Source organism: Hyaena hyaena, unplaced genomic scaffold (genome assembly GCF_003009895.1).
Source record: "Hyaena hyaena isolate Hyena2069 unplaced genomic scaffold, ASM300989v1 scaffold_444, whole genome shotgun sequence".
NCBI classification, from domain to species: domain Eukaryota; kingdom Metazoa; phylum Chordata; class Mammalia; order Carnivora; family Hyaenidae; genus Hyaena; species Hyaena hyaena.
In genome coordinates, this window is record NW_024081078.1 from 5,779 (window position 1) to 149,957 (window position 144,179).

The window sequence follows — 144,179 nt, forward strand, 5'->3', positions numbered from 1 at the left end:
TAAAAGTATACTAATTTTATATGTAATACCACTTTGCAATATATAGGCTTTTAGTACACTTTTAGAAGAACAAATGTTTGTATTATTCATAAAGCATTTGTTTTATTATTCATAAAAAGTTCTTAACTAAGTATTAGGGGTAAATAAATCTGACATTTAAAATTAAAAGAAAATGTGGTCTAGGGGCGCCTGGGTGGCTTAGTCGGTTAAGCGTCCGACTTTCGCTCAGGTCATGATCTCGCGGTTCATGGGTTCGAGCCCCGCGTCGGGCTCTGTGCTGACTGCCAGCTCAGAGCCTGGAGCCTGTTTCAGTCTGTGACTCCCTCTCTCTCTGACCCTCCCCTCCTCATGCTGTGTCTCTCTCTCTCTCCTAGAAATAAATAAAAACATTTAAAAAAAAATAAATCTTTAAAATTAAAAGAAAATGTGGTCTAATACTTTCATTAACTTCTTAAGAATCTAAAAATAAAGAAGAGTCATCCTACTTTTATAAACCTATTGTTAGCATATAAGTGGATCATGTTGTACAAAGTTCCCTAAATTTCACTAAAAATTTTAGAAGTAAATCAGAACAATTTAAGATTTTTCCATTATGTGAACATAACTGCTTAAAAATAAAAACAGACAGCTAAAAATTATATTCTCTACTTTCATATTTGTAACGTTTGACTAAAGTTTTGGATCTCAAATTCATTTCATTTATAATGATAACAAAACTCTAAAAGAAAACTCCCAAGCTCGTAAGACCAGAGATTCTCAAAGTAGTGAACACTGGATGTTATCAGAGAAACCAACATGCAAAAGCGGCAACAGTAAATCTAGGAAGGGATCCATTCCCCACCCTGGGGCAAAAATCAATTAGAAAGTTACTATTACTGACAGGAGACTGATGTGCACTTCTGATAGCTGAAATAAGAGAAAAAAGTGTGAGTCTATGATCTAGACACAATATATAAAAACACCTCCAATAATACATTAGTCGGTTTTAGTAAATCTGCCATTTTCATACTTTGGCATGTAACAATCACCTTTTTAAAGACTGAAGATTACTGAGCTCTGCCTCAGGTTGATTTACAGACCCAGGTATTATATTCTATTCTGCTCATTTGTCTAGCCTTGTATCAATACAGTAGGGTTTTGATTATTAGAACATATCTTCTAAGGCAAATCTGCTTCCTTAAAATGTGCAGGCCAGATTTGGTTTCTTGTTCTTTCATAAAAATTGTTGGAACCAGCTTGTGAAGTTCAATGCAGCTGTTGGAACTGCATTCAATTCATATCTTTCTATTCATAAACATGACACTATCCTTTATTTATTTCAGGTTTTTGTTTTTAAATGTTGCTTTGTTCTTACACATCTATTATTGATTTAGTTCTAATTTCTTGTACTTTTCATTGCTAACATGGAAAGTAATTTTTTAAAAAAAAATTTGAGAGGGGGGAGAGAGAGAGAGAGAGGAAAGAAGGGAGGGAGGGAGAGGGAGAGAGCGAATGAGAATGAGTGGGGGAGGGGCAGAGAGGGTGAGAGAAAGAATCCCAAGTAGGCTCTGCACTGTCAGCAAAGAACCTGACATTAGGCTTGATCTCACGAACCGTGAGATCATGGCCTGAGCTGAAACTAAGAGTCAGACACTTAACCAACTGAGCCATCCAGGCGTCCAGGAAAGTAATTTTTAAAACATGCAGTTTGTTTCTGAAACACAGGAATACAATAAGGGTTTAATATAAATATTAGACAGCATTTCACATTAATATATTAGGAAAAATATTTGACAATACCAAGTGTTAGGAAGTGGACAATGAAAACCTATTGTTAGAAAAAGTATAAACTGGTAAAATTACTTTGAGTAATCAGACATATGAAGGTGTGCATGAGCCATGACCCAGGATTCTATTCCTAGGTATACATACCTTAAAAATCTCTTATACACATGTACAAAGAGTCATTTGTAAGACTGTTACCTGAAATAGTTTGTAATAGCAAAAAGCTTCAAAATAAATGCTCACCAACAGGAGAATGGATAAATTAATTATAGCCTATTTATACAATGAATGACACACTACACAGGATCCTAAATGAATGAACCAGAGCTATGTGTGTGAAAATAGATATTTTGAATAAATATTATAGGTAAGAATCAATACCCTAAATCACAATCAATGTTTGCTATATTTAGAGTGACTACAGGGAAATAAAAACATCACTCTTTCTTTCAAGTTAGAGGGGTAAACTTAGGCCCATATAAGAAATTGTTCCTTCAAGTTCCAGAAACCATGTGATTACCAGAGAAATGAGTGGAGACAAATGCATAGAGAATAAGTGAATGCATGAATAATGTTTGCAATTAATGTTGCATCTAGGTAAGAAAAGATGATAGATTGGACTAGAGTGGAGTCAATGAGAGAAATGGATAAAGAAACATTTAGAAAATAAAAAAATTAATTCCAGTATAGTTAACATACAGCGTTACATTAGTTTCAGGTACATCACATAGTGATTCAATAGTTCCATACATCACCCAGTGCTCATCAGGACAAGTACACTCCTGAATCCCCATCACCTATTTCACCCATCCCCCCATCCTCCTCACCTCTTGTAACCAGAAGTTTGTTCTCTATAGTGGAGTCTGGATGCTTCTTGCTTCATTTATTTATTTTTTTTTCCTGAGCTCATGTTTCCTAAATTCCACATGAGTGAAATCCTATTTATCTTTCTCTGACTGACTTACTGCTTTAGTATTATACTAACTCCATACATGTTTTTGCAAATAGAAAGATTTCATTCTTTCATATGGCTGACGAATATTGTATTGTGTATATATACCACATCTTCTTTACCCATTCATCTACTGATGGACACTTGGGCAGCCATGATTTGGCTACTGTAAACAAAAATATGGGTGCATGTATCCCTTTGAATTAGTGTTTCTGTATTTTTTTGAATAGATACTTAATAGTGTGATTACTGGATTGTAGGGCAGTTCTATTTTTTAACTTTTTGAGGAAACTCCAAACTGCTTTCAATAGTGGATGCACCAGTATGCATTCCCACCAACAGGGCACAAGTGTTCTTTTTCTCCACATTGTCACTAACATCTGTTATTTCTTGTGTTATTGATCTTAGCAATTCTGACAGGTGTGAGGCGAGGTGATATCTCATTGTAGTTTTGATTTGCATTTCTCTCATGATGAGTGATGATGAGCAACTTTTCATGAGTTTGTTGACCATCTAGATATTTCTAGAAGCCTGTTCATGTCTTCTGCCCATCTTTAACTGGATTCACTTTTTTGAGTGTTGAGTCTTCTAAGTTCCTCATATATTTTGGATATAGCCCTTTTTTGGATATATCAGTCTTAAATATCGTCTCCCATTTTGCAGGTTGCCATTTAGTTTTGTTGATTGTTTCCTTTGCTGTGCAGAAGCTTTTTATTTTGATGTAGTCCCAATGGTTTATTTTTGTTACTTTCCTTGCCTTAAAAGACATTATCTAGGAGTGCCTGGGTGACTCAGTCAGTTAAGTGTCCGACTTCGGCTCAGGTCATGATCTCATGGTTCATGGGTTCAAGCCCCATGTCGGGCTCTGTGCTGACAGCTAGCTCAGAGCCTGAAGACTGCTTCCGATTCTGTCTTCCTGTCTCTATGACCCTCCCCTGCTCACGCCGTCTCTCTCTCAGAAATAAATAAAACATTAAAAAAAAAAAAAAGAGAGAGACATATCTAGAAAGAAGTTGCAACAGCAGATACCAGAGAAATTACTGCCCATGGTCTTTACCAGGATTTGTATGGTTTCAGGTTTCATATTTAGGTCTTTACTCCATTTTGAATTTGCCTTTGTGTATGGTGTAAAAAAGTGGTCCAGTTTTCCCAACACCATTTGTTAAAGAGACTTTTTCCCTTTAAATATTCTTTCCTCCTTTGTTGAAGATTAACTGACCATATACTTGTGGGTTTATTTCTGGGTTTTCTATTCTGTTCCATTGATCTGTGGTGGCTATTTCTGTGCCAGTACCATACTGTTTTGATTATTACAGCTTTGTAATCTGAAGCCTGGAATTGTGATACTTACAGTTTTGCTTTTCTTTTTCAAGACTGTTTTGGCTATTCGGGGTCCTCTGTGATTCCATACAAATTTTAGGACTCTTTGTTCTAGTTCTCTGAAAAATGCTGTTGGTATTTTGATAGGGATTGCATTAAATGTGCACATTGCTTCTGACATTTTAACAATAGACATTTCAACAATATTTGTCAATGGTATTTGTTCTTCCAATCCATAAACATGAAATGTCTTTCCATTTTTAAAAGCCTTCTTGAATTTCTTTCATCAATGTTTTATAGTTTTCAGAGTATAGGTCTTCCACTTCTTTGGTTAAGTTTATTCCTAGGAATTTTATTTTATTTGGTGGTATTGAAAATGGGATTATTTTCTTAATTTCTCTTTCTACTGTTTCATTAGTATGTAAAAATGCAACAGATTTCTGTATATTGATTTTACACCCTAAGACTTTACTGAATTCATTTATTAGTTCTAGTATTTTTTTGGTGGGAGTCTTTCAGAGTTTTCTCTATATAGTGTCATGTCGTCTGCAAATAGTGAAAGTTTTACTTCTTCTTTACTAATTTGGATACTTTTTATTTCTTTTTGTTGTCTGATTGGTGTGGCTAGGACTTCCAGCACTATGTTTAACAAAAATGATGAGAGTTGACATCCTTGTCTTGTTCCTGATATTAGGGGGAAAAGCTCTCAGTTTTTCCCCACTGAGTAAGAGTTTGCTGTGGGTTTTTCATATAAGGCCTTTATTATGTTGAGGTATATTCCTCCTAAATCTACTTTGATAGCATTTTTATCATGAAACAATGTTCTACTTTGTCAAATACATTTTCTGCATCTATTGAAAAGACCATACAGTTTTTATCCTTTATCTTATTGAGTGATGTATCACATTGATTTATGAATGCTGAACCACCCTTGTAACCCACAAATAAATCCCACTTGATCGTGGTGAATAACTTTCTTTAATTGACTATTGAATTCAGTTTGCTAGTATTTTTTTCAGGGCTTTTGTCTCTACGTTCATCAAGAAAATTAGCCTATAGTTCTCTTTTTTAGTGGTGTCTTTATCTGGTTTTGCTATCAGGTTAATGCTGTCCTCATAGAATGAATCTGGAGGTTTTCCTGCTTCTTCTATATTTTGGACTAGTTGGGAGAATAGGTATTAACTCTTCTTTAAATGTTTGGTGGAGGTGCCTGGGTGGCTCAGTGGGTTAAGCATCTGACTCTTGATTTTGGCTCAGGTCCCCGAGATTGATCCCTGAGTTGGGCTCTGCACTGACAGCATGAAGCCTGCCTGGGATGCTCTCTCTGCCTCTCTATCAAAAATAAATAAATAAACACTTTTTAAAAATGGTACAATTTCTTGTGAACCTGTCTGGTCTTGGGCTTTTTTTTTTGTTGGGAGGTTATGTTTGTTGGTTTGTCTGTTTTTTATTATGGATTAATTTCTTTGCTGGTAATCAGTCTGTTTACATTTTCTATTTCTTCCTGCTTCAGTTTTGATAGGATATAGGTTTCTAGAAATTTATCCATTTCTTCTAGATTGTCCACTTTGTTGGCATACAATTTTTCATAATATTCTCTTAGAATTGTATTTCTGTGGTGTTAGTTGTTATATCTTCTCTCATTTGTGATTTTTTTTGAGTCCTTTCTTTTTTTTTTTCTTCATGAGTCTTGCTAGAGGTCTATCGATTTTGTTGACTCTTTTCAAAGAAACAGCTCCTGGTGTCACTGACCTGTTCTATTGTTTTGTTTAGTTTCTATATAATTTATTTCCTCTCTAGTCTTTATTTCTTTCCTTATGCTGGCTTTGCGTATTGTGTGTTGTTCTTTTTCTAATTCCTTTAGGTATAAGGTTAAGTTGAGATTTTTCTTGCTTCTTCAGGTGAACTTACATTGCTATAAATTTCCCTCTTAGAACTGCTTTTGCTGGGGTGCTTTGGTGGCTCGGTTGATTAAGCATCCAACTCTGAATACTGGCTCAGGGCATGATCCCAGGGTTGTGGGATCAAGCCTCGTGTTGGACTCCACATTGAGTGTGGAGCCTGCTTGGGATTCTCTCTCTCCCTTTGCCCCTCTCTCCTACATATACTCTCTCTCTCTAAAATAAAGTAAATAAAATAAAATAAAATAAACCACTTTGGTGCATCCCAGAGATTTTGTTGTGTTTTCATTTTCATTTGTTTCCATGTAACTTTTTATTTCTTCTTTGATTTCTTGCTTTAGCCATTCACTGGTTAGTAGCATGTTACTTAACCTCTATGCATCTGTGGTCTTTCCAGCACTGTGGTCAAAAAGGATGCATGGTATGAAGGTCACTGCCATTTAAGAGGGGCCTGAGGAATCTAATAGCTAGAAGAGACATTATTGGTCTTTTGGTTCTTTCTCACTCATTCTCTGAAATCTGTATGCAGCATCTGAAATTGCTGACCACCTTCTTCTTTAGAAACTATTGCTACTTATGTATCTATGATATTGAGTTTTCTAATTCTAATTGAAGTTCCCTGGGTTACCAAATGAAAGACATAGGTTTGTAGTTAAACTACAACAGTGAATAAAAATTGACTCATGTACCCAAGAGGCTAAGGGTCTAACAGGGTAGATGCATAGGTAAATTAACAACTATAATGCTCTAAGAGGGATATGTTCAGATGAGGGCCATCAAAAATCGGCTGGAGGAGAAAGCAGCCAGGCCCCAAGTAGTGAAAAAGAGTGTTTTAAGGAGTAGCAGGTACCAAAGACAAGGGGGAATGAAAGAGCAAGATATATTTAAGAAACATACTCATTAGTTCTGTTAACAACTATTTATTGTCTATATACTAGGCATAGAACTTGGAGCTAAATATTCAATGGTCAGCAAAAACAGGCATGGACTCCTTCCTTTACAATGAAAGCAGAAAACAGATATTAACCAAATAATCATACTATTTCAGGTATAATAAAAACCTGAAGAAGTGCTCAGAAGAAAAGGAAGATGATTCCATGATGATATGAAGACTTATCCCCTGAGGGTGGGAGATGGTTTGTGAAGACTTCTGTGGGGATAATCCTTGAGCTGGCATCTAAAAGATGACTGAACAGGAGCTACCTAAGTAAAAAGGGAAGAAATGGATGAAATAGATGCATGTAAGTATATAACACAGATGAGCCCCCTCTCCCCCAAAGAAAAAAAGGAAGGCAAGGGATAGATAATGCAAAGCCTTGAAATCTACATTAAAGATTTCAATGTTTCAAGTATGATAAGCCACTGAAGAATTTTAAGCTGTGTTTGTATCATAGATTTACATTTATCACTACTCTGACTTGAAAATATAGAAGCAACTGAAAAAGGTCAAGAATAGATGTGGGTAGACCTGCTGGTAGTCTACCCACTCAGTTAACAAATATTTACTGAGTGCCTAATATGTGACAAGCACTGTTGGTATACTGGATATATGGGAATAAATAAATCAAAGTCCCTGACTTCATGAAATTTATATTCTCTTAAAGGGGAACAGACACTAGACAAATACTCAGAGTTTACAAAGTCATTAAGTGCTAAGTGCTATGAAGGAATAAAGTAGTACTAGAAAATGGTGAATTAGGAAGAGTGTTATTTTAACACATGGTATTGGAAATCTAGGCAAGAAATGATGAAAGCTTGGACTAAGGTGGCAGCAGTAAAAGAAATAGGTGGGTTGAAAAACTAGGAGGTACAAAAATAATCTGGTTTGGGGAATGGACTAAGATGTGTGAGAAGATGGGGGAATAGTGTCATAGATGCTCCTAAGTTAGTGGCTATATGCATGCTATACTTTAAGGAAAGTATAGTAGAAGAGTCTAATTCCATTTTTAAGGATTCCAACACTTAATGACTAAGGTAAAGACAATGAACATTCAGGGGCACCTGGGTGGCTCAGTCAGTTAAGCATCCAACTTTTGATTTTGGCTCTGGTCCTGATCTCAAAGTCATGGGATCGAGCCCCACACTGGGCTCCACACTTAGCATGGGCTTGCTCTCTCTCTCTGCCCTTCTCCCCCACTAGTACTCTCTCTCAAAATAAATAAACATTAAAAAAATAGAAAATGAACATTCATAGGACATAGGGAAGACAGATCAATTTAAATCCACTACCCAGGGAGGTAGATAGAAAATATGGTATGAAAATTACAGAAGTTAAAGGAGGAACAATCAGTATCAAATGCTGCTAAAAGGTGAAGTAGAGCAAAGATTACTAATACTCCATGGATTATGATGGCTATTTTGATGTTATGGGGTGAGGGAGAGGCAACAAAAGCAGAAGTAGCAGGGAAAGTGAACGTTAGCTTGCCTTGAAGATTGAGTGAGAAGTGAGGAAATTGAGATACCAAAACTGGACAATTCTTTAGGTTAAAGGGAAAGGACAGGAAATAGGGTAGCGTCTAGAGGGAGATGTAGGAGTCCAAGTAAGGTTTAGTGTTTCTTTCTCTTTGGTTTTCAGATTAAAGAGACATAAGCTAAAAAGGTATCAGCTAGAGGGTAGAGCTACAGATATACAGAAGATGGAATGGTCTGTTCTAAGGCAAGGAGGCTCCATTATTTGGAAAGATGTAAGAGTAATTCAGAAAGTATAATCTATAGAACATGACAACCCAGATTTGGAGAGTGATTGAAAGGGAGGAGTTTAATATGATTCTCAGGTTCATAGCTTTAAGTGACTATATACTGTTTACCACTCCACGAGGTAGGGCACAAGGCAAAAAGAAATGATTGGGGCTTTAAAAATTTTTTTTAAAATTGACGAAAGGGCTATGAGAAGCGAAAAAAGATGGGCTCAGCTTTACAAACTGAATTTGAAGTTATGTTTCATATCCAAGTGGAAATACTCAGTGGGTAATTAGATATTTCAGAGCTAACACTGAGATGACTGGGCTCATTAGTATGCAGGTAGTGTTTTCATGCCATCACCAAGGAAAAGTACATTAAAGAAGGAAAATAGATTAAAGGAGAAGAGAAAGGTTCAGAGCAAAGCTCTGGGGAGTCTTTAAGGTAAAATAAAGAATATTCAGGAAATTCATATTCATTTAAGTCTACTACTGTTTTCCTCCCTAACTTCTAAAATTTCAAGAGAAATGTCCTATACTTGCATATTTTTCTGGCAAACATTCAGAAAACCAAACTGAATCTCTCAAAAATGACACTTGATTACTATTTTAGCAACATGTATTTATAATAAAACATTCTCATTAGTATTCTCTATGGTCTTTTTTAAAAATTAAATCAACATAAAACTGGTAGGATATGTGTTCAACTCTGTGAATGAGTGATGTTTTTGCCAAAGTGAGACAGTTATCTAAAAGAAAAAGGATAAGAGAAAACACTGTTTTCTAGATCCTACAAGTTCATAAATATCCTACTCCCTGGCTATTCAGCAAACATGAGACACTGAGAGTAAACAGAGATAAAGTGTATCCTTGACCTTGAGGAGCTTTCAACCCATATCATGGAATATACCAGAAGTCAGACAACTATGGTCCATGGGCCACATCTGGCCCAGTGCCTGTTTCTGAAAAATAAAGTTTTATTGGAATATAGTCACATGCAATTTATTTACATATTGTCTATGTTTTTGTGCTAAAACAGAAATGCTGAGTAGTTGCAACAAAGTTGCATCTTATGGCTTGCAAAACCTAAAATATTCTTCTCTGGCTCTTTCCAGAAAAAGTTCACCAACCCCTGTTATAAAGCAGATTGAAGCCTATAGAAAATATTATTTCTTCAGGGAGATAAAATTGTCTCAGGGGGCTGGACCAGGTTTCATAAAGAAAGCAATGCTTAAGAATAAGTAAAAGCTCACCAAGAACAGGAAAAGACAAAAGGCTAGGATGGGAGAACACTGTATTTTAAGAAAACAGGAATGCATATAGTCCATCTAGTATCTAGGATATTGGGGATGTGGCAAGTGAAAGAATGTCAGAGAATACTTCCACTGATTTTCCCTGCCTATGCTACCAAGCTCATGTGTGCAGGAAGTAAAGTTTACAATTTTAATGCTATACTCTGAGAAAAATATAATTGGAAAACATAACTAGGCTGGTATAATAGATTAAAGTTATCTTGTCAGGAGTTTAAATTTGATACTTCTCTCAATGAAGGGTTATCATTTATCAAAAAAAAGTTAAGATATTAAGGTTTATGAATTGTTTTTTGAAATTAGATTTGTTTTTCTTTTAATGTTATTCCCACTGATTTGTATTCTGATATTATCTTCTGAGTAAGAGAACAAAGACTGAGATTACCCTCTACCCAAATGCAGAAACTACATATAATCCTGAGCAGACATTATATTGCACATCTGAGCTGTTGCCATGCATCTTATCACTGTCACAGAAGGGAAAAAAGGCTGAGCAATTTATTCCCTGCAGAAAATAGGACACAGAGGGAATGGCTAAGTAAGGGCCTGGTATGATCCAGTATGGGTTTTAGAAAGCCTAACTCCAATGACAGAAAGGGAAGATGGGCTGAAGTATGACAGATACGTACAACAAGGAGAACAGCCAATAAGCCAGTGACTGGCGATATGAAAGACAAAGTTTAAGGCACAAGTATCAATCAACAAAGGAAATGAGTTCAGTATGTATTAAGGAGAGACTGACCTAGCTGATGTGACAGAAGTAGAAGACTATGAAGTTTAGTCTGTGGCTTGGAAAACCATGAATGCAGCTGTTAAGGGAATTAATTCAAAAAGTAGAGAAAGAAGAAATCTTGGAGGAAAGAAAATACACTATTTTAGATATTTCCTGGAGTATCAGATTTTTAGAGAGGTTGATTTGAGGAGACTTCACATATCCAATTTATCTGTTCAGTTAGCAACAGAAAATACAGTGTTGAACCTTTGGAAAGAGGTCTGTTCCGAAGATATGAGACTTGAAAGTGGTGATTGAAATCATAGGAATGGATAAAATTTCAGGGGTGGGTATTATGTGTGAAGGGAACTAAATAAAGCAGAAAAAACACAAAGAAAAATTCCATATTTAATAGGCAGAGTATGAACAGCCAGGATAGAAGCAGGAAAATAATAAAAGTGATGTTGTGGAGGTCAAGTGCAGTTTCAAGAAAAGAACAGCTTATCACACAGTCAAGTTGTTGAAATGTATGCATATATAAGGTATAAAATAAAAAGCCATGAGCTATTAGTGGTTAAGAGTAAAGGCTCTGAATTCATAGGGACCTGGGCTCAATCCCAGTTTAGCTATCTTGAGTAAATTAAACTTGCCACACTTTAGTTCTCAATCTGTAATGTATGTAATAGTACTTATCTTTCTCACAAGATTGTGGTAAGGAATAATGAGATAATTTAAAGCACTTAGAACAGATCCTGCACATATAGGAAGTAATCAGATATTGGTAGCTATTATCAAAATCTTTTTTATCAGGGAAGAAAGCAGCAAGTCATTGTAAACTATTGCCTGAATTCAGGCAACTTTGCTGCTGAAGCCAAAAGGCCAGCAAATATTAAATATAAAGGATACAAAACATGATCATACCTTTATATAAAACTACAGCACATTTTGGAGCACCTGGGCGGCTCAGTGGCTTAAACATCTGACTAGATTTCAGCTCAGGTCATAATCTCATGGTTCGACTCATGAGTTTGAGCCCTGCATCAGATTCTATGGTGAGACTGCAGAGCCTGCTTGGGATTCCCTCTCTCTGCCTCTTCGACCACCACCCCAACCCCCCCAACCCCTCCAACCCCTGCTTGTGCATGCACTCTCTAGCTCTCTCTCTCAAAATAAATAAATAAACTTTAAAAAAATGTTTAAAAAAACTATTTTACATTTTAACCACTGTGTGGAAATACGTGACAACATAAAAATGGTAATTCTAATATAACACAACAAAACACAATTGGATCTTCAGTTTGAGAAGAAACTAACACTGAAAGTATATATAGAAAAGATTTCTAGTACTGCCCAACAACTGACCAGCAGGTGGAGCCCTCTAGAATGTGTTGGTAGGCAAAACTTCCTAGAGTGAAAAAGGATGACTCATTAGGATATCTAAATTTTATTCCTTAAAGACATTTTACTCCCTCTGCTTTAATCACCAAATAATTTTATTAGTAGCAAGATTTATGACATTTCTTAACACTGATATTAATATTTTGACTAGTTGACAGATACCTTAGAATGTAAAATACCAGAATTCCCTAATATTGTATAAACAAAGTCATTGGTATTCTGGTTTTGAAACTGGATAATGAATACTGAGTGATCTGACTCTGAGATACCCTGAGGGAATCTATCAGGCCTAGGCCCTAGATCATAAAGCATCCTTGTGATGTCCAGCTTAAAACAGTCTAAGAAAGCCCAGGATTCTTCTACCTATGGCAACTACAGTGACAAATATAAATTAAATCAAGATTTTGTGATCGCTTCCTAAGTTTTTTGCCTTTAGATAAACGATTAGTTAATGATCTAAACCTACACCTAAAAGAAAATCAGAATTACCAGGGGTTTAAAAAAAAAAAAAAGCAACTAAAACAAGAGGCAAAGTGCAACTTTATTCTGTAAATAACAATTAGCTGTATCCACTTGTCTCTGCATGCTTACTAGAAGCTCCTAAAACAATGCAGAAATTAATGTAAAACAATAAGTTATCTGAATATTCAAGTAAGGGAATGGTCTTGTCCAAACCTATGCTTATGGATTGATACAAAAAGTATGGGGGCACCTGGGTGGCTCAGTCGGTTAAGCGTCCGACTTCGGCTCAGGTCATGATCTCACGGTTCATGGGTTCAAGCCCCACGTTGGGCTCTGTGCTGACAGCTAGCTGAGAGCCTGGAGCCTGTTTCTGATTCTGTGTTTCCCTTTCTCTGACCCTCCCCTGCTCACACTGTCTCTCTCTCTCTCTCAGAAATAAATAAAACATTAAAAAAAATTTTTAAAAAGGTATGGATATCACCATTATATGGTTTTAGATGACAGTGTCCACACCCACAGAAGTTTATTCCTTCAACAGGACTTGCTTGTTCAAGGGGTTTTGCCCATAACAGAAGAAAACAGATCAAACTGTTATGTTTTTATGGCATATTGACAGACAATTAACACACTGATTGACTGATTTCCCCCAGCCCCTTCCCTATGCTGCCAAGCTTAGGTGCTCAGGGAGTAAAATCTACAATTTTAATGCTACACTCTAAGGAGAACATAATTAATTTGTAAAATCATAATGAAAGATCAAAACAAAAATCCCACACACCACAGTGTAGTCCAAAATCAAATACAAATGATTTCTGCTTACTCAATTAGAGCAAAGACCCTATTTCTACAATTAGAGTTTAATACACTACAACACAAATACAAATAAATATTAACAAAACCAGAGATTCTGTGGCATCCAGTCCTTAGGCAAACCTATTTAAGCGTCTATGACTATATTGGTGCACCCCCACACAAAAATTAGAAGTAAATTACAGGATTATGTCTGACATGAGAAAAACTAATAGCCCTTAAGTCAGGAAAACCAAAATACTAAACTAGGCAAAAATCTTTAAATCCTTACCTTTCCATTCAGACTACTTAGTGTACAACCTTGGCTACTTTGTATCAGTGAGGTGATGCAATGAACACAAAGATATGAGCCTGATGAACCAACGAGTGAATCATATATAAATCAAATCTCCATCACCAACAGATCCAAATTATAAATCATGGGGCTTACGTTTGTGTATTCAGAACTCTATTACCTAATAATGTTGGTTCAATGAGACAGAGCGTGAAGACTTAGCAATCTGTTCCATAAAGTGCAAAAAGTCTTATTCCTTACATAATGTGGCTTGGTTCATATTTTTTATTCTAAGTCTGAATTTCTGGGAAACATTTAACAACAACAACAAAGCCAACTTCAAAGGAATTTGTTCTAATTTTTTTCAACACTGTAAGAAATAAAAACACAAAAATGGAATAATGAAATTCCAGCATTCTATGGATGGTGTGAGTAGAAAAACTTATGCATATGTCAATTTTGCATATGCCAGTTTTAATCAAGAGAAGTGAGATTTCCTTAGTATTACAGAGTTTATCGGCAGCAATCAGGGTATAGCATTCCTCTGGAAATAACCGAAACAATACGAAAAAGCCTCCCACTGCTTCTCTTATCAGTACAAAGAATCCGAATCCCTACTGGAAACCCAGCAATTTGGCAAGTCTTTGTACGTGTCAGAGTTACTCAATGTCTGGAACCTTACTGTACTACATACAGCGTCCAAATGACTTCTACTAAAAATCCCTCTGAGGTATCAACTTTCTAGAGCACGATTCTCAGCGGCTATGTCACAGCCAAAGGGAGGATCGGATACAGAGCTATTACCTTTGGCATCAGCCCAAACTCAACGTAGGGTGTGTCCGGGTTGTTGTGAAGCCTGCTCTCCTGCCCATTCGTAGAGAGTACCCCAGGCTTCCCAGAGACGATGCCTACCATGACTCCTTCCCCGCGTGACATCGCACCCGCAGGGAGTCTTGCTGGAGGCGGCCAGAGCGACACCCGCCCCCTTAGCTAGCTCTTTCCCCGGGAGCCACCTCTCGACCAGGGCCTCCACTACGACGGCCCGCTCGACGCCAGTTTAAGTCCTGAGGGCAGAGGGGCTCCCGGCCTACTTCAAGACACAAGGGGAGGGAGGAAACGGAGACTGTGAAAGGGGTTCCTGCAAGGGACAGAACAGGAGGAGCCAGCAGGAGCTCGGCCCTTCCCCCAGCGGGCTTACCCTCCACCGCCTCCTACACGTTGCAGCCGCCCCGCTTCCTTGCGGAGGAGCCCGAAGCACTGCGTCCAGCAGCAGTTCCCCATCGCATGCCGCCCAGGCGCCGCCGCTCCTCCTCCTCCCGCTCAAAGCCCACACTCAGGCCCGGCAGCCGCATCCGCGCGGCACCAGCCGAATGAGGCTTCGGGGACCAAGGGCGGGCGGGCCGGCGCGCGACAGCGTGAGAGGCTGGGACAGGCGCTCGGAACAAAGGCGGCGGTTACTCCAGCAGCCACCGAGTCGCCGCCGCTCGAGGGAGGAGTGCCGGGCTGCGGGTTCTGGACTCCCTCGCAGTCCGCATGGCCCCTCGCTCGCTTCGGGCCCCCAGCCTAAGCACAAGTGACCGCCTCCAGCCGCGGGTGGAAGCCAGTCCCCGCGAGTCGCGCGCCCAGACCCCGCCCTCCCGAGCGCCCAGGCCGGCGCCTCGCCGCCGACGCTGCCACACCCCCGCCCTCTCCCGGGCCCCAATAGGGCGCCCTCTCCCTGCGGCCCCGCCTCCTCCGGCCACCGGCTCTTACGTCACTTCCACAAGCTCCCGCGTCTGCAGCCTCTGCCTCGGAGTTCGTGCAATTCCTGGGTGTGAATGTGTGTTTCGTTGGACCTTGACCTAACCAGAAGTCTCCTTTTCCCCTTCATTTCCCGCGTCTGGGTCCTGAGCGTCTCTGCGTGTCGCAACGGTCAAGGCTCAGCCTTTGAACTTTGTACCAAAGCCTTGTGAGCGGCTTACCTAGAGCCCGAGGCCAGAAGTCACCGGGTATGAGAAGGGGCACTTCTCTGTGTGGTGTGTGCTTAGGTTTTGTTAATACTGCACCATAAGTGGCAGGTGGAGGCAGGGGACTGAGTGAAGTTGTTTTGAATGCACCGGGATTTTTTTTTTTTCTTTTCTAGTCTCTAGTTGACGTTTCTATCTCCGTACTGTCAATGCTGTAGAGAAACTTTTTAATGGTGCCCTACTGGCCTCTTTTTGTTTTGTTTTGTTTAAAATCAGAATTTCACATCATTTCTGGTAGTGGTCCAGAGGAAATCAGTTCGAGGGCGACGGTTTTTCAGGGACACCAGCCTTGCCAATCCAAGCGAGGTGCTGGGTTCTGTAGTAGATGGGAAGGGATAGCTACTTTGACGCGACTTGATCTGCATTCTCAAGTGCTCCTGTACAACGCGGTTTTTGTATTGGGCCTTAAAATCGCATAGAAGGCGTGGATTAGTAAACACCTAGTCCATTTAAAAAATGCTTTTTTAGTGGGGGGGAGGGGGGGATGGGCATGGAGGAGGGCACTTTGGAGATGAGCACTGAGTGTTATGTAGAAACTAATTTGACAATAAACTATTTTAAAAAATGCTTTTTTAAAAGTATGCCTATTTTTAGCCTGTTGTAATTTAATCCAGAAAAATTGTTATTAATGAAAAAATGGTTTTTGAGCTATTCGTTTTCTTGTTTCCTGAAATCTAGACTGACCTCGGTTTCAGTCTTAGAACTTAAGTAATTTTGACCTTATTTGGGTCCTGGTCGTTTTTTGTAACCAAGTGCATAAAGGATATGTTTGGCCCATTAGTCTGCAATCAGTGAATGTTGGTGAAATGACTGAATAACTTATTGAATAACAACCATACTTCCCATGCCTCTTTCAGCCCCCAGAATCAAGCAAACTTAGTAGTGAAATAATCTTTAAAATTCAACTATAAATGCTTAAAGAAAGCTATGGACTACTGCTCCGCAACAAAAAGGAACATACTATTGATACACACATATTAAGTGAATCTACAGAAGATTATACTGAATTGAAATACCAGTCTCAAAAGCTTACATAGTGTATAATTCTAGAAATGACAAAATTAAAGAAACAGAACAGATTTCATGGTTGCCAGGGATCAGGGAGGAGGGAATGGATCCTTGTGGTGATGAAAAACCTGAATCTTGGTTGTGTCAACGTCAATATCTTCTTTGTGATACTGCATTATGGTTTTGCAAGATACTGCCATTGAGGAAAACTGGGTAAAGAGTACTTGTGGTGATTTCTTCATATTATTTTTTACAACTGCATGCGACACCACAATTAATGCAACAATAGACACTTGATGGATTTTTCGCCATAAGTGTTCTTTTAAACCTCTGTTAAAAGTAGATCTGGACTCAGTTAAGGATATGTATAATTCTCAGAGTCAGTGAGTATGATTAAAACATTAAAAAATTGGCTTCACTAATTTAAAAAAAATATAAATTAAGACACAAAGGGGAGTCACTGTTCACTTGTCAGGTCGACAAAAATTTACAAATAAAAATGTTCAGTTTTTGAAAGAGTACAGTGAAGTAGTACTGTCCTGAACTGGAGACAGTGAAATTCATTCTGAAAAATCAGTTGGAAATCTTTTGTCAAGAGCCAGAAACAAAGTAAATGCTCAACAATTGAAGGATGGTTAAATTTCCTGGTGTGGTCTTATAATATTATATAACCATCTGAAATACTTTTAGAAAAGCTTTAATAGCATGGCAAAATGCTGCTGATATATGAAAAAAATTCAGGAAAGAAAATTATACATATAGTGTGTTCCAAATCATATTTAAAACAAAGCATATACATTCTTCAGTACATACATACATTCTTTCTTACATATATTGCTAGGGGAACATAAAAATTGTTAAATAACAATATTAGCAATAATTATATCAAGATTGTGGATTTGGGGAGATTTTTTTCTCTGTATTTTTTCAGTTTTTTAAGTGATAATTTGATACTTCCGTAATCAGAGAAAAAAAATTTTTTAATCTGGTCTATCAGCAGGAAGGATTAATTGATAGTCAATTTAGTTAAGTTTGATAACAAATGGAGACATTTAGAAAGTGATGAGAATTTGAATGTAGATGGATTCTAATAAAATGAGTTGAGCACAACGAGGCTTGTTGTGTTGTTTTGCCATGGCACAATATTGCATCTCCAAATCTACATTTGGGAATGGTTATGGAATAAATAAAGACAATAGTCAAGTATATTTGGGTAAGATTTATATGTTTAATTATCACAGCTAGAGAATTCATTTATATGGCAGTTTGCCCAGCAGACTGTTCAATGTACCAGTAAGAGACACACAAATTATCTACAGTGATGGCCACTTAATATCAGCTTGTTGCCGGGGCGCCTGGGGGGCTTAGTTGGTTGAGGGTCCGACTTTCGCTTAGGTCATGATCTCGCGGTTTGTGGGTTCGAGCCCCGCGTCGGGATCTGTGCTGACTGCCAGCTCAGAGCCTGGAGCCTGCTTCAGATTCTGTATCCCCCTCTCTCTCTGACTCTCCCCTGCTCACGCTGTCTCTCTCTCTCTCCTAGAAATAAATAAAAATATTTTTAAAAAAATATCAGCTTGTTGCCATCTACCCACCTTCCGGGTAGCAGGACTTTTCTCCTTCCTCATCCCTTGACAATAAACTATTTGTAAAATAAATAAATAAATAAATAAATAAATAAATAAATAAATAAAAGTGAAAAAAAGAAAAGAAAACATGAATTTTATAGACCAAACATAAAAAAGCAATCAGATGCTATAAGCATGTTAAAATTTTTTTAAATGTTTATTCATTTTTGAGAGAGAGAGTGCAAGCAGGGGAGGGGCTATGAGGGAGGGAGACAGAATCCGAAGTAGACTCCAGACTTTGAGCTGTCAGCACAGATCCTGATGTGGGGCTCAAACCCACAAACTGTCAAACCTGAGCCGAAGTTGATGCGTAACCGATGGACCCACCCAGGTGCCCCTAACATGTTTAAAATAGTTAATGTCATAAAAAAGAAAACAAGGAAACATGAAAGAATAGTTAATTAAAACAACTAACTAAAATGAAAAATAAAGGCATTGAAATTAAACATGAAGAGATTTCTGCTTCCAGGTAAAATATAGGACATGAGAGGCACGTGGTAACAAAAACCTCAACAAAATTGAACTCATTTTTTTATGAGGTCAGCAAGGAACAATAAATAGAAGACAGCCTAGATGAACTAATTTTCAGAGAAATGAGATGTTCATACATGAACAGAAAGCTTCAGTAGCTTCCTACTTGGGAGTAAGCACCTGGACTAAATATGAGCAGATGAAGAACTGGTCCACCAAAGATGGAGGTGAATAGAAACCAACCAAGGTTAGGCAGCAGAGTGGGTTTGTTTGAGATAGCGGACTTTGGAAGAAAACTGTAGTAGATTGAGTTTTCCAAAAATGGCCTCAACAATAACTCATCCTACATTCTCTTTCCTATAATGTGACATTGACATTCTCCCATCAAGTGGTAGTGTCCAAGATCCCTCTTGAATCTGGTCAAGTTTGCAACAGTGGTAGAAATAATATGTGGATTTTGAGGCTAAGTTATAAAAGTGATACAGTTCTGTCTGGTCGTCTTAGGACACATGATTTTGTAACCGTGAGTGCAGTGTAAGAAGTCTATGTATAACATGGTGTATGGAGATGGCCTGGGTCATCCCAAGTGATACCAATGGTTGATATCAACCAGTAGGCCTGTGATTAGAGCCACCTCAAGATAATTTTTGAGGTTACTTCTAGCCAGATCCACATAATAAAATATTTTTATTTCAAATATTGTGGAACACGTGAGTGGATCAGTTGGTTAAGCATCCAACTCCTGATTCTGGCTCAGGTCACGATTTCACGGTTGTGGAATCAAACCCTGTGTTGGGTTCTATGCTGAACATGGTGCCTGATTCGTCTCTCTCCCTCTCTCTCTCTACCCCTTCCCGCCAAACAAACAAATATTCAAATATCGTTTTGTTTCAACGTTTGTTTCAAATGTTTAAACTGTTAAATTGTTAAATTTGGAGTAATGTGTGAGGAAGCAAGAGAAAACCAGAATAAGCTCCAGATTTGAAAATAAATTACCTTTGCAGCCCTCTCTCCACGTGCCACTTACACCCAAATATTGCCAAGAAAGCAGCAGTGGAGGAAAGGCTGGAAAACTGTGATAAACTGGGTATTTCTCTGCATCTTCGCAGTGCTTGGATTCTGCATCCTCCTAAAATTGAATCTGAAGAGAAACCAAAATTTTCTGAAAGTAACCTAACTTCCAGCTCAAATACCTTAAAAAAAAAAAAAATCAAGGGCTGATTACAGGTGAGTTAAAAAACTATATATACAGTATATATATGGCTTGACTGTGTTCAACATGACTCTTGGAAGAATCTGAATAATCACTCTCACCCTAGCTGAGGAAAAGGCTCATACTCTGGGAATAATCAAAATGAAACAAAAGTTATACTTTAGTCTTCAATGTTGTTTTACACACAATCTGTATAAATTAATTTTTTTAAACAGATATGAAAATAAGCAGAAAAATGGGAGCCATCATAAAGGAAAATACAGTTAATAGTAAAAGGCCTGGAGAAGATGACCCATTTATTAGACCTTGTCGAGAACATGAGTACAACTACTATAAATATGTGAAAATATACACAAGAATATATGGACATAATAGGTATAGATATATGGTATTTCAGGAAATCAATAGAAACGCCAAGAAGAAGCAAATACAGGGGCACCTGGGTGACTCAGTCGGTTACGCATCCGACTTTGGCTCAGGTCATGATCTCATGGTTAGTGAGTTTGAGCCCCACATCCGGCTCTGAGCTGTCAGCACAGAGCCTAGAGCCTGTTTCATATTCTGTGTGTCTCTCTCTGCCCTTCCTCCACTCATGCTCTGTCTCTCTCAAACATTTAAAAAATATATTTTTTAAAAAGTAGGGATGAAATAGGGCACCTGGGTGACTCAGTCAATTGAGCATCTGATTCTTGATTTCAGCTCAGGTCATGATACCAGAGCCAAAGGATCAAGCTCCATGTGAGGCTCTGCTCTGATTGTGGAGCCTGCTTGATATTCTCTCTCTCAGTCTCTCTCTCTCTCTCTCTCGTTCTCTCTTGCTCTCTCACTCTCTCTCTCTCACCCATTAGCACTTTCTCTATAAAATAAAATAAGGATGAGAAAAGATATAACCATGCAAATAATAATCATAGAGCTGGTGTGATTATATTAGTATCAGACAAATTATACTGCAATATAAGGAGCATTACCAGGGATAAGGAGGTGTTGGGAGGAAAAATTTTTCATCTACCCTGCTAAGTTCTGTGACTGGTCTGACAATTAAAATGACATAAGACAGGTTAACAAGAGGCAAACAAATTTAATAACATGTATGGGAGCCCCCAAAAGATATTAAACTTAAAAGGCAGCCAGGAAATTGAGGTTTCTGTAACATCTTGAGGTAAGGAAAGGTGTAGAGGCCTGGCACTACATAGGGGAGGAAGAACATTTATAGGAAGGTGAGAGTAGGAGATGTTTGGGAACTAAAGCTTGCCCTGTTATGCACATAAATTTCTTAGGCAAAAAATGATCTCTGATAATAGATCTCTTTATGGTACAGGCCCCCTTTCCAGTATAAATTTCCTTTATAATTGCAGAATTTCCCCACAAGTCAGAGCATTTATACTTCTTTTTTTATAGGTAAGGGGAGGTAAAGAGCTTTTCCTGAGGCCACTGGACCTTGGTTGTCCTTAGTTCACCATAATCTCCGTGCCACAGTGGCATAATTTGGGGAGACTTTCTGAGCCTCTTCAGAGGGATGTTTCATTATGATAAGAAGGTAAGTTGAGAAGGCATAACAGTCCTAACTTCTATCTATCTCTAATAGTTGACCCTGAGAATCAAGCTGCCCTAGAGAGACCGTGCCGAGGTGAGCTAAAATGCTCTGGCTGACAGCCCAGCAGCCAGGACAAACTTCCAGCTATGTGAGTGATGTCATTTAGGCCCTCTGGTTGTCCAGCATCTTAACTGATATCATATAAAGCAAAGGAACCATCCTATTGCCTCATAGTATATTGAGAAATAATGAATTGTTATAAGACACTAGGCTTTGGGTGTCTTTTCTTATAACAGAAACACTATCTACATCTGAAAAATCAAGAACTAGCAATAAAACCATATTATTTAGTGATAAGAAGTCATAACTGAAGGAGTCAGTACAAAAATTTAAAGTGGTTGCCTCTTTGATACTTTGAACTATTTGCATATATTAACTTGATACAAATGAATATTTTTTTAAAAGACAAGAAAGAGAACTTATGAACTGGTAAAAAAATTTCTGAGAAAGTGACCCAGGATTTAGTATAAAGATGAAAATATGAAACAGAGGTTAACAGACTGGGATATGGAATGAGCAAGTATAATAGCTGTTCCAAAAGGAAAAGCAAGAGAGAATAATGTTTCGAAATATTCAAAGAAATAATATCTGAAGTAGTAGCAATACTTGATATGAGTCTTCAGATCTGGAAAATGCAATTCCTCAGTGGAATAAATATTTATATCTAGACACATCATATCAAAACTGAAAAACATCCAAGTCATGAAGACCTTAAGAAGAACGAAGAGTGGGAATATATTACATTTATGGGAATGATGACCCTCAGCAGATTACTCAATAAAACCAGACGACCATGGAATAATATATTCCAAGTATTGAGAAAAAGTAAACCAATACCCAGCTAAAATATTGTTCAGCAGTGACAGCAAAGTGAAGGTATCTGCTATATCTACTGTCTAGAAAGTTACACAACTCTGGCATTTACTATTGTTAAGATACCGGAATGTTTTCACACTGGTTGGTATATAGCTTTGTCCCTTAGGACTTTGACTCTGAGAAGCCATGGAGAAACAGAAATCAGTTAATAGCTAGTAATGAAGGCCTCCTTTGACCCTGGCCAGGTGCTACAAGTTTTTCCAGCACAGCAAACACTCTGAAACAGACATGAGGCCATGCAGAATGGGTAGACCTAAATGGGTGGATTGGAGCCAGAGGGTGCCCCTTTTGTTACCATATTGATTTTCAGTTTTATTTAATGGTATGGCTTTGTTAAAACCTATTTTAGACCCTCCTTCACAGGCAACATTTGTTTTTATGATAAAATTTTTCTTTCTCAATGAATTATGTTAGATTACCAGATGAGAAAGCTGAAGTTAAAAGAATTAGGTGTCATCCAAGTTCACAAAGCCAACATGTAACAAGATTATGACTTGGGCCCAAAGAGGATTTCCTTTTTTTTTCTCTTCAAATTTTTATTTAAATTCTAGTTAGTTAACATACAGTGTAATATTAGTTGCATGTGCAGAATTTAGTGATTCATCACTTACATACAACACCCAGTGCTCATCACAAGTGCCCCCCTTAATACCTATCCCCTATTTACCTATCCCCCCTACCTCCCCTTCCGTAACCCTCAGTTTGTTCTCTATAATTAAGAGTCTGTTTCCTGGTTTGCCTCTTTTATTCCCACCATGTTCATTTGCTTTGTTTCTTAAATTCCATATATGAGTGAAATCATACGGCATTTGTCTTTCTCTGTTTTACTTATTTTGCTTAGCATAATATTCTTAAGCTTCATCCACATTGTTGCAAATGTTAAGATTTTACTCTTTTATGGCTGAGTAATATTCCATTATATATACATATATAATGGTATTATTATTATATATATAATACCTTATCTTCTTTACCCATTCATCAGTCAATGGATATTTGGGCTCTTTCTATTATCAAGGTGCATGTATCCATTCAAATCAGTAGTTTTTTTTTCCTATCAGTAAATACCTAGTAGTGCAGTTGCTGGATCATAAGGTAGTTTTAGTTTTAACTTTCTAAGGAACCCCCATACTGTTTTCCAGAGTGGCTGCACTAGGTTGCATTCCTATCTACAGTGTAAGAGAGTTCCCCTTTCTCCGCATTCTCGCCAACACCTGTTTTTTCCTGTGTTGTCAATTTTAGTCATTCCGACTGGTGTGAGGTGATTTCTCATTGTAGTTTTGATTTGTATTTCCCTGATGATAAGTGATGTTGAGCATCTTTTCATGTGCCTGTTAGCTATCAGAATGTTTTCTTTGGAAAAATGTCTATTCATGTCTTCTCATCTTTTAACTGGGTTATGTGTTTTTGTTCAGTTTTATAAGTTCTTTATATGTTTTGGATACTAGCCTTTATCAGATATGTCATTTGCAAATATCTTCTCCCATTGCATTGGTTGCCTTTTAGTTCTGTTGATTGTTTCCTTCACTGTGCTGAAGCTTTTTATTTTGATAGTCCCAACATTCCATGCTCATGGATTGGAAGAACAAATGTTGTTAAAATGTCTATATTACCCAAAGCAATCTACACATGTAATGCAGTCCTTATCAAAATACCACAAGCATTTTTCACAGAGTTAGAACAAGCAATCCTAATTTGTGTAGAACCACAAAAGACCCCAAACAGGCAAAACAATCTTGAAAAAGTAAAGCAAAGCTGGAGGCATCACAATTCTGGACTTCAAGTTATATTATGAACCAATAGTGATCAAGACTGTGTTATAGCACAAAAACAGACACAAAGATCAGTGGAACAGAATAGAAAACCCAGATATGAGCCCACAACTCTGTGGCCAATTAACCTTTGACAAAACAGGAAAGAATATCCAGTAGGAAAAAGTCTCTTCACCAAATGGTTTTGGGAAAACTGGACAGCAACATGCAAAAGAATGAAATTAGACTACTTTCTTACACTATACACAGAGATAAATTCAAAGTGGATGAAAAAATCTAAATATGAAACAGGAAACCATCAAAGTCCTCGAGGAGAACACAGGAAATAACCTCTTTGACATCAGCCATAGCACTTCTTATTAGATATGTCTTCTGTGGCAAGGGAAATAGAAGCAAAAATAAACTATTGGAACTTCACCAAATAGGATTTCAAAGACATTTTTTTTTTCTTATATAGAGCTCTAGGACAAGTTGGACATAGGAACTAAGAAACGAGTCTGAAATGGTGCTTTTTGTGACCTTAGGAGGTTGTTCGTTTTGTTTGGCTTTTCAATGGTTCTTAGGCTTTGGATTTGTTATTTTTAGTTCAGAGTACTTAGTGAGTTCTAAAATTGTGTTGGGGCTTTAGGGCAAGGCTGGATTTCTAGATACACATACAGTGTCTGTCACATACCCTGCACTTGCTATGAACAAGTGTTTATTCCACAATGGACTCTTTCCAGTCTGTGAGCTCTTGATGGTTAGATCTTCGCTGCTAGGGCTGGCTCCAGGATGATGGCTCAGTGATTATAGGGAGCATCAGCCCATGTTTGCTGGTTCATATAATGTATTTTCCTTAGCTGAATAAATTCTCACTGTTGTGGATAGTTAGCTATATACAATATAGAATATTTTGCTCACTATTTGTAATGACATAATAGACATGAAAAGTGCTATTCTAAAACAAGTCATGACATGAAAATATACATTCAATCGTGAATCTACAATGCGATTTTTTTTTTAATGTTTTTATTTATTTCTAGGAGAGAGACAGCATGAGTAGGGGAGGGTCAGAGAGAGAGGGAGTCACAGACTCTGAAACAGGCTCCAGGCTCTGAGCTGGCAGTCAGCACAGAGCCCGACGCGGGGCTCGAACCCACGAACCGTGAGATCATGACCTAAGCGAAAGTCGGACGCTTAACCAACTAAGCCACCCAGGCGCCCCAACAATTTTAATATTCTAAAAGGAGTAATAGATAAGGAGATAAATTGAGTTAATCTTCAATGATGTTGTATTTGAAATTTACACGGTGTAAAATAGGAAAGTCAGGTCTTGTTCAGATTTTCATCAGTAGAGAGGAAAATATTTTCAAATGCAGATATTAAACTATCACTGACTGTCTAGGGAGGGCTGAATTTTTTCATGATTCTTCTTTTGGAGCTTGAGAACCATGTTGAGTACTTGATAGCTATCGGAACAAAAGATAGTGTTTATTCCAAAGTCAAATTGTTTGGTTTACTTCTGCTTTCTTGTCAGATTAAAAGACTTTTAGAACTATTTAGACTAGAAATTAACAGCCAATCACCTCATTTAATAGCAAGGAAACCACAACCTAAGAAGTTAGGAAGTAGAGTTAGAACTAAATTCAGAAGCCCAAATTGAGTGTTAACCCTGACTCCCCTAAATATTTCAGTTGTTAATTTCTACTGAACTTATTTTGAAATGTTAGATTGTCTAATTCTTTCCAAGTCCACTGTTAGTTTCTCAATCCAAGCTTTTAATACCCCTAGATATCTATAGTGTTTTGTTTCATTTTGTTTTATTGATTGATTGATTGATTGATTGATTGATTTTTTAGAGAGAGAAAAAGAGAGAGAGAGCATGTGAGCAGGCAGGGGGAGAGAGGGACAGAGGAAGAGAGAGAAATCCCAAACAGTGTCCATGCTCAGCACAGAGCCTGACCCAGTGCTCCATCCTACAACCCTGGGATCATGGCCTGAGCCAAAATCAAGAGTTGGTCATTAAAATGACTGAGCCACCTAGGTGCCTCAATATCTACACTGTTTTTATTTTATTTATATTTTTTTTAATTTTTAATGTTTTTATTTATTTCTGAGAGAGAGAGAGAGATAGACAGAGTAAGCAGGGCAGGGCCAGAGAGAGTGGGAGACACAGAATCCGAAGCAGGCTTCAGGATCTGAGCTGGCAGTCAGCATGGAGCCCGATGCGGGGCTCGAACCCACGAGCTGTGAGATCATGACCTGACCCGAAGTAGGACACTAAACTGACTGAATCACCCAGGCGCCCCTACACTGTTTTTAACTGGACTTTGTGTTTCTAGTTTCTTTTTACTTCAATTCATCTTGTTTTTGTTTTTGAATTTATTCTCTGCTAAATACCCCAAGTAGTTTTTAACAATTTTTTAAATGATCATGAAATATTTTCTCTTCATAATATAATATTATCTTAGGAAACACTGGGAGGAAGATTTATGTTTAGGGAGTTTATTGGGACATGTTCTTGGAGTCAATACCTGTAAGGAGAGGGAAGGAAGTAAGTTTGGGGAGAGGGTGTCATACATTGCTTCCATATCTTGGCTATTGTAAATAATGGTGCAATAAACATAGAGGTGCATATATCTTTTCAAATTAATGTTTTTGTTTTCTATTGCTAAATAATCAGTAGTGGAATTACTGAATCATCTGGTAGTTTTGTTTTTAATTTTTTGAAGAAGGCCCATGCTTTTTTCCACAATGCTTGCACAAGTTTACATTCCCACCAACAGTACACAAAAGTTTACTTTTCTCCACATTCTTGTCAGAACTTCTTATTTCTTGTCTTATTGATTCTAGCCATTCTGACAGGTATAAGGTGATATCTCATTGTGGTTTTAATTTGCATTTTCCTGATGATGAGTGATGTTAAGCATCTTTTCATGTGTCTGTCGACCATCTGGATGTCTTCTTTGGAAAAATGTCTAGTCAGGTCCTCTAGCATTTAAAAAATCAAGTTGTTTGTTTTTGTGTGTATGTTGAGTTGAGTAAGTTCTTTACATATTTTGGATATTAATCTCTTATAAGATAGATCATTTGCAAATATTTTCTATTCAGTAGACTGCCTTTTTTTAATTGATGTTTTCTTTTACTGTATGAAAGCTTTTTATTTTTTTTAAGACTTTATTTTTAACTAATCTCTACACCCAGTATGGGGCTTGAACTCACAACCCCAAGATCAATAATCTCATGCTTTACTGGCTGAACCAGCCAGGTGTTCCAATCCCAATAGTTTATATTTGCTTTTGTTTCCCTTGCCTTAGGAGACATATCTAGAAAAATGTTGCTATGGCTGATATCAGATAAATCACTGACTGTGTTCTTTTCTAGGGTTTTTAATGGATTCAGGTCTCACATTTAGTTCTTTAACCCATTTTGAGTTCATTTTTTGTCTATGGTATTATAAAGTGGTCCACTTTCATTTACATGTAGCTACCCAGTTTTCCCAGCATCATTTATTGAAGAAACTGTCTTTTCCTTCTTATATATTCTTGTTTCCTTTGTCATAGATTACTTAAAAGTATAATTTTGGGTTTATTTCTGGGTTTTCTATTCTGTTATATTGATTTATGTGTCTATTTTTATGCCAGTATTATACTGTTTTGATTACTACAGCTTTGAATGGATAGGAAAGATAATGGTATATACAATGGAATATTAAGTGGTCATAAAAAGGATGAGATCATGCCATTTGTGGTAAACTGGATGGACCTAGAGGGTAGATGCTAAGTGAAATAAGTCAGACTGAAACAGACAAATACCATAGGATTTCACTTATATGTGGAACCAAAAAATAATGAATAAACAAACAAAAAGCAGAATCACACCTGTAAACATAGGGAATAAACTTAATTGTTACCAGTGGCAGGGGAATGATGGACAAAATGGGTGAAGGAGAGTGAGAGATAGAGGTTTCCAGTTATGAAATGAAAAAGCCACAGGAATAAAAGGTACAGCATGAGGGCTGTAGTCAATGATATTATTTATAATAGCATTGTATGGTGACATATGGTAACTACTCTTATGGTACACATAGCATAATGTTTAAACTTTATGGAATCACTATGCTGTACACCTGCAACTGATGTAATGTGTGTTAACTGCACTGAAATTAAAAAGAAATTAAGCTAAAAAAAAACTTAGAATTTTACCAAAGGGAAAAAAAAAGATTGGGGGAAGGAAGAGTTGAGTAACTCTGGAGACCAAGCCTTATACTCCTATACCTACCAGTCATGGGATGCAGACTTAGTCCGGGGAAGGTGTAAGGCCTTGTGTGAAGTGACTCTGGTTAAGGGCAATTCCTGGAAGGAAGTCAACAGGGAACTGTCAACTGCCAATTTTCCCAGATGCCAGGGGAATGAATGACTGAGGTCTCAACAGAGATCTGGGCGGCACACCACCTATCTATCCACTGCAAATGTGTATATATAACAAAAATGAGACATACAGAATAAAGCAACACACAGTATTTTGGAAAGAATAATGCAGCCACCAAAAAGTTTATGTCCTCATCCCTGGAATATGTGAATATCTTACTTTCCATGGCAAAAGGGACTTTGCTGGTAGGATTAAGTTAAAGATGGGGATCTTCTGGATGATAAGTGTGAGCCTGATGTAATCACAAGGGAAGGTCAGAATCAGAAGAGATGTGCTGATTGAAGCAGGAGTTGGAGCAATGTAGCAGAAATCAAAGGATGCAGCAGACTCTAGATGATGGAAAAGCCAAAAAACAAACTCCACCCTAGATCCTAGAAAGATCTCAGCTTTGGAAACATTTTTATTTTTGCCCCATAAGACCCATTTCTTGAAATTTGTAAGATAGTAAGTTTGTGTTGTTTTAAACCACTAAATTTGTGGTAATCTGTTACAGCAACAATAAGAACTAATATACTCAGATATCAGAACCCCAGGTTAAGCAAAAGAACATCAACACTGCCTCTGAGAATACCTGTATGCCTTTGTCCAGTCACATCCCTCTCCTTTTCTATCAAGGGTAACAACTATTCTGAATATTAACTTTATTATTTCCTCACTTTTCATCATAGTTTTACTATACATAATATACAATTAATATTAATGTATCAATACATTAATAACAAGCATTTATTATTAAAAATATTAATATATAACAAATATTGTATATTAATATATACTTCTAATGCTATATTACTAAGGGTTTATGGTTTTATAATATTCTGTAATTGCCTTATCACTTAACATCATGTCTTTGAGATTCACTAATTGGAATGTGTAAAGTTCTGGTTCATTTATTTACTGTTGTTAATATTCTAGTTTCATGAGTGTGTGGTAGTTTAATTATCGGCCTGTTGGACATTAATCTACCTTCTAGCACTTGATTTAATATAGCACGGTTTCTGCATATTGTCTTCCAAACTGGTAAGGAAAAAGTCTGAGGAAAAGCAGATCAGGGTGATCAGTGTAGTGTCAAGATCTTTCCCTTTCTATTGGCCCTGGTTTCTTTCCTGGCAAATGAATATCTTTCTCATTTTCATGACCTAACTTGGATGATAAGTTCCTCGATAATAGGAGTTGTGATGCTAAACATATGTTTTATATTGTACAATACTTTGTACAATGTTTTGCTGGCACTGAGTAATTATTAAATCATAATAGCAATAAATGTTGTGCACTACCTGCCTGTTGGGGTCAGGACCTTTTGGTCGCAAACAACAAAAACTCAAATTACACAGGCTTAAGTAGAAAATGAATTGTTCTGGCTCACTGTGGAAATTTCTCTCACATCTGTGGGAGGAGCTACAGCTTAAGACACGTCCAGATACAAGGGTTGAAATACTGGTCTTAGGACTTTGCGTCTCTCTATTGCGCAGATTACCCATCTCTGCCTGACATCATTTTCAGGAAGAGAATATCAGAATGGAAAGATGCCTCTTGTTAGCTTCAGAACTGCTTCATTTTACAAGTCATTTTTTTCAGAAAAAGAGAACAGAGCACTTTACCCTAGTGATCAGGTATGAAATCCCTGATGATTGAGATATTTTGATTGGTTTTGCTTGAGTCACGTTAGTCTGACCTGCTTCATAAGAACTGAAAATACTAATCTAGAATGGATAAGCGTCCTCCAAAGGAAAGGATGCTGAGTAGAAAGGAGATGTCCTCTAACGCATCTATCAGGAACCGTTCTAGGCTTAATGCATTTAACACTTTGCTTAATGTGAAGACGCTGAGATCTGAATCTAAACAAAAATAATCTTTATAAGTATGGATTCCCATAGTCAAGGCTGCAAATAAAGTTTATATTTATAGCTTATCAATATTATATTTATATTTCCTCTTTGATAGCTAGAATGTTATTAAAGTAAATGGAAAAGTCTTTGAGGCACGTGCCATTTTTTGAATTTGAACCACAAAAGTTTTAAACTTCAAATACCAGTATTCACAGTATCCATACTGTGAAAAGTACATGTGACAAGATTTATTTCACTTTCACTTCAGTGCTTCTCTAATTTGGAATATAGATGTAACTTTTATTAGTCTGACTCTGATCTTGTGTGTGTGTGTGTGTGTGTGTGTGTGTGTGTATGTGTGTACGTGTGTGTGTGTGTTGGGCCATATGAAGAGACAACATGATTGACTGGAAAGAGCAGAGGGGCTGTGAATAACAAGGCCTGCATTCGCACAAAACTTTATTAATAATACCTTATAATACTTATGGTGTTGCCATTATTCCCCATTTTGCAATTTATTCTTTTACTTACTATAGTTAATTATCCGGTAGGATATAAACACCTGAGGCTCAAAACAAGGACTGTGTTTTAGTCCAATATCCCAAGCCAAAACCAACATCAGGCATATAAAACTCACTTTACTAAGATATGCCTAATTATTATTGTTAACATAATAGTATTTACCAAAATAACAATATTACTCATAATATTAATAAATACCACCTTTTGAGTGACTAATGGGTGCTATGTTCTACAATGTACTTTTCAAGTTATTTTATTGTTCATTAAGGAATTTATTAACTTTACTGTTTACATTAGGTTTCCTCATTTATGAAAAAGAACATGGCTAGATAATATCTAATATCTCTTCTAAATTAAATGTTTATAGGACTTTATTTTCCTGTTTACTTTCACTCTACGATTGGAGATGAGTCCTTATGGAAAAGATTTAGACAAAATACATGATAAAATTTCAACTGGTACACATTGAAAAATATTTATACACTAGGGACTGTATTCTCTGTTTTTTTCTAGCACTTTCTTTGTGGAAGAAAGCTGTCTGCTGTTCTGCAGTGGTAGACTATTTTTAAAATTCCAGTTAGGGTGAGGAGGACACTGTAGCAATGTTCTCCAGGCTTCTCTGTTACCTGCCATTTTTGGAGTTTTATCCCTTGAGAACTTCAGAGCAGATCCATGCCCTGTCAATATCAGTCTGCTTCTTTTTTTTATTTTTATTTTTATTTTTATTTATTTCTAGGAGAGAGAGAGAGAGACAGCATGAGCAGGGGAGGGTCAGAGAGAGAGGGAGATACAGACTCTGAAATAGGCTCCAGGCTCTGAGCTGGCAGTCAGCACAGATCCCGACGCAGGGCTCGAACCCACGAACCGCGAGATCATGACCTAAGCGAAAGTGGGACGCTTAACCGACTAAGCCACCCAGGCGCCCCAATATCAGTCTGCTTCTAATTGTAACGGAATTTGGAAAAAAATTTCTGAGTTAGGCAGTAAGACATTCTATTTCTAATTTGTCTTGCTTTCATCATTCCTTTTTCCTATTTAGTATGCAAGTTGACTTTTAAACAAATGTTTATTTACTTTGAGAAGAGAGAAAATGCACACACGAGCAGGGGAGAGGCAGAGAGAAAGGGAGAGAGAATCCCAAGCAGGCTCCATGCTGACAGCAGGGAGGTGGGGCTTGATCCAATAGAACTGTTAAGATCATGACTTGAGCTGAAATTAAGAATTGAATGGTTAACCAACTGAACCACCCAGGTGCCCCATTATGCAAGCTGACTTTCATCAAAGCTTCAATATAATAGACTTTGATGTTATTGTAATAGGTGCTACAGTTGCGAACTTTCTTAATAATAACACAGTTGTTTCAAATAAAATTTTACAACATCACTGGATTCTTTACCTGAAGGTGTTTGTGATACCTTATACCTTATATGTCAAATATTTGACATCTCATAATGAACCATCTTCATTATGAAAGGTTTTGATGGTAAATATGTATATATTCATATCCTTCTTCTCTTTCCCCTACAACACATAATATTCCTCAACAACTCACTGCTTTCTTAGACTTTACTTTCTGGTCCTACTGAAGGAATAGGTCTAACTTCTTTTATTGCAATTATAATAATTATGTTGTGAATTTTTTTATCCTTTCTTTACATGCTCACTTTAAGTTATAATGAGTAAGTAGCAGGACTATAGATATCGTATTTGTCAAATTTCTTCTTGAACAGATTTTATTTCCAGTTGTAAATTCTCACTAGTTTTTTCATACATATAAGTACTTTAAAGTTATAATTGGGCAGAGAGAGTGAAGGAAGGCCCTTTTGGTCAAAGGACTAGCATGTGAGATATAGGGAAGCTCAGAGAACAGAATGTAATATGGTAGGATTTTTCATTTCTTTCAATAGTTGTAGTGCTTCTTGCTTTGTATCCTTCTGGAATGACCTTGGTTTTTATCCATTTTTCAAGTCTGGTCTTATTATCTAATGTCCATTCTGTAATGTCCTTTTACTTTTACTTTGGTTGTTTTTCTTAAGCTAGTATAGATGCTGCCCCAGTGCCCTATATCACATCTCCTCGATCCATCTGTGATTTCAGCTATAGTTGACATGAACCTTTCTGTGCAAGGTTATACGCTTCTCACTCTGACAGGATCCCTCAAGCGGGAGCCACTTGTCTTACAACTTTCAGCCCAAAGACCTTCTCTGATGCTGTCGAATCCATTTACTCTCACATAGCACAGCTCAGAAGTCCATGGATAATGCTCCTGGGGGTAATCCTCAGCCAACGAGGGAAATAGCAGATGGATAAGTCTGCTTCCTCTTGGCCTTTAGGTAGATAATGTGGGGGAGGTGTTCTATACGCTTCTTAGGATGTCTTGGTGGTGAGCATTATTCCATGATAGAGACCTGATAACATGCCTTTAAACTGGCTTTTCACCTTTCCTAGCACACTCTACTCACTCCATCAATCCTGCTTTTCGGTATCAATTCCCAGATAAATGATATCCAAATCAACTCCCAAATAAATGGTACCCAAGCCCTTATCTCAAGTTCTGCTATCAGGGAACGCCAAACTGACACACATAGCTAAAACTGGTTTCAGTTGCTTATGCTGATACACACCATGCCTGTTACTCTTCCAGTGTCCCCTTCCTCCAATTAATGGTGCCGCCATCAATTTAGTGCACAGAAACTTAGGAGTCATTCGTGAATCCTTTCTTCTTCTTCATCCCCATATTGGTTCCATATTCAATTACTTTACCAAGTCCTGTTGATTTTATCTCTTGAATATTTTTGAATGCACCCATTTATCCCCATCTTCACTGCCACTACTTTCCTTCAATTATGAACATATCTCCTGTGTACCACTGTAATTATTCACATCCACTCTATCCCTCAATCCAATCTCTTTTCCATATAAAAACCAGAATAATATTTCAAAATTTCTTCAACATCTTCAAAACTTCTATTATCCCCTACTTAAAATACTTATATGGCATTCCATCACTCTACAACCTGGCTTAGAAGGTTCTGCTTATTGAGCCACAGGGAGGGGCTGTGTCACCTTCTGGTTAAAAACCCAGGTCTTAGCTTCAAGGCCGAGGAATTCAATTTTTCAGTTATCTAGGACTTGGTTTCTGAGTGTATTTCTTCCCAAGAAGAAAACAACATGATATACTAAATAGCAAGGGTGTCTAAGTGAGCCTGTGGAAAGTTGTCATCAAACTAGAATAGCTTCTTACTATAAAGACATAGTAAGTCTGACCCAGATGCTTGAACTGATCAAACAGCATACCTTCTGCTGTGGATAAAGTGGATAAATATTGAGAAATGATTGCTCTTTGTCTCTCTTATTGTTGACTCAGTAATGATCACTACTCTCCAGTTGCTTAGGATGACACCATTGTAGACAACAATAAAACATACCAAAAGCTTATCTTTATATTTATTCTCCTTGATTTCAAAATTAAGAAAGAGTTATGGTCTTTCTGATGGAATTTGGGGGAACACTGTAACACTGTAAAAGTTAACTCAGAGAATGGTTTTTATTAATTTTTTCTTCCAAATTTAGTGGAATTCATCCTTTTTAGGAATTACATTTTCATATGTTTAACTTATGGTGGGTACTTAGTATATTTTGTGATGGTTTTTCAGCTGCCTTTTATTTTCCTCTTAGCATGTCACTAACATAGGTAAGGAATATTAAATCATTAAAAATATAATTTTATAGGGTTTGAGGTATATAGAATCTTTTTCAGTATTTAGAATGACTTGAAATATGTTGTAGTATCTTCTGACTAATTTTCTGGTGTGCTATAAAATGGCAGCTGGAATGGCATAAATAGTATGCTTCCTATGTCAGACATATTAAGTTTGAGGTGCAAGTGAGGACGATATGAAAAAAAAAAAAAAAAGGAAATCTATCGGAATTATGGCCTTCAACTTGTGGACAAAGGTCAGGCCTAGAGACACTAGAATTGAGAATCAGAACAGAGCAGCAGATGAGGTCAACAAGAAACAGAAAGAGAGGCTATGTGGTGTGAATGTAATATATATAAAAGTTTCTACCATGGTGCCTGACATATACTGTTTACCTTACAAATGGTTAACCCAATGAATGGGCATTTGAAGAAAATTAGACTTATGCAGAGAAAAAGAACCCATTTAAAGAAATAGGGGAGTCTTTTTATTAATGACTGGATATTTCATAAAATTTTTTCATAATTGGAGTGCTTTCTTCCAAGACTGAAATCTATACAAGTATTTGCAATAGCTTGTAAAAAGAAAGAAAGAACCCGACAATAAAGTATAAAAGAAAATAATAATACAACAATAGTAGGTGACTTAAACACCTTACTTACATCAATGGACAGATCATCTAAACAGAGCATCAATAAGGAAACAATGGCTTTGAATAACACACTGGAACAGATGGATTTAACAGATATACTCAGAACATTCCATTATGAAACAGCAGAATATACATTCTATTCAAGTGCACACAGAACATTCTCCCGAATAGATCACTTATTAGCCCACAAAACAAACCTCGACAAACTTAAGAAGGTTGAACTATATCATGCATGTTTTCTGACCGCAACATTATGAAACTAGAAAGAAACTACAAGAAAAAATCTGGAATGACCACAAATACATGGAGGCTAAGTAACATGCTACTAAACAATGAATGGATTAACCAGGAAATCAAAGAAGAAATTTAAAAAGTTTCTGGAAACAAATGAAAATGAAAACACTATGGTCCAAAACCTGTGGGATAAAGCAAACGTGGTTCTAAGAGGGAAGTTTATAGCAATACAAGCGTATCTCAAGAAGGAAGAAAAATCTCTAAACTACTGAACCTTGCAACCAAAGGAGCTAGAAAAAGAACAAACAAAACCTAAAATTAGCAGAAGGCAGAAAATAATAAAAATTAGAGTAGAAATAAATGATATAGAAACTAAAACAAGCAAACAAACAAAAACAATAGAACAGATCAAAAAAACCAGGAGCTCATTCTTTGAGAAAATTTCAATAAAATTGATAAAACTCTAGCCAGACTTAACAAGAAAAAAAGACAAACTGGATTCAAATAAATAAAATTATAAGAGAGGAGAAATAACAAATAAAACCAGAGAAAAACCAACAGCTATAAGAGAATATTATGAAAAGCTATATGTCAGCAAATTGGACAACCTAGAAGAAATAGGTAAGTTCTTAGAAACATAAAAACTGCCTAAACTGATATGGAAGGAAGTAGAAAATTTGAACAGACTCGTAATCAGCAAAGAAATTGAGTCAGTAATCAAAAAACTCTCAAAGAACAAAAGTTCAGGACTAGATGGCTTCACAGGCGAATTCTACCAAACAATGAAAGAAGAGTTAATACATAATCTTCTAAAACTATTTAAAAAAATAGAAAAGGAAGGAAAGCTTTCAAATTCATTCTATGAGACCAGCATTACTCTGATACCAAGACCAGATAAAGATACCAGTAAAAAAGAGAACTACAGGCCAATTTCATTGATAAGCAGAGATGTGAGAGTTGTCAATAAAATACTAGCAAACCAAATTCAACAATACATTAAAAAAATCATTCACCATGATCAAGTGGGATTTAATCCCAGGTTACAAGTGTGGTTCAATTTTTGCAAATCAATCAATGTGATACATCACATTAGTAAGAGAAAGGATACAAACCATATGGTCATTTCAATAGACAGAGAAAAAAATGTTTGACAAAGTACAACATCCATTCATGATAAAAACCCTCAACAAAATAGGATTAGAGGAAACATACCTCAACATAATAAAGGCCATCTATGAAAATCCCATAGCTAACATCATCTTTAATGGGGAAAAACTGAGAGCTCTTCCCTTAAGGTCAAGAACAAGACAGGGATGTCTACTCTCACCACTTTTATTCAACATAGTATGAGAAGTCCTAGCCACAGCAAGCAGACAATGAAAAGAAATAAAAAGACTCGAACTCAGTTAGAAAGAAGTAAATGCCACTATTTGCAGATGGCATGATACTATACATAGACTCTACAAGAACTCATAAATCAGTAATATCTTAAGATACAAAATCAATGTACAGAAATGTGTTGCATTTCTATATACTAATAATGAAGTAGCAGAAAGAAAAATTAAGAAAACAATTCCATTTACAAGAGCACCCCAAATAATAACATACTTAAGAATAAACCTAACCAAATAGGTGGAAGTCGTGTACTCTGAAAACTATAGAACATTGATGAAAGAAATTCAAGAAGACCCAAAGAAATGGAAAGATATTCCATACTTATGGATTGGAAGAACAAATATTGTAAAGTATCAATATTACCCAAAGCAATCTACACATTTGATTCCATCCCTATCAAAATACCAACAGCATTTTTCACAAAGCTGGAACAAATAATTCTAAAATTTGTATGAAACCACAAAAGACCCCAAACTGTCAAAGCAATCTTGAAAAAAAAAAAAAGCAAAGCTGGAGGCCTCACAGCTCCAGACTTCAAGTTATATTACAAAGCTGCAGTAATCAAAACAGTATGGTACTGGCACCAAAATAGAGACAAAGATCAATGGAACAGAATAGAAAATCCAGAAATACAATCACAATGATATGGTTAATTAACAAAGCAGGAAAGAATATACGGTGGGAAAAAGAGTCTCTCCAGCAAATGGTGTTGGGAAAACTGGATGGAACATGCAAAAAGATGAAATTGGACCATTTTCTTACTGCATACACAATAAATTCAAAATGAATGAAAGATCTAAATGTGTGACAGGAAACCATAAAAATCCTAGAAAAGAACACGGGCAGTAACTTCCTTGACATTGGCCATAACAACTTCTTTCTAGATATGTCTCCTGAGGCAAGGGAAACAAAAGCAAAAATAAACTACTGGGCTACATCAAAATACATAAAAGGGTCGAAAAGGAAAAAAGAAGAAAACCTATGGACAAAGAACGGTTTAAAGCATATACCTGGATTTCCCAGCTACAGTTAAATAGCCGTGTGTATGCAGTGCTGGTTGAAGAGCATAGAGAAAAAGAGAGAAGGCAGGGCGAGACGAGGCAGAATTGGAAATAGAATGAACAGGCAGAGGGATAAGAAGCTTTTTTCAAAGAGGTAAAGGGTAGAATATGGTTGGATAGGTGAGAGAAGGGTGCTGGAATTATCCAGAGAAACTATATAGTCTAATTACACCTGAGAGAAATAGCTGAAAATGTCAGTAGGTGTAGAATTTACATTTACAGAATGGACTCGTTGTGATTGTTTAAGCAAGCTGGCGACCAGAGTTAATCAGGTCAGTGTTTTGGGGAAAAAAGCAAGAAAAGAGAAAGAAGAAGAAAAAAAGAAAGAGAATAGAAAGGGGGAAAAAAAAGAAAGAAAAAAAAGGAAAAAAACAAAAAAAGGAAAAAAGGAAGAGAAAAAAAAAAGGGAGGAGGGCACCTCTCAGGCAGGGATGGGCGTGGCGGGATCCAATGCCTCAGACGGGAGCTCTGCCTCGGCGGTTGTGGGGAGGAGAGTGACGGTGCTCCAGTCCCTTCTTGAAGCAAGCGCTGCACCTCGCTTTTTTGGGCGTGTAAACTCCCCGTACCGGGGGCGCAGCCGAAGTCGGTTGCACTCTTCATCCCAGGCCAGTCCCAATCTCCAAATCCCCGTCCGCGCGCCCCGCTGAAAATGCCTTAGACACAGCTTCCCAGGCAACCCCCTAGGGCAATTCCAGGCTCCCTGCCGAGCTCTAGGGGAGGAGTCAGAATCGCTGCTTCCTTCTCTGGGTCAGGCTGGCGCGCATGCGCGGGGGCTTGCCTGCCAGGTGCGCGTAGCACTACTGGGCTACATCAAAATAAAAAGCTTCTGCATAGTGAAGGAAATAATCAATAAAACTTAAAGGCAACCTGTGGAATGAGAGAAGACATTTGAAAATGACATATCTGATAAAGTCTAGTGTCCAAAGTATTTAAAGAATTTATAAAAGTCAACATCCCCAAAACAAATAATTCAATTTAAAAAACGGGCAGAAAACATGAACATACATTTCTCCAAAGAAGACATCCGGATGGCCAATAGACACAAGAAAAGATGTTCATTGTAACTCATCATGAAGGAAATGCAAGTCAAAACTACAATGAGCTATCACACACACCTGTCAGAATAGATAAAATTAACAACACAATAAACAGCAGGTGTTGGTGGGGATGTAGAGAAAAATGGACACTTATGCACTGTTGGTGGGAATGAAAACTGGTGCAGCCATTGTGGAAAACAGTATGGAGGCTTCGCAACAAGTTGAAAATAGAACTACCTTACCATCTAGGAATTGCATTACTGGGAATTTACCCCCCAAAATACAAGCATACTAATTGAAAGGGATACTTGTTTACAGCAGCATTATTTACAATAGCTAAGATAGGGAAGCAGCCCAAGTGTCCATCAATAGATTAATGGATAAAGAGATGTGATATTTATATACAATGGAATATTGTTCAGCCGTAAAAAAGAATGGAATCTTGCCATTTTCAACAACATGAATTGAGCTAGAAAGTATAATGCTAAGTGAAATAAGTCAGTCAGAAAAAGACAATACCATATGCTTTCCCTTATATGTGGAATTTGAGAAATAAAACAAAGAAGCAAGGGGGAAAAATGAGGGAGAGAGAGGCAAAGCAAGAAATAGGCTCTTAATTATAGAGAACAATCTGATGGTTACCACAGAGGAGGTGGGTGGAGGGATGGGTTAAATAGGTGATAGGGATTAAGGAGTGCATTTGTTATGATGAGCACAGGGTAATGTATGGAACTGTGGAATTATATTGTACACCTGAAACTAATATAAAACTATGTGAACTAAGTTTTATCTTAAGATAAAAACTTAAAAATAGAATAAAAACTTAAAAATCACAGCTGAGGAGGAAATTATTAGGGCAAATTTCTCACCCTGTTTCTAAGCTTCTACTCTTGGAGGCGAAATCCTTTAGTTTATAAGTTATCAGGTTATCAAAGTCTATTCTGTTTTAGAATAAATTTTAATTATAAAGCAATTTCTAAAACCTAATCTTTAAAGTGTTTTGAGGGGCACCTGGGTGACTTGGTTAAGCATCTGACTCTTGATTTCGGCTCAGGTCATGATCTCACAGTTCTTGAGACAGAGCCAAGCATAGTGCTCTGCACTGATGGCACAGAGCCTCCTTGAGATTCTCTCTCCCTCTCTCTGTGTCCCTCCCATGCACTTTCTCTCTCCCTCTCTCTTTCTAAATAAATAAACAAAAAAAAGTTTCAATCTTGTTAATTGTTGAAAAACTTTTTGTTGTGGACAATTGCAAACATATACAAGAATAGACACAAAAAAAGAATATGAATCTCCATTTGCCGTCATTCAGATTTAACAATTTTCAACATTTTTCCAGTCTCATCCATCTATCTCCCTGCACATCACCCACCACAAAAACAATGTTGCTTCCATCCTAACAATGAGAAAAAGCCAGGTAATCTATGGAATCATAAATCTTATTGAGTCCATCAGAGAATGGGGGTTGCAAGGCAAACAGTCTAAAGGGTGACAAGTCCTTCCGAAGAGAAATGAGACATATAATTGTTTTACCTTTGGCAGAGCACAAAAGAAAGAGGTTGCTGCTATTAAGCAAGGAAAAGAAAAAACTAATTTTTAACAAATCGTAAAGACTGGGCTAGTGTGACAAGTTAGGATCTTTGGGAGTGCTAGAGTCCTCATTCTTTCATCAGTGCTTTTCCATTGCTTCTACCTCATGTTTACAGGAAAGATGGAGTGCAAGTAGAGAGCTCTCAGAGCATGCCCCTTGGAGGCACACAGAAATGAAAATCTGTCTACTTTCTAGACTTTTCTCATGCAAAACAGAAGCTGTAAACCTCTGGGGGAAGGCTAGGACCCAGTGTGTGTATGTGTTTGTGTGTGCGGGGGTGGGGGTGGGGGGGCGGTGCGGTGGGTGGGTGTTAGATGCAAAAACCATCTGCTGCTCTAAAAGAAGAGGAAACTTCTTACCCTAGACCTAGGCAAAGATACGGTTCTACTGAGGGAGGGGTAGAAGCAAAAGCCTCTTGTTCTTACAGAGGTAAGAACAAGAAACCTGCCTGCCCATACCATGAGTCTTGCTTTGAGTAAATAGGAAAGGGGGCTGGAGGAGGGAGAGAAAACTCGCCAGCCCAAGACTATCAAGAGTTTGATTCCTGGGCCAGGGAAGGCCAGAAATAAAAAGCCTATACCCAAGGTCCTAGGCACATATGGCCTGCCTAAGGCTGAAGAGAAGGGGGAAATGACAGCCTTCTCCATTGTGCTTTGAGCTGCCCATCAAGTAATGTGCAATGAGAGTCTAGTGCTGGGAAAAAGGGAAACAAATGGCAACTTGGTAGATTTAAATTCAATTATATAAATAATTATATTAACTATAAATGCTTCAACCACCCCAGTTAAATGGCAGACTTTGTTAGACTGAATATAAAAACAAAATCCAACTATATTTTGCCTAAAATAATGTACTTTAAATTTGAAGACATAGACCAGCTAAAAGAAAGAATGCTGCACAAAAATAAACCATGCATTAGCTAATTAAAAGTAACCTTGAGTGGCTGTATTCATATCACAGAAAGTAGACTTTAAAGCAAGAAATTTTACCTGAGATAGAGAGATCAAAGTACAAAAAGGTATAACAATCCTAAATATCTACATGCCTTATAACACAATTTGAGGAAACTGAAATAGAAACTGATAGAACTGAAAGAAGTAGATGAATCCACAAATATTATTGGAATTTCAGTATTTCTACTTCAGTAATTGATAGAAAAAGTAGACCAAAAATCACTAAGGATCTAGAAAGCCTAAATAATCAATTTGATCTAACTGGTATTTCTAGAGTGTTCCATTCAATAACTGGAAAATATGCGTTCTTATTTCTTTTTTGATGTTTTATTTATTTTTGAAAGGGGGAGTGTGCAAGCAGAGGGAAGGAGGGAGGGACAGAGAAAGAAGTGGACAGAGAATCCCAAGTGGAATCTGCGCTGACAGCAGTGAGCCCAATGTGGGGCTCAACCTTACCAACTGTGAGATCATGACCTAAGCTGAAGTCACAGGCTCAACTGATTGAGCCACCCAGGCTCCCCTTAAGTGCCTATAGAATATTCACCAAAGTAGACTGTATATAGAAATCTCTATAAATTTAAAATGATTGCACTCCTAAAAAATATGTTCTTTGATCACAAAAGAATTAAACTAGAAACTACATATTGCTGGAGGAGAAAAGTGCCCCAGATCCTTTCAGGACTCTTGGTATTTTGGGTAGGACACAAATCAAGTGCGGGAAGAGATAGGAAAATCTCCTGGGTTCCTGCAGGATTAATTTATTAAAAAGAAATAACAGAAAAATACTCAACATGCAAAAGACTCGTAAGTAAAATGAAGGAAAACCGCAGAACATGCCAAAGGCCGAGGGAGACCACCCTTCAGAAGATGTACCATAGGAGGCAGAAGGAAATCCTCAACCTTCTAGAGAAGGTGTGAGCCCAGAGACAGAAGGAAGTCTTAGAGGAGAGCTGACCTATCCTGGCCAGGGGTTTAAAGAGGAAATTCCTGTGAGGGATCAGGTCCCTGAAGAAATGGTAAGAGTAGATGAGTTGGAAAGGCTTAGGAGAAACATAAGAGTAAGAAACAAGATGGTAATGATGCAGTGGAAGCAGACATTCATGCAGGCATCCTTATCCTGTGTGCCTGAGGCCTTGAATTCTTTTTTTTTTTTTTTTTGATCTGATATTAAAATTTGGCCCCTGCTTTCTTTCTGTTAGTGTTTTCTGGTGTATCTCTGACCTTTGCCTTACTTTTAATGATCTGGTGGAATTTTATTTTAGGTAGTTTCCTTGTTACCAGCATCTCACTGGATTTTGTATTTTTGACCCATTCTGCAGGTCCGTTTTTTAATTGGAGAGTTTCACATATATGCATGAAAATATATTCATTCTATGTTGTAAGGTAAAACATAATTGGTTACAAAGCAGTATATTTAGCATCAGTTTGCATTTGTAGAATTAAATATGTGTGTGTGCATATACATACATATATACATGCATATATCAAAAAGTTAATTGCTTATTTCTGTGTGGCATGAGCTTTTTTCTTTTTGCTTATATGTATTTTTTCATGAGCACATGTCATGCACACAAAAAGAGTTAAAGTTTTATTTAAAAATTAATTAAACTAGAAATCAGTAGGAGAAAAGTGCCTAGAAAGATCCCGCAATATTGGGAAATGGAACAACACAATTGTAAATGGATTCCCTGTATTAAAAGAAAATTATAAAGAAAATCAGAGAGCATTTTGAATTGAATACAGGCAAAAGCACAATATTTTTCTAAAACTTGTGGGACATCTAAAGCAGTTGTTAAGAGAAAAGTGTGTAGCATTAAATGTCTATATCGAAAAGAAGAAAATTCACAAATAACAACCTCAGTTTTTACCTTAAGAAACAGAATATAAGAGCAAAGTAAGCTTAAGGAAATAAATAATGAAAGGAACAGAAATTGGCAAAATAGAAAACAGGTATAAAGTCAGTAAAATAAAAAGCTGGTTCTTTGAAAAGATAAATAAAATTACTAAGCTACTAGCTAGAATGATAAAAAAATTGAGAAGACAAATTACAAATATTTGAAGTGAAATAAACAGTATCACTACAGATCTCACAAACATTAAAAGGAAAACAAGCTAATGTGTTAACAACTTTATGCCAATAAATTCGATAATTTCTTTTTTTTTTGTTTTTGTTTGGTCACTGTTTTTTATTTTTATTAAATTCGATAATTTCAATGAAATGGAAATATTCTATGAAATACCCAAACTATGAAAGTTCACTCAAGGAGACAGATCAAGTAGTCCTATATCTATTAAGGAAATTGAATTAGTAGCTAAAATCTTTCTTCTGACAAGGAAAACTCCAGGATTACATGGCTTCATTCGTGAATTCAACCAAACATTTCAAGAAGAAAATTCTATTTGAATGCTTATGAAAAATAGAGGAGAGAGGAACACTTCCCAACTCATTTTATGAGACCAGCATTACTGTGATTCTACTACTAGACAAAGCATTTCAAGAAAAAACAACTTAAGACCAAAATAACATGTAAATATAGATGCAAACATTCTCAGCAAAATATTAGTTAATCAAATTTAGTAATATAAACAAAGGATAATACATTATAATCTAGTTGGATTATCCCAGGAATGTAAGCTTGTTTCAGTCTCAATAATTAATCAGTGTAACTCACATTATCAATAGATTAAAAAGGAAAATACATATGCTGTTTTCACCAGATGCAGAAAAAAATTTTAAGTATCCGTGAATGATAAAAATTTTCAGCAAATTAGGAATACAAGGGAACTTTCTCAACCTGAAAAATAGATCTATTAAATACCTACAGCTATTATCATATTTAATGATGAAAGAGTTAGTAGTTTCTTGCTAAGATCAAGAACCAGGCAAAGATATCAGCTCTATTCCATTTCTATTAATCAGTGAGTTCTAGACAGTGAAATAAGGCAAGAAAAAGAAATAGTAGTAATGCAGATTGGCAACAGGCATTCTTTGTCTTTATTCACAAATGACATGATCACCTACCTAGAAAATCTCAATGAATTTACAAAAAAATCATAGTAATGCCAATAAGTGAATTTAGCAAAATTGCAAGGTATAAGATCAATGTATAAAAATGAACTATATTTCTATATATATTAAAAACAAGTGATTGGAAATTGAAATGAAAAACATGCTATTTATCAAAGCAACAAAACCATGAAACACTTAGGGACAAATGTAAAAGTATTTAATTTTTCCCCTGTCATTTTCTTTTTTTTTTTATTTTTTTTTTATTTTTTTTATTTTTATTTATTTCTAGGAGAGAGAGAGAGAGACAGCGTGAGCAGGGGAGGGTCAGAGAGAGAGGGAGTCACAGACTGAAACAGGCTCCAGGCTCTGAGCTGGCAGTCAGCACAGAGCCCGACGCGGGGCTCGAACCCACGAACCGTGAGATCATGACCTAAGCGAAAGTCGGACGCTTAACCGACTAAGCCACCCAGGCGCCCCTCCCCTGTCATTTTCTATCCTCAGTCCCATTCCCTCTCCTCCAAAGACACTAGTATTAGGACACACAATATATGCTCTTCCAGTACAGACTCCTGATATTTATTTAGAAATGTGTGTATCCTTGAAAAAATTAAACAGTGGTCTTTGTGTATATATGCCATTTTTAAAAATTGTAATTAGTATAGTGCTATGTCCTAATCACCTAATCCCAGAGTCTCATGATCTGAGCTATAATAAAACCATAGATTTTGACAATTCAAAATTTACTAAAACAACAAAATAGGACATAATCCCAGAAGGTTTAAGAAATAACTGAGAATTGTTACATTGGAAGAAATGTACATGTATTTGTTATTTTGTTTCTAATATACCCTGGAAGGCATTTGTTTTATATTGGCCTATTTTGAAAAATTGTTACTTTTTAGTATTATAGAGAAGTGACTGATACACAATTTTGGCAATCCCCACCACCCCCTCCCCACCTTTTAAAGTGAGAGCCTATCATGGAGACAGTGTAGGAATCTTCAGAAACATTCCCATTATATATTTAGCAGGAGCTGCCACCTGCTGGCAGAAAATAAAATAACAAATTATTGGTCCTGTTTTTCTTTTTAAATGAAGAATTCATTATCAGTACTGGCTCCTTCTTTCTCCCACTGATTTACTGGTCTTTCCTGCTTTTCTTTTGTTGCTGGTTTTCTTAATTCCCAATTATTTCACTTGTTCTTTTGAATGACATCATCCTGTTCACTTCCCTTAATCTACCTTCTAGTACTCCAAAAGATGCCTATGACAAACTTTCTAATTTCTTATGGGAGCTTCTGAACCAAAGTCGCCAGCTAGGCCACCCTGAAATTCCAAACCCACAAAAACTGTGAGATAATAAATGTTTTTGTTTTAAGTCACTATATTTGGGAGTAATTTGTTAGGCGGCAGTAAACAGCTAATTCAGCATTATAAGATAAAGTCTACTTTATTGGCTTATTAAACTTTTCCTAACGGAATGCTAAATAAAAATGTTTTAATTAACACTTTAACACTTTTAGGTAGAACTTTGAGTACTCCGTATAGGTGAGGAAGAGAGAAATGCGGAGTTGAGAACTGTTATTCAGCAATTTTATTGTCCTCTTACAGTGTTATATTAACAAATAACCAAATAACTCAGGAGAAAAACCAAACGAATTTACATGTTTTCATTGAAATATGTCAATAATACATGAAAATTGAATAAATACAGTATACTGTCAACATTAGAAAAGGATTCTAATTTGAAAATCAATCATAATAGTGTTTAGTTTATGTAAAACACAGATTGCATTATCTTTCTGTATAATATAGAGGGAAATGTATTAATGTATATTAGAGGTCAGAGTTTGGTCATATTCCTATATGCTGTCAAATGCTTGCTGTGATAAGTCCAGTTTGATGTTTGAGGCTGTATTGTTGTCAGTTTTCTCTGTGTGGTAGTTCAAGGTTGGTGATAAAAACTAAAAATAATCAGGACCACTATGCTGTTACAGTGAAAGTTTGTAGGAAGAGAAAAAGCAAATTTGCTCTTATTTGTGTGTTATATTACCTTTCTTTTAGTAGTAAGTTCCAATGCAAACTTTTAGAATTAGCATATCCCTGAAGAGATTTTAAATATAGTCTGCATTACATTAGTTTAAATATGCTATTTAATTAGTAATAATATCATCCCAAAGAATTAGCCCTCATAATTCTTATGCCATTGGGTCAATAAACTTAGGTTGATAACCAGGTTACCCTGACCTTGGGCTTGTAGCTTTTAATGAAATTTTATAAAATCATTGAGATATAACTTACATACCATAAAAGTCACTCCTTAAAATGTACAATTCAGTAGTTGTTAGCATATTCATAAGATTGTGTAACCATTATTGTTAGTTTGTTCTAATTCTAGAACATTTTCATCACCTCTGGAAGAAACTCAGAATTCATTAATGGTTGCTCCCAATTCTCTCCTCCCTTGGCCCCTGGCAAACACTAATTCACTTTCTATCTCTGGACATTTCATATAAATGTTATTATACAATAATATGTAGTCTTCTGCGTTTGACTTATTTTACTTAAAGCATAATGTTTTCAAGGTTCACTCATGTTGTAGCATTCATTTTTTGGCTAAATAATATTCCATTGTTTGGATATATATTTTATTAACTGATTCATCACCTGATGGATATTTGGGTTGTTTCCATTTTTTTGGTTATTATAATACTGCTATGAACATTCATGTGCATGATTTTTGTGGATATATGTTTTCATTTTTCTTGGGTGTGTATGTGGGCCATGTGGAAATTCTCGGTTTAACTTTTTGAGGAATTACTAAACTGTTTTCCAAAGCAGCTGCACAATTTTACATCCCCATCAACAATGTTTGAGGGTTCCAATTTCTCTACATCCTTGCCAAAATGTGTTATTTTCTGTTAATGATTATAGTCATCCTTGTGGGTGTGAACTAGTATCCTGTGTTTTCACTTTTCTTTTCTAACGACTAATGATGTTTAGCATCATTTCAGGTACTTATTGTGTATTTGTATATTTTCTTTGGAGAGTCATAATAAAAAGTTTTAAAACTTTCTCATGTCATTTATTAATCCAAGACATTACTAGGTATAGGTATAAAAGTTTTAAAGATATTTTATATATGAAATCATAATTTGAAAATTACTCTATGTTAGCTACATCTGCTTCTCTATTACCAGTCTTGAGCAGGTAATATATAGAAATTAGTCATATTAAAGTTTGTCTGGAGTGCTGTTTATCCAAATTTGTACTTCCCATACACTTAATGATGCAGGGGCAGGGACCACTTAATTCAAGAATCTGTAACAGTACCTGATAGGGCCCTTAAGGGGTGGAATTAATGATGAAAACAAAAGAGGTTAGTTGAAAATGAATACTGTTTAATTAGAACTATATTTAGTTTTCTATATTGATGACTTAAGTGAAGTTATGTGCAACAACCGGTAATACTATACATTATGAATATTAATATAATTTATTTTGTTTATATTGATTCATTCGTTATTCACCATGTTTTTAGAGAAATTTAAAAATAGTTACTTTTTTGGGGCCGCCTGGGTGGCTTAGTCGGTTAAGCGTCCGACTTTTGCTTAGGTCATGATCTCGCGGTTCGTGGGTTCGAGCCCCAAGTCGGGCTCTGTGCTGACTGCCAGCTCAGAGCCTGGAGCCTGTTTCAGTCTGTGACTCCCTCTCTCTCTGACCCTCCCCAGCTCACGCTGTCTCTCGCTATCTCTCCTAGAAATAAATAAAAAATATTTTTTAAAAAGTTACTTTTTGTGATTATAAATTAAATACCCATTAACTATAGAAAATTTGACAACTATAAAATACAAAAGAGAAAAGGCAACCAACCAATATTAACAAATTGGTATGAATCCTTTTAAATGCATGCATTTAAAAATTGTTTGATTTGTTTATTTAAACTAGTTAATGCATATGTATAGAACAAAATAAAAAGCTTTAAAAGGGTACACAGTGAAATGTTAAGTCTCTTTTCCCTGTGACTCAGTTTTTCTACCGAGAAGAAACTTCTATTGTCAGTGTCTGCTATGATCTTCCAGAAATATTACACGAAGTATAACACACACACACACACACACACACACACGTGTTTCTTTTCTGGTCCAATAAAGTTTCTTTTTATTTTGCTTGTTCCACTTCTATTGATCCATTCTTTGCCTATTGTTTTGCAAAGTTTTCACCTTTTGTATTTTCCAAATTCACTTTAAGTATTGAATTTTTATAAATGGTATTCCTAAGAAAGTTTACTTCTACAATATGCTCTGTAAAAGTAACTCATGTGCCACTATTTTGCTGATGTCATTGTCTCATCTAATAGTATTTTAACTTGATCATATTCCACCACAGAATTAGATTTATAACCTATTTTTATCTCTTGCTGTTATTAAAAAGTTCATATTTACTTCTGATTTCTTCAGCTAGATTATAAACTTTGTAAGAGTAAGTACTAGGCCTTATAATTTGTATTTCTTATTGCATGCAATGTCTGTATTGCTTTGCTAATACTAAACTTTATAGATGTTTAATAAGTGTTTGTGGATTGAATGATTCAACAGAAAAACATACGTCCAAAATCTTGGCAAAAAAGCAAGGCAAAAATCTCAGTACAGAAAGCCAATGCCAAATAAAGTCACAAAGGGCTTCCAAGGAATTCCCTTCTCTATGCAAATATCTGGATAACATACAGGTAAGAACCATTGATGTTGTTTTGAGAAAATGTTAAAAGAAGTAATAAAAATTTTTAAAATATCCGTATTTAAACTTAACTATTCCTTTTCAGTGTTTAAATAATTCTATACAAGTTTGCATGAAAGGAAGCGAGTGGTGGGCTTGGTAGATAGACAACTGTCCATAGACGAACAAGTCACTTGTGAGCGGAGTCAAGTTATTTGGTGTCACCTGCTATACCGAACTCCCAGGCTAACCAGAGCGGGGAAAAGCCTGGCTAAGCAGGCCTGTAAGGTACTTTGAGTATCACAGAGGAAAGAAATAAGACTTAAGAAATAAGAATTTTGGGCCTGCTATTTATCTGATCAGTTATATTAAAATAGGCATGATTGTCGACTTGAGGGTAAAAACAGGACTGCTCCAGCAGATCCCTCGAGAGGCTCCAGAAGGAACTTCTCTTGGACTCGCTTTGGAATTATTCCCTTCCTTCCTGGCATTCTGTGATGGCAGGAGTGAGCAAGCGGCAGAAGTAGGGAACTTCATGAAACATGTTTTCAGGGGTCCCAGAATTAAATTGTTTTAAACATTTGTTCGTTTTTGAGTGACAGAGAGAGACAGAGCACGAGTGGGGGAGGGGCAAAGAGACAGAGAGGGAGACACAGAATCTGAAGCAGGCTGCAGGCTCTGAGCTGTCGGAACAGAGTCCAACGTGGGCTCCAACTCACGAACTGTAAGATCATGACCTGAGCCAAAGTCGGACTCTTAACCGACTGAGGCACCCGGGCACCCCAGGGGTTCCAGAATTTAAACTTTCATTACCGATCGCAGGCATGCGAACAGTTGAAGAAAGAACTGTATAAAAATTAGGTTCAAAGTAATTGGCAGTAATAAGTTCTCAGTTCAAATAGTTTTCAATGTTATCAGTGACCTTTCCATGACATTAAGCTCATTTTCTCAACAACCAATTATGCCATCACCTTTGGGGCACTTTGGGCCCCCATAGACCAGGAGCAGTGTAAAGAAAACAGCTCAGCATCTGGCCCTTATTATCCTTTTTGTCATCCAGGCATCACCAAGTTTCCCATCTGTGTTTAGGCCTGACCACTCATGCAATTTTTATAGTAGCAAGTGAAAATAGTTTGGAAATTTCCATCTTGAAGGCCAATGCCTCATGGAAAACTTTGAGAAGCATTTTATTTATTAATAGAAACTCAGTTTATTAACATTCTTCTTTTGTATTTTTGCAGTTTTTTAAATTTCATTAAATAGATTATCTTTTTAAAAACCACAGGCAGGGAACAGGTAGTAGGTAGAGAAATTTAGTGCACTGAATACATAATTTAATATGTACTAAACACAATAACATTTTATTATTAGTGTATATGTTGTGTACTTATACTGTGTTAGTGTGTTATTAGTGTACATGTAGTACAGAAAATAAATTAAATGAAAATTATTAAGTAAACATACCCACAATTCAGAGATCACCACTATTAGCACCTTACTATATTTGTGGAAGATGTTTATAAAAAATAGTAAATATAATAAACATTCATAATAAATATATATAAATTTAATATATAAACATAAACAAATACATTTAAATGTAATATTTAACTGAACTCAATATGTTTTTTAAACTTTATCCAGTAATGTTTTACCTTTTTGAAAGTGACATCAAATTGGCATTTACAAATAGGAGAGCCAAGACAAGCCTAATTTCTAGAAGGCGGGAGTCAAGAATACATAGTAAGTGTCATTCTTTTTCTCTCTTATCTCACCTGTTCAGGGCACCAGATAGTCCTCATAATCACCACTGGATAGTTAGAGTGGCTGATTTTCAAAACAGAGTAGAGAGTGTACTGCAGATATTTAGACAGAAATGTTTTTCAGTTCTCAGAAGCCAGAGGTCTCTTAATTAGAGAGGAAAACAGGTATTGCTGTCAGAAGCAGTTATCAAATCTTACAAAGCCTTGCACCCCAGAGAGTACCCAGTCCCTGTTATTTCTTCCTGAGAGGGCCTCTTAGTGACTGGCAGATATATTGAGGCTGCCCCATGGCTAGGTGTGCATGCAGGCTAGGTGTGCATGGCTAGGTTGTCAGGTTGCAGGACCTCTCCCTACATGATACCTCTTCAGGGTCCTCTAAGGCCAGAGGGTCACTTTGATATCAACACTGGGAAGCTGACCTAAAAGACTCTTTAAGATATTTTGGGGCCTGTGAACTCTCTTATGGGTAGACTGTCTCTGGGACCAAGGCTGTTCTTTGAGTGTTAGTGGGGGAAGGAGATGGTGTTCCAGTACAGTGTTGTCCTGAGCAGATAAAAATACTCAACAGTGGTGAGGCTCTTCGGGTCCTCTGAGCCAACAGATTCTGCCACTGTCACAGCCTGGCCACTTCCAGCGTGTTCTGGAGGTACACTCCATACCTAACAGGAACCCTCTAGAAGTATGAGAGTATATGTCACACCCAAAGACTCTCTTGGGTGTGAGCTAATTGCTTTTGTATTACAACAGTTAGGTTACTATTATTTCTCACCCACCCCCAGAAAATTATTAAACATCGATCAAATGCTCACATGAAAATTTACAGATCAATGATTTTACTAAGAAGAGTTAATTAGTATGAACCTTATATTGCTGCTATAAAATCATGTATTAAAAAAGAGTGAAAAAACAGATGTCATTAGAAATTCAAGTTTTCTCAACTTAGAGATACATGAGTCAGTATTATAAGGAGAAAGACTACCTATCCTCCTAGGTTTCATTAGCTGGGTCTATGAAATGAACTGACATCAGTCAGATCAACAGGAGAAAAGGTATATAAATTCATTAATTGTTATTACCTGCATGAAGTATCACAGAGGGGAAAAGTGAATACCCCTCAAAATCAACGAGATTTGAAAACTTATATGTTATCTTAATAGAGGAAAGGCAGTGGGGATTAGGCAATTTAGGGGACAGTTCATGATCTTTATTGGAGATGAATGGGCTCTTAGAAGAATAAATAGCATGTATGATGGTTTGTGACAAAGTTTGGGTGTGATGTCAACTTCTAGTCTCCTCTCTTGTGATAAGAGTTAATGGTCTCTGGTTGGTAAAACTCACAGGCAGGTTTTGACAATTGAGTTTCTTTTGGAGGATCTGTCTTTAGGCAGATAAGGGAAGCACAGAAAAAGCCCCTCCCTGCATTTGCTGATTTTCAAGTGCCTTCAGCTCAAAATAATCAATGTACCAAAGCAGCATATTTTGGGGTGGCATGTCATGAACTCCTTCAATAATGCCATACACCCATAGCTATGCTTATTTCCATATTGTTTATCTGTATCTATATTAAACTGAGCATGAGTTCATACCGATGTCCCTTGTTCTGTATTTAAAGAAAAAAAGTTGGCAACAGATGGTGTCTCACAGCAAGTTTTATTTCAGTCTTGCTGTGATTATATGTGCCAAATCTACTCAAAAAAATAATTGTCTATTCTCTAGGCCTCCTCTGAAGAGGAGACTGCATTGAAAAACATGGTTCTGCTAGGCAGAAAGTGCTGCATAGGACTGGAAGTGCAGCAAACATTAGGAAAAACAGAAGAGGCAGGCAGGTGGTGTATCATTCTTCTCTTTGGTTCGATGCCAACAGAGATGTAAATATGGATATCAACCGTGGATATACTTTGAGGATTCAGCATTACTATTTTTCCCGTATGAACATTTCTGGCAGTCATTGATGAAGAGAAGGGAATCACCTGGTAGAGGCAGTTTTAGTAGCACTTTGTCTTCTTTGAATTGGCAGAGATGAAACAGTAACTCCTAGTGCTAGTAAATGGTATCAGTGAAGTGTCTGTAATTTAAAACGAGCATTAAAGTTCAGGTCTTTTTGTCTCTAAATCTTTCTGCATTGCCTGAATAATGTCTTCTTTGTTAGTCTCAGGCCTTTGCAGGCCAAGTTAGTGGAAAAAAAGCCTATGCCATCCACTTGGGTGTCAGTGATATGGTAAGGGAAGGAAAAGCACAGTATATTTCCATTACAGAGGGAGGCAATGTGACGATCAGATGGCCAGGCATGGAGCTCTCAGGAAATGTTTCTTTTAACTTGAAAAAGGAAGAAATGCCTGAGAAGAACTGTATTTGGCCAACACCAGCTCTATCTGAGCATCTTATAAAAATATCTGAAAGCATAAATTGACAGTTAAGGAAAATGTGGGAGAACCAGTTTTGAAATGCATTAGGAGATGGCACTAAAGATATGCCATAGCTTATTAGAAAACATTCATATCTGTAAACATTTGATTTGAGGAACTTCCACTTTTCAGGTAGGGAGAATTACTTGGAAGAAAAGGATATGAAAGAGGAACCCAGGATGGAACAACATAACTGAAGGCTTCCTAAAATAAAGATTAATTAAGATTATGATATGCTGTTAGCATGTTTTCACACACTAAAAGGCAAGACTTTATGAACATATTAATACTCTCATAAACACAACATGTTAGTAGTCTTTATTGGCTTGTACTATCTAGCTGTCCACAGAATGCATGCATATTGCTAGGTACAGGATGTTTTATGTTGAAAGTACTAATATACAATGATATTTATCTTGGTGAAACAATTTTAGTGCGTACTGAAAATGTGACATAACAGACCAACAGATTATTTTGAAATTTCACTTTGAAAGCAAAGGAAGATAATGTTTGCGATTCTAGAAACGTAGCATAATACTCTTGGCCTATGTAATGGAGTACAACAGAAAAGTATCTTTGGAATTGTTTTCATTTTGTGAATTGTTCTAATCCACAACAGAATTGTATATGCATTGGTGAGTAATTCTACACCTAGTTTTACTAAGGCAGAGGAGCAACAAAAGTGCTTGGTATTGTAGTAAGTAGATGTTTAGAGAAAACATAGTATCTCATTAAAGAAGGTGTGGGTGCAGAGAACATATTTATTTCATTTCTGTTCATCAAATCTTTAGGTTCTTCATTCCTAATTTTTATGATCATTTTGGTTCATGAAGCACTGATATTTGACATTAATAAGAGAATTCAGAAAGATTTCAGTCATGAGGAATTGGGTTCACAGCATAGAATTTCCTTGCATTTATCAGTCTTATGCTAACAATAAAATAGATTGGAACTTTTATGGCTCTCAAAGTATGAGCTTTCCATGGATAGTGAAGAATGTCCTCTCTTATATGTGAATATTTATATTTAAAACTAACGACCATCACTCTTTGAAAGCTTGCTATGTGTAAGGCACAACAAAAAGATATGCAATAATTTATTTAACCATAGCAGTTACCCCATTTTATAGATGAGGATCTTGGAGTTTAAAGAGATGTGGGTATGACTTATACAAATTGTGCAGTTAGTAAATATCAGAGTCGTCTTAAATTTGGGTTTGACATAGAGATCTTTTTACCTGAGAGTTGGTTTGTGTATTGTTCTAATATTTTCATACAACCAAAGGGGGAAATCATGCCTAAACATTACTATAGTTTTAGCATGTAACTGGCTTACAGCCACTGTCTTGCCTGATCTTGCCACCTCCTAAGATTCCAGGGATAAAAATAGCAGCTAAAATTATGCTTAGGGGCCCCCCAAATATTCTGGGCCAAGACTGAAGGAAGCTCTTTTCAAGGACCTACTCAGTTACCCATTCTGATTGCTGAGAACTTTTGTGCTAAAATTAAATAGGAAAATCATGATTAGGGCCAAATCTCCAAGCCATAAATCAGTTGTAATAGTGTGTTGGGGGTGGGGGAAGATACAGTTTCTTTACAAGTGAGTTCCCCGCTGCCATTGAAAATCTTATTTTAAACATGCTCCCAAAATTGGAGAATTAAACTGCGTTGGAACTTGGGAAAAGGACCACAAAGCACAAAGCAGACTTACCTCTATCTAGGCTTGAACATACCCAGACACCAAGACACAAACTAATGCTGATTTGTCCTGATGTCTTGTGAGGCCCCATCTGAGAGACTTATTAACTTATGGTTGGTCTAAGCAGTTTACGTACACAAAATCTCATGGATTTCCTACTTCAGGTTTTAACTAATGGGCTTTTCTCTCAATCATTTGTTCATCTGCTCCCAGTAGCTTCAAGCCTTTGCTGAATCCTGGGCATAATGCTTAGTCAACTAAAACTTTATCATAATTGAGGACCTGAATCTTACAGTAGAAACAGGCAACATAACAGACTAAAGACTGTACCCCTAGTTTTGAAAGTCCATCTTGACCAGTGAGTTTATGATTTAAATTAGTCATCTTCACATTGTACTCTGAAGAGTGGGGTTTTGGAAGTGACTCAGGTATCAGGCAAGGCGAGGAATAAGTGGATGCCATGTTGGGGAGCTCAGACCCTCTCTTCAGAGCCACTGAACTCCGTGAACTGCTGGGGAAGCTGCCAGGTAACAAGCCCCAGCTGTCAGCTCTCTTTGGGAATTGCTTTTGGCTGAAGAGCTCCCAATACACGTCAATGCTTAAGGGCCCTCTCTGTTTGAGGGCACCCTGTAGAGTGGCTGAGGCCTTGCTGTGACTGTATTGCAGACCTTCCTTTGTCCAATCCTGCTTCCTTTACTTCCTTCACAGTTGCTCATCCCAGAGCACTCCCTAATCAACTTCCTGCATGCCAATTTCTTCTCAGTCTGTTTTCCAGGGAACTGGACCTACAACAAAATCAATTACAGCAGCCCTGCTTTTATCATTTATTGATATTGGCTATTCATGTGAGATTTCACTTAGGGCAGACAAACTAAAAATCTTTGAAAGCCACTGTTCTAATTAGTATTTGAAGAAATGCTTTACTTTATATGAGAAATCACCTTTATAGTTTTGTGCAAGGCCAATTTATTTAAGTTAAGGCTCCCAAGCCAACATCTAAGCAGTGTATTTTCCTTTTGTAATTGTTGCTTCTTAGCCTTTGCTTGTATATTGCATTTATATATATATTCATGTGCCTGTTAAAGCTGGAAATACATTAAATAAGGAAATCATAAATATTTTTGATATTACATATGTAAAACTAAGAAATTATACAACAGAAGCAACCATAGCAGACAGAGAAGGGCATTCAGACAGAGAAGATAGTGTGTGTACTCAAATATTGATAGAAGTTTTACATATCCCATCCCCTATCCTTGAAAAATAACTCTTAAGATTTTTGTCTTAAGATATTATGGTATAAAGAAGTATATTATATATAGAATGTTCATTCATTTGTTAAAAAAAAAACCCTAACACTAAAGTATATACCTCAATTAGCCTCATAATAAAGGAGTAAGCCAATATCAAAAAAGGACCATGATCTTATGATAAAATTCATTGTATTCTGTAGTGCATTGGAAAGCTATCAAGGAAACTTCCAACTAATATTAAGTTGCTGAAAGGCTAAATGATACAACTTTAACTGCTGGAAAGATAAGTCAAATTTAATAGGCGTGTGTATGACTAAGTTCTGGATCTTAGCAGGCCCCTGCAGAGCTCATTCAATAACTCTAATTTATGCAATAGTCAAGGCAACAAAGGAGAAACACAGCTTGGTTGCAGGGTTTGGTCTTGACCTAGGTTTTCCTACTACTCTCTTGCCTAGGAAGCCATCCACATATCAAGCTTTAGCTTTCTGCTGCTCCAGCATTAGAGATGATCCACTCATAGGTATGTTGTTGCTTTGGCAATTTCCCAACTTGATGTGGTAGCAATTAAGTGGTAAATAGAACATGATAGAAGGAGTCAGAAGAGAGACTCAGAATGCAAGGTTGTGAAAGTGTATTATTTATTGGAAAAGATAACAAAGTACTTTATATACATGTTATTTAACATTTATAATCTGGGTAACTAGAACATTCTAGTAGTGAATTTATTCTGTAGCCTAAAATACCCAAGCTTAGATACTCAAGAATTCCTGATCACAACTTCTGTGTTTTGTTTTGTTTTTTTAATTAAAAGTTAGTAGACAAAAGTCTATTGAAAAATACTGGAAATATGAAGTTTAGGTAGCATCAGTGACCACATACATTCTAAAATATACTTTCTGGAGAAATAGTGATTTCACCAAGTACAACACTGAAAATTCACACTGCCTCCTAAAAATATGCAAGTGTATAGTAGTAATACTGTATACGCAAATAATAGCTATATTCTTCCATCAAAAGTGAATAAACTTTATAAATGATAACATATACACCAATTGACGTTCTTTATGCATGATAAGCATACTTTTGGAGTTAAAGAACTCTAAAGTACAACAAGTGCTAAATCTTTGTTAATGCACTATGGGGAGTACATGAATAAATGACATTGATTTACTAATCTAAATATCTTGAGCATGTATTATGTGCCAGGCATTGTGTTAGACAATGCAATTTATGAACTGGATAGACATGTTCTCTGCCCTTGTGAAGCCTACTGTCTAAAGGAAGAAACTGACAAATAAGCTATTACAATATAGCATGACAAATGCTGATAGGGGAAGCACAGGTTTCTCAGAAAGCACATGAAATGCCAAAACTGGACTTAAGAATCAGAAAAATTTTCCTGGGGGACATTATGTCTAAAGGTCTTAAAGCTGTGGATGTGTTGGTCACTTTGGTGAGGAGGGATTAAAGAAGCTAAAGTGTGTACAGAGTTCCGGAAGTGAGTAAGCACAACTCTCACAAGGAACGGAAAAATCAATTCGTAAAGCTGAGTCTTGGAAAGGGATGGTAGTAGTATAGAGAGATAAAGTATACAAGAGCTAGTGCTTGAGGAACCTTGTAAATAGATTAAGGAGTAAGCACTTTATCATAATGGTGACAGGAAGCCATTGAAAAGATTTAGGCCAAAGGGATTATTCTGACTGTGGAGTGGAAAACGAAGGCAGGGGAGACCAACTAGGATTCTGAGACAGCAATCTAGGGAGATGATGGTGGATGAACGAAGTTAGTGATACTGGGAATCAGGAGAAGTATAAAGATTTAAGACATTTCTTAGGAAGTAAAATAGGACTTGGTGACTGGTTATATGTAGGCAGTGTTGGAGACAACCACCATGTGCTGAGAAGGGAAACACAGGAAGATAAAAAGGGTTGGGAAAAGGAACCCGAGTTCCTTTGTTTTGTTTTGTTTTGGATATAGTGAATATGAGGTACTAAGGGGTAAATAAGTACAAATGTTGGGCAAGCAATTAAACGTATGGATTTTATAGTCCGTACAGTGCTCTGAACTGGAGATACAGAATGGAGAGCTGTTAGTATGAAATGGTAACTGATGCCATGGGAGTGGTGACATTGTCCAAGGTAACGTGTAAGGTGATGAGAAAACAGGCTGTGTTCTCCTTATATTCTCCTTGGCCAAGTCTATTACCAGAAGTATTAACAGGTATGAAACTCTTAGATTTTTTTTTTTTTTGTCTCTTTTACCTTGTGAAGCCATGAATTGATAATAAAAAACATTTAAAATGACCTGAAATTAATAAACATTTGTAAAATAACTGTTAAATATAATCTCCTGAAAATCAAATAGCCCTTGATTGTTCAATATCTTGTTTTAACTATTTTGAGCTTTCTACTTGCAAGGATTCTTTACTTATGCTATAATTTGCCTCCATCAGTTCTATAACTATTTCCTCAGCAATTTGGATAGCCTTTAATGTTCATGCAGCTCAGTAATAACCTGGAGAGATTTTCTCTGATCAAAACACATATAGTTGTGTTGGTCAGAAGACAACCATAATTCATAATTCCCACATGGAAAAGATCCAGATACGGTTTTACACTGGTTGATGGGGATTTGCTCAACATGCTTCCTTTTGTATCTATAGAAGTCAAAACGGGTCTGTGACCTCTAGAGTGGCTAATAGGTGTCATACTGATATATGTTTAATAACTGGCTTGCCAGGAAAAAAAAAGAGCCTTGATTTGTTGTGTTTGCCAATTTTTATAGTGTAAATACTCCCCCCACAGACAATTTAAAGCTACCAACTGGTGTTACTGAAGGCAAACTAGGGCGAAACTGTACACAATTGTCTCTTGCAAGTTAGTGCAAGTTGGATCCAGACCCTACTGGACCAAGTGTGATTGGCTGGCGGCCAGGAATGGGAAGATACCTTGCGAATCATAGCTTAAGATGTGAGGAAACTGAATTCTACAAAATACTGAGTTTCCACTTTAAGGAAAATTGACTTATTCATGTGTAGCCAGTTTATTTGTAGATCGTGACCTTGTCCCTTGGAATTGAGACCTGTGGTATGAATGATGTACACATGAGTAATCTAATAACCTTAGCATTGTAACTTCTATGTCTGTATTCATAAGAAGTAACAGTTTCTCAAATTGGCTTGTGTCTGAGATTGAAATGATTGAGAATCATTTTTCATCCAATTCCTTAAAAAGAAATAACCAGTTTCTTTCCATTTCAGGATATAAGTATTAACTATATTCTATTAAATTTCATAAAAGAAAATATATTATTTCCATCAAACAAGCAAAGTCTGTTTTTTCCCTAACAAAGCAAACAATATGATGGTATACTGTTATAACCAATAAAAAATGCAGGAAGAAAAGCAAAATATCTCATTTCTTTATGTAATTTAATATGTACCCTATTAACAGCAGTGTATAGATACATAGTATTGACAGTATACTAAATAATTACTATTCAAAGTTACTTTTAAAATATTTTCAAAATTAGCACTAGTGGAACCAGAGCTGTTATTATACATACTGTGTCTTTTTTATATTCCAAAGGAAAATTAAAATTCTTGGTAGCATTAGGAAATGTACTTTTTAATATTTAATGCAGATATACAAAATCTCATGATTTCTATTAAAAACCTCACAATTCTACCGTGAACAAATGAAGACACCTTTTCAAATAACTTGCACTTAAGCCAAATTCATAAAGGTTACTATAAAAATATTTCAAACCCAATAAAAACACAATGATACAGTACAAAATCTTTCCTTTTTTGTCAAACTTTAAAAGGTCTATATTTATACAAATACACAATATTTTTTTAGTGTCCTCAGATTGATATTTTTGTTCAGGATTATCTGATTTTAGAAATCTAAGTTGAATATTTTTCATCAGTTTTATGCTTCAGCATGGAAGACACTGAGACCTTATAGAATAAATTTTTAAAACAGGATTGGGTAAAAACTTTACAAAGCAGAATATTAAACACTTTATACACTTGTTACTACCCTGCCAAAGATAAAAATATCCCATTGTCCCATTTTCCTCATATTTAGCTTGAATTTTTAGATAATTATCTTTAGTACCCTTCCTTTATGTATATAGAATGTCTTTGAGAAGAAAATGTACAGATTTTAGGTTCTTTAACAAAATCCAAAATATCACTAAGCCATTTTCTATTTTTAAAGGTTATTTAAAGATATGCTTATTTCAATATAAAGCCCCAAAGTACTGAATTAAAACACACTAATAACATGGCTGGCCAATTACTGACTTGGCTTTAGCCTTAGAGGAATATTATTACAATTCACTGTTAAATTCCAAATTTAAGCATTTGGTTTTATACTGTAATACTGTACCTTTACAATACAAATATCAAAGAAAATGAACTGATTTTTTTTCCCTTAAAGGCATAGTAAAAAATTTCAGCCATAATATAAATCAATTTTGGGGGAAAAATCCATGCCAAAATAGGAAATAGATTTTTTAAATCTTAGAACAACTGTTATAAAAGAACTATAAAATGTAAATTTCTGGAAAAAATACATGGAAAATGTCTCTCTAGGAAAAAAAATATGCAACTTGTTAGATACAAGAAAATATAGCATTACCATGGGGTGCAGCCAGCAATGGACATGGCTTATGAGACTTAAAAAATTCACAAAAGGTAATTAGCACCAAAATTGTCTAAAACTTCAAATGATATACTGAAGTGATTCCAGACCCAGTGTTACATTATAAAAAAGTTACATTGAACTTGGGAAGTTTCACCAGCCATAATAAATATATTCTTTTCAGTCTTTAGAAAATGTGCTAATTTACTGATTTTTATCCTGATTTTAAGGTAGTGTGTAGTAATTATCATTTATATTAGTTTGGTCTGAGCAGGAGCAATAGATATCCTAATTATTTCCCAAATTATATGGGGTTATTTGGTGGGTATGGGTGGGGACAGTCTCCTGTTCAAACAATTTTAGCTCCTTGTTTCATCCTTTTTATTATAAAATGCTTTATTGGAATTCTTTGCAGGACCTATATTGTCTGATTCGAATTCCATAGTCAAGTATTTTCCCTGCTCACTTTTTGGTGGTGTTAAGATTTGGCATGGGAATAGGGAGGGGTGTTTAAAAGTGGGCACAGATCACAGTAGTAAAACTAGACTTTTGAATAAGCTACAAAATGTATATTAAACCCTGCTATAATTAAGAGTTGAGTTTAATTTTAAACAACATCCACTAATAAATTTAATTACAAAACAGCACATAATTTGAAACAAGGCAAATTTTTCGGCTTTCATGTAGTGAAATATATAACTTCACCAATTACATATCTGGCTATCAAATGTCAAACAACAGCTTATTTAGCCATATTTTACTGTTGCACATAAATAATGACAAGGCAAAGAACAGCAACTAGTCCAAGGGCTTGTAGACCAAGGAACCACAGCATAATCCAAAAGAAAATGACTATTACTGGTTCCACAATTCGTTCTCCAAAATACATCCTTGTGAAGCCCATGTTGATGAGGCTTTTGTTCAGTTCACCAAAAAGTGTTCCCATCTTTTTGTAGTCATCTTCAACAACAGGCTCGCCAGTGTGGTTTTGTGATTCTTCAATATCCTTTAAAAAAAAACAAAAAACCACAAAACATAAAATGAGAAATAGATGAAGTTCCTTTAAAAAAATTTTTTTTTTTTAGAGATAGAGTGAGTATGAGCGAGTTGGGGAGAAGGGCAGAGAAAGAGAGAGAATGTCAAGCAGGCTCCAGGCTCAGCACAGAGCCTGACGTGGGGCTTGATCCCATGACCCTGGGATCCATGACCTAAGTCTCAATCAAGAGTCAGATGCTCAGCTGACTGAGACACCCAGATGCCCATAGATGAAGGTCCTTAAGAATAATGACTCCCAGTAATAATCATTCTCCCAAACTACTGGGCATTCTTCTGATAATCATTCAGTAAATATTTGGGAGGATTCCTTTTGATTGACATATAGAACAACTGGGACTGTACCCACTATCAAGAATATGGAAATCATTAATTTATTGATTTCTGTAGAATCAACATTGGACCCTCAACTACCAGAACACTGATTTATAAGATTAAGGAGGGAGCTGATTCATTTCCATTCATTTTCTAGTTTCCGGGCATTATAAAAGACAGGTGTTTCAATGAGGAATCATGTTCGTACTGCTTTATCATTTGCCATGATTTCAAAATAACCTTTCTACCAAATTGCCTGTTTTGAGGCAGAGCTCCAGATTGCTCTGCCGTGTGCAGGTAAGTTGTTTAGTCCATTCCCTTGACGCTAAGACTTTAAGGAACTAAGGCTCAGCTGCAAGTCTTGAAAGCAAGTCTTACTGCTACTATTCTATTGAGCAATCCTCAGCCATTACTGCTGTGATCTTTCAGTCTCAGCTCTAGCTAAGGAGACCTCAGTGTAGAGCCTTGCATAGTTTCTTGCCTAAATTCTACGAATGTCTTAAATGCCTCTTATTAATCTCCTCAGGAGAGACAAAGTTTTCAAATAGGAATAATTTTGTACAAGAAGTCCAAAAGTCCACCTAGAAGTCAATGCCCAAGAAAATGTCCATGTGTACCCTATATACAGGCCAAAAACTGTTTAATATTTTCAAAAAATGGTTACTACTTCTATTACCTCTCAGTCTTATAATTTAGGTCTTCATGCCAGTTATTGAGCTACCTGCTCTCAGCTTAAAACCAATCATTGGAATTCCACAAACATTTTTGGCACCTTGTTAGTCTCTGCCAATAGAGGCATTAATGGGACATTGCACAGCTGAAGTAAGGAGGGATTTGCTCTTGTTTGCTTCTGATGGGTTTGGTAGTGCCGTCTGTTTTGCTCTAGCAACAGTGTTTCACTCTGGTAATAGTAGTTTCTTCCAGAAGAAGCCACTGATTTCAAAATTTGGGAATTTCCCAACACTTGCAGAATTAATCTCAATGTGCCTTCTTGAGCCACTAGATCAAACTTATGGATGCCTAATCCTCAGATATCCCATTGGTGGGTCGATAGGGTCCCTCCTCTGAGTGCACAGACACCACTACCAGGCAAACAGTGATGGGTTCTTGAAAGTCTGAATTTCAGCTCCACTGGGCCTTTCCCTAATCTTCTCAGTTTTAGTAATTTCACCTCTTTTCTTTACTGCCCCAAGCCTTTGGAGTGCTGGCTGTTGTCTGCTCCATGATTTTTAAATTTTAGCATACTTGATAATCTGCTGGAGGGCTTGTTAAAGCGCAGATTGTTGGGTGTATCACCAGGGGCCAGGGCTTGGAATCTGAGAACTTGCATTCCTGACAAGTTTCCTGTTAATGCTTATGATGCTCGTCTGTTGGCCATCATCTGAGAAAATCACTGCCTTATTGTTCTCTTTTGGCTCTTCTATTCTTCAATGCCCAATTAACAGTTCTTTAAGTTAAATTATCTTTGTTAAAATATATAATATTTTATATAAATATAAAATATTTTATATTTTAACTTTGTTAAAACGGATATAATTTCTCCTCACTAGACACTAATACAGTCACAAAAGAAAAACTATTTCATGTAGGTGACATAGTTGTCATCATAATTTATTAAATGTAATTGCATTTAGGAGTCATGATTGAAATCAATAATTATTTACTGAATACCTATTAGCTCATAGTAGGTACAAGATGGAGAAATATTTATATAACAAAAAGTTTGAAATAATAAAAAGTAAATATTAAATACCATTAAGTATGCTGTCTATGCCAGAGGAAAGTAAACTTAAAAGACAAAAGTCATCTGCCAAAAAGAGCCAATGAATTGAGGAAGTTTTGAGGCACTCTTCAAATATACGACTCCAACTTAGATTCCTTTAGTAGAAACCAAAGCTTGATCATTTCAGTCATCAACATATAAATAAAAATATTTTTATTAAGAAATGCTTTATTATGAAGTCTATATATACTATTTAAAGTATATACTTAAGAGGTATGTCATGCTCCGTACTGATTGTGGAGCCTCCTGGTTGAGATTCTCTCTCTCTCTCTCTCTCTCTCCCTCTCTCCCTCCCTCCCTCTGCCCTTCTCTCCTGGCCGCACACTCTCTATCTCTAAAACATAAAAACATTTTTTAAAATTTAAATAAATAAGTTACATATTTAAGGAAAGAGGGAGTGATAAAAATCTAATTTTTATTTGCAATAGCAGAGAAAGTGACTTTAAGGTGACCATTCCCTAGACGGCAGTAATTTATGTAGAACACGTCATTGATGAAGTAGTAGTAGAAAAGTGAGACTTATTGGGGCATCATTATTAAGTCTATATTTTAAAATTAAGCCATTTATTTTTAAATTATATTTACATGTAATTTAAAAATCCATTTTAAAAAAATGTTTATTTATTTATTTATTTTGAGAAAGAGAAAGCACGAGTGGGGGAGAGGCAGAGAGAGAGAGGGAGAAGGAGGATCTTAAGCAGGCTTGTGCACTGCCTGATGGGAAGCTTGAACTCACACACAATGAGATCATGACCTGAGCTGAAATCAAGAGTTGGACGTTCTACTGACTGAGCCACCCAGGTGCCCCCAAAATCAGTTTTGGACTTTCATTTCTATCAAAAAAAGAGTGGGAAACAAAATATGTGGAGACATCTAGGGAGTTCAAATCCGGGCTCCAACACCTAAACTGAATGACCTTGACCAAATCACTTTCGTGAGCTTCATTTTTCTAATCCATAAAATGGATAATCCCCTTGGATACTGATAATTTTCTCTTGAATTATAATTTATTTGTTAACCTTTCCTTATTTTTTGTGTTTGATTTCTAAATTAGTTTTTTCTTCACTGATGTGCTGTGACTAGGTAAATTTTATATTTCTCAGCTTCTCATATTGTTTTGTGTTCCGTAAATAATACACTACATTATAAAAGAAAAAAAAAAGTCTTATTCTTGCCTGAGATCAAGCTCTTCTTATATTTAGGACACTACTTGAAGACTACTTGATTTAGTTTATAATTTTTCTGGTCCCCCACTTCTCTCTACTCCTCCAGTGTCTTGCATTGTTGACAGCATTTCTGACCTCTTTTTCACTTTCTATTAAAGTTTTTTGTTTTCTTTTTTACTTTTTCCAATTTCTTTTAATCTATGCACTCATTGTACTTTGGGGTTTTCTGTGGTTACTGAAGATTTTTAAGATTTTTTTTTCAGTATTTTTGTGGTTATAGTACAAAGAAAATACCCTAATCTGGTATGGTTCCTTCTGAAGATTTACCTTAAAATTTTCTACACACTGCTTGTGGGTTTTTCAGGGAAGAAGTAGGTGTTGCAAGACTTAAATCAAAATAAGGAATTAGTTAACTCCTAGAGGTCAGATGGGGAGGCAGACCTGGATCACATCAGCTCAGAATACCTGCTGAGATTGAGACAGGAAGTGAAAGATCCAGTAAGGACTGGGCTGGGCAAGATGCGGCTGCTGCAGCCTGCTTCTGTTTTTGATATGAAAAACTTCAAGTACACACAAAATTAGAGAAAAATAGTATGATGATCTCCTATACACCTATAGCTAGAATCAATAATTACTAAAAATTTGCCACTTTACTGCAGCACCTCTTAACCTGGGCAGTCTAAAGTAGAGAAAAAATAAAAAGCATTAGAAGAATCCTTAAAAGTGGCATATCTTCACAAATGAAGTTCTGTGAAAACATCCAAGATACTCAGCAGTGAATCAGATGGGTTTCCAACAATCCTAAATGAAAGGCATTTAAGAAGGTGGAAAATAGGCAACATATATATATATATATATATATATATGTATTTTTTTTTTTTTTTGAGAGTGTGCATACACATGCAGGGGAAGGACAGAGGGAGAGGGAGAGAGAGAATCTTAATCGGGCCCACACCCAGTGAAGCCCAACCCAGGCCCCATCTTATGACCAACGACCGTGAGATCCTGAGTTGAAATCAAGTCAGAGGCTCAACTGATTGAGCCACCTAGGCACCTCTGCAGCATTCTTAAATCGGTGAGATTATAGTCAATCTCATTACAGTATTTTCTGTATCCAGAAGATCCATCCCAAATAGCACAATTCTAAAAGGTACAAACATTCATGTGCTGGTAAATGTTTAACAGTAGGCTTGTGGGGGGTGGGAATTGGGGTGGGTGAATTTCTAATTTGAATTGTTTGCCAATTCTGTAGTGTTTTCCAGTTTCTGTAGCTAGTCCTCCTGCTGCGGTTACCTTCAAGCTGCTTAACAACTAGCTTGCAAGGTTTCTGAAAATTTAACAATTGGCTCTTGAGGTCTGGAGGAACTGCCATCAGTAGTCCACTATAGGTACAGTAGTTGAGATAAAGACCTGCATGGTTATAATTGATTAGTTTCATCTTTCCCTTCTTTCCATCAATTAGTGGATTTAATGAGTGTTTTTCTTTTTAATTTACAAAACTGATAAGTTGGGATAGTTAAACAGAATTACTACAATATATTAAAATTGGGAAAACTGTATTAAGAAAAAAGTATAGTATGATTTGAGTGGTGGATATGCTAGATAAAATGAAATACATATGGGCTACAAAACCACCACAACAAGTAACAGAATTTTGCTTTTTCTGGTCTCATGCAGATATCAAAAATAAATTCAATTCAATAATTTTTATAGATTCTTATTTACAATAGAACTTAAACCATCTGGATGATTTGTGAGGAAGTAGTGCTCCTTCAGCCTAGCTCCGTGAATGACACCACCATCCATATGCCAGATCCAAAGGCCAGAAACCTGAGGCATTCATGACTCCCCCATCTTCCCTCCCTGCTAAGTCCAGCTCATCAACACATACCCTCTTTATTTTACCTTTTAAATCCTTGCTTATTGTGTATATTGCCATTCCATCTGCTGCCGTAATCCCAAAATAATCTGCTAACGTCTCTTGCCTTGATTATTCTAAGAGTTTCCTAACTGCTCTTGCACATATTCTTTAGCTCCCCTATAACCTACTTACCATACCACACCAAAGTGATCCTTTTACATTGCAAATGCAATCACTCTACCTCTATCCTGCTTTTAAGATAAAGGCTAATGTTTTAACATGACTTACGTACGAGGCGCTGCTTAGCCTGGCTTCTCTCTGGGTCTCTGGCCTCATCCTGTCATCAGTCTCCTGTCTTTCTCTGTTTCAGCCACATGGGTCTTTAACTTCTTGAAAAGGCTATGCTTTTATTTAATTTTTTTTAAATGTTTATTTCTTTTTTGAGAGAGAGAGATAGAGTGTGAGCGGGGGGGGGGGGGGGGGTCGGGGGCAGAGAGAAAATGAGACACAGAATCCAAAGCAGGCTCCAGGCTCTGAGCTGTCACACGAGCCTGATGCTGGTCTCGAACCCATGAACCGTGAGATCATGACCTGAGCTGAAGTCAGACACTTAAGCAACTGAGCCACCCAGGTGCCCCTAAAAAGGCTATGCTGCTGCCTGTCACAGATTTGTACTTGCTGTTTTCTTTGCCTGCCACACTCTTTCCTCCCTTCCTTGCTCAGTTAATGCCTGCTCATTTAGTCTCAGATTAAGCTTCAACTCAGTTTCTCTTTCAGTGTTCTTAATGCTCTTTCAATGTATTCTGAATCAGTGGAAATGTGTGTGTGTGTGTGTGATTGTTTGCTGAATGTCTCGATCACTGTGCATGAGGATAGGGACAGTATCTGTTTTTGCTGACCACTGATATCCTCTAATATTAATACACAGCAGGGGCTGTCTTGGGAATAGCAGCACATAGAAGGAGCTCAATGCATATTTGTTGAATAAATGGAGAAAACTGATCATGTGTCTGGCAAGCATTAAAGCAATATCTTGATAGATTTTCTACCTTGCTTACTTCTTGCCAGATAAAAAATGGTCTTTATTTTCCAAAGTATTTTTATTATGTTAATTTCAAAGCAATGTATAGATTTTAATGGGGTATTTCTGTTTTGAATATTAAGCATCCTCTTTCTTCTTAGAGTCTTATTCCAGCCCATATTCCTCAGATGAGGCATACCCCATGTCCAGCTCCAGAGATGACAAGTCTAAGAGTAATAAGCTTCCCTCTACCCATAGCTGGCTTCGGAAAGAGCATGTGATCCATTTTGAAACAATGACTTTTGTGGGTATTCTCGGAAAAATCTCCCTAGCTCTTCTGACACAGCTTTGGAAAATGATCCTTATTTTCTATTTGTCCACATATAAAGATAATTTATTGTGTTTGGGTTAGTTTTCTATTGCTGCTATAAGAAATTGCTATAAACTTAGTGGCTTAAAACAACACAAATGTATCATTTTACAGTTCTGTAGGTTAATCTCAGCAGGACTGCGTTTCTTTCTGGAGGCTCCAGGAGAGAATCTAGTTGCCTACCTTTACCAGCTCCTAAAGGCTGTCCATAGTCCTTGCATGGCCCCCTCCCTGCATCTTCAAAGCCAACAATGCTGCAGCTCTTCTGACCATTCTTCTGTAGTGAACTCTTCTCTCTGATCTCAGCAGGGAAAGGTTCTCTGCTTCTAAGGACCCATGTGATTAGGTCTAGCCCAATAGGAAAATCTGGGATAACCTCCCCATCTCAATGTCCTTAAATTTAATCACACCTGCAAAATCTCTTTTTCCATGTGAGGTATCATATTCACAAATTTTAAGAATTAAGATTTGGACATCTTTGAGGAGGCATTATTCTGCTTACCAGAATATTTTATTATAAAACTATTTCTTTACATATCTATTTCTTGTCTCTAGCTTTGATAGGAAGGGCAAGGCCATTAAGGACAAGAACCACGTCTTATACATTTTTACATTAGTACTTAGTATATTGTATTGTGCCTGGCCTAAATAAATTCTAGACTAGATTACAAGATATAGTAGCTGCTAGCTAAAATTTATATGCTTAACTCAATTTCTAAACCACTGTATTTTAATAGTAGAGAGCAGTATAAACAGATGAGTTCTTGAGTCCTCAACTTCCTCTCACATGTTTATAGTATTCAGAGTAATAGTAGTAGTGGCAGTATTATTAATGGTATAGAAAAGCTAACACTGAGTGCCCTTTATGTGCCAGGCACTGTGCTTTACAAGTATTATCTTGTTTGATCTTTCTACAAGCTGTGGAGGCATCATTATTTTCCCTCATTTGCAGGTAAGGAAACTAAATTTCACAGGCATTAAATGTCTGCCATTGACTTATTCTTAGTGAATGAAGGAGCTGTGATATGAATCCAGATGCTCTTACTCCATTAAGAGTAATTAATTCCTTACTATACTCCCTCCAGTTATTATTATATTATTAATAGCCAGCATCTGTCTAATGCTGCTTATTTTTCAGAGACATTTTACATATATGAAGCCTGAAAAGAGAAAAGCCTTTTTTCATAGAATGAGTACGTTTAACAAAGTGAAAGGAACACCAGCATCTTTTTTGGCTTTACATCTTTTCTCACAGTTTACAGCATACTGAAAGTGAGTTTACCAAGCAAAGAATTACTCAAATTCTTATTTTTATCATACATAAAAATTTAAACAAGGCAAAGCTATTTGCAACAGCTCAGTGGATTTTTCATAGCCCTTTCAGTATTGACTAGAATTCAGATTCAAATGTGGAAACAAAGCTCTCAGCCTTAGCACCATCTTCTTGGAAACCTCCACGCTGAGAGAGCCAAGTGGAGGAAGAAGCGAATGCACAGGCTGAAGCATAAAAGGAGAAAGATGAGGCAGAGGTCCAAGTAAGCCACTAGCTTGTACACCCAGGAACACAGGAGCAGAAATAAGGAAAGCCAGAGGCCAGATACCCTGGTACCAAGTTTTGGACTGCACACCTACTTTCTAGAGCTTGATTCAATGGATCTAGACCCTGCATGCCACTGACTGTAATTACCACCTTAGAGAGACCTGCCTTGCTCATACCAAAACAGTCTCTATTTGTGCTTTGCCCTGGACATGTCTGTGACTTTCAGGACTAATTTTGTTTTCATTTGTGGCTGAATGTAACAGATGTACAATAAATCATCTCTTCTGCTGTCTTGGCTGAAGAAAACAAACAAGCAGAAAAACGAATGTGGAAAAGAGATTCTAAGCAAGAATGCAGAGATATACTTGGCAGAATTGCAATAAGGCAGCAACAGCAACAACAAAACCCCCCCAAACAAAACACTTCATACATAAAATGGTACAACAGGGCAGAAATTCAGACGATGCTTTTCCCTCTCTTTTAACATTAGTTACTTTGTGTATTTGGCAAATTTTTTCTTTGTATGTGAGGTCCTGATGAAAGAAGATTTCACAAAAGTGCATTTTCCTTCATGATCATACAAAAGTACTGTGATATGCCTGCTGAAGTGTTTTTTTTTTTTACCAAAATAGTGATATTATTATTTTTTTATTCATGACTTACAATGTACATAAAAATAAAAAAAGGTGTGGGGCTCCTGGGTGACACAACTGGTTAAATGTCCAATGCTTGATCTTGGCTCAGGTCATGATCTCCCCGTTTGTGGCCTCGAGCCCCACAATAGGCTCTGTGCTGATGGTGTGCAGCCTGCTTGAGATTCTCTCCTTCTCTCCACCCCTCCCCCACTTGTTTGCGCATGCACACGGTCTCTCATTCTCAAAATAGATAAACTCAAAAAACATAATGAGGTATTATAATTGATTCAAGACCTTCTTAAAACATATACAGAACCAATGATGGGAAATTAAACGTGAACCTTTACATAATCATAGGATTTTTTTTAAGTTTATTTATTTTGAGAGACAGAGACAAAGAGAGACAGAGACAGAGAGAGAGAGAGAGAGAGAGGGAAAGCATGAGCTGGGCAGAGAGAGAAGGAGAGAGAATTCCAAGCAGGCCCCGCCCTGGCAGTGAGGAGCCCCACATGGGGCTCAAACCCATGAACTGTGAGATGACTTAAGTTGAAAGCAAGAGTCGGTCATTCAGCCAATTGAGCCACCCAGTGCCCCAAATCATAAGAGGTTTAAGAGGTAAGTATCCTTAAAGACAAATAAATCGAAATCTCCTACTTTAGGAAGAAGGAATATGAGGTTAAGTCATCAGCTTACTAATAATAATACAGGCTTTGGAAGCAAACAGAACAGATTCAAATGTTGCTCTGCACACATTCAAGGCAAATTACTTAATCACTGACCCTCAGTTTCCCCATGTATAAAAGGAACATAATAATACTTACCTTATAGTATTGATAATAAAATGAAGAATAATAATAAATGGGTAAATAATAATAAATGGATAAGAAACTTTTAAGATATATATACTAATCACTCAGTATATGGTAACTATTATTATTATTATTATGTTTTTGGTAGATTTAGATCTTGTAATTTTTTACTTTTCTTTCTATTGTACCATGTTCCTTGAGATAATTAATACCTTAGTGATCATCTTTCTCATGATAATTAAATTCAGTTTTATTTTTCTTCCAGTGTTATGACAGTTTAATTATATACAAGCTGAGGTGGGAGTTTTCTATGGAACATCTTGACCGATGGAAGAATCTGTGCATATTAGTACGGCGGGACCTCTGTTTATTCACTTTAAGAAGCGCACAGGCTACATTCTATAAACAGGCTTTTGCTGAGTGGGTGACAATTTATAATTCACTTTCAACTGTTTTCCTGTTTGAAGTATCACATTTGTATTACTGCACAGTATTAGAAATCTGCTATTCTTGCCCGTCTGGTATTTATTACATGCTTTTTCTAGTAGCAGCCCCTTGACTTAACTATGGAATAAATATCCCCCATCCACTCTTAGTCCCTGTGTTTGGTTGAAGATGTCCGCAATCTCCAGGTCTAGGCAGGGCAATCAGAATATTCCATTTCCTTGGACATAATGATTAATTAAGGGATAAGCATGTAACTCAAAATAGGCCAATGGAACAATTCTACCTAAGACTTTTGCTGCAACTCTTAAAAAAGAGACACATTTTAAACCAATCTGCTATTGGTTAGTTGATAAGACACAGGGCATCTTATTACCATGAGGGGAAAACCTGCTATAAATGAAGCCAAAAAATGATATTGCCAATATGGTTTCAATACTTGAATACACCTAGTGTATCTACTTCTCATCTTTTTAATTACATGAGCCAATACATTCCTATAATGGAAAACCCAGTAGAAGCTGATTTTTTTTTCACTTGGAACCAAGAATTTTGACTATAGATGATGATGATGATGACAATGATAAAAATAATAGATACTATTAATTCAACATGTACTACATGCTAGATATTGTGTTAAGCACTTTACATTCATTATGGCACTTAATCTCCATTTTTTATGGTAAGTATTGATAGTTAATTCCAAAGCTTGTATTCTTTGCTATAGTGCTCAGCCATTTCATCATTAACTTGGATTTACTGTTACTAGTAATAACTAACATGGCAAATGCATTAATAATGCTAAAAACAGCAATTAATGGTGGTTATCCAAGTAGAAATGTTTAGATATAACTTTATAAGTGTTGTTTTTAAAAACTGCATAAGAACAAATGGATAAATGGTTATTGAATGCATTCAGACAGCACAAGAGAATACAGTGTAAAAACTGAAAGACTGATTTCTCCTTGTATTTTTGGTTGGCCTTCCCTAGCTATCAAGAAGGGTCAGCCTCAATAATGTAAACCCAAGGCAATCATAACTAGGCAGATAAAGTTATACATCTCAAGATGCATACCAAGCAGGAAGAAAATAATTTTTAGATAGCACATCCTGGTCTGTGAACTGAGGTTTATTGAATGGATGAAAGAACTAATGAATGAATGAATAATTCGTAAGCCTTCTTACTGCAACCTCTTTTCCTTTTAACTTGTTTATTCAACTACTCACACTGAGTGTTTCCAAACACACTAGGCTTCTAGTCCACTGATGTCCAAATTCTCTCAATCCTCTAGCCCAGCCTGTTCCTTTCTTTATCCTCGTTCAGCTTGAGATCTATGGTCCAGAATTTCAATAACATTTTAAACTTTGCTGTTTCATTGGGCAAAACCTTAATTTTAGAGGAGCTTAATTTTTTTCTTGGCCTGTACCTGAGGGTGCTAGAGTAAGTCATACCAATGGGTATACTGGTACCACTAGTTTCTGACCATTAATCCCCAACAAGATCTTCAAATACTCTGCATTCCTACTTCATTTCTCTGCTTGGCTCATTTTTTTTCTGTTCTCGCCACAGGCTATTTCAAACCTTTTCTTTCTTTCAAACCTCCTGCTCCTCTATTTTCCTATCCCCCTCTGTCAATTTATCTGACTTCCTACTTCTCAGGGAAAAGAGAAGTAGTCAGGAAAGAGCTTCCTTAACTCTGTGATACTAAATGTAACAGCTACTTAAATTTATGCCCCTCTTCCCCCATTCTCTTTTGTTACTCATATAGAAATGAGGAAGTGTTCCTTCTTCTATGTCTAATTCCTTTTACCTAGTGTAGGGTCTTTTCCTAGCTTAGATTATCCCTCTTCCATTATCCTTTGTCTCATATACATTTAATCTCCACTTTTCAACTGGCTCCCCATCACTGTACATTCTAAGATCTTAAGCCCTTAATAAAAGACTCCCTCCATACCACATCCCCTATTAATTCTGCCTTGTCTTTTCTTCTCTTTCATAGCCCAACTGTTTGAAACAATTCACTTGGCTTGTTCCAGTGTTTTGATGGTTGTCAAGAACTATAAGAGACTGACATTTTGTCCTGCCTACAAGTTGACAAATTAGCCTATCACAGTTTCATGGATGCTGGCAGAAGACATAAAACTTTAGGTAAGAGGCAAAAGACTTTATTTTTCAGGCCACAGGAAGTAGCATGAGTTTCACGTTGATGAAACTCACGTTGATGCTGGTTCCCCTTTCCTCCTAAGTACCACAGGGTGATACACAGTGGCACAGGTAGATGCTGCAGGCGGTGGGTTTGTATCACAGCTGAGGAACTCTGAAGTTCAAGAACTCTAATCTTTTATTTTGGGCTATAGGCAAACCTGCCTAACCTTTGTCCCAGAGGGAGACATTATCTTTATTATACTGGACAGCAAACAAATTTGCTTTCTGTTCCAGAAAGAGACAGTATCCCTATCTTCCAAGTCTATTCACTTAACAACAATTATCCTTGAAAGAGCAGTCCAAAGAAAAAGTTTTAGTACAAGAGATCCCTGGAGAATGACTCCATCCATTCTCACAGTCTGGCCTCTGTCCCTATTATGCCATCAAAACGACTCTTGAAAAGATTGCCAATAAACTCTTATCAATAAGTCAAATAGACACAATTTTCAGTTCTCATTTATTCCACTCCTAGGGTAGCCTTCACAATCACTTTTTCTCTTCTTTTCCATTTTAGGACATCGTATTCTCCTGGTTCTACTTTAATGCCTCTGGCTATACCTTCTCAGTCTCTTTTGTAAGTTCATCATCCTCAGCCCAGCTATTAAATATTGGTCCTTAACCTCTTGTCCTAAGTCCTCATCTTTCTTCGCTGCATGTTTTATTTCTCCCAAATAAGCACACCCAAACCTTACAGTTATATTTACTACAAACAAATCAGTTATTTAGCACATTAGAGCCATATATTCAATTGCCTTCTTGAAGTTTACACTTGAATACTTTGAATATACTTCAACACTCAACACATACAAGGCCAAACCCACAATTTCCCTCCTCAAAACTGATCTTCATTCACTGAACAGCCTGTTAGGAATGAAATCCATCCTTAATTTCTACAAGCCAGAAACCTAGGAATGATCTGCAAAAATTGTTCCTCATTTCCTACATCCAATTCATCAGTATGTCCTCCTGATTTTGATGTGTAAATCCTAAATATCTCCCTAATCTACCTAATTCTTCCTACATGATTCTACCTGCTTTTCTCACTCAGCCTCATCTTATACTTTGTTCCCTCTTTTACTTTCTTTACTTTCTCCCCTCACTGTCCTAATTTGTGTCTCTCATACTCTCTTGCTTTTCTTGACTAAAGACTTTTTAAAAGTTATTTCCTCTGCCCAGTATATTCTATCTTCTTCTTTTTATCTCTTAACTGCTATTAGATCTTACGAGGTATTCTACGGGGCACCTGGGTGGCTTAGTCGGTTAAGCGTCCGACTTTCGCTTAGGTCATGATCTCGCGGTTCGTGGGTTCGAGCCCCGCGTCGGGCTCTGTGCTGACTGCCAGCTCAGAGCCTGGAGCCTGTTTCAGTCTGTGACTCCCTCTCCTTCTGACCCTCCCCTGCTCACGCTGTCTCTCTCTCTCTCTCCTAGAAATAAATAAAACATAAAAAAAATTAAAAATAAAAAGATCTTACGAGGTATTCTATGTAACCACTGTACTAATTTATACTACTTTCTAGCTGTCCTCTAAAACAAATTCTATTTTGGTCACAACCGTCTGTTCTCTGCATACTCCCCACTCATATTTATGCCTTAAGGTAACAAACATTGTGTTAAACATCTGCTATGCTTGCTTCCTATGTATTTCCATTTAAAATTCAAAATAACCCTATGAAGTAGGTGTAATATGATGTGTCCGAAACTACTCACTCAACTAGAGATACATAATATATATATAGTATATGGAAAAACTAAGGTTGAATTTTGGGCTGATTCCAGAACTATGGCACTATACCAGTCAGGTAACACTATTCCCATTTGATTTATTTATTTTTAATTTTTTATTATTTTTATTATTATTTTATTTTGTATTTTTTATTTCTTTATATAATTTATTGTCAAATTGGTTTCTATACAACACCCAGTGCTCATCCCCACAAGTGTCCTCCTCAATGCCATCATGTACTTTCCCCTCTCTATCATACCCCCCTCAACCCTCAGTTTGTTCTGTGTATTTAAGAGTCTCCTATGGTTTGCCTCCCTCCCTTTCTGTAACTTGTTTTTTTCCCCTTCTCCTCCTCCATGGTCTTTTGTTAAGTTTCTCAAGATCCACATATGAGTGAAAACAGAAGTCTCTTCTTATGGATTTGAATTCCAATTTAGTGTCATTTCCTCACTCCAATACAAGCCCTCACAACAATACAACTGTCTCCTGCACAGATATTGTCAAGTGTACTACATTTCAATATGTTTTAAGCCCTACAATACAATTATGTACATAATGTTTTATGCAATTGCTTTTTAAATCAGTTGAGAAGATTTAATAGATATGCATTTATACTATCTTTTGGAATTATCTACATAATTACCTTTATTAATGCTCTTTGTTTTTGTGCATGTGTGGAGTCATAGTACTCTCTGGTTTACATGACTTCATCCTCATAACTTCCTCTGATAGTTCTTATAAGACAGATCCACTGGCAAAAAATTATCAGTTTTTGTTTATTTGGGAATGTGTTTCACTTTCATTTCTGAAAGATAGTTTTGCTGGATATAAGATTGTTCATTGACAGGTTTTTACTTTCAGCACTTTGAATGTGTTGCCCTATTGTCTTCTTTCTGATGAGAAGTCAACTATTAATTTTACTGGGGTTCCCTTGTATGTGATGAGTTATTTTCCCTTATTGTTTTCAAGATTTTTTCTTTTTGTCTTTCAACATTTTGACCATGATATGTGTGGATGAAGACTGCTTTGTGTTTATTCTATTTGGACTTCACTGAATTTCTTGGATGTGTAACTTAGTGCTTTTCATTAATTTGAAAAATTTTCGGCCATTATATCTTAGAATATTTTTGCTATCTCTTTTACTCTCCTCTCTTTGTTATCCCCTTTATCTGTATTATCTGGTGTGCTTAATCATGTCCCCCAATTCTCTTAAGTTCTGCTCACTTTTTTCATTGTTTTTTTTTCCTTTCCATTCTTTTGCTTTTATAATCTCTATTGATCTATCTTCAAATTCACTGATTTTCATCTTCTTCCAGCTCAAATAATTTTCATTTGGTTTATTATACTTTTAAACCCCAGAATTTCCATTTAATTAAGAAATTTCTCTTAATATTCACTATTTGATGAGACACTGTCATTATACTTTCATTCTTTAGGCATGGTTTCCTTTGGATCTTTAAATGTATTTATAATATTGCTTTGGAGTCTTTGTCTGCTAAGTAAATCATCTGGGTACAATCAAAGGCATTTTCTATTTCCTAATTTTCCCCATGTTTATGGGTCATATCTTTTTATTTCTTTCCATGTCTCAACTACAACTATTTGTTGTAGTATCAGCATCACTAGATACTGACTCCTTACCCCACGCTGATGGTTGCTGTTGTTTGCTTGATTGTTTATTTGCTTAGTGACTTGGCTGAACTAATTTTGCAAAGTCTTTTTTCCCTGCAATGTGCAGTCTCTGATTTTCCTACTTATATTTTCCTACCATTTTCATCTTTTAGCCTCATTATTTAGGAGTTGCTCTTGGGTTAGCATAAGCAAATTATTGGTTAAAGGTTGTGCTTAAGCCTCTTTTTCCAGTTGATTTTTACTCTCTACTACTGACTGTATCTACAGCTTGGTCATTGCTATCCTAGTTCAGGGATTTTACTTGTTTGCCCCACATTCAGCCAGGGCTAGTCCTTTGGAAGTACTCAGCTCCTAGGAGGGAATGGCCTTGGGCAAGTGCACCATTCTCCAGACTGCCAGAAATAATCATGATATCATAGGAGCCTTACTTCCTAGGAGTTACCACTAAGTCAGAATAGCTTATTATTGTTCAATAAGTGTTTGGTCACAGGTTGTGTTGGAGCCCCTTGTTCCTCTGAGGCTTTTGCCCTGTGTTGATGGGTTTGTGTGCAGCTTGGGGAATGCTTTCAAGTCTGCCCCACATCCTGCTCTGATTGCTCCTAAGTGGGTGTAGACTTGCACACACACACTACCTTCCTGATCATCACAGTTGATTATGATGCCAGGAGGGCTCTTCTTGGCTAACTCTTTGCTTGGTTCTTTCTTTAAAACTTTTGGCTGCTCTGTCGTTTTGATGCATTATGGTGCTACCAGCCTCCTCTTAATTTCTCTTCATCAAGCTCTGACTTGTACACCTGCAGGCATGGAATTCTACACTTCTTAGTATAAATAATCAGTCCTCTCACTCAGATCTACAGAGCTCTTTACCCTTATGATCTGCCTTTACCCCTGGGCAGAACACCTGCACCAATGCACTAGAACTGGGGACAGAGACCTTCTTTTCCCAACTACAACCCTGCTCTATAAGTTGGCATGGAAGTGGGAAGCAGCTCTGGTCCTGGCTTGCTACACTTGGTGTGGCACGTCTACCCCATGGTGAGTTAGAGCAGGGTAATTAGGCTGCAGTGTTCTCAGCTTGCTCTGCTAGGATAGGAGCTAATTGTGGAAAGGGAGAATGGTCTTAGCCACACCCATATGGAATAGAATTCCATGGAGCTGGTGGTGGTGGGTGGTTGGAGATGAGAAACACCAGAGGCCAACTCCTCTATGATCAAACTGTAGCTCTAGGCTAGGAGTTAGGGAGAAGGGAAACTTCACCTTCTTCTTGGCTTCTTGGCTACACATGCTGGAGTCGGACTTTCTATAACGCAGCACTGTGAGGCAGAGGCAATGAGAGAGAGGGAGTGGATTGGGTTGTGGCTCAAATGCCACAAAAACTCACTGTTCTGGTATTCAGAAGATTTTCCTTAATGAATGTTTGTTGATTTGTTGTATGCCCATAGAATAATTCCCAAAGTCTGAATGATTGTTGTTTTTAAATAATTTTCACCAGTTAAACTGTTGTTTTTGCTGAGAGAAAAGCCACCTGAGTTCCTTGCTCCATTGTTCTAGAAGCCCTGTCTTGGTTGATTCTGGACGCTAATTCTTTCTGATGATGAAATAAGGTACAAGTCCTGTAAGAGTGAATTGGATGATCCTGAATGGTGGATAGCTAGTTTTTTGAAGAGTGTTTATTATTTTTCATATGTCTTGTCATGTCAAATTCTGAGTATAAAAGCTCAACTTTTGAGGATCTATTTCATCAAATATTTCTACTAACAGTTAAAAAAACTCTTTAGTTGTATTTAAAGTTTAAATAACTAAAAAACAATGAGTTTTTAAAAAATTTTCCTTTCTCAGTTCCCTTCACACCCAACATTAAAGAGGTAGTTTTCTTTTTTTCTTTTTTTTTTTCCTTTTTCCTTTTTTAGTTTTGCTCAGCAGAGTCTAGCAAGTACTTTGGCTGATTTAACTCATTTTTAAAATTAAGCCCTGGGAAATTAACCAGAATTTCAAATCTCAAAATAGTCGTTTTTCCTCAGTTATTATCAATATATTAAATGCTATACCCATCTGTTTTAAAAATAATTTTTAGCATAATTAAAATACTTTTTTTTATTAGTATTTATAACCCCCTGGAAAAGTTTGTAAAGAATGCAGAAATGTGAAAAGTAAATCAAGAATATTCTAAGCATTAAAATCATCACCTTCTTCCTACTCCCTATATTAAATTCCTGGCAGCCCAGAAAGAAAATCATCAGCAAAGAAGGAAACATACCAAATACGTATAAGAATGAAACTACCTCAAGTTATCATATATATTCAATATAGCATATATATTCAAGGTAACATTTATAATTATTTTGCTGTAAAAACATTTTTATTTATAGAACCAATTCAATTCAAAAGTATGTTTCTGATGCCTATAACGTATTAGATAAATAAGACTATATCCTTAACTTTAAGAAGCTAAAATTTTAGTCAGGAGGTAAACATTTATATAAAAATAAGTATATTTAAGGCAAAATATGATATGTTTAAAAGTGGAAGGGGCTCCTGGGTAGCTCAGTCAGTTAAGAGTCTGACTTCAGCTCAGGTCATGATCTCATGGTTCATGGGTTTGAGCCCCGCTTTGGGCTCTGTGCTGACAGCCTGCTTTGGATTCTGTGTCTCCCTTTCTCTCCGCCCTATCCCCAATCACACTCCATCTCTCTCTCTCAAAAATAAATAAGCATTAAAAATTAAAAAAAAAAAAAGAGTGGCAAAATGCTTGGTATTTAGTTCAGAAAAGGTCAATTTGGTAAAAAAGTTAAATGAGAGTTGGCATAAAACCAAAAACAACAACAAAAAAAACAATTATAAACACAATGCTTTCAAATATAGTTTGAAAAAAAAAAAACGGGACGGTGTGTTTAACTGCTTTTGTCTCGTTATATAATAGAACATTTGTGTATATCACTGATATAGTATAAATTGATTCTGTGGTTATCAAAAACATCTTTTTTTTTTTAAATTTTTTTTTTTTAATATTTTTATTATTTATTTCTAGGAGAGAGAGAGACAGCGTGAGCAGGTAAGGGTCAGAGAGAGAAGGAGTCACAGACTGAAACAGGCTCCAGGCTCTGAGCTGGCAGTCAGCACAGAGCCCGACGTGGGGCTCGAACCCACAAACCACGAGATCATGGCCTGAGCGAAAGTCGGACGCTTAACCGACTAAGCCACCCGGGCGCCCCAAAAACATCTTTACATCAGCATTTAATCCCCTGCAAAGACTCATTGTTGCTTTTTATTCCTCTTCATCTCAAAGGGTGGCCCTATGTAGGGATGTCCTATGTAGAGAAAGAAGAGCCTTATAAACAACAACTAAATAATGTTTAAGTCAAGTTTTAAATGAATTTTACAATATATTAATTTAAAAAACTTAACACTTACTGAATATTATATGCCGTGCAGTATTTTAAAGTACTTTGATCTTCAAAACAGAGGAAACTGAGGAAGGAAGATTATGTAATTTCATCAATACTACCTAGCAACTGATGGAGTGAAGACATACATTCACGCATTCTGCTCTAAAGCTGATGTTCTAAAGCCCTGCACTATATATGCTTTTTACAAATACAAATCAATCTTGTAATTATTCACATTCTATTTGTTTTAATGTATCAAATTTTAACAGCAGTTCAAACAGTTACACTTGTCTGGATTCATTTATATTCAGCAAAAATAGTAAATTATTTAAAAATGGTTTTGCAGTGTTTACCTTTGGCTCACTCTACAGTATAGCACCTGGTCTCGAGTGTGATACTTACTATTTGACCAGGATTTAAATTTTGTGTTTTTTAAGAAAATAAATGTCAAACCAATCTCTAAGTCTTAATCCCATCACTGCCCCTACCCCATAAAAGAAAAGCAATGTAAACTAGCATAAAGACAAAGCACATAAAATACTTCAGAGGCAGATTATTTTGGGTTTCATTTTTCTAACTATATTCAGTTTGGGACAGAAAATAACCACCTTTTACTCCCCTCTGCAATCATCTTACCTTAGTAGTATGAACAATGAACTAACATAGTGGAATGTGCTCTAATTATCATAGGAAGGCTGCCTTTATGATTATGCCATAATTTTTGAGTGAATATAATTATGAAGAGACAAAAATGAAGGAAGAACAATGACAGAAACAAGTTGGGAGTCGAGTCAGTTTCCCAGGCATTTTACTCTGAAAAGCCTCCCTTCACCTCTAAATACTGGAATTTGTTTTAGTCAATCCACTCCACTATCCCACTCAGCCTCTCAGAAGAAAGACACTAGTTTTTGAAAAAGATGTTGCTCCTTTCTTTTAAGGGCAGGAGTCTCACATTTGCAAAACGTCAACAAGACACAAAATCATACGGTGATAAACAAGTATGTGAAAACAGATATTAAGAAAGAAGCAATTATAAATTGTAAAAGCCTCTGGGTTACAGATTTAGTCCTTTTGGATTTTACTTTCTCCTTGCAGTTTAGAACCCACAGCCTACCATTTCAACTATGAATTCATAGTCCCATGTTCTCTCCCACTGCCTGACTTTCAGTAACCTCTAATTTCCCTGTTCCTTCTAGGCTAAGTGTTAGGGTAAAAATCATGCTATGCTTCCTTATAAAACCATGTCATTTCATTGTTCCTTGTGTTCCTTCCATACTCTCAAATCCTTTTAGCCGCCTCTTGCTGTTAATCTAATTCTTCATATTTATTGTTCCAAATCTTTCCCACTCGTATAACTTCTCCTTCTTTAGAGGTTAGAGGTATTGCTATTTCTGTTAAAGGTTAACCTATATCCATAATTCCATATGCTCTCACCCATATATCTAAGTACAAAAGTGGATTTATCGTATAACACACCTTTTTATTCCTAAAACAAAAGAAACAAAACAGAGATCCTGATTGGAATTGTAACACTTAGGTATTAGGCAAGTCACACTTCCTTTAAAAACAAAACCAAGAAAGGCAAAGATACTACAAAATTATAGGCACTCGTCTGAATCTAAAGCACCAACAAGATGAAGACAGATTCTTAAAAGTACCGGTTCTATCACTGAAGGCTCATGTTCTGGCTGCTTGAAAGCAATCATCAATTTTTAAAAGAACCATCAGTATTTACGACGTCATGAATACCTCTTTTACATCAGATTTTAAAAGAATGAAATCCCGGGGCGCCTGGGTGGCTTAGTCGGTTAGGCGTCCGACTTTTGCTTGGGTCATGATCTCGCGGTTCGTGGGTTCGAGCCCCGCATTGGGCTCTGTGCTGACTGCCAGCTCGGAGCCTGGAGCCTGTTTCAGTCTGTGTCTCCCTCTCTCTCTCTGACCCTCCCCTGCTCACGCTGTCTCTCTCTCTCTCTCCTAGAAATAAATAAAACATTAAAAAAAAAATTAAAAGAATGAAATCTTGCCATTTGCAATGACATGGATGGAATTAGAGTGTATTATGCTAAGTGAAACAAGTCAGCCAGAGAAAAACAAATACCATAGGATTTCATTCATATGTGGAATTTAAGAAACAAAACAGATGAACATAGGGGAAAGAAAAAAAAGAGGGAAGCAAACCATAAGAGACTTTTAACTATAGAGAAAAAACTGAGGGATGATGGAGGGGTGTTGGGTGGGGAGATAAGCTAAATGGGTGATGGGCTTTGAGAAGGGCATTTGTTGGGATGAGTACTGGGTGTTATATGTATGTAACAAATCACTAATTCTATTTCTGAAACTAATATTACACTATATGTTAACTAACTAGTATTGAAACATTAGAAAAACAAATAAATCAGATTTTAGGATAAGAGTTTTAAGTTTGTACCTAGGCTATGAAAGTATAGCTTTATGAAAATTTGAAAATCTACTTTCTTATGTTATATCTTTTCCATATTATATTCGAAGACTTAAAGATAAACATGGCTGTTATGTCTAATAGAACTATGCAAATATATGAACCATCCTTGTTAGAATTAAGTTACCTTTCAAGTTAACTCTTTATTGGGGCGTCTGGGTAGTTCAGTCAGTTAGGCGTCCGACTTTGGGTCAGATCATGATCTTGCTGTTCCTGAGATCAAGCCCCGCATCGGGCTCTGTGCTGACAGCTCAGAGCCTGGAGCCTGCTACAGATTCTGTGTCTCCCTCTGTCTCTGTCCCTCCCCTGCTCATACGCCGTCTCTCTCAAAAATAAATAAACATTAAAAAACTAAAGTTAACTCTCCATCATTAATTTCTTCCTAAGGTCTATAATGAGATTTTTGTCTCATTGCAAAGTTAACAGTATTTATGAATATGATAATTTTTTCAAAAATCTATGAAAATGCCACTCATATAACAATGCTTGGGAGTTGTTTATTGTGCTTTGTACAATAATAGCTTCTTGTTTTATACACTGCAATTTTTGTCAAATCAGTGACTTGGATGATATTTTTCTTTGCAGTTCTGATTTAACCACCATGGTGCAATTCCTTTGAAATGAAATGCCCATTAAGTTATCAACCAACCATTTAGATGAAGTGGAGGAAAAAGACTGCTCTTCATTATTTATGGCACTAAAGAATCTGCAGGAGTCTGGTTTTGTGAATGAGGTCAAGTATGTGGCCTTATTACACTTTTCATGGAAGAAATACTTTGAAAAACAGTATATCTACATAAAGCCACCTTATTTTATAATGAAGTATAATAGTCATTTTAATTTTAGGTGAATGGTGATACAGTGAAAATGACTACAAGTTTCATGCCCACTATAATAAAGTCTGTAGTTATGTTCTAAACTTATGACCCTCTCCTTTCAGCATGTTTTGCACCTGCATTTTATGCAAGACGTGCTGTGCCCTACTTGCGGCAAACGTGCACAGACCTGACTGACTTGCCAGATCGACAGCTGCTTACTTTCAGGAAACCACACTCTGGTTCTTGGTGTGTGTCACATCCTCCCTGAGTACCCCTAATCTTTGATTACTTAACTCCAACTCCAATAATTCACAATCCTTGACCCACAGAACAGTCTGGCTTATAAAATAATCCCTTTAGTCAATTTTGCTTAATTCAATAAATAAGAATTGAATGCATACCATGAACACAGTGCTGTGGGGTACACAAAATAAATTATCTGTACTCCCTGCCATTAAGCTGTTTAATATTTGAGGAAGGATATGTACTCAAATCACATTAAAAAAACCGATGAGCTCTCCCTTGCTAATTAAAATGACTTTCAATTTTATAAAAGATTCATAGTTTCTTTTTATTTTTCTGAGCACTACTTCTCAACTCAGGCAACTCCTAAGATTTCTAGACTTGTATGCTCAACCGCATATTCAGCATTTCCATGTAGATATCTTAAGGAAACTCAAACTCAACTTGCTCTGTACCAAACTCATAATTGCCTGTCTTAAAATTGGTCTTCCTCCAGGGTCTCCCACCTCAGTGAATAACACAACACAGAAGTGCAAGAAAGAAGCCTGCTGGTCATTCTAGATGTCTTCACCTCCTTTGTCCAGTTTGGTCTAGTTTTGCTGGCTCATTTCCCTCTGAGTTTATATTAGAACTCCTCAGGGACTTAGGTGTGGGCCATCTTCTCATCTCACTCTACAGTCTCTCCTTTTGAAGATTTCATGTACTCTAATGATTTTATTAATGCTTATATGCTTTCATATGCTTCAGCTCTCACTTTTTAAATCACATCCTGGCCAAGAGAAAATTATTAGCAAAATATTCTTAATCTCTTCAGGGAAAAATATCCCTGTAGTTTTAATTTGATTTCCCCCATTATTAAGTGGAATTCCACCCCCCATTTTTATTTGCTTATTGTCATTTGTTCAACAAGCTTGTTAATAAAGACACACATTCCAAGCCTTAGGGCCTTGCAAAAATGTCATAGGTGGGTGTTGTTAGGCCCTAGAGGCCAAGTGACTGACTTCCCCAGAATCAGACAACCAGCTAGGATTTAAAGGCAGGTGACTTACAGTTCTGACTGTAAATCTGAGCTCTTTCCAATAAACTGTTATACAAACCTTAGTCCAAAAGAACTGATCCAGGCATTAAAAAGAAAGCAAATATTTAAACAAATTCATTATAAAGTGTGATTATATGATACTCCTTAGGAAGTGTACTTTTCAAGAGATGAAATTTGTAAAATCATAATTAATTACTTTTTCCTCTCCTTTCCACAAAGGATTTGAATTTACTTATAGTAGGAACAAATGAAATAGTAAAAATAAAAAATAGAAAACTTAGAGAACTGGAAGGTGGGATGGGTGAGAAAGAATTGAGAAACTAGACTGGGGAAAGATATGTTACCACAATTACTAAAACCGAACCTCAGATTTGGCACTACCTCCAAGGAAGTCAAAACAAAAGAAGGGGCACAGTCAAGTAATTCTCACTTCCTTTAGTTCTTTGTTCAAATATCAACTCAGTGAGCCCTTCCATGATCACCTTATTTAAAACAGCAACCCTACCCATGCCCACACTCCTTCTACCTTCCCTTTTATTTTTTTCCATAGCACTTATAATGCAGTGAGGTACTTGTTCATTTATTCATAGCAATAACACTGCTAGGAATTTACCTAAGGGATACAGGAGTGCTGATGCATAGGAGCACATGTACCCCAATGTTCATAGCAGCACTCTCAACAATAGCCAAAACATGGAAAGAGCCTAAGTGTCCATCAACGGACGAATGGATCAAGAAGATGTGGTTTCTCTATACAATGGAATACTACATGGCAATGAGAAAGAATGAAATCTGGACATTTGTGGCAACATGGATGGAACTTGAGGGTGTTATGCTGAGTGAAATAAGTCAGGCAGAGAAAGACAGACACTATATGTTTTCACTTATAGGTGGATTAGGAGAAACTTAGCAGAGGACCATGGAGGAGTAGAAGGGGACAAATAGTTGGTGAGAGGGAGGGAGGCAAACCATGAGAGACTTTTGAATACTGAGAACAAACTGAGGGCTGATGGGGGTGGGGGAGAGGGGAAGAAGGGTGATGGGCATGGAGGAGGGCACTTGGGATGAGCACTGGGTTTTAGATGGAAACCAACTTGACAATAAACTATGAAAGAAAAAAATATTATACAAATGAAGAAAGAAAATATCTTCAGTATATGGTCAGGTTGTTAAAGCAACTGAAGTCTTAAAATAGTAGCTAAGTATAGCATGTCCAAAGACAGATTTCCAAATAGTTAATCATTTAAACTCCAAAGGGAAAATACCATTATCCAGAAATGGCAGAATCATTTATCCTTTTAATTACATTACTAATAAATAGACCAGCAGACATACTGAATAATGAAGAAGTTTGGTATTTAATTTTTTCTTCTTCATATACTTACTCTCCAGTGTTTTATACTGGGTAATTTTATTGATATCAAGGATGGTCATACTAAGTGGTTAACTCTCTATGAAGAAATTACTTTGTTGCTTCTCTTTGTTAATTTTAAAAGCTTAAATTAATGTACTTCTACACTCCTGTGAAATTCTGGGGTTGACAAAATTGTCTTTGAAACCAATAACCATTCAACAAGTGCTAGGATGACAGGAACAAGAGTTGGGATTTGTGTGCTTAAATAAAAACTAGGCATAGGTGTGAACTCAGCAATTATGTTCTCATCAAAAATTTTCAGTAGTTATCTTGGGGGGCCTGATTGGCTCAGTTGGGTAAGTGGCAGGCTCTTGATTCAGCTCAGGTAATGATCTCTTGGTTTGTGAGATCAAGCCCTGCACTGGGCTCCACACTGACAGTGCATGGAGTCTGCTTGAGATTCTCTCTTTCCATCTCTCTCTTCCCCCACCCCCGTTAGTGCTCCCTCTCTCTCAAAATAAATAATCTTAAATTTTTTTTTACAGCAGTTATCTTAGTATTAAGTAATTTTAGCTATATAACTCAGCAAAAAGAACTTAAAATATAAATCAATCTTTGTTTTTTACATACATATAAATCAGGTATTTTCATATGTATATTGAATGTAAATATACAGTATTACCGTGGAAAAAGACTATAATAAATATTTTCTAGCAGCATGAAACATTATAAAAGAAAGGCCAAATACTCTCACTATCCAAAAATTAATCTACTCTATAATGCAAATTTTAGAAATCACTTTCTTTCTTTATTGCTATAAGGAAATTAAGAATAAGCAGAAAAAAATTATGGAAACTATGCATTGTTTAGACTATTGTCTAGCCTTCAGAGTTTTTGAGCTATTTTAATCTATCAATTACTGATAACAATGAAGAAGAGCAATGAAAAATAATTCTTATCTATAGATACACAAATAAATTCTGTTCCAGTGGAGTTTAATTGTCTTCCCTCTCCTGCCTATGGGAAAAAGCCAGTTTCATGTCCACTTGTGAAGTTTATTTCAACATATCTTTTCCCCATATACATTTTTGATTCTTTGATTTCACCTGTAAATCAAACAAGTGAAACATTTGCTTGGTTCCCTCATTAATGATGTGTTAAATAAAATCCTTAACATTATCATTTTATATTTAATGATCACTATATTTCAACTTTTTAAAAAAATTATCCTTTAATAATACCATTATTGAAGTGACTGATCTGGATTTTAATTTATGTTAGCTCTGAGTGTTATCTTTTATCTTTTCTATGTCAAGCTTGAGAAAAACTAAAAATAAATTTCCAAATTTAGACTAATTACATAAGTTGATACCAGTTAGTAACCTAATTTCCTATGTTTATTTTCACTTTCTTGATTTCTTGATTTCACTTTCTTGATAGGGTGGTGGTTTTAAAATACAGCATATTAAGGAACATAATCTTGGTCTGAATTCTTTTAAGTATTTTACCAGGATTCTTAGATCAACGCACAGTTAACATTACTGGTTTCTTTTCTGTTGATTCTGACAATAAAGTATATTCCTGTTACATATAAGTCCTCTCTCTTTCAAAACTAACTTTTGTCATAATTGCCCCTGGGAAGCCACATTACTTCAGCCAAAACATCAATTGAGTTTTACCAGCAGTGTTGTTTTTGCTAGAGGTTTTTATAGACTCTATACTACACCTTAGAGATGCCAAAATACTTGAAGCATTTGCCATATAATGTGATCTCTGCTCTCATGTTTTTCTGTGAGCCTGTGGGTTTTGCTAGAGGTTTTTATAGACTCTATACTACACCTTAGAGATGCCAAAATACTTGAAGCATTTGCCATATAATGTGATCTCTGCTCTCATGTTTTTCTGTGAGCCTGTGGGGTGGGGGAGTGGAAAGTGGCAGAGAATAAACACCTTAACAGACAAATATAATTTCAAATAGTGAGAAGAGCTGTAAGGAATATATAATAGAATAGTGGAATAAAGGAAGTGGGGTGGGTCGGAGGTTCTTTCTACACAGTAAGCAGATCAACAGTTAGACTGATGATATAAGATCTGTCAAAGACATAAGATTTGGGGAAAAGAGTCCAGGCAAAAGCCATGAGACAGAATTAAGGTGGCAATGATTTTGCTTTTGACTTGTGATCCACATTAGAAATATATTTTATTTCTTGACCCAGTACATATAAACTAAAGTTCTACAAAAGGATACTCATAGCATGTGTGGTAGATTGTAACAGTTTTTAAGATCTATCTTATCCTGTTCACAATCAATACTATGAAATCCATTGATTTCATGGCCCAATACTATCTTGGTGTTTAATAACTCAGGCTTATGTGTAGCAACATGGATGGAACTTGAGGGTGTTATGCTGAGTGAAATAAGTCAGGCAGAGAAGGACAGCTACCATATGTTTGCATATATAGGTGGATTAGGGGAAATTTAACAGCGAACCATGGGGGAGAAGAAGGGGAAAAATAGTTGGGGAGAGGTAGGGAGGCAAACCATGAGAGACTCTTGAATGCTGAGAACAAACTGAGGGCTGATGGGGGTCGGGGAGAGGGGAAGGGGGGTGATGGGCATGGAGGAGGGCACTTGTTGGGATGAGCACTGGGTGTTAGATGGAAACCAACTTGACAATAAACTATTAAAAAATTTTTAAAAATAAAATCAAACTTCTTTTAGAGCACATTAATATGATAAATGATGACATAAGGTCATAATGACATTACTGAAAACTATTTTCTACCAAAGGAAAATAAACTTGACTATTTCTATTTAAAAAAAAAAAAAAAGAACTCAGGCTTTAAGCATGGGTTTGAATCTCAAGTCCACAACTTACTGGCTGTGATACTTTGAATATGTTACTTAACCTACCTGTGCTAAGGAGTCTACATGTTAAAGTAGAGGCAATAATAGCATGTACTGGTGAAGTTTGATACAAGATTTCCCTCCAGAAAGACTGAATCAATTTATATTTTTAACTGTAGTGTATTCTTAGGTCATATACCATTTGTCTAAACCCACGCCATTTACCTTTTAAATCTTTAACAACTTGGTAGGTGAAAAATAATCCCTAATAGTTTTAAATCACATTTCTTTTATTTCTAATGAGACTAGACATATTTTCCTGCTCCTTGGACATTACATATAATTGCAATTTTTATTTCCTGAAAAGTGTACAAAATATTACATTGAATATAAAAATTTACTAACCATATAGAGCTTCATCTAACTGAAGCATTATATATTATAATTTATAACATGTTTATTATTAGATATGACTTATTTGCCTTTTCTAACTAAGTGTGAGGTTATAGCAATTTATTTACACTTATCTCCCACTAAACTACATAGAACCAATAAAGGAAAAAAAAACTTTCTGAGGAGATAAAAATCAATGAGAATATTGGCTAGTTCTTTTTTGTTTTATTTTAAGTTGGTTTGATTTATTAAGGTATAATTTACATACAGTCCAACCCACCCTTTTTAATGTACAGTACTATAAATTGTTTTTCTTTAAATTATTATTGAAGTATAACTGACACACATATTAATTTCAGGTGTACTATAGGCTAGTTCTTGAATTAGTCTATTATTATAAGCTGAAAATACTAAAATTTGTATTCATTTTCATTTTAACTAACAGAATCCAATATTTTATTTTATTATTTATTTTATTAAGTTTTTAAGTTTTACTTCCAGTATAGTTAGCATACAGGAATATATTAATTTCTGGAGTACAATATAGTGATTTAACACTTCTATACATTAGTCAGTGCTCATCATGATAAGTGTGATCTTTAATCCCCATCACCTATTTCACCCATCCTTCCACCCACCTCCCCTCTGATAACCATCAGTTTGTTCCCTATAGTTAAGAGTTAGGACCCAATATGTTAAATCATAGTTGCAACTACACCCAAATGAAACCATTAAGTATTCAAAAAGATAACACAATTTCACCCAAAGCTATCAAACATACTTAAAAAGTTGCCTTTGGGGCACCTGTCTGGCTCAGTCAGTAAGTCAGCAGAGCATGTGACTCTTGATCTCAGGATGCAGAGTTTGAGACCCTCCTTGGGGGAAGAAATTACTTAACAAAAAGTTGCATGTTGTAGAGGAAGAGAATGGTTACCTAAAAAAAAAATAAGTAAGAAAAGGGCTGTGCATGAACATAAGATGGTATTAGGCCATGAAGTAAAAAAAAAAAAAGATTAATTCAATTAATTTGAATTAAAAAATACTCAACCTGCAGGTTAAAGATTTCTACATTTTGTACTTTTCTTAAAATCTACGTGTTTTTAAGATAAGAAGTATCTAGTGACAAGGAATACCTTGTATGTATAGGGTGGTACACTAGATGTTACCACAAGATGGAATAGCTTGTCTATTGAAAGTAGCCAAAATCAAACATCTTTCCTTATAAATGACTTTCCTTCTTAATTCTCAACTGCAGAAGTGACAATAGGTTCTGTTATAGGTTATTACTTCTGAGCACCATGGAATAAGGAATTCTGAATTCATTCAGACCAATGAAATTTGCTGGTCATGGGAAACAAATGTAAATTTTCTACCTCTGTAGATGGTCTGCATATGTTCAAGTAAAATTTTGATAGAGAAGATAAAAACAACAAAAATCATTTTTTCAGATTAAATGAAAGAGAATTAAAAAACCCGCAGAAATGTTAGATAATAATATATCAAAGAGAATATAGTAAAAACCACAAAAAAGAAGTTAACTTTCTTAACACTGTGTTTAGATACTAAGTATTAGTAATAATTTTATTATTACTTTATATAATGTATTATATATTGTACATGTATTACATTTTTAATAATTTTATTATAATTTTATTTATTAACTTCATTTTCCATTAAGTTCAAAGCATTTGGACTGTGCTTTCTCTTTGTTCAGAACTCTGAGAAGTTATAGTTGATGCTGTAAGAAAACAGAAACAACAAATAAAGCCAATCATTTCCTCTTCCTTTGCCAAGATAAGGTGTAGCTGCCAATGAAGTTAAATGGAAAATAAAACACTGGATATGGGGAAAAAAATAGATCAGAAGATGGAAAATATCTTTTGTATCAAGTTAACTAGAAAGTTTCTCTGCTGAAATGAAACTACTCTTTGCTTGTCTTATTTATCATTTCCCTTAAATACACACACACAACACACTTACTGAACCTAAACATGAATAGTAGGGACTCCTAGGTTTTTGAAGGCTGCTACAACAAGATAAGATTGCAACTCCAGAGAAGGCAGAAAAGGAAGATAGTGACCTAAAGCTCAAAGAAGGTGGGAATAAAGATAAAGAGTTTCTACTTAGGCCTCTCAGGATAAGGTTAATCTCAAGTACTTTTAGTTTTTCCCTTTTTTCTTGCTTGACCACTTCTGTTGAATAGGAAATTGAGAATAACTTGAATAGAGGAAAGTGGATATTCTTTTTCCTAGGAAGGATCAGAGACTCACAATAGGAAAAAAAGAAATCAACTGAAGAGCTACACCAAAGGCACCAAAGGCAAAATAAAATTTAAGCTGGCAGCTTATTTTTTTAAAGAGAAATTAAACAGTTAATTTATCTGACCTTTAGATTAGTAAATCTTAATACTTTGTGTAATATCTAAGTAATATTTATTCTATAAACCTGAATATTACATATACTAAAAATACAGTTTTATGATGTGGTTAGTTGACACAAAGGGGAAGGGAACCAGAGAAAAAAAATGAGAGCAATGGTGGAGATAAAATAGGGAGCTAAATTCATTGAGGGTCTACTACATGTTAGGTATTTTGTAAACAAAATGTTACCAAATTCTCATAAGAACTTTAAGAAGTAGGTGGCATTATCTCCATTACAATGAGGAAATTGAGTCTCTGAGGGATTAAAGAATGATAAGGCTAGTAAAATAATAAAGCCAGAATTCACACTTAGACATGTCATACTCCAAAACCTTTTTCATTGTTCCATAATGCTTAGCTTCTACAGGGGAGAGGAGGTAGTAGAGAGATGTACAGAGAAAAAGAGAAAGTGACTGAGATGTTTAGAGAAGAATAAAAGACAATGGGAGAATAAGACAATGTGGAGAGACAAAAAGGAGATGAGTGGGAAAGGGTCAGAAAAAGGATGTGAGAAAGAGAGAGATAGCAAAACAGAGAACATTTTCTTAAAGAGAAGTTGTTGGAAGAAGAGATAAGAGAAATAATCAGGGACTACCTGTTTGGGATGCAGGCTTCAATATTTGGAATATCTATTAGCAGAGTAATTATTCTTTACAACTCAATCCACTACAACCCAATACAGTTTGAGAGGGGTTTCTCAACTTTGGCACTATTGACATTCGAGCCACGTAATGCTTGGTCGTAAGTGGCTGTTCTGTGCACTATCGGATGGTTAGCAGTATCCCTGGACTATTTCAATTAGAAGCCAGTAGTATCCCTCTGGTCTTAACAATGAAAAATGTCTACAGACATTGCCGAATGTCCGCTACAAGCAAAACCGCCTCAGTTAAAAACCACTGATTTAGAGGTTCCACTCCGAATAATGATAAAAAATGAACAAAAGATGCCTACCATATGCAAAATTATTCCCTGAGTTACTCTAGTGACTGGATGTCCTTGAAAACAAGATTAGGTGAAGCTTAGGGCTGAATTCACTAAGCTCAAACATACTTGTTACAGACCTTGCTTGAAAACTGCTTTTAAAAGTGTGAAAGGAGGCAGATCTTGCTACTCAAAGCATGATCCCTTCACCAACGATGTCAGCATCATCTGGTGGCTTGTTAGGAACGAAGCACGTCAGGTCTCACCCCAGATTTACTGAATCAGAACCTGCATTGTCACGAGAGGCATACCTATGTCCTTGGCTTTTCTTGATGGCGATTCATGACTCGTGGCCCTGGGAATCTTGGGAAAATACCATTCAGTTTCTTCAGTCCAGAGACTGGGGCCTCCTTTTCCCCAGCGTCACCCCCACCCAGTTGACTGAACCACTTTCTAGGACACACCATTCAGTGAGACATGGTGGTGAACTCTGGCTCTAAATCTTCATGACTGAGGGATTCTTGCACAACAGAAAGTTAGAGTGGGCCACAGGGGTGCAGCCACTCCGTGGCTCCCGTGGTGGTGCTGATCTGCTGCCTCATTGAGTTGGCACAAAGCTGCACTGGGGCCCATAACTGCTTTCCGTTTCCCCAGATGCTCCTCCAGCTTCTCCAACTCCTCCTCCAGACGTATGAGTTTAGTCACTTGAGAAAAGGCCCTAGCTCTAGCAGCCCATCCACCTGGGCAAGGCAGGACACAGTGAAAGCCAAGGTTCCAGTTAGTTTTCCTGGAGGTTCAGTGCACCCTTAAGGGTTCCAGGCTGCTCCTGTTTCTCCCCATTATTTATATTCATCTTTTCTTCCTAACTGCCTGCCCAGTGGACTTCAAGCTCATATTCAGATATGATTCAACAGACTTACAGATTGCTTAACCAGTTCCCACAATTGCTTAAGACTAACTTCCTCCATTAGATAAATAAGACACCTATAAAGAAATAATTTAAAGTGTGAAGAGAAGTAGGTATGAGGAAAAATCTAGTTTGAACTCCACAGAGCAGCAGATTTATCAGATTATGTTCTCCCATTGTGTGGGAAGCCTCTTTGCATATAAGAAAAAACACTGGCATTAGAATTTGGAGACCAGGGTTCTGGTCTTCTCCAGTACTAGTTAGTTGTGGGGCCTATTACAAATGACTAGCATGGGGAACAACTGTTGTCTTCTCACACCTCACCAAGAGTTCAAATATACCCTTCTAGGGAATAAATAACTTTCCTACATATATCTATTAATACGACTCTGTTGAAGGGCAAATATGGTGAATACTATGGACTGACTTGCTTATCCTCTATTCCCGGTGCCACTCCAAAGTGTGGCACATGGACATAGCATCAGCAACACTTGGGTGTTTGTCAGAGATGTTAAATCTTAGGTGTCACCCCAGGGCAGAGAAATCACAATCTGCATTTAACAAGAGATGATCTGAATACATATTAAAACTGAGGGTATACTAACCCTTCCTCTTAGGGTGACTTTCTAAATGCAGAGGCTAGAACAATGGAAACCGACATTTCTTAGATTTCTTTTCAGTGTGGGTTCTAGTTGAAAGTTAGGTCCAAAAGCTAACATTTACATGGTTATTATGTGCTAAGGGCTGCTCTAAGCACTTTCCACACATTATTAACTCATGCAATCCTCCCAACAATCCTATAAGATTGATACAACTATTATTCCTTTTGTACAGATGAAGAGACTGAAGCCTGGAGAGGATAATTAACTTGCCAAAGTTAGTAAGTGGCAAAGTTACGATTCAAACACAGGTTTTCTGGGTCTAGAACCTGTATTGTCGATCACATTTTTAATAGATCAAAGAGAAAGCATAAGGCTTCTTTATGCTGAAGGGTTTTTTTTTGTTTTTTGTTTTTTGTTTTTTAACGGATAATCCCATAGAACAAACTCTGGCAAGTGCTTATGTAAAGATTTCTTCATTTATTCACCTACATATCTATGAACCAGCATTGGTCTGAAAGTTCCAGGCATCACAAAGGCAAGAAATAGAAATGAAATATTACCATTTGAAAGGAAGCAAAATCAACCTTTATTTATAGACTGGATGATTATAACCTAGAAGATGCAAAAGAATCAAGTCCAAGAGATACTAGTATTTATTAGCATTAGAATTAATAAAAGAATTTAGAAAGGTAGCTAGTTAACAACTAAGTATGTGAAACCAGTAACTATAAACCAGCAACAAAAGAATGATTTGTGGGGGGAAAAAATCCCTTTCACAATACTACCAAAAATATAAAAGTTTAATATAGATTTTAGTATTTATAACTACTATAAAGGATTGTAAATCCAGGGAGAAATTGGATTATTCAATGACTGGGATAAAAACAGATTAGCTCCATACCTCACACAACACATAACGTTTAATCTAAAAAGAATAAGCACATAGAATTAGAAAAAAAATAAAACCATCAATACACACACACACGTGAAAATATTGGTGGATATTTGACTGACTGTAGGATTAGAAAGCATGTTCTAAACAGATATAAATGTGTGTACATATTATGTGGGTGTGTGCATGTGTATGTGTGTATGAAATTACCAAAATAAATTCCTGTAGCTAATAAAAATTAAAAGCATTTCTAACTCAAAAACATCATAAAATTATAAAGTAAATAGAGAAAATATAATCAATGTAAAATAAGATATTAATATCTTATAGTAATGTCCAAAAAAGTCAAAGAAGAAGATTAAAAAGAAATAAAAATGCTCAATAAATATATGAAAGGTTTAGTAAACCTCTCCAGTAAGATCTTGCAACATAAAGTAATTTTGGCCTCCTGACTTGGCAAAGATTAATCTATAAATTATACCATTCATTAGAGGCATGGTTGGTTTCCAGTCATCACTCTCATACACCAGTACTGGAAGTGTACACTGGTGTGACCTTTCTTGAATGCAATCTTGTAGAATGTTACAAGAAGCTCCAAAGAGTTTGACTCATTGACGTAGGTCTTCCATTTCTAGGAATCTATTGCAAGTTAGAACTGTGAAGATTTCCAAGCAAGGATTTTCATTGCAGCATTATTTATAAAAGAAAGTTTAAAACAACTTAAATGTACAATAGTAGGAAAGTGGACTATTAGGCAGCCCTAAAAATAATTTTTACAAATAATTTTTGATAACATAGGAAAATTACACAGAATGCTGAATAGTTAAAACAAGAAAGCAAATTCAGTTACATTAAAACATGTTAAAAATATATGTGTATATATATATACAAGTGTGTATATATCTCAAGTACAGTAATACATGAGAGACAGAGAGAGATAAATGTACTGGTATCAAACGTTTGAGATATATTTCTTTAGTGTTTGGTATTTTTTAACAGTATGTTACTTGGAGTGGGATTTCAAATGTTTTTGTCTTCTTCCTTAGATTTTTTTAAATATTCCTACATTTCCCAGAGTACATTACTTTAACAATCACATGGAAAACCTCAGAGCTAAAGATAATGGTTCTAAAGTCTGAGAGCTCTGTGCTCTAGGAGGTAAGCAGGGCCATCTCAGGTTATTCAGGTTGTGAACTGCCACATCTAAGCAGATGTTATTCATGCTGTAGGCATCTAATAAAAGGACTGGAGATGTTTAGCTTTTGAGCTATGCCACAGATCAGAGACTCTCTTATAAAAAGCCACCTGACGTTCACATACTTGAATTATTTTTCATGCACACAATGAACACACGTGGGATGGTTAACACCATGTCTCTTGAATTCCTCGGGCATTGTGCCTCTCTCCCTTGCTTATCTCTTAGATGCCTGACTCCTACTTCAGATTTGACACAGTTGCTTCATCTAAAGGACTTATTCTAGTCTTTGAAGTCCTCCTTTCTTAGGATACTTGATGTTAAGCAAGCCTCCTTTGTCAACCATCCTATCTTTCCAGGTAGAAAACTTAGTTTTCTCTCAGGTGAAGTGGCATTTAAGGACAAATAGTAAAAAAAAAAAAGAATGCTGCAGACAATATCTTAGTTATTAGGAAAATACCTCTATTAATACCAGTATTTCAGTATTCCGTGAAATAACACCAAGATATAGATAACATTCTGAACTGGTATCACACATGAGCCAAATATAGGCTTTGTGTGGTCAAAGGTGCTACAAGAACCTTCCAGCTGAGGGAAGGGCATGCACCTTTTAGTCAGGAGTGGAAAGAAAAATCAGTGAAGGAAAGGATGCATGTGGAGGAACCGTTAGCCTGGGGAATAGCTAAGGGAAGAAATCTGCTTCATCAAATTATCAAGTAAGGGCAAAACTCTGAGAGGAAAATACAAAAATTTAGGGACTGAAAAACCTCGCTGAAAGAGCTGGAAGAGCAAAATTCAGATGCCTCCTGGAGCTATCGCATTCAAGAGCACTCCACCAGAGCCTTGATCCAGATAGAAATGTGCCTCCATGGAGGCTGTGGCCGCCACTGCCATTGGTGCTGCCAATTCTCCCTCAACACCCATAAGGCTAAGCCTGTGAGTGTGCTAAGCATTAAAGACACTGGGGGGATGGCCTCTACCTCATTTCCAGCTAATTAGTTTTGGTTTTGTTTCTCTTCATATCATTGTTTCTGTGGAAAAAATCATTTTCAATTCCAAATAACTAGTTTGCAAACCAAATTGTCAAAAATATTCTGTTTGTAGTTTGGAGTCCATGCGCCCTGAAAATAACAAACACATACCATCCTCTAAAGAAGAACTAAATGAAATAACTCCTTAGGATATGTTTTATAGTCACAGAAATCATATACCTCTCCCTCAAGTTTTTTTAGGTTTATTTTTATTTATTTTGAGAGAGACAGAGCGAGTGAGAGGGAGCGAGAGAGCAATCAGGGGAGGGCCAGAGAGAGAGGGAGATGGAATCCCAAGCAGGCTCCTCTGCACTGTCAGCGCAGAGCTCGTTGTGGGGTTTGAACTCACAAACCAAGAGATCATGACCTGAGCCTAAATCAAGAGTCAGAAGCTTAAGGGACGGAGCCACCCAGGCGCTCCACCCCTCAAGTGTTTTTATATTGGTGGTTACCATCATTGAAAGGGAGTGCATAAACATTTAAATTTCATTTGCAGGACTTGAGGGGGGAAAAAAAGAAAACACACTTTGTGATCATATTATCAATAAATGATTTATCACAAAAACTTGTTTCTTACACCAATGGGTTGTGTTGGCCCAATTTTTTGTTCATTTTTGGTTTCTTGATAAGAAGTTGTTCTTTTGTACTGATATAGGAGTAAGTGCATACCTCAAGTGTAATTTTCAATTATTGTGTATGTAGGCTTAGAGTACATAAATACATCATCTAATAAAAATAATATTTCCAGGGGCGCCTGGATGGCTCAGTCGGTTAAGCGTCCAACTTTGGCTCAGGTCATGATCTCATGGTTCATGGGTTCAAGCCCCTTGTCGGGCTCTTGTGCTGACTGTTCAGAGTCTGGAGCCTGCTTCATATTCTATGTCTCCCTCTCTCTGCTTCTTCCCCCCACCCACCTTTCTCTCTCTCTCTCTCAAAAATAAGTAAACATTAGAAAATAATAGTAATATTTCCAAACATTTCAAAGGAGTACAGGAAAATAAATTTCCATGACAGGCAATGACAGAAGCAGGTATGCGAAATGATGGATATATGTTTTCTAGGATACATGTTTCATTTTTTCGTTTGTTTCAACCTTTTACTTTGTACCAGAAGCAATTTTGGTAAGACCAGAGATACTGATGACGTAAAATCCATAGCAGTTAAATGAAGTAATATTTTACATGCTCCCTTATAAACCATTTGAAAATTTACTTTGAGAACCTCATTTCAAATGTGCCTGCCTTACCACCACCACCGATGGAGTTCCTGTTGCTGTTTTCTTCACTTTTCCAGATGAACTAAAGCAAGAGGAAACTAAGCCCGTTAGCTACTGAGTCATGGTCCAGTTAGAGGGGGCACTAGGAAGGGAATCAGGAAAATCTCCTAGTGACCGATTATTAGCTTCAGTCACCATGCCATCTCTTATACTGCCATTTGGATGAAGAATTACGCTTCTACATGGTGAGCAAGCCTAATGCTAAGGCATATTTTATGCGTTCCACACTATGGTATTTCTGTTTTCTAAGTGAAATGTTGACATACTAGAAGTTATACTTTATCTATTAATGCATTTAGTGATGATACTGGAACTTGTGAAATGTGACAAAAAGGACAGATGGAGAAGAATAACGAGAGGGGACAGGTATCAGTTGATTGTCCCAACAGTATAGGCTTGTAGCAAAGGCAAATAATCATTTGAATTCCTGCTCCTTAATGTGATTCTGAAGGTTGGCTTATCTAAGGTATTTTTGAAGGTCTAATTACTGTCTTTGCTGGTGAAAATCCATCCTACATATAATTCAATTTCTTTTATTAAATTTCTTGCCTGATCTTGAAGACATCTGATATGTTGTAATGCCTATTGTCATACTTCATTTACTGAGAACAAATTCAGAGAGTTTGAAAAATTACCCAACTTCTCCTTTCCCTTATGACAGCTGCCCTCTTAATACTTCTTTCCCTGTGGTACTAACTGAAAGCAGTTTTCTTGCTTTTTCACTTTTAACATGAAGTTTAGATTTCATCAGTGTTCTGTGAAGAATCTGCTCTTGAAGAGTCCCTGTCAAGGTATCTATTGTAGTGCTCGCTCCTACACATGCCTCCAGACACTGAATATCTAGAGAAATACACCCACACCTTTCAGAAGCGCTAGGTGCGTGTTCAGAAATGCCAAGATGGAGAGCAGGAAAGGGTCAGCTGTCCCCCACAGCACAGCACAGGGGTATGGACTTGAAGTTGGAAAAATAAGTGTTTACGTGGAAGGCTTCTGGGTCAGTGACCGTTATGGAGGGCACTTCCACAGAGCCCTGGGCGCCAGCCCGAGCCTCCTCTGCCCGACAGCTGGCACGCGATCCCGGGGCGCCGGCCACCACCGCTGGCGCACGACCCCCAGCCCGGCCCCGAGCGCGCAGCCTTACCTCTCGTCGGGGAAGCTCTCCCGAACGCCGCGGCCACCAGCGCCCCACGCCGAGCAGAGCACAGGCGCCGCTCGCCCGCCCACTTCCCTCCGCCGCCGGGTGGGGCTCGGGGAAACGGCCCGGGCCGCGCCGCCCCTCCCCGCTCACCTGCTCGCGCTCCCCCAGCGGCCGCTGCCCGCGCCTCCGCGGGCTCGCCCCGGGCTCCCTCTCTGTCCCCGCCGCCGGCCGCTCCGCCAGCGCGTCCCCGTTCTCGTCGCGCTCCCCGCCGCTGCCGCCGCCGCCAAGCAGCTCCCCGGCCGAGCACATCCCGTAGCCAACTCCCACCGCCGGGACGGCCACCGGAGGGGCCAAGCGTGAAACGCCAGGCAGCGGCCGTCAGCCGAGGGCCGCCCTGCGATCCGCCGCGCGGCCACCGACAGGAGCCTCCCAAGCGCGCCCCGCCGGCCGGGGTGCCAGAAGTACCAGCCCCGCCGGGCCTCGGCTGTCACTCGCTCGCCCCGCCCCGGCCCCTGGGCGGAGCGCACCCGGAGGAGGGGCCACGACGGGGCGGAGCCAACGGGGGCGTGAGTGCATGGGGTGTGTGTGTGCGCGCGTGTGTGTGTGCGCGCGCGGGTGTGCGTGTGTCCTAAAACGGAGTGTGTGCGCGCGTGTGTAAGACTGTGAGTGTGTGTGAGACTAGGTACGGTAGGAAACTATGTATGCGTGTGAGAGAGATTGTAAAACTGTGTTTGTGAGACTATGTACATTAGCTGACTGTATGTATGCGTGTGAGGTTGTAAAACTGACTGTGAGACTATGTACATTAGCAGACTGTATGTATGTGTGTGAGAGAGATTGTGTAAAGTGAGAGGTGTGTGTGTGTGGCTGTTAGTGTGTGAGAGTGATTATGTACGTAACAGAGAAATTAGAAGTTTGTACGTGTGTGACAGTGTGTGTGTGTATGTGTGTGAAAGGTTAGAAAAGGAGTATGTGAGAGCGAAAGTGTGTATGTAAGAGACTGTGTTTGTGAGGGAGAGAGGAGAGCGTATGTGTGTTGGGGTGTGTGTGTAACACACAGTTATTCCCCAGTAGGGTACCTCTCTTCTTGCCTGGCACTGAGGCTGTGCCTGGCTGTGCTGCTGGATGCCTGTCCTGAGTAGCCCTGCGTCCTTTGCAAGTAATACACATTTCTCTGTCCCTTTTGTTCCTTTTGTCTTCTGTCTATTTTCTCTCTGAAGCTTTGTGTCTTTGTCTCTAAATATTTCTCTGGTGTGTGTTGGTTGTTGGAGTCTTGGGAGCATTTGATAGTGTATCTGCCTTTTGTATATTTCTAGAAATGGGCAAGAATACGTCTCTTTTAGTGGGTGGTAAAGGGGATACAACTAATTTATAAATCTTTTCCTTACTACCTGTGATATTGTGATTTATAATTAGAAATATACAGTTGACCCAGGAAGGACGCAGGGGTTAGGGACACTGACCTGCACAATCAAAAATTCATGCATAACTTTTGACTCCTCTAAGACTTACTAACCAATAGCCTCCTGTTGACTGGAAGCCAACATAAATAATTCATGGGCATATTTTGTACATTATATATATTATATACTGTATCCTTATAATAAAGTACTCTAGAGAAAATAATGTTACTAAGAAAATCATAAGGAAGAGAAAATACCTGATAGTACCGTAAAGAATCCAATCCACTGATACGTAGACCTGCACAGTTCAAACCTGTGCCGTTCAGGGGTCAACCATATATTTGATTTTCATCCCATTCTGAGCACAGAGCTCCTAAAACCTTGGAATTTCCTAAGTGGGGAGAGTGGTAAAGTGTCTTTTGTTATGCTAATGAACAGTCTTTTGGAAAGCTCCTAGGTAAGTATGGATGGGGGGCTAGTTGCCAGGATAATAGACCTGGTAATTAGAGGGTTAGAACTTTTAGTCCCACCCTCTGAACTGCAGGAGGGTAGAGAGGTGTTGGAAGTTGAATCAATCAATGATGGCCGATGATTTAATCTATCATGTCTATGTAGTGAAGACTTCATGGAACCCAAAAGGACAGAGGTTCCTGGAGCTTGTGAGTTAGTAAAGATTTGAACGTGCAGGGTGAGTGGTTCGCACAGAGAATGTGAAAGCTCATTGCCCCTTCCCATCTATCTTGTCCTATGTACCTCTACATCTCGCTGTTCATCTGTATTCTTTATATTATCCTTTACATTATCCTTTATAATAAGCTAGTAAAAGTTTCTCTGTGCTCTGTGAACTGTTCCAGCAAGTTACCTGAACCGATGATGGGGTCATGGAAACCTCCAATTTAGAGTCAGTTGGTTGGAAGCACAGGTAACAACCTGGACTTGCCGTTGGCATCAAAAGGAGGGCAGTCTGTGGCACTGAGCTCTTAAGGTGTGAGATCTGTAATCTTATCTCCAGGTGGAGAGTGTTAGAACTGAGTTAACTGCTTGGTGGTGTTAGAAAATACATATTAAACTACTCTAGCCATTTTGTTGAAGGGAAATTGGTGGGCCTTTGAAAACAAGCTTTTTATATCTTTGATCTGTTCTTTGAGAAAATGATACACTATTGTATAGATAAAATATCAGGCTATTTGTCAGTGGAAATGGACTATGCCTATGTATGGAGGAGAATAAGAGTTTTTTGGGATCTTCTATTAAAATGTCTTCAGGCCCAGAGAGGGAATTAAAATAGTCAGAAACTTCAAGGCTTAACAACTTACTTCCTGTTTTTTGGAATCAGCTTATAGAAATGAGAAAACATGTCTTTAGATATCACAAATTACAAAGAAAATGAATTTGGTTTATTTCTTCCCTTGAATGCTTTTAAAAACCCAGAAGAAATAAACAAAAATATTAAAAAAAAAAAACCCTGTATACTTAAAAAAAAATAAAAAAGAAATAAAAACCCAGAAGAAAGTATTTAATATTATATCTATATAAAATCAGAAACAAATGTCACAATGGGAAGCTAAAAACATTCCTGATGGGTATCATTGCTATTCTCTAATGACAACATTCTCATTCTTGACATTTTGCTCTGGATTTTAGTGGTGTTTCTAGAAAAAGTGGCCTTATGTGTGTTTTACAAAAGCTTTATGATTATATATGGTGGCACAGAGAGCATCAACCTTTTATTGACAACTCTTTGGAGCTTACAGCACATTTTGAAGTTCTCCCTCTTTCTGCTTGTGTCTGATAATGTGATAAGTCAAGCAGCTATGCACTCTTTAGTCAGGCTACAGAGGGAATAGAAATTCCTTAAAGGCGTGAGGACTCAGAAGGCACAGAATATATATAGCAGGGCAGGTAAAAAGACCAATATAGAGCTTACTTTTGTTTATCTTGGGGGTCAAATCTTACAGAAGTTCTTTAATCTAGAATATACCATCTGGCCTTTCAGAGATACAGGCTTCTTTGAGAATTATATTCAGTCATTTTACAAGTATTTATTGAACACCACTAGGCATTAGGCCTAGATGGAGATCCCTACTTTTAAGAAGCTTCCATTTTATCCTCTTTCCAATTCTAGTCTGCTTATCTGGCAAAAGCCAAGAACTCTCACCAAAGGGTAGCCAGAATCTTCTCATTCTTGCCCATAACTGATGTCACAACCTTTTCTTTTCCTTAGTGTCATCTACGTTTCATTTAGTGAATGAGTTTCCCTTTCAACTGTGATTCATTTGTTCCTAGAGACTTTGGTCTTTCCTGGAGACTTAGGAAATCACCTCTTTAAAAAAATCTCATGTAGCATTTTGTGAATAAGACATTATTCAGGTTTGAGCCACATCTTACGGAAGGGGAGGGCTACTTTCACTGGGCTGCATGATATGGATAATATACATGTAAAGCTATTATTGCCAGTTTCCCATGACAAATATATTTGCTGTTACCTAGGCAACTATAACATGCTGGTCTCAAATTGTGTAGTTTAGTTGTGATTTTATTAGTGTATTTGCCTTGTGTTTTCTCAGGAATTAATAAGTGGCAAGAAACTGATGCCTGTCTAAGGAGTAGCCTATGTAGTACAAATATGTCTTGTGCAGTTGCTGTGGGAACAAGGACTTTTAATCTCTCACTTTCACACCTTTAATATCTTATTTTTAATGTTTTTCCACTCTTATTTGGATGTCTTTCCAGAGAGGAAAATGAACAAATCAGAGCGATCTGTAATCATTTAGTAATGTAATTTTAGAAAAATTAGTGCAGTTATTTGTGAAAACTTCATTTTCAGTTTTCGCAAACTGTGATTTTAATTTATGTTTCCTGTGTTTTAATTTTTGCTTCTTATATGATTTTTTTATGTGCTTCTTTTTGTTAAGCAGAGCCTTCAGTATGGGAAGTTATTTTTGAGATGTTTGGAATCTTACTCAAAATTCCAGGCAAAGGTATGGTTTCTGGATTGATATATATATAAATTTATTAAAAAATTTTTTATTAATGTTTTTCTATTCTTGAGAGAGAGAGAGAAAGAGGGAGAGCTGGAGCACATGGGTGGGGGAGGGGCAGAGACCGGGAGACACAGAATCTGAAGCAGGCTCCAGGCTCTGAGCTGTCAGCACAGAGCCTGACATGGGACTGGAATCGATGAACCATGTGATTATGACCTGAGCTGAAGTCAGATGCTTAACTGAGTAGCCACTCAGGTGCCCTGATATATATGAATTTAAAGGAAAAGGAACTTATTGGCTAACTCTCACTTTCTTCATCATTCTTTCAATTTCAGGAAGCTATATCAGAGAGATGTTGAACTAGTACTTGCTCTGTGTTCTCTAGCATTCCCAGAGAGTCCACTCTGAGTCAGAGAAAGGGAAATTTGTCCTTCTTCCTGGAATTAATTTGTAAACTTTCTGTTGTTAAGGAACAAAATTCAACCAAGTAGATTTTAAGAATCTTATTGGCTGTATTCAGCAATTTATAAATTGAACAGCATCCAGTATAATAGATAGAAAGGAGCTCCAAAGAATTTTTCAATTGAAGAGAGTTTTATAGATCAAAGCGAGCAGAAACAAGGAAGTTATACCGGATATTTGCTGACTGGAGCAAAGGGAAGTTTGGAGCTGGGTTAGGTAACTTGTGTTGTGTAGGCAAGTGGTGACTCGTTGATCTAGGCCTTCATTTCCTGGGAGAGCGAAGCATAGAAATTTAGTTAAGTTTTGGTTTGCTAACATGGGGCTGAGTATGAGTGGACTGCAACTAGGGCCTAATTTGGTTACTTTAACACTGTTTTGTTCTCTTCTGGTGTGACTTTGCAGCTACATGCCCTGCTGAGTTCTTTCCCTACAGTAGGAATAGAGATTAAGAGTTGGTTTTGTTTAAAAGAAAAAAAAATTGAGAAGGCTATTCTGATTCACTGGTAGAGGTTGAGGGGGAAGGAAATGTGAATAATTATACAGTGCCACTTAATATATATTAGCAATTTTTAATGTGGACAATGCCTTAGGGAAATGGTTAAACTCAGCTATTGGCTAGTAGCACTGCAAACTGACAACATTTTTTGGCAGTACATATGCCGAACCATAAAAATATCCATACCCTTTGGCCCACTAACCCCAGCTTTAGGAAATAGTTCAAAAGGGGAAAAGACTGTGTGTATAAACATGTTCACAGTAGAACTATAGTGAGGAGTACAAAGAAGCCTAAATACCCTCCACTAGGGAAATGGCTGAGTAAATATGATAAACCAACACAATTACATGTATAAGGTGTTAAAATGGTAACAATGAAGATTTTTCTATCAATGTAGTAAGCATATTTAATATAATGCTAGATGAAAAAATACAGCTTGATAGTAGCAGAGCCACTCAGCAAGCCGCCCCTCACCCCGCACCTCTTGCTTGCGTGTGCACCTTTTCTCTCTCAAAAATAAATAAATAAACTTTAAAAAAATAAAAATAATCATTTTCAAAGAGTTGTATCTGTTTTCCTTATAAAAAGGGATGGCTGGCACCCAAAGTCTGGTTGATTCAACTTCATAGCTGAAAGTTCTATTACCTTTTGTTGAATAATTTAGTTATTGAGTGAGTTTGGATCTTTTATTCATGCTGTTCTCAATAATTTAGAATCTTAGAGTTGGAAGAGATCTAACAGGCAGTTTAGAGCAACCTCCCACCCAGGATAGGGATCCCTTCTATAGCATTCCTGACAGATGGTCACCCTCCTTCTGCTTGAAGGCTTCTAACTATGGGAAACTCATTACTTCATGATGCCACCTGTTCAGTTACTGGATATCTTTAATTGTTAGAAAGTTCTTTACATCTATTGAATTGAAAATGTATCCTTTTCTTCTCTGCTTATTGGTCCTTATTCTTTCCTGAAGTACAAGAAAACAGATTAGTCTTTCTTTTCCCTTCAAGACAGTTTTTTGGGTGTTTTTTACATTTTTCTTTGTTTATATATTGATTTTGAGAGAGAGAGAGAGAGAGAGAGAGAGAGAGAGAGAGAGAAAGTAAGGGAGGGATAGAGTAAAAGGGAGAGAGAGAATCCCAAGCAGGTTCCATGCTGCCAGCTCTGAGCCCAATGCAGGGCTTGATCTCATGAACCATGAGATCATGACCTCAGCCGAAATCAAGAATTGGACACTTAACTGACTGGACTGAGCCACTCAGGTGCCCTGGGTGTTTTTTGAAAGCCACTTTTTATCTTCTCTTTGCCTTAATTTTTTTCAACTGTTACTTATGGACAGATGTAATAGAATTTTTGGATTTTGCCATTTGTTGTCTGTACCTACTTCTTGTGTTAACAGTATCCCAGCTTTTTTTATTGATTCAACTCTCTCCCACTCTCAGCCTAGGATTTCAGTGAATATGATTTCATTCCTGAGTCTAGGACCAGAGAATATGATTTTTACTAAGTAAATCAAATGCATTTCACCCTTGTAACCTTCCATGGTCACAGTGATTGGTTCAAGGATGGGCACATGACCTAAGTTAGGCTGGTCAGGGTCAATAAAATTCAATTCTGAGACTTTTGTTTGTATTAGAAGAAAAGCAAAATCATGTCTATAGGAGTGGTGTGTGATGATGACATGAACTTGGAACTGTATGAGAACCACCTTACAAAGCCTAATAATGAAGTTGACCTAGTGGAATACATGGCTGAGAGAGGAACAGTTGCAGCTAGTTCATCTAAAACTTAGTTACCCTTACGTGTCTTTTTCAGTTATGATGGCCAATGAATCTACCACCATAATGTTCTCTCCCACCTCCGCCTCTGCCAACCCCTTTTCTCATAAGCCATCTTGAGATGGCTTCATCACTTACTAAAGGAGTTAGGATGATACAGGCTGTAACTGAGATACAGAAGAAATGAGTAGTTTTGCTGCTGCTAGACTGTGGAAATTTGGATAGTTCATTTAAAGTCTGATGTTGAATTCCATCATCAGTAAAATGAGCAGGTTGATGTAGAAAATTTTCAAAACCTCTTCCTGCTTTAAAATTCTGTGATTTCTGTATGACTTTGCCTGCCTCCAGAACTAGCCCATGTGTCTTGGCTGCTATCCTTTGTATTTATTCCAGGTGGTTAAGTTCTTCTTATGAGAGAGGTTAATTCTCAATAGCAAAAAGATAGAAGCAGTTTTATTATCTGCATATTCCTTTCTTACTTAAGTTATCTAAGGTTGTTTTCTCCACTGTCTTCAAATTTTTAAAAATGGTTTAATGGACATATAAATTGTTCTATTAATACTCTAAGGTACCTATAATTTTAAGTCTCATTACTCAGTGAAAATTAGGTCTATTACTGTTTTGTCTCCAATTTGTTATTTTGAAAGATTTCAAACCTTCAGAAAAGTTGCAGGAATAGTACAATGAATACCAAGATAGCTTTCTTCTAGATTGGCCAGATGTTAATATTTTGTCCTACTTGCTTTCCTGTGTTTGTTTTCCTGAGTAAGTCTATTACTCTCAATGTATGTTTAAAATAGCATATAAAGAAAAATGAAGACTTAAAAAACAAACAAACAAGCAAACAAAAAAAACCTAAGGACTTCTCAGAGGAGTGTTGCCATTGCCTGGAAACATTTAGAAGGATCTGGAGAAGTGGAGGTAGTGGAAGCTACAAGCTAACAATAGACAGTCTTGACTTTGCCTGAATTCCAAACCTGCCTCTCTCTAGTCCTCAGTTTTCATTTTTGCAATATAGGGGTATTATTGACACTTAAGCACAAAATCAAAACATATTCATTAGTATTAACGTTATATGAGTAGTACTAATAACATGAGGTGTATGTGATTTTTCATTGCATATGGGAAACACACAGTATTATTTCTGCTCTACAGATAAGCTTAGACCTTGAGTTCATTGGCTCAAAAGGGAATACAAAAAGCTGAAACAGAAATTCAAGAGTATGTATTTTTGTCTGGGCAAGAAATCAGACCCCATGCTGAACGAGCATATGCCAATATGGTACTAGTAGAGGTAAATCTGCATAAAGGAAGAAGATAGATTTCATCTCCTGTGCCAGTTACTCTTAGTGACGGCCTGGTATACTATACACTGTATAAGATGGCTTTTGAGAACTTTTGGGGAAGGAATGACTGCCATGGCAAGGGAAATATGAGCAATGGAACAAATGCCATGTATTTGCCAACTGGCAAATAAATGCTACTAAAGTGAGGGGAGAGGAAAAATTAGTAGATTTAAATGAAGTATCCATCAAGTCTGTTAGTAAACCAATGATATGTGTAAAATATATATTGTTTCCTAGCAATTACCACATTATAGTAACTCCTTTGTTTCTGTGTTCTTCTCTCTAATTGAACTACATGTTTCTAGAGAGAAGATCCACTGTTATCCTTTGTGCTTTACCAAGTGCCAGGTATATAGTAGGTACAGAATCAATGTTTGAGCTTATTCATCAATATCTAAATTTTGATTAGGTTTGCATTAAAAGGCCCACCCTGTAAAACTCATCCCATACCTATGCTCATTTTGAGGCCTTCTGTTCTGTTCATTTTCGTATTAAAAATATCTTTGGAAAATTCTCATCTTGTATCAAGTAAGCTGAGACCAAAATATTGGAGACATGCCTTATGATTTTTACTTTGTTCAACTGCAATTAACTTTATGAGGCCTATACATACTCTTATATATGTTTCAGCAGGAACTTTTATTTTTCTAGCATACTTCCTCTTACCTCTATAAAAATGTTATATCAAAATTCAATTGAATAGAATAGCTATTCTTCTTTTTGATTGAATAGAAGGAAATGAGGCCACACCGATCTATTGGCCCTCTTTCTCTAATGGCTCAAAAGAATCATTTTCCAGCTGCTGACCACAACAGCACACATGATGGCACTTATAAATAAAATGTGTTTCCAATGGCACAATTTTGGGATCAACAATACACTATTTAGCTTTACTTGTTCAACTCATCTGTGAAGTTCAATTACCAGGGAAGCTAAGAGTAAAGAGTTGATACAAGTTGTTAGATGCATATTTTAAAATTGCACACATGGGACCTATGGACCTAAAGGATTTTTGTAACTAAAATGCACACATTTAACTCTCAGATAGATTTTCAGCAATTTATTATGTGTAAAATCAGGGGCCACCTCTATCTATCTATCTATCTATCTATCTATCTATCTATCTATCTATCTATGTATCTGCTAGTTGCTTCTTTTCTCAAAGTGTACTTGAGTATCTTCAGGTTTTTCTGTGTTAATGATGTTTTGCTGTTTTGTATCTCTGTTTCTTAATAACATCTGTCTAGAACACAATTAAGAACAAGGAACTAAGCAAAAGACTTTCTGAAAAACTCGTCAATCTTTTAAACACTATCATATCCTACTCAGGAAAAAAAGACTGCTTGGGTCTTCAATCTGTTTATTCATAATCTTTTCACAATTTTAACAATCTTGGTGCAAAAAGACACCTATATATCATTTATGTTCTGTGTGCAGTGTGATTGTACATGGAATCATTTATGGGAATAGGACACAGAGAATATTATAGAGACCTATTCTCAGTTGCTTAAACCTTAAGGAGGCATAGAAAGCATCGACACAACTATGGGCAAAGCAATGTAGAATGAAGAAATGTCACAGGGGATTACAAATGAAGTGTTGTGAGTTCAGAAGAGAGGGACATTACTTAGTTACCTAACTTCCATACCTACAGTATACATATGAAATAGCAAACTTAGAAGAGGGAAGAAGTGCTATATACAGGCATGCTGTCAGCAGCTACTGTTACAACGGATAAATTAACACCAAGAGAGAACTTAACAATATTGTAGAAAACAGTATATGAATTTAACATGTCCAGAAGTCACTTAGTGTAAGGTCAACTTTAAAAAGCTTTGAGGACATCATGGAATAACAAAATAATCTGTTTTGTACTGATTCATAGACTTTTAGAATTAGAAGTTCTCCTAAAGCCATCTAGGCTTCACATTTTATTGATGACATTTAGAAAGGATAAGTTACTTGTCTTAAGGTCTTGCTGGTGGGCAGAATCATCCTTGCCTCCATTTTCCTCAAATATATATTCCCTTTTCCATATCAATTTTCACTGCCATATGTGAGACCTTTGATATCGTGTGCCTGGAATGTTTCCACAGATTTCCTAAATCCTCTTTCTCCTTTCATTTCTTATCCTTCTTAAATTTATATACTACTTCTCCAGCCAGGGACATCTGACTGAAATGTAAGTCTGATGGTGACAGCGACTTTATTGCTGCAATAGCTTTCCACTGCCTGCAAGATGAACTTCAAACTCCTATCCTTTCCTTCCCTACTTTCTACCATCAACTCCTGATACTGTATGTATAATTAAGGGGAGACTTGACATATCATCCCCTTTCTCCCTTCTCATTCTCATTCCAAATTCACTTGGCTAGTATCTCAACCTCTATGACTCACCTCCAGGAAGCCCTGGCTAAGACAGGAGGTCTTTCACTGTCCAGTGATTGATTTTCATGGCATCCTGTTATTGGATTGACTCATTGCACCATAATTATGTATTTGGCTCCCCTATTGGAATATTAACTCTTTGGCCATGTTTTTATTCTTCTTTATATACCACAGCCCATTTTAGGTGCTCAATAATAAGATATATTAGATGCCCAATCAATGTGTATTGAGTACATGCACAACAAGTAGAAATAAAGCTACCTAAATACTAACAGTAAGGCAAATGTTCTTCCTCTTACACTGTCGGTTCATGAGACTAGCTGTGAATCAGAATCACCTGAGAAAGTTTTTAAAAAGCACAGATTTCTGGGCTTTACTTCTACCCCCCAAATCAGAATCTTTTCTCTATATTTTTATGAGGTGTCCCAAGTGATTCTTACGAGTCAAACTAGCACCTGATCTCAAACTGGAGTTTGTAAATCATTGCACAATGTTTCTTATCATAAGCCTTTAAGAAAAAAGCACATTTAGGAAGTCAAAGTAATGTACAATAGATTGTAGAAAGATTTGCATTAAAGATGGTTAAACATGTTTTAAATATGTATTAAAGGATATATTTCTAGTTCTCCAAAAAACTCTCCATACTATAATTCATTCACTAATGATTCTGGAGAGACAAGGTTTTAATTTTTGTTTACATTACTCAGTTTATATCCTTACTTTCATAGCACCTTTGAGAGGGATTTCATTTCTCACATTAGTTTCCTTTGTGTGACTACAGTTGACCCTCAGACAACACAGGGGTGATGGGTGCCAACCTCTTGTGGAGTCAAAAATCTACATATAATGTTTGACTCCCCCAAAACTCAACTACAGTAACCTGTTGACTGGAGGACTTACTGATAATATAAACAGTTAGCTAACACATAATTTATACGTTATATGTATTATATACTGTATTCTTACAATAAAGCAATGTAGAGAAAAGAAAATGTTAAGAAAATTATAAGAAAGAGAAATTACATTTATAGTACTATACTGTAGAAAATCTGCATATAAAAACTCCGTTCCTTCATGCCTCAAATCTCCTTTTCTAATAAAATGCACCTTTTACACTTTTGCTTTTTAAAACTTTGATGTTTCATTCATCTGCTCTGTGGGTTGGTTGAGTCTCTGCAGTGTTGCTGAAGATTTCCAGTTGCAGGAGAAGTGGGTCCTGGCTTTCATCTTGCCATCACATTGAACCGATTGGTTTCTGTGGGTTGTCAGGGAGCTGCTGAGGAGAGGAGCTGAGGTGGGTGGGAATTTGGCTGACTCCACACTTTTCCATATGCACTGTGTGCTCCTCATGCTTGAGCAGGAAGCTGGTCTCCATGGGCAGACCTGGGAAGAGGAGGACAGCCACTGTGTGGGTGGTTTTGAAGAAACCTCCCTCTATTTTTCCTGTACCCAGCTGGTTTTAAGTTTCTGGATAGTGGTGGCAACATCCTTCAAGTTTTTGCTTTCGATTTAACAGGATTTCTGACCTGTGTTTAAAGATGCCCTTGATTTTGGACCTATTTTTTTGATATAGTTTACAAGTCAATTTATCTCCAGCTTTGGTTTTCTATTAGATACATTTTGGACAAATGTTTATTATTTTTAGCTTTAGTTATGTAATTTGGTATACATCCAATGAACTCCAAATGGAAGTTTATACTACTCTCAGCATAATTGTAGGAGAAAAATAAATTGGTTCTAATTTATGTTAGTATTAAGATTTATGGGAACTTAAGTTATATGCTAGATGAAAGGCATGAAAAAAATTAAGTCCTTTCTAAGATATTTCCTAAAGTTTATAGCTTTTAGGACACTAATATTATAGACTAATATTTACATCTTCCGATATTATTGTTATTTTTGTTATTTTGCTAGCATCACAATTTGCTTAAGAGATCTCCCATGTTGTTGAGTGATTAAAATTTAATGGGGAATACAAAGCATTTATACAACTAACAATAAATGTTTTGGAGCTGACAAAATGTCAGAATAAGTTACTGGAACATCCCCAGGGTCTTGAAAGGTTTCTATTCTGAAAAAAAAAAAAAAAGGACAATTACAGGCAGATACCCTATGATTGTTTATGTTTTTTAATTGTGTAGTTAATGTATAGTCCTGAGCATATAAAATGGCACAGTCCTCAGCAATTTTAAGTGTTAGTAAAGTGATTCACTTTGGTTATTTAATGAAATGTCCTTTCCCAAATTTTGCTTGACTATTGCATATATCTTCAGGAAAATCTGCATTATAATCTTGCATATTAACTAACAATATTAGATTTCAAGGCTAAGGTACTTAAACATATCATTAGCTTTAAAAATCTACTGAGGACTAAGACTTTTTCCAAGGTAGTATATTTAAGTAATATAAGGTGGAGTCTTTAAAATGGCATTGTAGGAACCATATGTTGTGCTAATACAGCTTCTCAATACTGAAAGCAATTGACAATTTCACATTTAAATTATATTTTAAGATTTTTAAGGGCGGTAGGGTGGTTCAGTTGGCTAAGGATCCTACTCTTAATTTTGGTTCAGGTCATGATCTCATGGTTTGTGGGTTTGAGCCCAAGTCAGGCTCTATGCTGGCATTGCAGAGCCTGCTTGGGATTCTCTTTCTCTCTCTGTCCCAACCCTGCTCTCTTTCTCTCTCTCCCTCTCTCTCTTTCTTTCTCTCAAAAAAAAAATAAACATGAAAAACATTATATTTCAGATTTTTAAAACCACTTCAACAGAACTTGGTTCTAAGTACCACATGTAAAAAATATATAATGTAATTTTCAGGTTGTCATTTAAAAGATCTTTCAGATAGAGCCATATCCCTCACAATTGCAGCTATTTCATATTCAAGGATGTAGTCCATTATGAATTATTCCTTAGATGATTGGTCTCAACAGACTTGACATTTTTAATATGGACTAACAATAATTGAATATACTATGTTCTCCCAATCTAAACCAAGAGAGTGACTTTTATTATTTACTGTGATAATAAGCAATTAAGAGATTGTGAAAGACATATCTTGTATGACACTTAGGAAATGTAGCATTTTATTTTTTTATGTCACGGCTACTGGTTGACAGTTAAGTTCAAAGCAGGGACATTACTTGGTAAACTCATTAGCTTTAATTTAGCAATGAAGAGCTCAAGCTTTGCAGTCGGACTGGGTTTTGACCTTGACTGTCATTCACTAGCAGTGTAACCTCAATCAATCAAGTGTCTAAGGTCTGTTTTCTTCGTCTGTGAGTAGGACTAAGATACCTACCTCTTTGTGATAATTAGGTGAGAAAATACATGAAGTGCTTAGCACAGTGCTTGGCATATAGTAAATACTCTATACATGTTAGTTATGTGGTTATCAATAGTAATACATTTTAACAATTTATGCTTGAAAATTAGATTTTGGTAGACTGTAAGCTATTAGTGACTTTTCATCAATTCAGTTTATTTCACCTTTACAAATATATTGTAATTTTAAGTTCTTTTTTTTTTTTCCTAAGCAAGAAACTTAGGAAACTTTACTTAGAAACATTTCTGATAAAAAGCATTTCTGGGGCACCTGGGTGGCTCAGTTGGTTAAGCATCTGACTTCTGCTCAGGCCATGATCTCACAGTTTCTTAGTTCAAGCCCTGCATCTGGCTCTGTGTTCATAGCTTAGAGCGTGGAGCCTGCTTCAGATTCTGTGTCTTTCAAAAATAAATAAACATTAAAAAATTAAAAAAAAACATTTCCAAATGCTTCTCCTCCTGATGAGGAGACTGAGTCCTATAGAATTTAACTGACTTACTCCAATTGAAATATAAAAGGCAGAGAAATCCATAAATCTGGATTAAAAATCATCATTTTAAAAATATTTATTTATTTATTTTGAGAGAGACAGAGCATGCGTGCACAAGCAGGGGAGAGGCAAAGAAAGGGAGAAACAGAATCCCAAGCAGGCACCATTCCATCAGTGCAGAGCCCAACTTGGGTCAGGAACTCACGGAACATGAAATCACGACATGAGGCAAAATCAAGAGTCTGACACTTAGCCAACTGAGCCACCCAAATTCCCCAATGGTAGTGGACATTAGTGCTTTGTAGAAAATGAAAAAATGGTATGGTCATCTGGACAATAGAAGTCTGATATACTTAATATTTAATGATAATGTTTTCTTAATAGATCGTGGTTCTGTTTTCTTACTACAATTATTAATTCTCCTTTTATCCTCATATACAGTTTGGACAATACATTATATGATCTCCCACTTTAATTGTATTTATACAGTCAAAGAAAAGCAACCATCTAGTAATTTGTGGACTGGAGGAGATCCCCAAGCAGATTACTTTTTTCCTCTGGTTCTAAAACTGGGAAGTGACTGGAATTACTGGACAAACACTCAACACTTACTAAATCTTCTGAGTGCAGTTCTCTGGAAGAGGAGTTATTAGCTGATGGCTTTGTGAAGTTGGAAATATCTGTTAACCTGCTGGAACTATTTGCAAAAATGGCGTGTGTGTGTGTGTGTGTGTGTGTTTCTGGGAAGCACACCCATGTTTTCAAAGGTTCTTTAATACCCCAAAATACTAAAACCCGTTGTTCCACTTTTATTCCCTTCACAAGTAACTGGCCCTCTTGCTCCATTAATTTTTTAAATAATCAAATATGTAAGAGACAGGAGGAGATTAATTTCAAATAGTGCTTTTATAATGAATATACTTCTATACATTTAAAACTCTTTGGCAAAAATTATTAAACTGAGCCATATGAAATGTTGACAAGATTACTTGAATGTGAAGTTCCTGATAGGAGAGTCCATTATAGGAAAAAAACCAAAAAGCTAACACTGAACAGTGGGTTTCTAAAATGCATTTGGGTCTGTGTAATAGAATTCTTACTAAATTTTGACCTGAGGAAGTGGCCATTTCATATGGTTTAACTGATGATCTCACAGGTGACTTTAATTCAACCACTTGTTTTGAGAACCCCCTTTATGAAATCACTGTGCAAGGAGCCATTCAAAGAACATAAATATCAAGTAGACATCTTTTCCCATTTTAGGAGAATTTGGAGAGATTTAAATTGAGAAATGAGGAGGTTTTTATTCAATGTGATTTAGTGATATTTTGACACATTATTCAAGGAAATACAATTCTAATGGGGGAGACAGACAGTTAAGTAATATAATGCACAGCAGAATAAAATAAGCATTAAAAAGAGTCTTAAGTAACATGTTGTGGGTATGCAGAGGGAAGGCCAGGTTAATTTTTTTTTAGAGACTGATCTATTACTTTATTTTTATTTTTTTAATGTAATTTATTGTTGTTAGCTATCATACACTGTATACAGTGTGCTCTTGATTTTGGGGATAGATTCCCATGATTCATCGCTTATGTACAACATCCAGTGCTCATCCCAACAAGTGCCCTTCTCAATGACCATCATTCATTTTCCCCCTTCCCTCATCCCCCAGTCAACCCTCAGTTTCTTCTCTGTATTTAAGAGTCTCTCATGGTTTCACTCCCTCTCTGTTTGAAACTGTTTTTTCCTCTTCCCTTCCCCCATGGTCTTCTGTTAAGTTTCTCAAGTTCCAGATATGAGTGAAAACATGATTTTACCTGTCTTTCTCTGACGTATTTCACTTAGCATAATGCACTCCAGTTCCATGCACATTATTGCAAATGACAGGATTTCATTCTTTCTCATAAGGTAGGGTTAACTTTGACTGTAGGGACCAAGGAGGGCTTTGTGAGTGGGCAGTGATCTTTCGTGGGGGGGATGGACAGAAGGACTCAAGGAACTTGATTTGCAGTGGTATTTTCTTATTGGTTATCCAGAAGGTCTGCTCTTGACCAAATTATTTATCTTTTCGTAGCCCTTATGCTTTTTTTTGAAAGGGGAAAGGAAAAATGGATTCTTCAGATGACTAATAGAAGAGCACGTGCTTTCAGAGAGCAAAACACTCAGGTCCCTAGGATAGAGTCTAAATATATACTTAAATCCAAATATAGATAGATAGAAGAGTATCTGCTGTGTTTCAAGGGAGCACACTGACCAGTTGAAGTAGGTTTGCTTTATTCTCTGTGGGTTTTTTTTTTTAAGTGCCATGAGTTTTTGAAATGATAACCATTAGAAAAAAAGACAGTACAATTGCTCAATTTTAAATGACTGCCTAACTTGGGAACAAAGTCCCAGGAGAAGGCTGGCGGAAATAGCTCATGCTTTTTTTAGCTGCCTGTATTTTAACTTTACACAGAGAAAAATGAAATCTATGTAATCAAAGTATGCATAAGTATATATAGAGTCAGAAGGCTCAAGTGGTCAAGTGGGTGAAGATTCTTTCAAAGAAAACATAAAAATTCAAATATAATAATATAATACACATACACACACAGGGTTAGAATTACATTTTTAGCCTAGTGATAAAGAGACACAGGCTTCATCAGGAGAAAAAGAAAAGCACAGTATATAATTCCACCTACATTTAATATGTGTTTTTTGTTAGAAAATAGTTCTTATTACTATTTATTTAATTCATAAACAATAAAGGCCTTTGAACTTTTGATTCTAAAGCTAATTTTCTAGGGCAAATAGTGGAAACATGTAGATGTGGAAGGTCATCTGTCCCAACTTTCTATTTCACAGGTGAGCAATTGGAAACCCAGAGAGAGAAAGAGGTGGCTTGCTGAAGTCTTCTCTTCCCTTGGTTACTTACCCCATAGTCTCTCCACTATCTCACTTGTTTTCAAAATTCATGGCAACCAATAACTGTAATTAGATATCTTGATAAGAATATATGACACTTGAAGTCACTGATTATTACGTTCCAATTTTATATATCCTAATTGTTCCAAGAAAAGAAAGAAATTTTATGTTTTCAATACAAGTTCTTTGAATCTAACTGTACTTGCAAAGGAAAGAAAAAATATAAGTATATTTTGAAATCTTAGTTCTCAAAATAAATAATAGCTTTATTGATATATAATTCACATAAAGTTCACCATAAAGTGTGCAATTTAGTGGTTTTTAGTATGAGCACTTTGTGGAGCATACATCACCACTATCTAATTCTAGAACATTTTCATCTCTCCCTGCCATATTCATTTGCAGTCATTTGCCATTCTCATTTCCCCTCCAGCCCCTAACAATGACTAGTTTACACTCCTTCTCTTCTCAACATTTCTTACTATTCTGAACACTTAATATGAATAGAATCATATGTAACCTCTTGTGTGTGGCTTCTTTCACTTAAAATAATGTATTTAAGGTTCTCCAAGTTTAGCATGTATCAATACTTGATACCTTTTAATTGCAGCATAACTATTCTGTTGTATGGATATAGCATATCTTGTTGTAGTTCATCAGTTAATGGACATTTGAGTTGTTTTCACTTTTTGGCATTGTAAATAATGCTGCTATAACCATTCATGTATAAGTTTTTGTGTAAATATATGTTTTCATTTTTCTTTATATGTGTAGGAATGGAATTCATGGTCATATGGTAACTCTATGTTTAACATTTGAGAAACATTTATAAAAGTGACTGTACCATTTATAGTGCCACCAATACATTAGGGTTCCAGTTTCTCCACATATTCCCCAATAGTTATTAGTGTCATTTTGATTATTGCCATCCTAGTAGGTATGAAGTAGTAGATCCTTGTGGTTTTGATGTATATTTTCCTAATGACTATGCTCTTGAACCTCTTTTCATGTTTACTGGCCATTTGTGCATTTTCTTTGGAGAACTGTTTATTCAAATCCATGCCTAGTTTTAAAATTAGATTATTTGCTTTATGTTGTTGATTTGTAAAATTTCTTCATATATTCTGGATACAAGTTCCTTGTCAGATATATGATTTGCAAATATTTTTTTCCCATTTTGCGATCTTTTACTTTCTTGATGATGTCCTTGAATCATGAAGGTTTTGAGTTTTGATGAAATCCAGTTTATCTGATTTTTATTTTGTCACTGTGCTTTTGTTGTTGTAGGTAAGAAACCATTGCTTAATCCAGAGTCATAAAGATTTACTCCTATCTTTTCTTTGTCTTTTCTTTCTCTTTTCGTCTAAGAGTTTTATAGTTTTGGCTCTAACATTTAGATGTATGACCAATTTAAAGTGAATTTTTATATATGATGTGAGGTAGGGGTCCAAATTCATTCTTTTACACGTTGATATTTAGTTGTCACAGTAGCATTTATTAAAAAGATATTCTTTTCCCATTGAAAGGTTTAGGTACCTATGTCAAAAATCAAATAACCACAAACTTCATGGTTAGTTTTTGGAGTCTCAATTCTTTTTCATTGGTCTATAATTCTATTTTTATGCTAGCAGCACATTGTCCTGATTGTGTAGCTTTGTGATAAGTTGTGAAATTAGGAAATGTAGTCCTTCAACTTTTTTCCCCCCAAGAATGTTTTGGCTATTCTGGGTCCCTCACACTTCCATATGAATTTTAGGGCCACCTTGTCAATTTCTGTAAGAAAAGAAAAAAGTGGGAAAAAACCCAGCTGGGAATTCTCAATATTTACAAAGGCATAGCTTATTGTAAAAACTAGGCACCACAGAGACTACAAAGATAGTCTGAAGCCCAGTTCATAATCTTAAAAGAGCCAATAATCTAAGAATTATAGAAATGTGTCAATTATCAATGTATTGCCTCTTAGCTCCAAATTTGTTCAAAATGGACAGAATTCTTCTAAGTACCACTTTTTTACAGTGAGCTTGATGCCAAACCTTCTCAATAGAGACTGTTAGAAGGGTGTCTGCTGCTGTTTCTAGTTGGTGGAATGTGTGAGGACATCTGGTGGAGATCTGCTTAAGCCATGTGCCTAGAACTGTGGTCAGGAGGTGATCTTGCAGCTTCAGCCTAGCCTGTCAATAAGATTACTAGAGCACCATCCACCTTGACATAGAGACCGGTGTCCCAAAGGCTTCTTGCACACATCAGTGCTCTAATTCCTTGTGCAGGCCTGAATGTGGATCACCAGGAGTCTGAAGGGTTTTCACTCCGGGAGCCATCACTCCCTTTTCCAGGGCCTGTGGCCTGCCTACCTCCAGGTTTCCCATCCCCTGTACACACCCACACCTCTGGCTGCTGATCAGCTATCCTCAGCCTGTCTAGAAGGATGCTGTCTGCGCTTCCAGTGACCCCAGTTAACTCTGGCTAGGGAAAACTATGGAGAACTCCTTTGTTATTCAGTGAGCTAAACTGTACCTTCTCCAATGAGGTCTGAACCCCAGCCTTTGAGAGGGGAATCCTTTTCAACTTTGTTCTTCCTTGGCTACTCTCCCTCAGCCCTAAGCGACCATGTAGTTTCCTTTACTTGTCCCTATGTACTTACGTATCAGAATTTAATAATTCTGTATGTTATACATTCTCTGTCTAACCCATTGTGTTATTAGGCCTACACTAGTGCAACAAATAACATTTGCAAGTCAGAGTAAAGTAAATAGGTAAGGATTTGGAGCTCAGTCTGTTAATAGGATCTGCGAAGACTTCGAAGAAGTGCATTTTTTTGAAGGATGGATAAGGATTTGTCCATTTGAGTTTGCCATTAAGGAGCTTATATTTTTAAAATGATTGCCTTAGATTTCCATTTCAAAGGTAAAGACAGTTAGTTAAATGACACTACTTGTCCCAAACGGCTCTCCTTAATTCCTGACAAGCTCACCCTCAGTTTTATCACTGGTCTGGGTGGAGTTTCTAAAGTGTTATAGATAAGCAGAAGAGACACCTGGGTCTGAGTAGGTATCTGACCCCAAATAGGAAGTTTTTACATGGCATCATCTCATTGGAATTACTTAGCCAAATGTATAAAAGAAAATGCTTTGATGGAATGTTTAGTATGGTTAGAAACAAACACCCACAACCATATGTACCAATTAATTTCCTCTCCAAATGTTTTTATACTGTTGGGTAGATGTGGCCTATGTTTTGGAAGGATTCTTTCCTTTGAAGTAGCTATTACACTGTTTCATTTCCTATATGAATGCCAAGTACACATTACTTTTTATTTCCCTTTTTGCTTACCAAAGCCTTTTAATTTTCTTTCATGTCTTCACAAATATCTAATAAATAATTATGATTTGTAGTGCTATGCAAAACATGGTCCATGGACCAGCAGAATTAGCATCATCTGGGAGCTTAGTAGAAAAGCAAATTCTTAGGCCCCACCTCAGACTTACTGAATCAGAATCTCTGGAGGGTAGGACTTTGGGTGTATGATTTAACTAGCTTTCTAGGTGATTATTATGCACACTGAAGTTTGAGAAGAACCAATTAAAATTTTACTGATTGCATTTCACTTTGAGACACATTCTAGAATAAAAAAAAAGAATCTGGAATCTTACTTAAAAGCCATCTGATCAATATACATTAGGAATGTGTATCTCCAATATCCCTAACTTCTTGGCATCTAACTTCTGCTTGAAACCTTATACTGATGGGAGCTTACCACCTCCAAGGTAACACAATTTGGAAACAATTCTGATTATTAGAAATTTATTTTATTATGTATATAACCCCGATTGACTTAATTGTACCTTTTGCTCATTTTTCCTAATCTTCCTCGTGAGAACACATGAAATAAATCTGGTTTTCTTTATTCAGCCCAGATGTTTAGATATTTGAGACAGCTGTCTGCCCTCTCCTATGAATTTTCATCCCAAGAGAAAACATTTTTAGTCCCTTTACTTTCCTCGCCTGAAAAAGGCTTTTGGATCCTTCCTTCTTAGAAGGTCTTATGATATCAATATTCTGCTTAAAATGTCACTCCCAGAATCAAATATAAAGTGTTCCATGGAGTTTGCTCAACAAAGGCTGTTCCACCTGCTATAGGAGTAAATAAAACACTTCCCTGGGCTTTAGCAAGTTGAATTCCAAGCCTGATTTTGTCACTATTGACTTGGACAGATAACTCAATTTTTGTGGATTTATTTTTATTTGACTATAAAAATTGGGATTACTCTGTGGCACTGGAACCTGGGGAAATACTATGACCAGTAGAGCTATTGAAAATAACTGAAATAGAGTTGTCAAAACGCAGGAAGGGAACCAGTAGTTAAGTACCGACACAGATGTGTGATTCCCTTTCTTGGCAATGTCCTATGTCCTGTGTCCTGTGGGATCAGCCTGGTCAAGTCTCAGGACCCTAGGCTGGGCTCCAAGGCAGGATGTTTCTTACCTGAGGGACCATAGGGAGTCAGAAGGTAATTAGCAGATGCACTGTTCTGATGATGTGCAAGGTTAGAGTGAGCATGCAGTCCAAAATTGGGTCAATATGCCTACGTGAAAAGAGGGTGATGGTGAGAAAGAAGAAATGATCCTGGATCAACAGTGATATGCTGTGCTGTTTATGTCTTTCCATGGATATGCTGCATGCCTTTAAAGAACAAACGAGGAATGAAGGGTTGAAGCCCCGGAGAACAAAATTCCAAAAAGGGGTTGGCAGTGTTAAGTGATACTGAAAAGTTGAAAAAACAAAAACAACTCAGAGTACAAAGATGTGGAAGCAGATAGGATGGTTTTGTTGTAAGTAATAGAACATTGATTTTAAACTGAGTAAAATAAAAAAAAAAAAAGACTTATTTGTTCACACACCATCTTCAAGAATGGCTTCCTCAGGGCTTTGGATCTTTCTCTGAGAATCTCTAGGCTTTGCCATCCTTCTTGTGTTAGATTTACCCTCAGGCTGACTTTTCTCATGACTGCTAGAGGCCATTAGGTCATTTCCTGGGAAAGAGATCATTCAACTTCCCTAACCTCTGATTGAAAGTCCTGAACTTGGCTTTAATTAGATTACTCCTAGATTACCACTGTAGCCAGGGAGAATGCTTTTCACTATAGAGAGATGGGATAGTTGATGTTTTTTATTCCTTTCCAAATCCTATGACTAAATAGTGGGAGAACAGTGGTCCACCATTTAGGAAAACTACAACTCCAGGCTTCTGTTGTCCTCATGCCCAATGTACCCAGCAAAAAGAGTGTATCTCTTTCTTGCTCCTTTCAGCAAAAGTTCAAGGAAGGGCTCTGGATTTGGTTCATCTGCCTTTCCTGAACCAATCTCAGAGGATAAGAGGGTGAAGTCTGCTGACTGACCAGTGTTGTGTGTTTGCAGCTGTGGGGAGATGGGAAGGGTCAGTACCACTCAAACCACATGGAATGAGTTCTGCAGAGCTATCATAGTTCACTACAATTGATTTGCCTGATTAATAGTAGTGATACCACTGTTTTAAAATATTCCCCATTTTCTGCTCCAGAGAGTACTTTTATTTTCATTTTCAACCTTTGTAGAATTTACTTATTTATTTTTTTTAATCTGTAGACTTGAATACTTAACAACTCATCTTCAAGGGCATCTGGGTGGCTCAGTCAGTTAAGCCTGCAACTCTTGATTTGTGCTCAGGTCATGATCTCATGTTCACGAATTCGAGCACCAAGTAGAGCTCTACATTGAAAACATTGAGCCTGCTTGGGATTTTCTTCTCATTCTCTTTTTGCCTCTCTTTCTTTTGTTTGCATTCAAGAGGACTCTCCCCTTCTCCACCAAAAAACCCCTTCATCTTCCTTTCATTCTTTTTAAAAAATTTTTTAATGTTTTTTTATTTATTTCTGAGAGAGAGAGAGAGAGAGAGAGACAGCGTGAGCAAGGGAGGATCAAAGAGGGAGGGAGACACAGAATCTGAAACAGGCTCCAGGCTCTTAGCTAGCTGTCAGCACAGAGCCTGATGTGGGGCTTGAACCCACAAACTGGGAGATCATGACCTGAGCCAAAGTCAGGCGCTTAACTGACTGAGCCACTCAGGCGTCCCCATCTTCCTTTCATTCTAATGTGAAGTATCAGTGATTTCTTTCTTGGTAACATGCAAATTCCTCCAAAGAAGTTGGATTTAGTAAATATTAAATTAAATATAATTATTTTTGAGAGAGAGGGAGCATGTGCAAAGAGGAGGGGCAGAGAGAGTGAGGGAGACAGAATCCCAAGCAGGTTCCATGCCCAGCGCAGAGCCTGATGCTGATGCTGGGCTTGATCTCACAACTGTGAGATCATCACTTGACACAAAATCAAGAGTTGGATGCTCAACTGACTGAACCACAAGGCGCCCCCCCTCCTTTTTTTTTTTTTTAAAGGAGTTTCTCTTCAAGACTTCTTGTTAACAGTCCAATTATAGATTTTCAGTAGTATGCTAGAGCTAGCTGCTTCTGGCTCTCTAGGGGCAATAGCTAAATATTCACGTATTTTGTGAGCTGGATATTAAACCTTGAAAGAGTCTAGGGAAATATTTACTCCATGGAAATTGGAAATGCTTAAAAATCAGGTCTACACACACACCACCTGCACTCCCACTCTCCACTGACCCCTGCAAGTGAGTTAGCTGTAAACCACTAGCCTTATATCAAAATATATTAGTATAAAATTTTTCCTTATATTATAGTTTATCCTCTAGGAAGTAGACTTTAATTCAGGTCAAATTCCGTCATTATCCAGAAGCTCTAAAGTTTGTTTCTGAGAATTTAAAAAAATAAAATCATTAGATTAAATATCTTTCTTACATAATATTGAGTGAATTACATTTCCCCCCATTTCAAAACCTGAAAGTCTTAAGAAAATTAAAAGACAGCCACAGATTGAAAGAATATATTTGTAAATATTACACCTGGTAAAGTATTTGCATCTAGACTATGTAAAGTCTGTAACCCCCAAAGTTGCTGTAATAATAATAAAAAACACTAGCAAGTTTTCAGGATATATAGAAATTGGAACTCTTTTGCATTGCTGGTATGAATACAAAAATGGAACAGCTGCTTTGGAAATAGTGAAAAGTTAAACATAGAATTACCATATGACCCACCAATTGAAGAATTGGAAATTTGTATCCATACAGAAATTTGCACATGAAAGCTTATAGCAGCATTATTTATAATAGACAAAAAAAGTGGAAACAACCCAGAAATCCATGAACTGATAAACAGATAAACAAAATATGGTATATCTGTCCACACAATGGGATATTATTCAGCAGTGAAAAAGAATAACTATTGATACATGTTACAATATGGATGACCTTAAAATATTTTATTAAGCAAAAGAAATCAAACACAGAAGACTATATATTGCATCATTTCATTTATAAGAAATGTTAAGAAATTGTAAATCTATACAGACAAAAAGTAAACCAGTTGTTGCCGGGGCTGGGAGTAGAAATGGGAATGGCTGAAAATAGGTACCAGAAAACTTTTTGCTGTGATGGAAATATTTTAAAATTGGATTGTGGTGGTTGTTACATAATTCTACAAATTTGCTAAAAATAATTGTATACTTACAACAGGCAAGTTCTGTGACATGTAAATTATAATTCAATTAAGCTCATTTAAAAAGCCTGAAAAATAACAAATTCACTTATATATTTCTTATTAATAAATAGAAGTAATAAATAAATATTCATGGGGATTGTCCTTTCAGTTTTCAGCTTCTTTCATCTGCTAGTTTCAATCTTTAATGAGGAAAGTGGGTCCACAAACTCTGAATAAGAGTAGTTTTCTAAAAAAAAGATACTCATCTCTCTGCAGTCTTAGAAACTAGTTTGCTGAATGAAAGTGTTTTAAAATTACACTTTAATCCAATGGCTGCTTATGTGGAAATCAAAATATCACACAGAAATTGAGAGATATTGCCAATAATGTGTTTGCCAAAGCAGAAAAAATTTAATGGTTTAAAAACATGATTAAATAAAAACCATCATCTCACACACACATACACGCACACATGCGTGCAGGCACACACACACATACACACACACACACACATAGAGTGAGGAATTTATTTTCATGGATAACTTTGGGTTTCTTTACCTAATCTTATTCTATGTACTTCTAAGGGAGTCAGTGAATACAGATTTATCACACAGTGGCGAAAAGATAATAAAAAGCTATAAACTATTCAGGAGACATTACTATTTATCTTTTCATAATATTTTCAAATAGGACACATTTTCATTTCATTTTCACATTCCTTTCATCATTTTGCTTTTCTGATAATCAGAAAGTCATTTTTCATCCAATTTGAATTAAAACTTCTCTTCCTATAAACCCTCTCTGGGGAAAGTTTTGACTCTGTTCAGAATATGTGCTGTGGCTGACCTGACAGCTATAATTTTTTTAAAATTATTTTTATTTTTATTTTTTTTGCAAATAGTTTATTGTCAAATTGGTTTCCATATAACACACAGTGCTCATCCCCACAAGTGCCATCCTCCATGCCCATCTCCCCCCACCCCCCCACATCCATCAGTCCTCAGTTTGTTTCTCAGCATTCAAGAGTCTCTCATGGTTTGCCTCTCTCCCTTTCCCCCACCATTTTCCCCCTTCTTCTCCCCCATGGTCCTCAGTTAAGTTCCTCCTAATCCTCCTATACGTGCAAACATGTGATATTTCTGACAGCTATAATTTTAAAGTTTCTGCAGATTCCTATACTGTGTAATGGGCAGCCCCAAGATGAGTCTGAAGGAGAAAGTTGCCTTGACCTTAATTTTTCCATATAAGAAACTATGACTTTTTTTCTTCCTCTGAGAGGTGGAGCCCCAAAGGAAAGACCTAGAAGCTTGAGCAGCAAGGCAGGAGGCAACTTGTAGAAATGATCACAAGTCATTTGTGATAGGGCTTTTTAGGAACAAGATGTAAAATTATTTTTTAGATGCTTATATTTCTCCAAAGTAAATTTCCTCTATTTTCCCCAAACTTTGATAGTCAGCTCCTCTTAAAAGCATGTGTGAAAGTATGTGCATCGAGCATTTTTTAATTTAAAAAAATTTTTTTTCTGAGTGGTTGCAGGGTTGGGATGAAGAAGAGCAAGGAAAGGAGATACGCTCCTTGTGTGAATCTGTGTGGGCTGTAAGAATTAGCAAATTCAAAATGGTAATTCAGTAGAAACAGACCCAAAAACGTCATGGAAACATAAGCTTCCTGAAAATTCTTAGAGATCTGAGGGAGACGGGAAGTAAGACTCCTTGTATATATGTTAAAAAGAAAGCATCAAAACGTTGTAGTAACACATACTGATTCTTCTGTTTTCAGAGGTCAGTGAAAGGATGTATGGCGAGATAGATTGTGGAATACTTGAATATGTTTTTTCCTTTGGCTGTATGAATACTATACACCCAATATAAGAAAAAGTTTTAGAAAAGACAATTGGCATATGTGTATGATTGAAACTGTTTAAAAGTGCCCTACAGTAATATTATCTTTAATTTTATAGCAATGATATTAGATGAATGAGGCCAAATCCAGATTATGCATTTAGGGTAGCTGCAGTATAATTTGTAAATTGTATTCACTTCTGTATCTTCCCAGGCCTGTTCTCTAAGGCTACTTGCCCCCACCCTGTTAGCTGACTTCCCTCCTAGGAAATTCTAGATTTCTAAATAATGTGCTCGTATTGCTGTTTCTCACTTTGTCATTTGGGATTTAGTTTTCTCCCAGTACCACTGTTCAGTTCTGGAAACTTCAACTGTTCTAGGGATTCAGAGCAGGGAACTAGGTGATTACCAAATTTTTGGGGGGATGGGCAGGCAACAATTGAGTGGGAGGCAAAGGCCACCACAAGACTATTGGATTCAATGGCATACCAAGTAGAGTGCATGGCACACCCATAAAGTCCTAAATAGACATTGGAATGTGAGGTCTGCCACTGTTAACAATCTTATCTGTTCAACCTTGTTTACCAGTAGTCACAGCTACAAGGAAATGGCCTTTGCCTCACCATGGCCTTCCAAATCCCAAGCAAGTGCATCTTATGACAGAACTTAAATTCTATCCAGACCTGTAGCTTCAAGGCCATGTGGGAAATGTGGCCATTTTTAGCTTCCTAGTCTCTGTAATTGAGAAGGTATGTTGAAAGGGTAAGTGAGTATATTGAAGACCAATCATACCCAGCACATTCCAACGTCCAGCCACTCTACTTCCCTCACCCCCGATGTACATGATAATTTTAGGTTAAATCAATACTCAGTGTTAACATTGTTAAAACTGTGCAAATGTTATGCACTATTAAGCCACATTACATACTACACCACACCTCTTTCTCATATAATATTTTTTCCTGCAGTTAATAATTCTCTCATCTTTTCATCTGCTAAGTTTGCTAAGATGTTTTTGTTAATTTTTCCAAATATTACATCCTTGTCACATGCATCAACAACATTTTGAATGTATTTAAATGCAACATGACTTGGGGAGTGAGGGTAAGTGTGAGAGAGGTGGTGTGTGTGTCTGGCTGCTATTCTGAAAGCACACTTAGAAGAAAGTGGCTGAAAATTGTATTCAGATTTTGACTTAATCCTCTTCTCTGTTTTCTATTCCCCACATGGTTCTTTGATTTCATGGGTCCATACTTCTCTGAGTCAATTTCTAGTCCTTTATGAGTGAGGTGGGATGGGGACCTAGACTTCTAACTACTTCATATACAAACATACAAATTTTTGACCAGGCCCTGATTTTAGCCCTATTTTTCCATGGGAACTCATATATCCTAGCCCTGAGCATCTAGAGAACAAATGATCTAGGTTACTAGTATACCTCCCTCCAGACAGTTAGGTGACAGGTTATATTACTAAATTAATTATCCCTACTCCATCTTCTTTCCAGTAAATTTGTTGAAATAGTTCTCATTTGCTGTTGTCCATTCTTTTTTTAAATACTTTAAAAATTTCTTTTCTTATATCTCCTTTTAATTCTTCTCTTTTTTATTCATTTTCCTGTGGGATTTATGAAAGAGAATACATGCCCAATTAACTGTGCTTTACTAAAACTTATGTCTTTCCCTTCTTAACTTAAATTTTCCCAGTAAGGCTTATCCTTATATAACTATGAAACCTTAGAAATGTTGTAATACTGTTTACAGACAAAGAAATTAAGGCCTAGAAATATTAAATAATGCAGTTATAATCAGATAGCTAGAATGTGGAAGAGCCAGGACTAAAAAGTTGGCCTCGTGAATTTCCAGGGTAGACTCAAAATCTGGAAATGGAGCTGGTGTTATGGATGTACGATAAATGCTGATGGTATAAATAAATGATTTTAACAGATTCTTATCCAGACTCTGAGTGAAATACCCTATGGGGCACACTGGCAATGCTCTGTATATTTACCTGTGCTCTCATTTTATGAGTGTGTTTGTTTGTGAAAATTATCTGTTTGGCTATTTCTTACGAGAGGGCAGGACCTGGAAGACCAGGAAGGGCCAGGACTCGGATATGAGAATGGAGAAGGTATTGAATGGATGACCCTTCAGTAATGTTATGGGAAAGTCTGGGCTGCAATCAGATCATTGTATACAGAAGGTATGACTATAGAGAACAAACAGTCCAGCCCAGTAGTATAAATTGCATCAGGGAGGCTGAGGATGTAACAAGTACCATCAAACATGTGGGGTGTGGAAAAGGTACAAAAATAGCTATAAAGAAAGCAGAAAAGAAGCAGTTATAGATTTTTAGTTGATATTAGGGCATATACACTGAAAAGGAAGACAGGAACCAAGATCTAAAGTTTTGGCAGGTTTTCAAGAACAAATGTAGGATTCATTTCTTAAGTCATTTCCAGTTTTCTCATGTCCTTATAAACCATGGTGATAAGACCAGCTGGGGTGCTCTAAAAGTACTATACACGTTTCTAAAAGAAATGAGAACTACAAAGAGCAAAAGGGAAGCATTATGCAAAAAGACTGTTATTAAAAAGAACGGTGCCTATTTTTGTATAATATCTTAATTTTAAACCATTTTAAATTTAAAAATATAAAATACTCACTTCTCCCCTTTTTTGAATATATAAAGACATTTTTATAACATAAACTGACGTTAGCTTACAACTGATAGCTACATTATTGTTTAAATATTTTATAGATGCATGATAATCATACAGAAAAGTGATCACATTATAAAACTCAGTGAAGTCTCACAACCTGAACACTGTTGTGTCATGAAGCCCAGATCAGGACACAGAGTGTTCCCAGTACTGCAGACACCCTGTGCTCTAGAGCCACCAGCCAACACCCCCTACATCTTCCCAAAGGTAACTACTATCCTGACTTCTAAACACTGTACATTGTTTTATATTTTATATTAATAGAATCATATATTCTACACAGTTTTTCTGTTTGGTTTCTTTTACTTACTCTCATTAAGAAGATTCATCTGGATCATTAGGTTTAGTAGTAGGTTATTCATTCTCATTTTTGTGTAGAATTCCATGTTCGGAATATATTACACTATATCCGTTCTACTGTTGGTGGACTATCAACGTATCAGTTATTTCAAAAGAGATAATTTAATATAAATAATTAGTTAAGTAGGTATTGGAGGACTGAAAAGTCAAAGAGAACATTAAGGACATGCAAAGATAATAATTGCAGGAAGCACCTATAAGGCTCTTGGGCAAAGAGGAGAAGTTGATATTATCAGAACCTAGAATTTGAAGGAGGTGTTCTGCAGAGCTGCTACTGAGGCATCCAAAGAGGCAACTATGAAGAACAATCTGATGTATACCAGAGGGGAGGTGGGTGAGGGGATGGGTTAAATAGGTGATCACTTGCTGTGATGAGTACCAGGTATTGTATGGCAGTGTTGAATACTGTATTGTATACCTGAAATGAATATACATTCTATGTTAACTAATTGGAATTTAAATAAAAACTGAAGAAAAAAAAAACTAACCAAGAAAGCTGAAGAAGCATAGCTGGTCAACTGATGCTGGTGTGTCAGGATGTTGGAGAAAGGGGTCTCTCCAGGGGCTGGATGGTGCTGATATTTTTGAAGGGGATGGGGGCTTGTTCTCGGAGAGAGGAAAAAACTGGAAACTGCAAAATTTGCTAGTTCCAGAATGAAGGATCATTATTGGGATGATACTGACGGGAACAGGAAGCAAAACTGGAAGGAATCCACTTCCCTCTCCTCTTCCAACCCCCTAGTCTCTCTTTAGCACCTCCACTGGCAGAACCTGACATAACAGACTTATCTGACAAAGTAGAAATGTGGTTTGCAGAATTCTAGTTTCATCATTATAAAGCAGGGTACAAAATGGTGGTTTTGGAGCTGAAAAACAGTAACTGGGAACTAGCACATGTCATTTCCAGGTTTTGGAAATTAGCTTTATTACCAGTCATGCTGGTATGAACATTCTAATGCCTGTGTTTTGGTAAACATATGTTTACACTTCTATTGAGTTTATACCTAGGAATGCAACTGCTGGGTCACAGACTATGGCTATGTTCAGTTTTAGTAGATACTGCTAAATAGTGTCCAAAGTTATATCAATTTATTCTCTCAAGAGCAGTATATAAAAGTTCCAGCTGTTCTACACCTCAGCTATCATTTTAGCCATTCTGCTAGGTGTGCAATAGCATCATTGTGGTTTTATTTGCATTTCCCTATGACTAATGAAGTCAGCACATTTTATTAAATGTATCAGCCTTTTTGATATTCTCCTTTGTAAAATGTTTCTTTAGGTCATTTGTTAATTTTTTTTGATTGGATTGTCTGATTTTTTTCTTATTCATTTGCAGAAGTTTTTTTAAAAAATATATTTAGGATACTTGTCCTTTGTCAGATGTATGCATTATTAATATATTTTCCCACTCCATGGATTGTCTTTTTACTTTTTTTACTAATATCTTTTGATGGAGGAAAGTTATTAATTTGATAGTCCCAATTTTTAAGAAATTTAATGATATCTTTATAGTTTGTACTCTTTGAATCCTATTTTAGGAATCTTTTGCTACCTCAAGATTATAAAGATCAAAAACCCAAATAACCTGATTAAAAAATGGGCAAGGGACCAAATAGATATTTTTCCAAAGAAGATACATGAGTAGTCAACAAGTACATGAAAAGATGTTCAGTATCGCTAATCATCAGGGAAAATCGAAACCACAGTGAATGATCACGTCATACCTGTTAGAATGATTATTTTGAAACAGGAGATAAGTATTAGCAAGGATGTGGAGAAAAGGGAACGCTGTACAATGTTGGTGGCGATGTATTGGCACAGTCATTATGGAAAACAGTATGGAGATTCTTAAAAAATTAAAAATAGAACTTCCATATGATTTAGCAATTCCACTTCTGGGTATATTCCTGAAGGAATTGAAATTAGTGTCTTAAAGAGGTATGTGCACTTCCATGTTCACTGCACCATTATTCACAAGGTCAAGATATGGAAACCCTGTAAGTGTCCATCTACAGATGAATGAAAAAAAAGAAAGAATATGATACACCCACACATGCACACACATTGGAATATTATTTAGCCATAAAAGAAGGAATTACTGCCATTTGCAACAACATGGATGAGCCTAGAAGGCATTATGCTAAGTGAAATAAGTCAAACAAAGAAAGACAAATACTGTGTGATTGCACCTCTATGTAAATTCTTAAAAAGTTGAACTCATAGAATGGTGGTTGCCAGGAGCTGGGGTGGGGGGGATGGGGAGATGTTGATCATGTTTTCAGTTATATGATGAATAGATTCTGTAATGTACAGACTCTGGTGGCTCTGTATTATACACTTGAATTTTGCTGAGAGTAGATCTTAAATGTCTCACTATACATGCACACAAATGGTAACTATGTGAGGTGATGGATGTGTTAATTAACTTGATTGTGGTAATCAGTTCACAATGTATATGTATATTAAATCATCATAGTGTACACCTTTAAAAAAACCCCACATTTCACGGGGCATCTGGGTGGCTCAGTTGGTTAAGCGTCCATCTCCTGATTTTGGCTCAGGTCATGATATCATGGTTCGTGAGCTCAAGCCCCACATTGGGCTCTGCTGACACCATGGAGCCCACTTGGTATTCTGTCTCCTTCTGTATCTTCCTCCTTCCCTGATGGCTCTATTTTCTCAAAATAAATTAAAAAACTTTAAAAAAGCATATTTAGCAACCTAAATATATGCAATTTTATTTGCCAATAATACCTCAGTGAAGGTGGGGGGAGGGGAAGCTTACAAAGGTATTCTCTGTGTTTTTCTCTAAAATCTACACCTCCCTACTTTTAAATCTGCAATCCATCTGGAATTTACTTTGTGTATGATATGAAATAGCGGTCTAGACACATTGTTTCAAAATATAGAAATCAAATGAACCCAGCACTATTTGTTGAAAACAACATCCTTCAACACTTCAGGGTCACTTTTATAATATGTGCAGGTCTATTTATGGTCTTTTGATACTTGATAGATGTATTAGTTTTCTATTGCTGCCATTGAAAATCACCATGAATTTAGTGGCTTAAAACAGCACTCATGTTTTAATCTCATGGCTCTGTTAGTCAGAAGCCTGGGTACAGTGTGGCTCCACTAGGTCCTGTGCTTGGAGTCTGACAAAGTGTGGGTAGGACTGGGATCTTATCTGGAAGCTCCTTTTCCCTCAATTCATGACAACATTGAGTTTTATTTTAAAAAGAATGCTAATCTTGGGGAGCCTGGGTGGCTCAGTCGGTTAAGTCTGACTTCGGCTCAGGTCATGATGACTGTTCGTGGGTTTTGAGCCACCCATCAGGCTCTGTGCTGACAGCTCAGAGCCTGGAACCTGCCTGACTACTGACTCTAGCTTGGATGCTGTATTTGTTGTCTAGGGATCTCATAATGAAGCCCCACAAATTGGGTGGCTTATACAACAGAAATTTATTGTATTACAGTTCTGGAGGCCAGAAATCAGAAATGAAGGCATTGACAGAGTTGTTGTGAGAGAAGGATCAGTTCTAGGATTCCCTCCTTGGCTGGAAATGGCCATCTTTATCTTCAGATGGCTTTCTCCTTGTATACATGTCTGTCTCCAAGTTTCCCCCCTTTTATGAGAATATGAATCATATTGGATTAGGGCCCATTCTAATAACCTTATTTTAACTTGATTACTTCTGTATAAACTTTATCACCAAATAAGATACTGAGGTACAATTCTGAGGTACTTGAGCTAGGACTTCATATGAAGATTTTGAGACACAACTCAACTCATAGCAGATGTGTAAGGGAAAATGTGATTGATAAGCTAAAGAGACTGGCAGAGTTTGTAAATTCTAGAAACTAGCCAGGTCAGTCAATATTTTGCAAAAAAATGTATTATTGTACCTACTATTGTTGTATAACAAATCATTCCCAAATTTGTAGCTTAAAATACACATTTTATTAGGCTTACAGGTTCTGTGGATCAGGAATTTGGATAAGGTATAATTCATATAGCTTGTTTCTGCTCATCATCTGGGGCCTTGGTTGGGAAAACTTAATGGCTAGGGGTGACTCAAGGGTTGGGGTCTGGAATCATTTGGAAATATCTTCTCTCATTTGTCTGGTGGTTGATGTTATTTGTCAGCTGAGACGTCAACAGGGGTATCAACTGGAACACTTTCGTGAGGCCTCTCCTTATTTCCTGGGCTTCCTCAAAGTATGGCGACATCAGGGCAATCCTCTCTGTGTGGCAGTTGGGGGTCCCAAAGCCAGTATCTTAGGAAACAAAGTGGGAGCTGGTTATCTGACCAGCTAGGTCTTCTGACCTAGCCTTGGAAGTCATGCAGCATTACCTCCACCTTACTGTATTGTTTAAAAGTGGATCACATGCCTCCTCCTTGAGGAATCATAGGCCCTATGTATCTATTGACAGAAGAATTCCTGCTCAGTAAAAGCAGAACAAAATAAAAACATCTATCTGTTTTAAGGAAATTTTAATTTTCAGACATATTGTAAAAGACCATCAAAGAGAAAAGCAAACTTCTTGTCTTGCTTTTGGAAAGAAATAAAAAACAGGCTGCGTGCAGGAAAGAGAGATTCATATACAGTGTACTCTGGCTTATTAGTGCCACTTCATCTACTGGTCATGCATGTCTTCCCACAATATAGAATAATTTATGGTTTTTAAACTAATCCCATATTGCTCAATACTCACTGGGCTTGCAGGAAATACAAAAAAAAAAAAAAAAAAAAAAGAATTCCAATATATTTTTAACTGTGAAGTATTAACTAAAGAAGAGCAAGTATAACCCAGTTTTTCTTTCTTTTGTGTTTTTGTATTGTCCTAATTGATTGTACTACCTAATTTATTTATTTCATATAATGTCCTAACCCTGAGCAGGCCAGAGATTTTAGCCTGCCTTGATATAGTCACCAGAAAGCTTTTGCTTTCTATGTAATTCCTGCTTTCTGTTGACTCCATAGCTCTTGTTTTATACCTACTTCAAAAGACATTATAAGTTGTGTAGTTAATTTATCAAACAAATTAGACTCTGTGGTGTCTGAATTGTTGTCTGTTTTTTTTTTTTTTCAAACCTGCTTTTGGAATTACCCTTTCCTGACCTGGATGAAATGTTTGGCAGGTCTAATAGCTTTCTGGTTCCTTTAATCATAAGAAAGTTTTGTTTTAGTAAATAAAAATTCCTGTCAAGTATAATATCAAAACTTTCGGTTCTTATCTCATTTAGAGTTCTCCTGTCACCTTAGCCTGGGCTTGACTAGGAATGGGGGAAGCATGTTCTGCCTCTTCATGATTTCCTAATTCTATTTCCTCTTTCTCTCCTAGGTATGGCTTCCTCTTCCTCCAGAAAAGACAGATAAGAGGTAAGAAAGCTTTTATTTAGCTGATCCAGTTGTATCTGGCAACAAAATGAGAGCTGCATTGTCTTTTTTGACCTAGCCTTAGAAGTCCTGCAATGGCACTTCTGACACGTTGTATTTGTTAGAAGAGAGACACATGTATACCCTGAGTCAAAGGCAGGGGACATAAATAAAACACATGTCAAAGAGGACTCTTTTTCTCTTGAGATGCTGTTTTTTCACCCTAGAAGATCCTCCTGCTAGAGGACCTATGAATGTAGTTCCCTTTAAACAAGTAATGTTTCCATATCTAGTTGCTTTTGAGTTCCCCTTTACCTTTAAGTTCCCAGCAGTATACTTCCCCATTGGACATTTGGCCTCGCCAGGTGACCTCTCACACTCTAGGCTGCCTTTCTGAACTATGATCCACATCTGGGTCCTATGAGACAAACACCTTTGTCCACTGTCATTGGAAATGTAGATCTGTCCAATGCAGCCCTCTCTGCTGTTTACAATCAAGGTAATAATGGTCACAGTTTTGGATCTTTAGAATTTTTGCTGCAGAGACAGAGCCCAGTTTCTGGTTTCCCAATCTTCAGATGCTGTAGGCCAAGTTCTTTGAGAGAAGTTCCTATTTCCTGGATTAAGGTGAGGGAAAGTAATTTCTCCTTTCCTTTCCCATCTCATTCTCTCTGTAGCACCCAGAACTCTTTTCAAAAGCATTCTCTCTATAGGCTTCTTTACTTTCAACATTTACTGAAATGGAGGTGGAAGATCAAACAATGTTGGCAGAATCAGATTCACAGTCATTAGGATGTATTGCTTCAGTGGTCTAGCACCTCAAATTAGACGTTATTCTTAGACTTTGGGGCTACTGGTGAAAGTTTAAGACAAAAGAGTCTCATTAATATCTGGCTATTTTACAAGCAAGATGAATCAAACAGAAATGCCACTTCTTTCATACTAGTATTTAATAAATCTTAAAAATGATTGGTCAGGCTTGCCAAAGTCTAGAAAAAGAATTTTAAGGAGTATTTCAAGGCCAACAGAGGTTGCATGATATTTTGAGAGAAGTTTGTATGAAGAAACTTGTGAAGGGAACAGCCAGTGAGATTCCAAGAGGCCAGTGTTCTCTTCGTAATCCAAATCTTTGCCTGTCTCCTTCTAATCTACTCTTTATATTGTGGCAAATGGACATTCTAAAATGAAATCCTATGTGTGATTCTCCTTTAATGTTTTCTATGTCTCTTTTAAAAAATAAAGCCGGTGTTCTTCAGTTTGACATAGAAGATTCTTTAGAATCTAGTCCTTGCAAACCTTTGGGTCCCTACCTCTTTCTCACCAATACACTAGAGGGAAAAGGAACCCAGGTATGGGGCAGGAAGAGTGGATGAGCAGAACTTGCCCTTCTCCTTCCTAAATCACTCAGGCCAAATATGGCAGGTACTAGGAGGGGAAGAACACAACACACAATTGGATTGAGACTGAAGTTCTAAAATTTGGATTAGACTAAGTTAGACATTCATAACTGGATGTGATTGGAATTTGCTTTAAGATGTTAAAATACAGACCAGAGATTTTATAGAGCATGGTTAAAAGGAGAAAAGCAAAAATCATTTCATGTTTGTACTTCACTAATTTTAGACCATTTGATAAATAATTTAAAGGATGGTTAGGGGAATGGTATATGGGAGAGTGTGGAAGATGACAGATTGGAGTACAGGCCTATTTATATAATTTTGCTGGGAACCTGAAATTTACATTCACACTCTAAATTATCTAGCAGAAAGTTTTTTTTTCAATTGACTTTCTAGATAAAAAATTGAATTAAAAGAAGTTTTATGAGGGTAAGTCCTTGTTATAGGATTCTCTCCATTGTTCATGAAATTCCACCACATTGGACTTCCTCAGTTTCTTAACATGACAAGTTCTTTGTTGTCATAGAGACTTTGCCTGTGTTCTGCTTAGGATAATCTTCCCCTGGGGCATCTGGTGTCAGAGTCAGTTGAGCATCTGACTTCAGCTCAGGTCACGATCTCGAGGTTTGTGAGTTCGACCCTGTGTCGGGCTCTGTGCTGACAGCTCAGAACCTGGAGTTTGCTTCTCATTCTGTGTCACTCTCTCTCTCTGCCCCTGCTCATGCTCTGTCTCTCTTTCTCTCAAAAATAAATAAACATTTAACAAAAAGAATAAATCTCCCCAAATCTTCAGCTAGATAACCCCCGTGGAATTCTGTAGGTCTCAAATTATTTATTCAATTTTATTTTCTCTGATCCCTTAGCATCAGTTGTGTGCCACATTTTTGAAATGACATATGCTTTCTTTTCTTCTTCTCATTTTTTCGTTTTTGTTCACTATAATTTGTGATCCTATGTTTACTTTTAGTTCATTTGTCACATGTACGATTCTTGCACTTCATGGTAAGCCTTATAAGGATGAGACTGTAACTTTTTAAAAAAAATGTTTATTTCTTTACTTTGAGAGGAGAGAGAGAGAGGGCAAGTGGGAAAGGGGCACAGAGAAAGGGAGAGAGAGAATTCCATGCTCAGCATGGAGCCCAGTACAGGACTTGATCCCACAACCATGAAAGCATGACCTGAGAGGAAATGAAGGGTTGGAGGCTTAACCAACTGAGCCACCCAGGTGCCCCAAGCTTATAACTGTTTCATTTGTCACTACATAAGCAACACTTAGTACCATGCTTGAGACAGAGGGTATTCAAGGAATATTGTTTTGAATCAAAGAAAAAATCAAGTGTTTGCTTGATTATGGAAAAATTTTCACAGCCTTTCTGTGACCAGGCTGCTAATAGTGAGAGAGAGAATGAATAATTTAGAAAATGGATATCTAGGCAACTTCAATTTAGGTGGTAGGTAGCACAAATTAAAGGAGAGGAGCACAGGCTTGAGGCAAGGGATTTTTTAAAATTCTCCAAGTAGTCCCAATGACTATGAGCTGGATACTAATTGTGGAACAGACTTCATTTTTTTTTTTTGTTTGTTTGTTTTTTTTGTTTTTTATTCATTTTTATTTTTCTTTTATTTTTTATTTTTATTTTTTTTACAAATAGTTTATTGTCAAATTAGTTTCTACATAACACTCAGTGCTCATCCCCAAAGTGCCCTCCTTCATGCCCATCCCCCCCACCCCCCCACATCCATCAGTCCTCAGTTTTTGTCAGCATTCAAGAGTCTCTCATGGTTTGCCTCTCTCCCTTTCCCCCACCATTTCTCCCCTTCTTCTCCCCCTTGGTCCTCCGTCAAGTTCCTCCTAATCCTCCTATACGTGCAAACATATGGTATTTGTCCTTCTCTGCCTGACTTATTTCGCTCAGCATAACACCCTCAAGGTCCATCCATGTTGCTACACATGGCCAGATTTCATTGTTTCTCATTGCCATGTAGTATTCCATGGTATAGATAAACCACCAATATCCTTGATGAATACGGATGCAAAAATTCTCAACAAGATCCTTGCAAATCGAATCCAGCAGCATATCAAAAGAATCATCCACCAAGATCAAGTGGGATTCATTCCTGGGTTACAGGGCTGGTTCAACATTCGCAAATCAATCAATGTGATCCATCATATCAATAAAAGAAAAGATAAAAACCATATGATCCTGTCAATAGATGCAGAAAAAGCATTTGACAAAATACAGCATCCCTTCTTAATAAAGACTCTCGAGAAAGTTGGGATAGAAGGAACCTACTTAAACATCATCAAAGCCATCTATGAGAAGCCTTCAGCTAACATCATCCTCAACGGGGAAAAACTGAGAGCTTTCCCCCTGAGATCAGGAACACGACAGGGATGTCCACTCTCACCACTGTTGTGGAACAGACTTCATTTTGAATGCTAACTGATTCTTCATCTCTGAGAAACCTTAAAGGATGTGTATGAAATGACATATTCTCTGTAAGAAAGAGCAATGATTTTATGAGGATAGGGATTTTTCTATTTTGCTTGAAACAAATTGTGTATGGTGGAAAACATGTAGAACTAAAATTATGGGAGATAACTCTATTCTTCACAATCATTTTGAATTAAGTATTGACTAAATGTGCTTTATGAATAATAGTATAATAATACACTATGAAATAAAAAGTGGTCTGTGAAAGGAAATAAAGGACAAATTTTGACATTAGGGGTTTACTTATTTCAATACAGAGCTTGTCTATATCACTATTGTTAAATCCTATAATGGAAAAAATATTCAGTATTCACAGCAAGATATGCATCTTTGCTATTCAGCATCCATACCTCAAAAGTGCGACACTGGGTTGCAGAATGCAGTTATTTTACATGTTTTGGGAGGTGGGGATTAGGCACAGAACAGAATTAGAATAACTCTAAGTAGTTTTATAGAGTTGCAGGGAGGAGGATTTGTTTATTTCTACCCACAAGTGGAGTTAATTCCCAGATGATGAATCACTAGCCAGATTCCAGAGGAAATGGCTACTGGCCTTTATTTCTTGGTCACTGCTGTCGAACCTTTGCAGTTCAAAAACAAAAGTCTAACTTTCAAGTTGCTTTTGGCAGAGGCACTGGGGGATACTCCTCTGCTCCAGCTCTTTCTATGCACGATATGGGGCCTCAGCCATCTTTAACAGACATGTCCTGATGTGTCATTTCCTGGAATAACAAATAATATGCCTAATACCTAACTTTGAACTCTTATTCTGTGCTAGGTGCTAGGAGCTAGGAGCTTTATAAATTATCTGATTTAATCCTTGTTAGATACTTCTTTTTTAAAAAAAATGTTTATTTATTGATTTTTAGAGAAAGGGAGAGAGTGTGTGCTAAGTAGCCAGTGAGAGGGAGAGAGGGAATCCCAAGCAGGCTTCACTGTCAGTGCAGAGTCTGATGTGGTGCCTGATCTCATGAACCGTGAGGTAATGACCCGAGATGAAATTAAGAGTCAGATGCCTAACTGACTGAGCCACGCAGATGCCCCAGTAGATATTTCTGATGCAGGTATTATTACCATCATTTCTATTTTATGGATAATAAACAACTAATAAATAGGAGAGACCAAATCTGAACCCCCGAATTTTGATGCTAAACCCTATTTTGCTTCTCTGAATGGCTGGTCATCAGGGAATTCTCTCTCCATGATTGATATAGTGCAAGCTTAATAGACAAAACGGAAGGTGAATGCCAAGTGCTATGTGACCTGTGTTAGACTTACACAAGTGAGGGCGGAGCTGCCCAAGGTCAGGATTGTTTGAAGATGCATAAACAATCTGTATTGCTTATTCTCCGTGTGTACGGTACTCACTAGGAATCCTGCATCGACCCAGCTTCCCCAAATCTGATCATCAGACTTGTGGGTGGGAACTGGAGAGCTGCCACTAGAGTCATTCTGTGGCATTTGTCTCTCAGGCCTCTGAAAGAGCAGGAGCTGGGGGACAGCTTGTTATTCCTTCCTCTGCCCTTGTGGGGTAAAGTGGTAGAGGTGAGGGAGGAACAAGCACTCTGAGAAAAGTAAGGGTATGGTAGGCTAGTCTTTCCCTACCATCTGTCTGGAACTGTTTATTGGACTCAAATCCCCTGAGAACCACCCCTCAATACTCCTTCAAGTTTTTTTTTTTTTTTTTTTTTCCCTCTGAAGCATTAGTGCAGTAGGTTCTGGGAAGTCTTCACCTACACAGGTACTTCTGTGCCAAAACTCTTTAGATTGAGTATAAATAATTAAACATTTGTTTAGGAATTTGAATGCATTGAATTTGACATTAACTTGTTATTATTACAACAGGAAATCCAGAAATCCACTATTTCCACCATTAAGATTTTTCTTTTTTGGTAGCTCTAACATTCTGGAAAAGGTTATAGGGAGAATTAATTATATAGATGAACACTTTTCCCCGCATGATCTTTATGAAGTGTGAACATTAAAAGAGAATTGGTATTAAAAAAGGAAATCATGTCATTCCAATTTATAATATTTTTTAATGTTCATTTTTGAAAGAGTGAGACAGACCATGGGTAGGGGAGGGACACAGATATAGAATCCGAAGCAAGCTCCAGGCTCTGAGCTGTCAGCATAGAGCCGGACACGGTGCTCAGACCCATGAACTAAGGGATGGTGACCTGAGCTGAAGTCAGGTGCTTAACCGACTGAGCCACCCAGGTGCCCCATGTCATTCCAATCTGAATGAAAGATTTTTTGTTTGTTTACCAATATAGAAAGTTTTTGATGAGTTATTATTTTAATATGTAAAATATTAAGGACAAATTAAAAACTAAAGCACTCTCCATCAAATAGTTGTATTTGAAATCTAGCAAAAATTCATGGGAGGTAAGCTCGAATAAAGCAATTTCCACAGCAAGGACGGTGTTCAAAGGCATCACTCCATAGGAGACTGGCCCTACACTCCTGGCTGTGATCCTCGACACCCCACACTGCTGCCCCCTGCTTTATTATCCTCAGAATGCCTTAGAAGGGCTCTCCTTGCTTCCCCAGGAATCCAATTACTTGGCCCTTTTACTCTCTAGACCCCCGACTCATAGATTTGAAAAATATTTAAAGTTGCTATTATTGTACAGTGGAGGACCTTACTGAAAACTGTAGACGCTCAAATATTGCCATTGTAAACTTCCTTTTTCAGAGTTAGATTCTGAGAAAAGTAACAGCAGCTCTCTTCTTCTGTTCCATCCTTCCCCTCTTGACATAATAGAAACCTAGATCATTCAAAGTGATAATATTCTTTCTCACAAATTGGTTCTACATCTAGTTGCAACAACACTTGATCAATGTGTTGTGTGCGCACTGCATTCTGCTTCCCTCAGCAATGAATTCCTAGTTTTAGATTCACTGCAATTGCACCTTGTGTTGACCAATGAACCAACCAGTTAAGAAATTTTGTTTTCCTTATTTTCCCTTGATGGGAAGTGATTTAAAACATGTCTTGAAATGTTTTAATATAATTTTAAGATAACCTATGAAGCTTTAAAGAAATTTTTAATGGACAGCTGGGGGTACTTTCTCCTTTACCTTTAATCTCTCCCCTAAGTTTCATTTATTAGGAAACTTAATGTAGCCAGAGTGCACTTATCCATTAGGCATAATAGACACAGTTATAGGACCCATGATACTTTTAGTGGCCCACAAAAATATTTAATTTTAAATTCAGAGGAAAATGTGAATATAATAATAATAATATTTAATAATTAATCCAGTTTGGGGAAACCTGGCTGGCTCAGCTGGTAGACCATGCTACTCCAGATCTTAGGGCTGTGAGTTCAAGCCACAATTGGTTGTGGAGCCTACTATAAAAAATAATTAGCTGGTTCAGTTTGGAATATATTTGTATGTATACAAATGCCTAAAGCCCTCAAGTCATAACTCACACTGAAAGTAGATGGCTTCTGTATAGCAAATAAACATTTCTTAAATGACAGCCATTTTCAACATTCTTCAGAGCTTTTATGTTTGTGGCTTTCATGATCTGTTTCATTTCTGGCTAGGTTATACAATTTATTGGTCATAAGTAAAACTAGAGTAGAGTGTGAAAAGAGGAGTATATTAGTCTCAGACAAGAAATAAGCCTTCAGATATTGATCCAGTATCCTGTTTTGGGTTTGGTCTTTCTTTAACACAAATTTTCCTTTTTAAAAAACAAGATATTAAATTTACAGTCATTGGTGTTAACCTTATTCTTTACCAAAGCCCTGGAGCCATCTACTGGTAGTTTTGAGAACAGTTGTATATATTTTGAAGGAAAATGAAGTGGAGTCCTATAGGCCCCTGTAATTTACAAAACTAAGAGAGACAGCACAAACTACCCTCTTGCCTCTTGATGATTCAATGCCTCTTTACTCTGTTGCTTAAAAGTCAGGTTTCTGTTGAGTCATAATCTCCAAAGTGCAATACAGACTTTTTTTTTCATTAGATTTGTCTTTTCAACTTCTGATTGTGTATGTCTTTTCATCATCAGCATTAAGGATGCTGTTAAACCATCTCTGTGCACAGTACCTTGTGCATACAGTTCAGGAAGTCCACCTCTCCTTCTTTTCTCATTGGACACTTCTCTGTGTCACATGGTCTATTTCTAAAAACTGCCTTCTGGTGTCCGCATCTGCTTTTTTAGTCCAACTCATTTACCAAACTCTCATCTTTGTAATCTATACCTTACTCTATGGAAATTTTCTGACTGCCTTATTTCTGGCTTTGAAACTTCTTATAGTTTGCTCTTCTGGCTGGATATTTCCTGACATAAA

General features: G+C 36.8%; 1 protein-coding gene and 1 pseudogene across 1 annotated transcript; one reads left to right on the top strand and one right to left on the bottom strand.

The window, feature by feature from the left end:
- The first annotated feature begins 42,322 nt into the window (after nt 1–42,322).
- On the top strand, nt 42,323–42,668 carry LOC120246015 (annotated as a pseudogene).
- An 18,248-nt stretch (nt 42,669–60,916) lies between these two features.
- FAM241A (family with sequence similarity 241 member A) lies at nt 60,917–100,955 on the bottom strand. The gene is made up of 2 exons (XM_039253299.1): nt 100,655–100,955; nt 60,917–62,031 (listed from the first exon to the last, which is right to left on the bottom strand). The coding sequence occupies exons 1-2, from the start codon at nt 100,811–100,813 to the stop codon at nt 61,783–61,785; spliced, it is 408 nt and encodes a 135-aa protein (XP_039109230.1). The 5' UTR covers nt 100,814–100,955; the 3' UTR covers nt 60,917–61,782.
- Nucleotides 100,956–144,179: the final 43,224 nt, after the last annotated feature.

Bases quoted from the DNA above. Each gene is read 5' to 3' on its own strand.
- FAM241A (XM_039253299.1), bottom strand. From the start codon at position 100,813: ATGTGCTCGGCCGGGGAGCTGCTTGGCGGCGGCGGCAGCGGCGGGGAG. The intron at 62,032-100,654 runs GTGAGCGGGGAG...TTTTTTTTAAAG, and splicing joins CGCTGGGGGAGCGCGAGCAG to GATATTGAAGAATCACAAAA.